Source organism: Cavia porcellus, unplaced genomic scaffold (genome assembly GCF_034190915.1).
Source record: "Cavia porcellus strain 051 isolate PalLab524CR breed Dunkin Hartley unplaced genomic scaffold, mCavPor4.1 scaffold_32, whole genome shotgun sequence".
NCBI lineage: Eukaryota > Metazoa > Chordata > Mammalia > Rodentia > Caviidae > Cavia > Cavia porcellus.
The window spans coordinates 29534405-29672199 of record NW_026947515.1 but is presented as its reverse complement, the minus strand read 5'-3'; the positions used below and the strand labels follow the sequence as shown (position 1 = coordinate 29672199).

Sequence of the window (137795 nt, the reverse complement as noted above, 5' to 3'; positions counted from 1 at the left end):
GTCCTTTTTCTCTCTGGCCTTGAGAATTCTTCAGCTCGACCTCCTGGCCCCAAGGCTCTCTCACTCCTTGCCCCACTATGGAACATTTTTATTTCCAGGCTCCAGTTTTTTATTTCCCAAGGTACTCAGCTGACTGTTAGAAGGTATCTTTTAAGGCTCATTTTTATTTTCTCAAATGAATGTGGTTTTATTTTTCTCGAGTATATATTCTTGTGCAATTGAGTGATACAGAAAATTATAAGAAAGCAAAAGCATCTGAGCATTGACCTTCCCAGATTCTTTTATTATGATGATTTTGTCTTTTTTTTCTTTTTATATTCTTTGTTTTCTCTTTTTTTTTTTTTTTTTGGTGCTGAGGACTGAATCTAGGATCTCAGGAATGCTAAACACACACTACCACTGAGCTACACCTCCAGTCCCCAGATTCTTTTTTATAATGACGAAAATTTTCTTTTCTCTCTGGAGATATTACTAGTGCTGTTTTCAAATATTCTGTGTGTTGTAAAAATTGTTACTCCCCCAACCCCAGTACTGGGGACTGAACCTAGGTTTTTCACACTGCACTACATCCCAAGCTTCTTTAAAAAAATTGTTTTTTAAAAAGTTTTGACACAGGCTAAGTCACTAAGTTGCTGAACTTTTAAAACTTTAAAATTTCCTCAGGGCTGGGGGTTTAGCTTAGTGGCGTAAGCACCTGCCTTGCAAGCAGGCAGTCGTGAGTTCGATCCCTGGTACTGATAAAAACGAAAAAGACCAAAAAAAAAAAAAAAAAAAAAAAAAAAAGTGTGGTCCTCAAAATGTATAATAGATATTGTGAAATAGGAAGAAAATCTTCAAATAGTAAGGGGAATTAGGGAGTAGTAGGGGAGAAGGAAGGAAGGGAAAAGAACAAAAACTTGAAAAGATAAAAATGGAAACAAAGCTTTTGTAAATAGGGAGGGGGAGAGGGGCTGGAGGAGAGTCAGGAAAAGGGGGAAATTCAAGATCTAGTGTATAGAGGTACAAATTCCTTATGATAACGTGATCACTATGTATACCAATAAAGTTAATTTTTTTTAAAGTGTGGTTCTCCTGCCTCAGCTTCCTAAGCAGTAGGGATTACATGTGTGGTCACTACGTCCAGCTCTGGCTTCTCCACGTCACACATATTTAGCAGCTTACTTACCGCTGGCCACTTGAGGCAGTGGGAGGGCTGTGGGTTGCTTCACACAGCCATGGGTCCCAGAGGCTCCTCCACCATTGCCAATGTGGCTTTTGTGGCTGACTGTCCCCACTCCAACCATGGGAAGAGGAACAACAGACAACTGTGTGAGCCTGAAATTGGTGCCCATCACTTCTGTCACATTCTGTTGGTGGCCACATCTACCATGAGGGGTCTGGAGAGACGATGCAGCCAGGTATCCTAGGAGATGAACAACTTCAGATGGCTAGCCAGGTGTCTGCCAGCTCGCCCGTCAAGTATCCAAGGGTGCCCTTGCTTCTTCCCACACACAGAAAAGGTCACCACAAAGAAGGCCACCTCAAGGGGAGGACCCTGTGGCATCCTGGCATGGCCAGCGGCCAGGAGCTACTCATGGGGTCCAGATGCAGTTTCACTGGTTGTACTGATCCCAATGACAGCCCAGGTCGCATTCAATGATCCGCTCTCTCCCCAGCAACCTGATCCTTAATCTGAGCTCTGCACAGAGCTAAGCCCTCTCATTTGACTGAGCTGCCTTTACGGCTGGCCTTGAAGCAATAAGTCTTCTCTCCTCCTGCTTGAGTATAAGCAGTGCCTCTTCCAACTGGTGAGCCTACCTTTCTGGCTGCTGTCTCTCCAGCAGGATGGGGCAGAGCTGCAATGGCAGCCAGCACACCCAGGTTCGTTCTCTTTCCTACCCCTTGCCCAGTTTCCGCAGGGCTCAGCCGATGCCACATGTTCTAGGGTCCCATCTCTCTAGCACCCTGTGCATTGACTTCAGTATTAATCTCGCATGCATCGTAGCTGTCACCATGATGCTGCATAAAGAACCAGCCCAGAGTGACTTAAAACAGCTATGAGGATTCTACCTGCACAGAAGTGAGTGCCTCCCAGCCAGCTGGGTCAAGCCAGCCTGGGTTCTGGATTGGTTCTGGACCTCCCACCTGCTCTCACTTCTTACTTCCTGGGACCAGTGGCCTTGCATCAGCATCTGATTCTGTTCTCCATTCTTCCAGGGGCCAGTTTTCCTGTGCTGGATCCTTGACATGCAGAAGGACAGTGCTGGCCTTGCCAGCACATTCCACACCTTTGACTACTTCACATCTGGAATCATCCCACTGACCAGACGTAAAGCCAAGGAGAGGGGAGTGCCGACCACACACCTGGAGGCCATTGCAAGGAGGAGGATGTAAAATTCGGGAACCAGGATGAAGTAATTAGCTTGAGATCAATTTAAGCTAAATTAACTATACCTTCAATGGTGCTGATATATACAGCCTGGCACAACAGTTCAAACAAAAGGGAACCATCTTTCTCTCCAAGAGGATGACCATGGTTTCACTTTGGCTTTGATTCCCTCAGCCACTCAGTGCCCAGGCAGATGGTTCCATTGTTCACTGCTGGTTTACTTTGGTTGTGAGCAGTCCGGCCCTCAAGCCCACAGATAGGAGACAGCTGCAGAGAGGGGACAGCTGCAGAGAGGGGAAAGCTAGGGAGCATTAAGGCCACTCATCTCAGCAGAATTGGCTGCATAGCTACACCCTTGAGGGAGCCAGGCCTGATGTATCAGCTCAGGTTGCGAAGTTCTATTGGCTCATAAGCAAGTGGTCAGTGGCCTTGAGACTGTATGGCAAGTCAAGGAGGTTGCTATGAGTATCAGTGTTGGGCTTGAGGACAGGGGATTCCCTCCTCTTTCTAGGTGCTACTTGCCAACAGGATGTCTTCTTTGTCCACTGTCCCCAGTTGAACACAACCAGGGAGGAGTGAACCCCCACACCCAATCGCCCTCTGGTATGGGTGACAGGAAGCCTCTGAGCATGGTGACCTCAAAGCCATTGTCCCTGCCAGTTCTAAAGCTGTGGTCTCCTCTCTCAAGCCTCTCTCCAGCCACTGTGATAGTCTGCCCCCTCTCCCCAGGCACCCTCTGGTTATAACAGGTTTTAACATTTTTCTATCATTTCCAGGGCCTGAGGGTGGAAGCAGAGACTGTTAGGAACTATCCAAACTGATATCTTGATTCAGTCCCTCTGAGGCCTCTAAACTGGTTCAAGTTTCAGGCCTTAAATGCTTAATCCCTGGGAGCTGCATCTTTGAGGCCATATTGATCCAGGTCTGTGAAACGCAGTGGTGACTGGATGAGGTCAGGTTGCTGGGAGCCCCTGCCTACTCTTCAGGCTACTGTTAAGTCTCTTGGGGAACAGCTGATCCTTGTGACCCTCAGAGCCTTAGAGGTCACTGTCCAGTGTCTTTGGCAACAAAGAACTGGATGGTGACTTTGGTGACAATGGGGCCACACACATGAAGAGTGAAAATGTTCAAGAAGCGTTCCTGGCAGATCTTGAGATGTTTGTGACCAGACTCTACTAGCACATGACACACTTTACCTTCACCAGGGTTTACTTCTCCTTTGGCCCCACAAACCAGATCCCACTGCAATGGGCTCATCCCAATCGCCAGGTCCAGCGGTTGCTGAGTCGACTGTCCTCTGTTTCTGTTTCTATTTTGGTTTATGATTTCATTTGGGGCCAAGGTTTGGGAACCAAGGAAAGTTTGAAAAACGCCCTCCCCAAGGCCTGGGACCACAGAAGCCCACAGGCTGTGGATTCTTTTTCTCTGAGATGCAGGAGACCAGAAATGATCGTAGTCCTCCTCTGGGCACAAGGCAGCCAGCCTGAGCAATCTTTTTGGGAGTGAAGAGGTCATCAGCCAGTCCTCTGGGGATTATCTCCAACCCCACCTCCACAGGAAGGCACTGGTGACACCCAGGCTTCAGCCCGCATAAAGGAGCTGTGAAGTGAGAGGCCCCGAGCAGGAGCAGCGTGCTGCGCAGCCTTGGCTGTCGACCCTTCCCAGTCTGCTCCCTGGACACTGGCTGTTTGTGAGAGGCCACTGTTCATCCTCCGTAAGCCTGGGACATTGGCCACCAATCCCACAGGCACTTCCCGGGTTACGAGGTCTAAACGACCCCGTTGCCTTCGAAGCGTAACATCGATTTATGGACATTCTATCCCACGCACTCTTTTCCACCGGGAGGCTGTGTCGCCTGCACTTCTCGTGTCCTTCTAGGGCGTGAAGGGTTGTTCTGCACCAAGTCCTCTGAGGTCTCGGGGCTGACTGTCTCCGAGTCGTCGTCCCCGCTTCCTGCAAGGTCCCTTCCCACATAACCCTGCTGGCTCTCTAGTACTATCCCGATAGAATAGAGGGCTCAGAAGAGCAGAACCCGGAAACAGCGGCCCTAACCCGTCGCGGCGATCTAGTCCCACAGCGGACGCCTGCGGAATACTTCTTGCAGCAAACACTTCCTCACAAGTCACGCCCTCGAGTGCGCCCATTGGTCAACTCATGTGCCGCCCGCGTCCCTAAGCGATCCTATTGGCTTTCTCTGGCGGCACAGACAAAAGGATCGGCGGCGGCCGGTGCTGATTGGGCGAAGCGCGGGGCACGGCTCTGGCCACCGCGCTGGATTGGGGGGGCTGCGGCGGGCGGAGGTGGGGCGGTGGGGGCGGGGCGCCCCGGAGGGCGGCGGCTGCGGGGCGTCAGGAGCCTGCTTGTCCCTCCACCCTGCACCCCTCCCGCCCCGGGGTTCCTGCCCGGACCGCGGCCGCCTCTTCTTCCCGAAGGCTCCGTGTCAGTCTCCGCGGCGGGCCCGCCAATCCGGGAACGCTGGAGTCCGGACGCAGAAGGCTGGGGCGAGCCTGCAGCTGGATCCGCAGGTCCGCACCCCATGCTCCGCTTCGGGGGCCGAAGTCCAGCCCGGACCCGCGGGGACCTTCTGCGCGGATCGCGGGCGGGAGGTGCGGCACCCGCCAAGGCAGGCCAGGTCTCCGGCTTCTTGCGCTTTCTGGAGAGTTGGCTCGGCGGGTGCGTCGCCGGGGAGGGAGGGACGGGCCGTGTGGCCACTAGCCGGGTAGGGAGTGGCTTCGAGGGGCCCCTCGCCAGCGGAAGGCCTGCGAGGCCGCCCTCGGAGCACCGCCAGGTACGTGCGTTTTCCTTGTTTCCCGCGCTACCCGAGCGCACTCTCGGGAGGGAACGAATAAACCCGGCTGGTGTGTAAGAGCTGTTCGCTGTAAACGTGTCTTTCTGTGGGGTGGACTCCCACCTGGTGTCCCTAGAGCTTTCACCGGGGCACCCCTCTACCCTCACGAGACCAGCAGGAACGGGGCCCCATGGAAATCTGCCTCCCTTTTCTCCCTGTGCTGTTTAATTTGCCAGCGAAACTGCGCCTAGCCTGGGCCTCTGCTGAGACAGCAGGCTTTGTTTCTGCAGTCGTCCCCACCCCTGCCCTTGGAAAACTCGGATTCTTTTCCGAGAAGGCAGGCTCCGTTTGGAAGGGAGGGTCGAAAGAAGCCGGCAACCTCGGCGGCTGTGGGCAAGCAGCTCCAGTTGCCCCGGCGTGACTCACTCCCGGCCCTAGGCACCCCGGGCTTGCAGCTAGGAGAGTCCTGTGGACTTTGGGGTCTTTTCCAATCGGAGAGGACGGTAGTCGGCCTGGAGCGGCCTCCTTCCCCTCCCCCATGCCCACTTCAAACAAAAGAAATCCTCAGAGAATCGTTTTGGAGGGTAAACTCTTCTGATCCTAGACCTTCAAGTCTCCCTGCCCCAGGTCTTAAAAATGACCCCCTCCCCAACAAAAGGAAGACTGAAGAGAAGTGGAAGGAAAGTGGCTTTTATTTTTAGAGTTCCTTTAAAAAGAGAACGTACTTTGTCTTCCCAAAGTTGAGACAGCTGAGCCAGGGCTCTCCTCACTTCTTACCTGGTTAATAGGATTTTAAGATGGAAGTTTGCTTGTGGAGGTTTCGTTGGAAGACTGTTTCAGAAGAGCAAAATGGTCCCAGCTGTGTGGGAATTTGGAAACTACCCTCCAGCAGGTCAGATGAAAACCCCTATGGAGTGAAATTTACTCCTGACCATTTTTGCGCAAGATTGAAAATTAAGTAATTTTGGGCTGATGTGTAGGGGGGAATAATTTTGTGGCCTTTTCCTCTCCCCCCAGTAAATGAGAACAAAAGGCCGAGGCGAAGAGTGCATGATAGGGTGAGAGTCGGGAGGCGAATGGGATGGAGCACGTTATAAAAATTCTTCGCCTTCCAGTCCCGGCCCAGGTCCACAGGAATATTTTCTGCAGTCTGGACTAGGAGGAAAGTGACACCCCGGCTCATCTCGAACGGTGGCTTCTGAGTTGGGGAGAAAAGGACCCAGGCCTGGAAAGGAACCTCTTGGGGCAAAGCGCGCAGCCCGTGTGACCACCTTCCTTCCGCGAACCAAAACCCCAGGCACCGTCTTCTCCGGGTCCCGCGTAGAGCGCGGGGCGCAGTCCCGCGTCCACCAAAGCCCTGCCCCTCATTTCTTCCAAAATAAAACAAGCCATAAGGCTCTCGACTACAGTGGAAAGGGCGCTGCAGATTTATGACCCCCCAAATTCCCCACACTCTAATTATCCCTGTTTTTATTTGACTTATGAGTACTAACCAATAAAATCATTTTTCATTTTGGATTACTTTTTCATCCAAAGCGAAAATCCAAATTTCGCTCCTCTTTTACTCTTTGGGGGTGGGGGAGGATACTTTTCTGAACCTGGAAAAAAGAAACTTGTCGGAGGCTGAGCCACCTATTCCCCCCTTCCCACAGCCTCCTTAATTTCAATTTGGGGTTAATTTTTTGTTTGTGCTCCCGCCGCCAGTGGGCATTTCCGGGGTCCTTCCTTGGATCCCTGCGGGGTGCGGTGCGGGCTGCTGCCACTCCGGGCCCCACCCGGGGGACGCAGCGCTCCCTCCTCCCTCCTCCAGGCCGGGCTGCAAAGCGGGGGTCCCCGGCAGCCCCAGACGATCTCTTTACGTGCATCGCCCACACTGGCCGCGGGCTTGGGGCACTGCGGGGTCCCCCAGAGGAGGGGGGAGTCCCTGGCCAACCCGCACAGCTGCCATGCGGTCCCATCCCCCTCTCTTTGTTCGCCTCTCCGGACACTGAGTCGGAAGTGGCAGGAAAAAAATAATTAGATGGAAATCAAAGATTAGACGGGGTGCGCTGGCGGCCTGAGCGAAGCTAGCCCGACACTCCGCCGGCGCCTCATAAATCTTTTTCGCAAGGCTGACAAAAGCCGCGTCCTCCGGTTCCCTGGGAATTTAGAAACTTATCGATCTCCTCGCCGTCGCCCCTAAACACCCCTCTTCGGGAGCTAGGGCGGAGGGTCTTCAGTGGCCCGACTTCTGGTAAGCTTGGAAAGGGCAATGAATATCCCCATCTAGTTTGTAAGACCAAATAAATATTGTCAAGGGCTGCGTCTTCCCCACGCCAAGCTGCCCGTGGAGAGTGTGTGAGGGGCGGGTAAACCCCTGGCGAGCGACTCCTTTGTCTGGCCTGGCCCTTTCGAAGCCATCTAAGCGCCCTCGGCCAGGGGTTGGGACACTCTGGCCGGAGTGGGCGCCCCATCCCTATCCTGCAGGTGTTCTTCAGGGCACACGTGCGGCCCACCCGGGACTTAATTCCAGATACCCCCGATGTGGAACTGAAAAGAAGCTGGGCTTGACGCGCTTAGATTTAAATTTTCTAAAGCGGGGGTAGGGGGATGGTATGTCTTTTTAAAATTATATCTCCTTGTTGTGGAGGATTTTCTGACCTTTCCTACTATTAAAAGAAATGTTGCCACGTTTAATTTTGTGGCCATGAGATACGGGGAGCCTGGCTCAACATTTTGAAGTAATTTGATAAGACTTCAAGTAGCAAATCCAAAAGGAAGGCTGGCGACCTAGGTATAGTTTCTTTATAACCTGAATTTACAATGAAAGCATTCTCCTTTATGGATATAATAGATTAGATTTCACAACTTAATTCTCCGCAATGGCTCCTTTTAAGGGAGCTCCGGCTGATTTTATTACGCCAAGCCAAATTGGATGTTTGTGGTCTTAACAAAAAGCGTTTGTGACATAAAATATATAATTTTTAAAGTAAAAAACCAATAGGTTCAACACCCCCCCCCCGCCATTCTTCCACTCCCCCAACTCTCCAATTTGGGATATACTGAGAATTAATGGCATTTGTTGATTGTGGCTGGACAGGGCTCGAGCTGGTGGGGACCTGAAGGCCTCAAGGGCCGTGAGCACACGGTACCACTCCCAGCCAAGGCTGGGCCTGCACCTCTGCATCATCCCATGCTGTGAAGTTCCTGGGACAGGCCCGGGAATCTCTGGGCACCGAGGGCCAGAAGCCTCTGCCCAGCCCGGGCTGCACCGTACGCAGGAGACCCATACTGCCAGAAGAGGAGTCTCTGGCGCTGCTTGCTATAAAACAACTCTGCTGGACATCAGGGGCCCCAGCACCCACTGTGTGAACACCCATCGCACCCGCACCCTCTCAAACTGGTGGTGAGAGTAAGCATCCCTGAGAGGGGCTTCCAAGACCCAAACACCCTGCCTCTGAACACCGGGCCTGACAAGGACAAGAGTCTGAGGCGCCCCACCATCACTTCTGATTAAAACTGGATCCAGTTCTCACACTCCACCCCGTTGTCGGGCGCTTTGCTGGAGACTGATTTAGCCCCCCAGGAGCTGAGGACAGTGGCAGCCTGCCAGCAGTCACTTGGGTTTCCAAAGCCCAGAGACCCCTGCCTATTAGGGAGAGTCTTCTGTCCCTCCACAGCTGCAGGGACATCCTGGACGTTCCTCGGCCCACACAGGCCTCGAACCTGCTAGTGGGCAGGACTGGTACGCGGGCTGCGGAGGCGCGCTTTAAATTAAATCTTAGCAGTGCCTGACCTTGTTTTTTCCTCGGGTGATAATGGCAACAGCTGTTTTTTTCTAGAATTCCTGCTGCTGGGGGAGGGGTGTTATTATTATTATTTTTGGTTGTCAGAGCCTCCTGGAAACATTCCCCGGCCTCAGAGAGTATAACAATAGCTCAGCGGGTTGGTGGAGGAAGCCCCCTCTCCAGCTCTCTCTGGGGACACATCTGCCCTCTGTTGGAGTGGGAGCCTCTTCCCCTGCTGTCGCCCAGCCCCCTCCTTGGCCTTCAGAACAAGGCCAGGCCTTGGGGTTCTGTGAGCCACTTCTGTCTATCACCCCCTGGCCACAGTCACTCCAGGGGAGAGGTTACAGCGCTCTGAACCATGAAGAAGATGAAGTTAATAGTGTCTGCCAGCGTGAGTGGGGGCTGTGCAGACACTGGCTATCCACGCCTGCTCCAGGTAACCACTAGCCAGGGCCCTCTTTTAAGCCAGTTTTCCTCAACTCTCTGTCCCAGAAGCCAGCTACCTCATATTGGGGAGAGGTGCCTCCTCTGCAGGAAGCCTGCCCCTGTTTGCTTTGGGGTCAGCACTGGCCCAGAGCAAGTTAAACATTAAGTGACCTGTACCCCTGGGGGAGGGGAAAGCCAGGCCACTGAGGTGTCTATTCAGTGTGTGTCCCTGCCTGGGACCCTGCCTGGGTGCCAGGCCACTGCTGGCCTTTGCACACAGCTCCCCAGTTCAAACCAGGTGGCTGTGCCCTGCCTCCACCTGGAGAGCTGGACAGTAAGTTCAAGAAGGGACAGTGACTTGCTCCCTTGTTTTCCACGGAAATTGCTACCCACAGACCTGACCCCAGCTTCTGGCTCCATGCACCCCAGGAGACTCCAGTGTGTTCATTGTGTAGGAACTGATCTGGCCCTCCTCACTGTTCCCCTAGTGGGACAGGGAGCCCAGAAAGGAGCCCACGCCCTAGAAGGCAGAAAGCCAGGCTGTCTAGCTGGTCTTGCTGCACGTGGCTGGGCTGGGATTAAATAGAGAACGTGTGTGTATGTGTGTGTGTGTATGTGCATGTGTGTGCATGCACGTGTGTGTGCATATGTGTTTGTGCCCAATCACGGAGGGGCTGCAGGGCCTCAGGCAGCCAAGTGTGGCCTGCATCTCCCAGTCCTCCCTGGTGGGTAGACCCTGCTTGGTTTCAGTCCCTTCCGGACCTTCCCTATTAAGAAAGGCTTCTTTGTGTCCAACTGGCCCAGGACCCCCTATTCATCAGTACCAGGGTGCACCTCCAGGCTGAAACTCTGTGGCCTGCCCCAAGGGGTCAGCAGGCTGGACCCTCTCCCAAGCCCCTCATCTTGCTCGAACCTTTATTTACACTAGGTTTGTAGATGTGACAGCCTTCATGGATGGTAGGAACTGAACTTTAGTCTCTGGGCAATTACAGCACAGGGACTATACTTCATTAATGGTTGTTACACAATAAAAAAAATGGCCCCTATTTACTTTTTAAAATGCAATTTGTTTTAATTTATGGTTCTAAGTGCTTATGCGGCTTGATGGGGATCATTAGGACATGGTTGGGTGGGGGTGGGGTACACAGAGAAGGGCATAACCCAGGAGGAAGTGGACAACAACCCTGGCCTGAGGCCACAGGAGGGGACTATTATGGGCTGCCTTTTAAAAGCGGAGAAAGGCCACTCAGTGGCCTTACCCTGTGTCTGGATGCCGCCAAGTAGGCCTGAGGAAGCATTCCTGAGCCTGACCTCCGGAACCGGCTGTCCAGAACTTTCCCTCAGGGACCTTGGGCACATTGGTTCCCCTTCCCCACCCTGTAGTCTGCTGGACAGGTCCCTTGGGTCTGGCCTTGGAGGAGGCAGCCCTTGTACCTGGCCTTGTGTCTGCCCTCTGTATGAATTAAATTCACAATTCTTCCAGCCTCTGGGGAGCCCAGTGTCCCTGTCACGGGCTCTCAGCTGCCAAGGAATGCCTTTCTGACCTCCTGCACCTGCCGTCTGCTTCCCTTGCGTCTCTGGCTTACACTTCCTGTTCTTGGGCTGCCTATGGACAGGGATGGGGGGGTCCCTTGGTGTGAGGAAGCATTGTACCTCTGTCCCCTCCCCAACTATGTCCACAGAAAACCTGATAGTGACAGTATTTGAACCCCAGCTACTGCTAAGTAGAAGCAGACTGGGGCTAGCAGGAGTCAGAGAGGCACAGAAGTGCCAGGGAGGGGAGCTCAGCACTGGAGCAAGGGCCTGGCTTTGCACAAAAGCCCAGTAGATGGGGGTGAGGGTGCTGCTCAGCAGGAGAATAGTGTGTGGCGTGCTCAAGGCCCTGGGTGCCATCCCTCCAAATGCAAAAACAAGAAGAGAAGAAAGCACGGAAAGGGCCTAGCTGCAGACTGCTGGATGTCACGTTGTGTAGACCATGAAACGTCTCAGACGTCTGCATCTGCCAGCCCTCTCGGTTCACACCCTGCAGTGCTACATGGTCTTCAGTCTCCAGGTGTAATGACACCAGAGCCGGGCTCCTGGCCCACACTGTCTCCCCATATCCCAGCCCCCAAAGGTTCACAACATTCCACAGAGCTCCACAGGACCCAGACTAAGGTGGCCTTGCCCCTCCTGCCCCTTGGCACCATAGGTGGACAGGGACAATCTCCTGGTTCCGCCTTGTGCCACCTCTGGCTAGTGGCTTTGGCCTGTCTGACTCGCCAGGCCCCTGAGGACAGATTCTCCACTTGCCCCCCTTCGCTGGGCCTTTGCCTCCCTTTCCCTTTTATTTTGGGAGCCCTCAGCCTGCTGGGTTAATTGGCAAACTTTCCCAGAAGTAAACTTGAGGGATGGAAATTAATAATTTTCCTGATGTCGCACTCATTGCTAATCAGGCCATTTGGGAGGGAGGAGGCCTGGGTGTACCAGAGAACCCCGGAAAAACCATTAATGAACAAAATCTTTCAGGGTGAGGGGTCTCCTGTGCAATTTAGCAGCTCTGCAACTCCACTGCTGTCTGAGGCCACATCAGGGTGGGGCTGCCTGGGCAGGATGGGAGCCATCTGTACCCTCAGTCAGGAACCAGTTCATCTCTGGGCCTGTGACCTGAGTACTCCCAGTCAGGCTCTATCGATGACCCAGGACAGCCCCTGACTAGTGCTCCAGACAGCTGGGCCTTAGAGAAGGAAGGAGCCTGAGAGGAAGCTCAGGAGGGTCACCGTGGGACCCAGGTTGGATCACGAATGCCTATCACCCTGGGGCCCTCCTTTTTAGAGACAAGAGGCCTCAATCCTCTTGCTAATCCTCCCAAACTTTGGCACAGTGTTGGAGACCTGGCCCCCAGGACTCCGTGTCCTGTTAGGAGGCATAGCCCCACATCCTCAGGACTCTGGGGCCATGGGCCTCTCAGCATAGCAAGCAGGAAGTGGGTGCAGGACAGAGCTCAGGCTGTCAGGACTGTGGTACGCTGGGGGTGACAGCTGGGTCCTGGACAGTCCCTTACCAGTCAGCTGCTTTGCCAGTTCCTGGCTGGTCCTTCAGAGCCTTTGGAATGGGTTGTTACGGGCCCTTGGGAAAAACCCAGATGCTCAGGCGCTTGTGACTTCCAAGGACCCTGGTGGTCCAGTGACTGCCCCGAAGAGCTGGACTGGTGATGCTGGCTGGTCGACTGTGATAACAAGGTGTCTTGGGGCTGTAACCCTTTAGGGGTCACACTGCCCATTTCAGTAGGGGCCCTCCCTGGAATTCCCTGGAGAGCAAAGCAAATCCTGAAGGGGACAGCTGTAGTAGGAGGGTAAGAGGACATCCTGCTTCTCCACAGCACACTCTACCCTGCAGCAGCTCCACACCTGTGAGGGGCCTTTGACTGAATGCCCTGGAGAGACTGCAACATGTGGGGGGCGGCCAAGCAAAGGCTGGGGGCTGGGGGATAAGAGCCCTCCATTTGGGGGCCACAAGTGAAGGCTACAGTTGGGCAGGGCCTTCTGGCCTGGCCAACTGGCCATGCCCTGTCCACTTTGAGCAGTGCCGAGCCTGTCCAGGGTCTAGTAGCTCATGTTGGTCCAGAGTGCCAGCTTTGTAGAGACTGGCAAGCCAGACAGCTTTTCCCTCAGCACAGGGACACAGATCAGGACAGAAGGGAAGGCTGGTACTGCCCAGCTCCTGTACTTTGTACACTTATCACAATAGTATCCTGGGGTCCCATGAGGATGGTTCCACTGAAATAACATTATGAATAGAAACATAGAAGCACAGAGAGGGTCCGTACTTTGCTAAGGTCACACAGCAGGATTTGAGCCAAGTGTGTCTACCTGAGAAGTGAACTCTTGTCCTGACACCATGAAGGCTCTGATTCTATCCAAAGGATCCTTTCTCCTGCCCAGGACAGTGCCTGGGGGCCAAGCAGTGGACCCAGCTTTCAAGGCAGGCAGGCTAGCAAGGCAGCTTCTGCACTTGATGGCCTCATTCCTCACTCCCAGCTCTGGGGCCTAGATTGGGCCGAGGGCAGCAGGGGCTCTGCTCTCACAGCACTGGGGCAAGTGTGTTCTGACCGCCCCCACCCTGCTTAGGAAGCTACAAGGTCCTGGTTAGAGCCACCAGGGACCTGCTTGTCCGACAGCTCCTTGCAGCATTAGCTCAGGACTGCAAGGATTTCCATCTACTCTCCTTTCACTAGCCTTGGCCCTGGACAGACAGATGCAGTCCCCTGGGCACCGCCCAGATGCCTTTCCCCATTCTGGCTTCGGAGAGTTTTGGAGGATGCCTCTGTGTACCAAGTGGCGTCTTTTTTTTTTTTTGTGTGTGTGTCTTTTTCGTTTTTATTGGTACTGGGGATTGAACTCACGACTGCCTGCTTGCAAGGCAGGCGCTTATGCCGCTGAGCTAAATCCCCAGCCCCTCCAAGTGGCATCTTGCAGGGATTGCCATCCATGCAGGCTCTCAGGCAGTGGGGATGTGGGGGTTGAACATGAAAGCTGAGGGGAGCAGCTGGCTACCTCAGGTGACACATGGGACTGGCTGTGGGAACTGTGCCCTTCCACCTCTCCAAGCCTGAGTTTCCCCAGGTGACTAGCAGGGTCACCTATGTGATGCTCTTGTCAGAGGTGTTTAACTGGGCTGGACCATAAAGCAGCAGGAGGCAGGGAGGGAGGCTATCAGCAGAGCCCAGCTCTGAACACTTAAGGCCTGGCCTTGCAGGCAGGAGGTCTTGGGTTCCTCACCAACACCTCAAACAGAAAGGAAAAAGGGGGAGGGGGTGTTGGGGGTAGGTTGCTCTATTGTGGTAGACAAATTAATCACAATGGGAAACCTTCCACAGAGTCCAGACCCAGGCCAGGAAGCCACAGCCCAGGCCAGGAAGCTACAGCCAGGCCTTTGTTCTTAGCTGTAAGGTGCTGGGCCAAAGTGGCATGAGATCTATGACTCTCAAAAGTTTCGGCAGTTTTAAATAGAAAGAGATAAAGCAAATGGGACAAAAATCTTTCTAAGAGTGGCTGGGTACAAATTCAATGCGTAAAAATGCATTTTGTTTGCACAGATGTATAAAAATATTCTTTGTGGGGCTGAGGATTTAGCTCAGCAGCATAAACACCTGCCTGGCAAGTGCAAGGTTCTGAATGAGATCCCTGGTACCACAAAAAAAAAAAAAAAAAAAAAAAATTCTTTGACTGCAAGTACCAGGAACGAACTCTAGCTAACTTAAGCCACCAGCAGGTATCTGGGGCTAGTGGGGAGAGGGCAGGAGTGGGCACCACTCTGTCTCCATGGTGGCACATACAAAACACACCCACTGCAGTGGAGCCCACAATGACCTCTCAGTTAGACATTCAAATGTCAAGAAAGGACCAGGCATGATGGCCCATACCTGTAATCCTAGCTCTATGAGAGGCCGAGGCAGGAGGATTGCAAATGCCAGCCCAGCCTGGGCAATTTAGCAAGATGCTATCTCAAAAATAAAAACAGTAAAAAGAGCTGGCTGGGATATAGTTCAGTGTGAAAGCCCTGGGTTCAATCCCCAGAATTGCCAGGGAAAAAAACGAGGGAAAATTCTAGTGGTCTTGCTTTTCTAGGGTTGTCACCCATGGAAGAGCCCCAAAAGTCCACCTACCATTGGAGTCCCAAGGTCCACATACCTTCTTTGTACACTGAACCACGGAATGTGTGGGCTTGTACAGTGTAGCTAGACTCACACGGGCTGGGTGGGGAGCTGTAGCTTAGCCATCCAGCACAGTGCAGTGTTGGCTGCTTCTCCTGATTACCTGGTGACTGGGTGCTGTGGCTTCCTGCTGGTGCTTGGCACCCAGCGCCTCAAGGATAGGCCCAGGAAAAGATCAAAATCACACACTCTTTCCACAGAATGTGTATCACCTTCATACCATCATAAAGTCAAAAATCATCAGGTGGAACTTTGACCAGATGTGGATGTCTGTGCTATTGTAGTTATTCTCATTTCATGGAAGAGGAAGTTGAGGCACCAGGAATTTAAATTGTGCCTAGGGCCACCCAGACTTGGTGTGGGACTGGTCCTGGTTCTGTAGCCCCTGGGGGGCTTTGGGTGCCTCCCCCCCCCCACCTCCTACTCTGGGTTCCCAGCACTCACCTGGGTGTGGGGACATTCCCAAGCATCAGAGCCTATGAGTTCTGCTGCCACCTGCATGCCACAGCACTCAGGACAGAGGTGCCCCTGGCTCACCCAGGGCTGCTCTGGACCCACAAGGGGCTGTGTACGTTGCTGATATCGCCGTGTGTTATTGGGTAACAAAACCCAAACCTCAGTCCAGGAGGACACAGGGTGGACATGGCTTGCTGGAAGCTGACAGCCCAGGACAGCAGAACTGGCCCCAGACTGATGGCTCCTCTAGAGCTGCGTGCAGTCTGCTCTCTGGCTTTCCCAGCTCTGGAGAGCAAGGGCAGCCACTGAGGACAAGTGTCCAGCTCCCAAGGAAGAGGGAGAGTCAGCTCTCTATGGAGTGTGTATGCATCATCACTCCAAGGGCTCCACATTTCAGAGCAGCAGTGGCATCCCCTTGGCTACCTCTACTCAGTATGGTCACCACTGCCAACTGTGGGCAAGCAGCTTCCTGCCCCTTACAACCCAAATAAGATGAAAAAGCCCCTCAAAGTCCCTGAGGGACTAAGGGGGCCCTGGAGGCCCCACTCACCACATATCTATCTTTTCCCTCTGATTTACTTTCTTTATTTTGTTTTTTGAGATGGTGTCAACTTAAGAAATGGTTAAGAAATGGTGGTCAACTTAATGCCAGCTAGGTTACATCAGCATGGCACTGAGTGAAGATGCTCTACCTGAGGACAGTTACCAGCATAAATAGGTGAAGGAGAAGGAGGGCGAGAAGGCACTGATGTGTTAATGCGTTGAGGTGTTGAGGCATTGTGGGTTCTCCTACATGTTGCTGTTTGAGCCCTTGGTTCTCTTGGAGAAGCTTTGGTCCTCACATCAAGCATTGCTTCTTGGCTCCAGAGGGGAAGACGTGTGCTGCTTGGTCTCCAAGGATGACTCTTCATCCTGGCTTCCTGGCATGTACATGACTGTGCTTGTCATCGGAGGAGCTCGGGGCCTCTGTGTCACTGAGGATGGCTGTGGTGCTTTTCAGGACAGCCCTGGTCTTTGTTGTGAGTGTGACTTCTTGGCTCCTGCGTAGAACCCTCATCCCACCAGCACAGCTCCTTCACCCCACTGGCATGAACTTTTTGGCTTCCACTGCTGATCTTTGGGCCTTCCAAACATGGATCCATAAAAGAGACTGGTGTGAGTCCTTGTGGGCTCTGGACCTCCAGTTGGACTCGTGGGAGGCATTATCATGAGCTCTAGGTCTTCATCTGGACTCATGTGGGACATTGCTGTGGGATTTAGGCCCTTGACTAAATATTCTATGTCTTTGGTGTTGCAGATAGATTCCTGCATTTTCTTGTGTTAACTCCTGGTGACCATTATAAAAATAATATTATAAACTCCATGTCCCGATTCTAATTGTTCTCTGTACAACCCCTATCTATCTACAACAGATGGTGTCACTGTGTAGTTCAGGCTGCCCTTGAACTTGTAGCAATCAGTCCTCCTGACTCAGCCTTCCAAGTGTTGAGCCTGAGTTGTTTTTCAGTGGGTAACAGATACCTCCACACCAGCAAAAAGACATGGGGCCTTGGGAGTTAGGACTAGGGGTCCATGTCCAGCTCCAAGTTGGTGATTTTGGTGCTCTCTGTGACCTAGCCTGGCAGCTCTGGGACCAGTGGCGTGAAAGCAGCTCAGTGAGTCACAGAGAAAGCAGATGAGGAGCACCCTGTGCCCCAGAGCTTCAGACTGAGGCTGCTCCAGGCCTGATTCAGCCCGTCAAGTCTGTCTGTGCCTGACCATCTAGTCTCTCCTTTTTCCTCTCCTCTCCTCAGTCCCTGCAGCACCACATAGCAGGCACCCCTTCCTTTGTGTGTCCACAGGCTGTAGCCGGCAGGCTCAGGACGAGGGCGCACGTTTCTCTGGAAGTGATGGCTGACCTGCAGGAACTGTCACAGGATGCTTGCTCTGAATTTGAGTTCTGGTCTCCCATGTGACGGAGCCTCTGCACGGGCATGCTGCGCCAGGAGGCGTGGAAGTGTCTGACTCCACTCCTTGAACTCTGGCTCTTGCCTCTTTGCCTTCAGGACTGACTGACCTCAGGAGTGGGGGCCTGGGCCCAAAGATGAAGGCTGTTGCTTTCAGTGCTGGACCCCAGAACCCCAGATGCTAGGTACCAACTGACCACCACCCATTCCCCTGGGGCTGCAGATGGTGCTGGAAGCTTCTGCCCTTGCTCTGCCAGACTCACCCAATGACCTTCTGCTGTCCCTGGGGGCCTGAAGGTGCTGAGGTCCCTGGGCAGATCTCCCTCACTGCCTCAGGGGCTAGCTCCACCCCTCCCAGGGGACCTTGGGTGACAGACAGGAAGGGACCCCCAGGAAGGAGGCCACCCTGCTCCAGACCTGTGATTGACCTGCTGCCCAGCCCTAGAACCTCTGCCTCTCTGCTTCAGGTAAGGGAGATGGGGGTTGGGGAGGTGACGCCCAGGGACTCAGGAACCAGTAAACACTTTTTGGGGGCTCACAAGCCATTAGAAGTGAGGAACTGAGACCCTGAGGGCTGGCACAGCCTGCCAAAGCCACACAGCTTAGAGGAAGCAGGAGTGGTGAGAATCTGCATGCAGAGCAAGTGGTGTGGGGTGCAGAACGTGAGATGTCCAGGCTGGCCCCAGGACAGCCCGGTTTCCTGGGTTCTGGGCCTGCGGAAATAGAACTGGTGCTTCAGAGCTGGGGCGTGACAAGCTGACCCAGGACATTCTGGCCAGAGGCCTGAATGGGTATGGGAGGGAACCACAGCCTAAACACACCTGGCCTGGCGCCTGGCCCTGGGGTGGGGTTTCCCATCTGGTCTTCTCAATTCCCCTCTGGGCCACGGGTGAAGGGCAGAGGGGCCCCAGCCAGCCTGGACTCACCCAGACTGCCTGACAAACAGGAAAGACCGGCAGCCAACTCACACCGGCAGAAGCATCCTCACTGGGCCTGGGCTGTTTGTCCAGTCCCAGTTGAGGTGGGGAGCCCCCAACCCCATCTGCCCTGCACCTTCTTCCTTCCTCAGGCAGGTAAGTGGGTGAGACAGGGAGGGAAGAGAGACCTTACACCCCAGTGTGCCCCAGCCTGCCACCCGCAGACCCCTGGACTGCTACCTGCTCCACTGTTTCCGCTAACTTCTTGGGCTTCTCTTTGCCTGATCTTGTCCGTAGTATTTTGTCTGTGAAGTCTTGAGGTGCCAGCTTTGTTTTTCCCTAATACACACGAGAATAAAGCAGGTGTGTTTTAAAGATTGCTGGGCCATTTGTGGTTCATGTCAGGTATGCCTGGCCTGGGGAAGGACAACCTTGCTTTGGAAACTGAAGAGCCTTCTGAGATAACCTGGGAAAGGGGTGTCACAAAGGGCACCCCCAGTCTGGCTTTGAATAACATCCAGAGACCCTTGTCCCATCTTCAATAGGCTTGGTCCCCTGAAGCAGGTTTTCCAGGCAACCTGAGATCCCACTGCCCTGGGGACAGTGCGTAGGGAAAGGAGATCGTGAAGGGGCTCCCTCTGGCCCCATGCTGCCCCACATCTCCTCTGGCATGGGCCTTTCATCTCCAATGCCTCCTCATGTCCAGTGCCTCTTTCAAGCGCAAGGCCAGGCAGTGCCAGGTGCCTGTGAGCCACCTCTCTCTGTACCTCAGTTTGCTCATCCGGGTTCCTTCCCACTGTAGAGCACCTGCCTGGTTCCCAGGAGTCCCCAGGTACCAGCTGGGACACCCACGGTGAGCTCCAAGCCAGGCATCCCGCCATGCCAGAGAAAACTCTACCTAGCTATCTGCCCTGTCCGACTGCAGGGCAGAGTCAGGCAGTCTCGGCAGACACCATATGGCTTGGAGGGGTGCAGGATGTCCTCTGCCCTCCCTTCTCTACCTCTGACACCTGTCTCTCCTGTAGCAGCTGTTTCCTTCTTTCCATGGGACTGTGAACTCCCCCATGCCCCAGTCTGGCCCTGTCCTGGGGACTCTGGGAGTTGTTTAGAGAGAGAATGGACTAGGGCAAAGTGCCAAGACTCACTAGAGCTAGGATCTGTACATCTGTAAAAGGAACAAGGTGGCCAGCCTGTGCCCATGTTCTCCCAGGTCCAGCAGTGGGCAGTGAGAACTAACAGTTACTGAGCAGTGGCTGCCTGCTAGTACTGGCCCTCTGGAGTGGAGGGTGCTGTCCTGGGTGAGGGCACTGAGGCACAGAGTGGTGGAGCCAGCTACTGAGCCCTTGCAGCTTGGGAGGGTGGAGCTGATGAAACTCAGTGGCATGCACTGGTAGCCTCTCAGAGCACTGCCCTGGCCAAGCCTCCGGAGTGCTCACACTCCACAGATTTTTTGGTCTGGGACCCCACGGCCTCCTGTCAAAGATTAAAATCTAGACCAGGCTGAGAGCATGACTCAGGATTAGAGGGCTTGTCTCATATGCATAAGTTTTTGGGTTCTATCACTAACCCCATATAAACGAATGAATGAATAAATAAATAAAAATAAAACCAATCTGAGTTGACAAAGGAAGGAAGGTTTTGTGGCTTCTTGAGAAAGTGAACACAGAATCCTCCTCTGACTCAGCAATCTGCTCCTGTGCATGCGCCCAGGAGGACTCAGCCCCGGCCCTCCGCCAGGGTTCACATGGTTTTATTCACGAAGCCAGGGAATGGAAGCAGCCCAGTTGCCCCTCATGGGATGAGCAGATTAGCAAATGTGTGTTTAGCAGGACATTCGGACGCAGGCCAACGAATGAGGAAAAGAAAGAAGCAAAAAGAAAAGCAAGCAGGCATAAATGCCGTCAGATTCCGCTGATGAGTATCTAAACAGGTACATTTACAGAGGTGGAAAACAGATTGATGCTTGCCAGGGACAGGCTGGGGAAAGGAGACATTGCTTAGTGGAGACAGATATTCTGTCTGGGATGATAAAGTCCCGGACTCGGATGGGTGACAGCTGTATAGCAGCGCCTCCAAACTGTACATTTGAAAATGGCTCAGATGGCAGGCTTTACGCTAACACATATTGTATCAAATACAAAAAGGGCTTTTGTTGTAAAGGAAAGGGATGTAATGAGGTCAGGGGCCCAAGCCATTTCCTTGACTCTCCCCCAAACCCTTAGGTCAGGTGATAAAAAGCCGTTCTGGCCACTTTGCTTCTCAGTCACCACGTGGCTGGGAAGAAGGTGAAACCAGTCCACAGAGTTCAGGGCATCTGTGCTTTCTCAGGAGGACTCCCTGTGTGGTGCAGGAATGACAGCCATGGCTGTAAGTTGTGGGGACCCTTCCACAGCTGGCCCACAATCTCCCCCTTATCCTGCTTCCAGGCAGCCTCTCCAGGTGGCCCTGGCTCCAGCATGGTGCTGGCCACGTGGCACACAGCATGGCCCAGGCTCGAGGCTTGTCCCCAGTATAGGGGCACTTCCCCAGAGCATGAACCTGCGTTAGCACCTCCTGCCACTGCCTGCTGTGTTGCACTGGTATCCCCAAACCTTTCCAGGCCATGGAATCTGCAGGCCCCCAAGACTTCGTGAGGAATAATTTTCTCCTCACACAGACCCCAGACACAGGCATGTGGCAGGCTCATGGCGGCCCTTGGAGACACGCTGTCCTCTCCACTTGGCATTTCATGCCTGCCTTTTCAGACACCCACCGTTGCTTTTCAGAGCTTCCTCGTTAGCTGAGTGAGGGGACATCCTACTCTCACTCGGTTTGCCAGCCACTCCAGTCCTGTTTATCAGAGGATTTGGTGGCCTGTCTTTCTTGCTCTGCTTGCAGTGGATAGGAAATCCCCAAAACCACTGTACTAGGAGGGGTGGTCAGGGTGGAGAGAGGGGACTGGGAACCTGATGGCCAGGCCATCACACTATGCTGTCTTTGGCAGACCAGGACTTACCCACAGCAGTCCCCTGCTCCCTGACTGACCTTCTCAGACATGGCTGGCTGCAACCTGAAGGGCTGCCCCGTCCCCCCAGCCCCACACCCCAATCTAGAGTGGGTCGGGAGTTGCAGAGAAAGAATAAACCCCTCTGTCCCCTTTGTCTCACCTGGACATGAAGCAGACCTTGGTGGCAGCTGTCTGGCTGTGGCCAGCCTGGGTGCCCCGTGTTGGTGTGCAGGGCCAACTGGCCCGGCCGGGTGTGGAACCGATTTATTCGGTAGCTTTGCCGCTGATTATTTGCAGGTGAGTGGATGGCACGTGGTTTGTGTTGTAACAATATTTTGGGACAATTAGATTGAAACCACATTGCTGGCGGCCGCGCTGGCGGCTGGCCCTGGGCTGCACTCTCTCCGCCCTCTGCACTGTTCCTGTGCTGGCTGTGCGGCCCCCGCCCTCCAGGCCAGGGGTGGGAGGAGGGTTAGCGCTCCTCCTGGTCTTGCACCCCTCCAGTGCCTTTCTGGCCTCTCAGTGACCTCAGCTCCAGTTGTTCCAGAAAACAGCTGCTGGGAGATTTCCCAGGACAGGTGGGGAGAGGAAGCCTGGGGGGCTTGAGGGAGTGGGCCTTTGTGGCTGGGTAAGTCACCCAACAGTGACAGTGACAGCATGTCTCAGCCTGTGCCTAACTCTGCCCTCAGCTTCCTTTGCCCCAGAGGACATCCCAGCCCCCTCCACTTCCTCCTCCAGGAAGGGGTCTGTTCCAGGCAACACTGGGGGCAGGCAGGCTGAGGCCTCTCCGGCCTGCTCTCCTATCCAGTCCCCAGAGATGGGGGAGCTCTCATTTCCAGCTGCCCCTACCCCCAGAGGTGCAGGGTGCAGGGTGCAGGGTGCAGGGTGCAGAGTCTGCCTGGGTTAGGAGGGTTATGAAGGAGCATGTGGGGAGTGGATGGTGGATGGTGGATGGTGGTGGGCGGTGGCAGTGGTGAGCACAGGTTAGAGTGGAACCCAGACCTATCCCAGGTGCTGGGAACCCCAACAGTGGAGTTTCAGATCCTGGCGGCCTGACACTCTATGTGCCCACTCTGAGACGATGGACCTATTTGGTGCCTGGGCAGGAGGCTATAAATGGGATAGCAGCAGGTGAGATGAGGTGAGAGAGATCACTGGCTGGAGGAGAGTGCCAACGGATATAGGGACTAGTGATGGGGGGGGGCATGGGCCAGAAAGTGGCACAGTAGGGTAGAGGATGGCCATGGGGATGGAGTGTGGCACCACTTTGGGGCAATGGGGGATTGGACCTTTCCCTTCCCTTCTAGAAGATGCTCAGGTCACCCTGCAGACAAACAGCTCTCACCCAGTGCATTCTGGGACAGGTCCTGACTGAACCTAAGGGAGGTCCTGACTCTCCTGGCTGCTGGAGACCCTCCCTGGAAGACCCCTCCCCTCCCTCCCTGGGCATCTTTGGGAGCCCTGGAGACCTGATAAGTGGAGGAGTCCCTCTCCAGCAAGAACCCAATGTCTCATTCTGGCCTTCCTTGTGGCCAACTTCCACCAGTCTCAGCTTCCTGAGTCCCTCAGGGCAATTTTGCAATGGATTTTCTGGCAGCTTTGCTCACCATCACGACCCAGCTCTATCTCCTTTCCTGCCCCCTGGGGTCCAGCTCCCTCTGCCCTGTTTTCTGCACTAGATGGAGCAGATCTTTGTGTACCAGAGACTCTGGCCAGATAGGAGAGGAAGAGACACAGGGCCAGGGGCTGAGAGCCCAGACATGGAGGGTGCAGGATTGGCAGCAGGATAGATGAGGAGCTATGGGTCCCAGCCACGGTGCACACAGGGCAAGTTGGGGTCTCTCCTTGTCTTTCCTCCTCCTTTGCTGACTTTATCGTAGGGACCCCATTTGGTCCATCCTTAGGGACCCACCTGCCTCCATCTCAAGGCCCTTCCTGCCTCCATCTTGGAGGAGGCACACCACCTCTCTGTTGGGTGTGTGGCTGGTGCCTGGCTCCATCCTGGACAGTTGGCCGGACTTCAGAGCACAAAGCTTGGGCTGTGGAGCTGCTCGGCTCTCATTGACAGGTGAGGCTGTCATGGTCTTTGTCCTGACCTTGGCTTGACCACGTCCCTCTCTGCTGCTGTTCTGGCCAAGGCAGAGCCTTAGAATCTGCCTGAGGTGCACCGCTCCCTTCCGGAAGGTGTAGTAGGAGGCTGGCAGCTGGTCCATTCCACATCTTCCCTGCCGAACCCTCTCACGGTCCAGGACACCAACATGAGCCTGACTTTGGTGCCCAGACCTGAACTGCTTCGATGCAGCTTCCTAGAGGGTTGGGGAGGGCTGTGTCTACCCTGCCCTGTGTCTCATCTGCCAGGGGCCCTTGCTGGGCACCAGCAACCTGGCATCCTAAAGCCCCTCTTGGGACACTGGAGATACTGGGGAGACACAGATACAGGCCTGTGAGCCCTGTCAGGGTCCCAGGAGCCAAAGGCCAGGCTTGGTGGTCTAGGGTGAGGGTAGGTTGGGCTGAGCTACTGTGGGCCTTGGGTTTGGGGCTGTGCCTCTGTCCCTTACAACCACCCACAGACTGAAGCCTTAGCAGGCACAAGGTGCTGTTTGTTAGGTGTCTTTCTGCCTGCCGAGGAGGTGTAGGCCAGGGGGTCAGGATGGCAGACCTTTAGGACCACCCATCCCCACTCTAGGCCACCCAGTGTTCTGGATGTAACTTGGTAAGGCACACTCAGACTCCTTGCTGAGACCAGGAAAAACACAGCCATGGGCCCCCTTCAGCAGGGTATCCAGGTGGCCCATGCACATGCATGACCTACCCTGGCAGGGTACCAACCCAGCAGAGGGTCCAGGCAAACCTCAAGGTGTGGAGCAAATATACATGGGTTCTCAGGGAGCACAGGCCAAGGAGTCCTGCAATCCTCCTGCCAGCCTCCAGCTCCAGCTGCTCAACTTGAGGCAGGTACCACTGGCCCCCAGCACACACACCCACCAGCCAGTCCACTGTCCATCTCACATGGCTGTGTGTTTGTTGCGCTATCCTCATTGTACCCCAAGGTAAACCTCCCCCCAAAACGTGAAACCCAGCTCAGCTGCAAGGGAGGCTCCTGGGAACTGGCCACCTGCCCACCCCAGGATCTAGACGGGCAGCCAGCTGGCTTGCTTGGGAGGGAGGCCCTCTTCCTACAACCTGTGGGCACAGCATACTACTTACTTACAAGCTATGGTCAGGCAGGGTGGAGCCCTACTGTACAGTGGGGAAACTGAGGCTGGGAGAGGCTAAAAGGCTCTCATGTCTACTGTAAAAGAGCTGAAGGCACAGAATTCCTCTGACCCAGTCACAATGCCTAGTGGCTCTTCTCACCAGCGCCTCTCCTGGTCAGTCTGTCAATCATAGTGCCTCTTCTCTTTGGGGCGGGCACATGGCCCAGGCTGACTAATCAGAGGAGTTTGTACTCTAATTATGTGGCTGGATCAGAGAGACTGGCTGAGCAGAGCCAATCACCTTTCCCAGCCAACTCAGGCGGAGAGCAGAGGGTACCCTGTGGGTGGGACTGGGGACTACAGGACAGGAAGGGGCCCAGAGGTCAGGCAGCAGGCATCCAAAGCCTACTGACCCCTTGTGCCCAAGTGCTGGCTTCCATTTCTGCATAAAGGGTTCTTGGATTTTGGGGACTGTGCCTTACAGAGGCCCCAGCATTGGTAAAGAAAAGACTGAGCCAGGCCATGGACATGGCCACAGCCCAGGTCTACCGCCCAGCCCCAGTTCTGAAAGCTGGCCTGGGAATCTGCCTGCTTCTGGGCTTTGGTGGTTCAAATGCTTGCTTCAGGTAGACCCACTGCAGGGCACAGAGGACTCCCAAAGCAGGTGCTGCCAGATGGAGCTGAGGCCTCCAGGTGTGTAGGACCCTGCCTGGAAAACGAAACCCAGAGTGGGCCAATCTGAAGGAAGTGAATACTTCTGAGGTTGCCCAGGCTGGCTGTCCTGGTGGGTGGGTCAGCCGCACTAATAGCGGGGTATGGGGCCATTGTGCGGTACCTGGCACTTGGCAGAGTGGAGTATGGACTCTCAACTACCTATGCCTCAGTTTTCCCATCTGTAAATAGGGCTAATACTGGCACCTTATTATGTAGCCTTAGACTGGTGCTGTGAGGGGCACTGAAAGCCCTCAGAACCTGTCCTGAGGTTTTGTACAGACCAGACTCAGATTTGAGCACTTGCTCCCACATGCATGGAGCTGTTTGACCAACAGATCTGCCAGGCTGAAGAGGAAAATGCCTGGCTCCCTTCTTTCAGTCTGACGCAGTGGTGGTGAACCTATGGCATGCGTGTCATTTGGTTTTTTTGTAAGACAAAAGATGTTAATGTAGGAGTTGTTTTTTCCTAAACTAAAACCTCAGTATTCACATTCAATTTCAGTGTTGGCGCTTTGCAATAAATAAGTGGGTTTGGGGTTGCAGTTTGGGCAGTCAGTCTAAAAGTTTCACCATCACGGGACCAAAGTCCTTAGGGTCCTCAGGCCTCATTTTTTTTGTTGTTGTTATTGTTTGTTTGTTTTGTTTCATTTTGTTTTTTGTACCAGAGAGCAAATTCATGATTTTGTGCGTCACAGGCAGGCACTGTGCCATTGAACTATATTCCTGGCCTCAAGGCCGCTTCTTTGATAGGAAGGTGACATTTAAATGCCCTTTCAAGGCCAGGGATTTAGCTCAGTGGCTCAAGCGCTGGCCTGGTAAGCATGAGGTTGTGAGTTCAATCCCTGGTACCTAAATAAATAAATAAATAAATATCCTTTCAAGCTGGACCTGGTGGCCTCTGCTTGTAATACCAGCACTCTGGGAGGCTGAGGCAGGACAATTTCAAGTTTGAGCCCAGCCTGGGCAATTTAGTGACGTAAAGAGATTCTGCTTCAAAATAAAAAATAAAAATGGGCTGAGGATGGTAGCTCAACATGATGCCCTGAGTTCAATTCATCTTAGTGACATAATGAAACCTGCTCTGAAAAAAGGAGAAAAGAGATGGGGATGTAGCTCGGTCTCAGGGCCAGAGGGGATGAACATTAGTAGCCTGGGGAGCTGGAGAGGGGCCAGGATAATACCGGGTGGCTGAGGCCCAAGGGTTGCCTTGCTCCTCACTGTCACCCACCTCACATGCCCTGTGGCCGCCTCCGTCAGCAGACCCTCCCACATCACTGAGTACCAAGCAGGCTCTGCTCCAGGACGCACTCCGCTGCAGGAGCTGTGGACAGTATGGTTGTTTGTGCAAAACCATAAAAATTGAGACATCAGGCAGTGGTGCAGGCCTGTGGTCCTGGCTTCCCAGTTACTCAGGCTGAGGCAGGAGGATGGCAAGTTTAGGATCCACCTGGGCAACTTAGTGAGGCCCTCTCTCAAAATTTAAAAAATAAAAGGGCTGTGGATGCAGCTCAGTGTGAAGGTCCTGAGTTCAGTCTTCAGTCACGAAAAAACCAAAAACAGAGCGTTGTGTATACACAGAGGCATTCTGGGGAGGGTCATAGGTGTGGGCTTCCAATGCAGGGCTCTAGGTATGAGAGATGAGTGCGGAATGACAGGGGACAGGAAGTGGAGATGGCACAAGAAGACAGGCATTGGGCCCTCCCAAAGGGGGCACCGGAGGAACAGTCCTGGGGGGCACTGGGGACGGACGGCCAGGGCCTTGGGAGACACTGGTGTCACTGCTCAGGTCTGAGCTGACTGCTCCAGGATGGTCACTTTGATGCCCTTTGGAAGCACTGGAAGCCTACAAACCCTGCCTTAGGGTCCAGGGAGACTAAGGCTGGGAGAGGGTGGTCCAGCTCTGTGCAGGCCTGCTGAGAGAGTCCAGGCCTAGAGACGGAGCAGCACTCCAGGGAGGCAGAGGCAGAGCTGCCTCTCGGGTTGAGGAGCCTGTCAGGAATGGTCTCCACAACCACTGAATGCTTCTCCTGTGCGGTGTCTCTGCAGCCTCAGGAGTGCAGAGGGGGAGGGACCCCAAGGCTGGGAGGCATTAACGGGGAGGGGGAGAAGGCCTGGACACAGTGAATGGAGTAGTTGGGGCCCTGCTAGAAAAGGACAAGTAGAGATGAGTCTTGCCTCTGAGCCAAGAGTCCAGGGCGGTGGGGCCCTACTGCTCCCCCTGACCACAGTCCTGGCTGTCTCAGAGGCTGGGGCATCCCACTGGCCCTTTCCATCACATTCATTTACCATCTGTTGGCCATAATTTAAGCCCAAGGTCACCGTGGCCACAAGGGATGTAGCTATGTGCCTGGAAAGAAAGTGGCAGACTTGGGGGTCCTGGTCCTCAGAGGAGCAGGCAGCTTGGCCCTCTGGTCAGGCAAGAGCTCACTCAGTCTCCCCACTTCCAGCTCCCCACTCTCTGGGGGCCTGGTCATCTGGCTTGGTTTCCATGCCTCTGAGGGACAAGCAGACAGAGCTGCTGCAAGAGGACCGACGCGCACATTGCTGGAGACTGCAGCCACTGCAGCATGGAGCCCTGGGGCGGCACTGGCCCCACTGGGACAGTGACTTCATGCATAGGCTTGCTGGGGAAGAGGGGGGCAGAGCCTGGTGTGACGCCATCCCTCCGGAGACTTGTTTATGTTTTCATTTCTCTCTCTTTTTTTTCTTTTTTTGGTTGTGGGAATTGACCTTGCACTTAGCAGATAAGCACTTGAGCCAGGAGCTAAATCCCCAGCCCCAATTTCTCTTATTTCTAATGAAAAAATAAAACATAATTTTGTAGTCAAAAAATAAGAGAATAATGGTAGCCATTACTTTGTGTATCATCCACAAATAAGTAACTCAAAGTTTGAGACATAACTCAAGAAGATTCTTATAAAAAAAGCAACAGATAGTAGCATAAAAATTTCTTTTCTTTTTCTTTTTTTTTTGTCTTTTTTCTTTTTATCGGTACCAGGGATCAAACTCACAACTGCCTGCTTGCAAGGCAGGTGCTTATGCCGCTGAGCTAAATCCCCAGCCCCCAAAATTTCTTTTCAATGAACTAAGATAAACTAATAGTATAAATAAAACAAGCATTTGTTGAAATATTTTTTTCCTTTGGTACTAGGGATTGAACTCATGACCTTGAGCCTGCCAGGCAGGCGCTTATGCTGCAGAGCTAAATCTCCGCCCAATTGTTGAAATGTTTTTAAAACAATAGAATTTGTAATTTGAGGAAGTATATGAATTTCTCTCTAGTTCCTATTTATCTCTCTTCTATTTTGTACTCTCTCTCTATTATATATAACATATATTATTATATGCAATATATTATAAATATTATTCTATATGTTATATAGAATATATGTTCTATATAAATAACATTATATATAATACGTTATAAATATTCTATATAATGTTATGTAGAATATAGGTTCTAGATAACATATTATTTATTATATTATACAATGTACATTATCATATAATATATGTCTCCTGACTGTTAAATTCTGAGTTCTGTTCTGGGAGAATGCTCATAAATTGGATTTTTTCAAAATCCAACAGTAAATCCTACACAGTACACCTGTGAAAGTTCACCACTTGTGTGTTTGTAAGTCAGGGACTTAATGTATATATATATATATATTTTTTTTTTTTCCCCCTCATCTAAGAGAAACCAGGCAATATTTGAGCTAGCGTGTCTGATTTATTTCACTTAACACTTACGTTCTCAAGTTATTCCCGTTTACCCACCCATTGGAAACTTCTAAAAATAAATAGGAGCTAAAACATCAGGGCCTGGGGACAAAAGGAAACTGTGATGAAACCTCCGTGTTAGTCACTTTTTTGATCACCAAGGCATAATACTTGATTCCTGCAACTTAAAGGAGAGAGGTTTACAGTCATGGCCAGTAACTCCAAGGCAGGACAGCCTGCCAGAGGGGCTTTTCGTCAAACTGCTCTTGTCATGGTGCCCAGGCAGCAAGAAAATTCCAAGGAGGAGCCGAGAAGGGTGACACAGCCTAACCTTCCTGGACACAGCCACGGTGACCACCTCTTCCAACCAGGTCCCATTCCTAAAAGCAACTCTGCTAGAATGCCCCCTAACCCAGTCACCTCCCAAACACAAGAGGCTTCGGGGGCCACTTTAAATCTAAGCCATAACAAATCTAAAACTAACAGAAAGGGAAAATTTATGCAGTGTTTGAAAATTCTGCATAATTAATACACCATGATCAACAAATGTCAAAAGATAACACATAGGCTAGGGTTGGTGGCATCCACCTGTAATCCTAGCACTGGGCAAACTGAGGCAAAAGGATCAAGAGTTCCAAACTATCCTGGGTTACATAGGGAGACCCTGTGTCAAAGACAAAACAACAACAAAACAAAGACAACACACTGAGCCAGGCACAGTGGTGCACACCTGTAATCCAAGCTACTCAGGTAGCTGAGCCAGGAAGAGTGAAAGTTCAAGCCCACCTTGGGCAATTTAGCGAGACCCTGTCTCAGAATAAAAAAGGGTTGAGGATGTAGCTCAGTGCAGAGAGCTTGAGTTAAAAAAAAATGTTTTTAAAGGCTGAGGGGCAGGTCAGTAGTAGAGTATTTGTCTAATATGTGCAAGACGCTATGTTCATTCTCTCTACCACATACTCACAAAAAGATGATGCTCTCTGATCAGGGAAATGCAAGTGAAATACCAATGCAAGGGCCAGGGATTTGGCTCAGCGGCACAAGCATCTACCTGACAAGTGCAAGGTCATGAGTTCCATCCCTGGTACTGAGGGCGGGAGCGGGGGAGATAGAGACAGAGACAGAGACAGAGACAGAGACAGAGAGAACATTACATAGCTTCCAGTGTGACTAGCATTAAAAGGCAGACACTGTCGGGTGCCAGGGAGGATATGTAGGAACCAGAATGCTCACATACTGCAGGTGGGAATGCAAAACAGTACAGCTGCTGCTTTGGCAATGTCAGAAAACATTAAATATATACCTCTGTGACCCAGCCGTTCCACTCCCAGGTGTTTATCCAGAAATGAATAAAAATATATATTGCCTAAAGCCTTACGCTCAAATGTTCCTGACAGCTTTGTGCATCAGTAGCCCTAAACTGGAAATGACTCAAATATCTAACTATAGGCAAATAGTACAAGAGTAGCCCATCTGGACCATGGAATGTGACTGTACCACGGAAGCTAGAGCATGGGGCACTGACAGGATCAGAGCCCAAGATTATGTGATCTCAAAGAAACCAGTGCTTTCTATTTCTATGAAGTTCTAGAAAAGGTAAAACTAACCTAAGTGCCAGAATGCAGATTCGTGGTTGCTTGGACTGAAACTGGGCCCTGAAGAACCTTTTGGGATGCTGGGGATGGAACCTGGGGGGCTTGCGCATACTAAGCGCGTGCCCTTTCATGAGCTGTCCCCAGCTCTGCTTTGTGCCTTAATTGTAGTGATCCCCAACTGTATTTGTCAAATTGTCACCCAAACACTTAAAATGGATATTCTTTCTTGACCTAGAGTATATCTCCATAAAGCTAATTAAAATAAAAAAAACCCAAGATTCTATTTGCCACCTATGGATGACAAAAAAATCAAAATGACTGACAATGCTTAGCTTTTCCAGCTAAGAAGTGAAGTAGACCCTCAACGTGGGCAGGAGGACTATGTGCATTGGCATACCACTGGGCAGTTTTGCAATGTCAATTAACATTTGCAATATGCATACCTTTTAATGTGGCAATTTGTCTTCTAGGGCTCGTATCCTCCAGACATACTTGTGATAAAGATAGAATCGTGCTTGCTGACCATGTGCAAGGTCCTGGATTCAATCCTCAGCAGCATGCATGTGTGCGCACATGTACAAAGATGTGAAGAGAGATGTCTTTTGTAGGATTATTTTGAAGGCTGAAAAATTATAAGCAATGCAAGTGTATATTGGGATGCTGGCTAAATGCACATGAGCTGTCAGCTTTCTGTTGCTGTGACAAAATAACTGAGACAATCATTTATAAGGAGGAACATTCTGTTCTGGCTCATGGCTTCAGAGATTTCAGTTCATGGGCATTTGGCTCTATTGCTTTGGGCCCATGGTGGACCAGTGCATCAGAGCAGAAGGTCATAGAGAAAGAAGGCTGTTCACTTCAGGGCCAAAGAGATAGGGAGGGGCCAGGGTCCCTATGTCCCCTTTGAGGCCCCCCAGAGGACCTATCTTTCTTCCATATCCCTGTCACTGAAGGCTTCATGCCCTCCCAGCAGAACCACAGACTGAGTGAGGATCAAGCCGTCAACCCACAAGCAATCACGAACACTCCTAGACCCAAACTATAGCACTCAACCGTTGTCCCAGCTTGCAGGGACAGGCCTGGGAAATCCCTCCCTTTCCCCAAGTTTGGACTGGTGTATTATTCCCAATACAACATGGTGCCAACGTGCCCTGGAATATTATGAAGTCAGGAAAGCTGAATCCATACATACCACTGTGGAGGACTTAATATCCTGGTGATATTAAATATAACTGAGCGCAACAAAGAGCCAGGACGCAAGGGGCAGGATTAGGTTTTTACAGGTCACCTGCGTAGTGCCCTCCTTCCTTTGCATAGAAAAATGCCTGGGAGGTGGAGCAAGGTGCCCTTCATGGCACTGCTTTTTGCTTTACATCCCATTGTGGTATTGGATTCATTTGCTTTCTGTGTGTATGGATTTTATAATTAAAAATATTTTCTAAAGGAAGCGTGACCTTGATCTGCAGTCAAAGTCAGGTGGGTGGGCCCTCTGAATTACAGCCTCACTAAGACAGCCTGGGGGCGGAGAGTCCAAGGCTGAAGAAGACTTGCAAGGGAGGAGATTGGGAGGGGAGGGCGGCCCAAGGTCAAGGTCTAGGAGACTGTGCTGCCAGGTGCAGGCAGGGGACTTCTGGCACCCTTCCCACCTCACTTTCTGCCCCAGGTGGACCCCGTCCAGGACCCACCTCCAGAGCCAGCCCCTTTTGCTGTAGCAGCCCCCTCTCAACCCAAACACCAGCAGCCTGGGATTGTTAAGCAAATTGACTGGAGGGGCCCTGAGCCTGGCTAATTCCAGCGTCTTAATGAGCGGGAAGATGAGGTTTTATTCATCACTGGGGCTTTAAAAATTGCAGTAAAGTGGCCCACTTTATAAAGAAAAAATCAATCGCAAAAAGAAAACAGGAGTATGTAAATGGACAGGGTGACAAAAAGCGGGCCAATTACCCCCAAAATGAGACACAGTTATGGCTCCATTAACTCAATTATATTTTCAAAAGGATTTCTTACGAGGCCCCCACCCCACCCCACCCGCACACATCTGTAATTTTTACATCAACTTCAAGCCATTAAGTTGCATTAAATTATTTTGTGGGAGAGAGAGAGGTGTGTTTGAGAAGAGCAGGCTCTAGGCCGCCTTGCCCAGCCCACGGGCCGCGCTCAGGTGTGGGCTGGCAGGGAGGCCCTTCGCAGAGTCCCGGGGCTGAGTCCTGAGAGTAGAATGGCTGCACTAAGTTGCTGTCTCCGGGTGCCCCCACATGGTCACAGCTGTATTGCTCAAGCCAATGGTGGTCCTGCAAACACCAGCACACCTGCAAACCCTTCACTGAGGTTTTATCCTTTGTCTCATTCGAATTAGAAAACCTCATTTTTTTGAGAAGTGGCAAAATAAACTTGCATTTTTAAAAAAGGCACCTGAAGGGGCTGGGGGTTTAGCTCAGCGGCGTAAGCGCCTGCCTTATAAGCAGGCAGTTGTGAGTTCGATCCCTGGTACGGATAAAAATGAAAAAGACCAAAAAAAAAAAAAAAAAAGGCACCTGAAGTAGAGATGAAAAGGGGGCACATTTCATGGCTGTTCTTCCTGCAGTCCCTCACAGGCCAAGGCCCCCCTGGAAACGGATGGTCTGGGTGACCGGGGTGTGATTGTTTGTCCAAGCACAAGTGCCCTCAGGCTTACTTGGCATGCCCTGTGAGCCCTGCAATCTCAGCCTCTGCTCGTGCCTGCTGACTGCATCTTACAATCTGCCTGGCCCTGCAGGTTGGTGGCTGAAACCTGCTTTTCCGTGTCAGCTGGCCCAGGGGAGCTGAGGCCTGCCCTACATAAGCAGTTTGCGCCTGGGCCACAGGGGAGCCAGTGCTTAATATGGAGTTCGGGGGTGGGGTGTGTGTGTGCTGGAACATAGTGGGAAGTCAGTAGAAGGGGGGCTGTCAGATGTCCAAGGCAGCGGTCTCAGTATCCTTAGCCAGAGAACGCAGAACCAGTCAGGGGTACACATACGGGTGACTGAAGATGTAGACCGGGCAGACAGATACGGCTTGGCAGTGACCCTGAGCACAAGCCAGGGTCCCTGAGGGCCAAGGCTGGTAGGTTTAAGGGTTAAACCATAAAACAGAGAACAGAAGTCTGTCTTCCTCTACTGATGGATCGCACTGAGGCATTAGGAGGACCTACCGAGGATAGGCTGAGAAGGGCTTATCTGGGTTGGGGTACAGCCTGAGCCTATGGAGTTGTCCCTCCTACTGGCCAGAGGCCATGGGAGAGCAGGAGTGAAGGGCAGGAAGAAGGATGCAAAGCAAAAAGGAGTCCCATTTGATCTGCACCTGCCCCTGACAATGACCCCAGGGGCTACTTGTAAGGGCTCTAGCTCTACATAACCTCATTGTCCCCCATAGCCTCACCTACACCCCAGCCTGAGAACACCCTTAGCCCCCAGCTTGAGAGCCTCAGGCAAAGGGCAAGGACAGACAGGGTGGATGGGAGGACCACATTCATGTGCGTGCGTGTGTATGTGTGTGTGTGTGTGTGTGTGTGTGTGTGTGTTCTGTGTGCATTCAGAGACAAAGATGTACAATTCCTCCTGCCCATCCACAGGGCCTAGAGAGCCCCCCCCCCAGATCCCAGTGATGTGCCCCTCAAGTGTGGCTGGTGGGACCTCTCTGAGGCCAGTGAGGCTGAGAGGGGTGGATTCCAGGTGGATGAGGAGGCTGAGACCAAAAATCCAGAGATCTCTGCCTGGGGGAGATGTGGGTGCTGGGGAAGATCTGCAAAGCCTGGACCCCCAGGTACATTACGGGCCTTGTATGGCAGCCTTGTCCTGCAGCCCCAGGAGCTTCCTCTGGGCTCCTAAGCCTGCCCCCAGGTCCCACAGTGCCCACAATCCAAGGGTCTGGGAGGCCCCCTCTGGGGAAGTTGAGGACCTCACCTCCCTAAGACGGAGTCCTTGCGTACCCTCATTCCTTTTAGGTGACTAGCTACCTATTTGCTGTCAGGCCGTGGGGCTGCCCTTGCCTTGCTGGGTACTGAGGCCATTGTTTGGAAGGGATGACAGGGAAGAGGAAGGGCTTGGAGAGATGGCTGTGTCCCCGTTAGGCATAGGCTCTTCCCCAGAGCAGCCAGGCCCAAGGAGATTATGGAGGCCTGGATGCATAGGATGGAGACAGTAATGCACTTGGGCTCTGAGAGAGCCTGGCACAGAGGCTTCAGGTCCTCATCCCCCACCCCCAAACTCTCTGGGTTTATGGGGTTTGGGAGAGAGGGCGGGAAGGAGCCCTGGCCCACTGCCTCCTGAGGGCTGGGAAGAACCTCTGTCCTCCTGCAGGCCTGGGGGAGCCTAGCCAAGGCCAAGTAATGCAGATCTTTATCTGAAGAGGTGGCCTTGATCTCTTGGGACCCATAAGCCTGGATCTGCTCAGCACAAAATTCCCAGCCTAGCCTATCAGCTCTGTCCAGCCTCCATGGCCCCTAGGTCAGCTCTGTTGCTCTTACCCCAAATCTCACCTCTCTGCACCCTCTTACCCATGTCACCTATACAACTGCTAACTGTCTCCCCATGGAGGCCTTGCTGGCTGCTTCCCCACGCTGGCCCTCCCTCCCTCCAGGCATGTGGTCTCCATGTGCTGCTGCTCTGGGCCACCAAGAGCTGCCTGGTGCCACATCCTTGCCCTTTCTTTGGCCCCCAAAACTTGGGCATCTTGCTGCTGAGTGATGAGGGCTTTGTACCTTTTCAGACTCGTCCCCACCAGGGTATCTTCTTGATCCCTGCCCCCCAGGGAGGCTGCAGGCTGCAGGGTCCAGGCCCTCTTTCTGCTTCTCTTGGCATTTCCCGCCATAGGTCAGCCTCCTGGCCCTTAGACAGGAAGCAGCAGCCACAGCCTTTTGACTGAGGGAAGCAGCTGGGTAGCCATAGTTGGGGCAGCACCAGGACCTCAGGAGTTTGTCAGGGACACAAGTGTGCTCTGTGGACAGCTCGCTGATGGCCCTGCTGGTGACCTCTGAAGCCCCACACCTGGATTCAGGCAGTCGCTATAACCACAGTGCCAAGAGGCTGGGCAGGCAGGACCTGAGCAGCGAGTAGGCAGAGATGAGGTCCCAGGCCTGCTTGGCTGCCTGGATCCTGGGGAATCAGTGGTCTCCCCTTTCACTGTCCTGAGAAGTGCCCTTTGCCTCATGTGGGCAGCCACAAGGGCCCCATCTGGGGTCTCAGGGCCCCCATTGCTAGGGGAGCTGTGGGCGGTATGTCACCTTGGAGGTGCAGCCGCTCAGAGGACTCTGTCCCTCCTTCTTCCAGTCCCCACAGGCCTGCTGGAGCACTCAGACCTCCTCAAGGTGAGGAGGGCGTCCTTGATGGCTCCAGCCGCCCACACGGCGGTCTGGGCGCCAAGGTCACTGCCAACCCGGTGCTACACAGGAAGAGGGCGGGTAGTGGGGAGGTTACGGTCTGGAGGGAGGAGGCCGGACTGAGGAGGGGAAATAAAAAGAGATTACATTTTTTAAAAGGTACTCTAGCTGTCTGCTGACTCTGTCCCTGGTCTCCATCCATTTTATGGCCTGCTGGACTCAGGCAGCTGGGCCCTGTCTGTCAGGGGTGTGTGGAGGGTTGGGGGCAAGCTGCCAGGCCCCCCAGGTGGCCTGGCCAATACATTTCCCCTGCCTGGATTCCCCTTGGGGTTGTGTGGACAGCGGGAGCCCAGCCTGGGCAAGACAGGGGCGCTCTGTGGAGGGGGGACCCTGAGGCTGTAGGGAAGGCTGCCCCCCGTGGGTAGCCACTACTGCTGCCCATCTATCCCTCTGACAGGTCAATTTTCTCCTGTGTTTTACAGGAGCTTTCAGGGCAGGAAATGTGATCGGGCGGCTGATTTATGTCCTCACCTGATCTTTGTTCACAAGCCTCGCTCTGGCCCCTCACAGTCCCTAAGGGATACCCGCCCTCTGGCTTCTTCCAGGGCCCATACTGACCGCTTGAGCCCAAGTTGGCCTCCGTGAGGTGGAGACATGGCAGCCACCGAGGGTGGCTTCACCACTGGTTTCCTGTGGATGGGCTGCTGCAGGGGCTGCTTGAGTTTCCTGGCTGTACCTGACTTCATCTCCCTGTCACTGGCAGGATGTGATGAAGACCCAGGGGTCTCAGGCCTGTGTCTCCTCAGTGTTGGAGGGGCAGCTGTGAGTGAGAACGGAACAACTTTGTTTCTTGAACCCAGAGGTCTTTCTATAGCCAAGTCCTCTTATCACAGCTGTGGGAAGGGCTGATAAGGAGACCTTTGTGTGCCCCTTTGCTGGAGAAGGGAGTGGCCAGGGGTCTGCAGTCCCCAGGCCATCTCTTGAAATAAGGGCAATCTGGTGGGCAATGAATGGATTCTAATCTTCTCTCTGAAGGGTACAGGGCATATTTGGAAAACATCTCAGGTTCCCACAGACCCTGGTGCTGGCCCTGGCCTCACAGACGCGATTCCGGGAGGCTGGTGTATGGGGTCCCCAGCAGCTCTATGAGGGCTTTTCAGTTACTTGAGCGCTAAAGGGGATCATACTATTGCACCAGACAGAAGAGATGCCATCCCCAGCCCCATCTCCCTACCGCCTGAGGACCCCAAAGAACCTACCTGTGTGCTTAGGGAACCAGGTTGCACCAATCCCTCAGTGCTTAGCTAGGCACAGGAATATATCCGAGCCCGGGGACAGTGGCTCCAAGAGGAATGTAAGTCTTGTCCCCCACTAGGGTCCCCTAAGACATAAGTGATGCAGGTGTGGGGGCCTTCATGGGGGTGCCTGATGAGAGACCCCAGTGTGGCCTCTGCTGCCCAGCAGGCAAGCCCAGGTAGCCAGGACACATTTGTGACCCAGACCTTGGCCAGCAGGCTCCCCACAGTTCTGGGTACGGGCTCCTAACCAAGTCACCAGATGACAGGGTGGTTGGAACGCTGGGCATAAGGCTGCTGAGCTGCGCGTTCCGCCAGGCTCTGACTGCCAGCAGACAGATGATGCTCCTCCCACTTCTCACCTCTGTAGAAGCTCCTGGGTCCTGAATGACACCTTTAACCACTTGCCTCAGCTCTGAGATCTCATCATCCTTCCAACCTCAGCCTTTCCCATAAAGACAGTAGGGCTGCTTTCTGTTGCCCAAAACTGACTGGAAACCTTTGCTTGATGTACAATCTAACAGAATGAAACTAACAGGATTAGGATTTGAGTCTCTATCTAGAAAGGACCTTAGTCCAAATCATAGACATCAACTCATCCACTTATTCTTCCATTGTCCATTGATTCACCTGTGCCTCCATCCACCCATCTACATGCACCCATCCCTCCGTCTATGCCCCATACACAGGCATGTTTACCCACCCATATGCCCACCTGTCTACCTACGCAGGCACCCATCAATCCGTCCACTACATATCCCCTCACAAATGCCCACCCTATTACCCACCTATTCAGGCCCTTATTTACCTACCCATCTATCATCCACTTACCCATCCACCCTACTATCCATTCATTCACCTGTTCACCCATCCACCCGTCTGTTTTATTTGCCTATTGGTCCATCTGCCTATTCATACCTCCATCCTACCTTCCATCATTCTACCCACCCAGATACCAGTTCATCCTTTATTCGGCCCCCTCCACTCCCAAGCTATCTGCCCGCCATCCATTCCCTCACCTACTCACCCACTCACCAGTCTGCCCATCCTTTATCCAATCTTCCTCATCCCATCGCCTACTCCTGTACCCAGCTGATTGTATTTACAAAGCACTGATGTTTTCCAGGTGTGGGATTACTCAGTGTGCTTCCTCACCTCCCGTTCGTCATCATCTGGTGAGGCAGACAGATGTCCTGTAGAAACACGGACTTGGAGACACACAGGCAGCGCTTATGGGGCTGGCCGAGGGAGGAAAGGGCCAGGGGGCTTTCAGGAGGAAAAAGCCTTAAACCTAAGTGTTGAGAGGGGTAAGGCTGAGGGGATCAGGGTTAGGGTTAGAGGGCAGGGAAGGATGGTTTCCTCCATGTGTGAAGACCAGAGAGCCAGAGAATGGATTGAGCACCCAGAACCTGGCTGGAGCTGAAAAACTGGGTAAAGGGCCTAGTAGCTTGTGCTTATGCCCAAGCTATGGGGCTTTGTAGGCAGAGAGGTGATTAGACTGGTGTTTGTTGGGGGCTGCGGCTACTGGTACCAGGGGCAGCAGGGGGCAAGAAGGGTGTGTGATAAAGGTGGGCAGGGCAAGCCAGCTGTGGCTGCACTGACTGTGGGAGCCCCAGCAGGTGCCTCTCTGTGTTCCCACTTGAGGCTCAGCTGTGCTCCCAAACCCTGACCCATATCTGACATTTTAGCCAAGGTCTTTGTCAAGAAACAGGGTTGGCTTCCTGGGTAGAGGCCTGTGCCATTGCACAGGAACTGGATTACAAGAGCCTTGGCTTAAGGCTATCCTGAGCGTCTTAATAACTTTGTCTCTGAGCTTGTATTGTGTGAGTGAGGTCCTGGACGCAAGCCCATGAGCAGCCCTGCTGCACCTCCCTCAAGGTCCTCACAGCTCGAGAGCACAGAATCTAGTGGATCCTCCAAGTAATGGTCAGATGAGTGTGTCACACAAAGAATGGGGCCCTAATAGGGGTCAGGGGCCACACTTCCTGCTAGAATCACCAATGGCCCTAGGGCAGGAAGCAGGCAGTGGTCTGCAGTCTGATTTTGTTACTTCCCTGTCTGATCCAGGATGACAAGGAGGGACAGAGCAGGACAGGGCAGCCCACAGCCCACAGCTGCCTTTCCTTCCCTTCTCTGCTTACAGGACATCAGAGGGGCAGCTCAGGGCAATGCAAGCTTGTGAAGAAGCACAAAGGAAATGGCAGGGAGCTGAGGGTGTCACTCAGTGCCTGTCACACTCAAGGCCCAAGGTTCTACTCTCAGCACTGTAAAAACAAACAGACAAACAAAAAAATAGGTGAGTTCCTTTTCTGTACTATTTTGGTGATAACAAAACACATATGCTTTATTTGTATTATGGGCTAGCATTGAACAACCCAAAGATGAACAGTAAAATGCATGCCGATCATTTAAATTTTTCTTTCATTTTCTTTTGTTTTTTGCAGTGTTGGGGATTGACCACTGATCAGCTCATTCTCCTGTTAGATGAGAAATTCAGGTGACCTACGTCTTGGCAAGGGGACATTTTAAGACCCACATTGGGGCTGGGCACCAGGCAGGGTTAGGGACATCCTCCCGAGGCTCTGTCCTTTCCCGGGAAGTGGGAGGGGATGGGAACTGGAATGCCTTGCCTCTTCAGGCCTCTACTGTTGCTGAGCAAAGGACCTTGTCTACGTGGGGCATGGGAAAGGAAGGAAATCCCTCCAGCACTAGAGCCGGGCTCAGGGGCTTGACATGGGGTAGGGCCGGCCCTGTGCACTTTGGAAGCCTCCACCTGCACAGCATGCAGGAAATAGCCCTCTTCCTCCTGGCAGCACCCCTCATCCCAGCCAGCAGTGTCCAGGGTGGGCAGGTCTAGTGGCTCTGAGTGGACAGCAGGCTGGAGCTTAGGCCAAGTCACTCCAGGCCGGCCTGGAGGACAGAGGCAGAAGCTGTCCACACTAGTGTCTGCAGCCTTTTGCCACAGCCTTGCTCTAGTCTCCAAGGCCTCAGCTGTTTCCACAACCCTGGGCTTTTGTTGGGGGTGGCAGATTCTATAGCATCTGGGGTCCCAGCCATGTGTCAGGGCACAAGGATCTCGTAGGGTGATACAGAGGGTGATACAGAGCCTGGCCCTGGGTGGTCCCTCCCTGCCTAGGCCCTGCCTCCAATAAGGCTGCTTCTCCTGGGCCCCCTGTCCTAGAGCCCCCCTGTGCTCCTGCCTCTATCACTTCTCAGCTGTCAGGGGCTCTAATTACCAGACTCCATCTGCCTGGGCTCTGCACAGCTGGGGAGGTGCTCCAGCCTTGCGCCTGGGCATGCTGCATTCCTGCCTGTCTCCCTGGGGCCGCTGTCCTGCCAGCTGCGGGTGGTGGAGAGATGGGAGCCCAGGGGGATGCAGCTGCCGGATGGGACCTGGAAGCAGCCCAACTGTGCCCCTGGGCTCCCAGCTGTGCCTCGCTGATCCTCATACCCCCCCTCTGTAGCCCTGTGCTCTGGCCTACGGGACGGAATTAACAGAGGGAAGACAGTGAGTGACTTCCAGCCGGCCTGTGCTCTTGGGGAGCTCTGGGGATTCTGAGAGCCAGAAGCTTCCACATGGGGAGCCAGGCTTCCCCATGTAAGGCAAGTCCTTCTTTCCTGGAGCCATGGGCTTTGGCAGGGGGTCTCTAGATGAGCCCCATTTGGGCTGCCTCTTCTGGGGGAGACAGATGATACCTCTGCTCCTTAGGCCGCTGCTGGCAGTAGTGGACCACTGAGAGACAGCTGCAGTCTGGTCAGCTCTGGATCCAGGAGTAGGAGCGGGGAGTAAGGCCAAGGTGCAGGATTGTTTTTCTCCTCCTTCTGGAGTGTAAACTGCAGTTCCCTGGGACCAGTGCATGTGGTGTCTGGCCTGGCTGGCTGTAGAGCACACACCTTGCCTGCTGCTAGGACCCATACTGTAGCCTAAGGAACAGGAAGTGTGAGCTCCAGGCCCTGGGAAGCTATGGGCCATGTACCCCACTTCCCAGGACAGAGGACCCTTGGGCAGAGAGCAGAGCAGGCTAAGTGTGTGCTGTGCTCCTGCATAGCTCTGCCCCAGATTTCTAGGCTGAGGCCGGGTGGCAGGTGCCCTGGGCTGCCAGGGTCTTGAAGCCCTGGCTTAGGGAGGACTGAGGCCATATGTGGGGGACTTGTGGTCAGGATCATGTCAGAGAGCTTTGGTGCCAACTCAGGACCTGCTGAGGGGATGGAGAGAAGGGCATGAGATGGAGGACATGCTCAGCAGTGGTTGCTATTGCTCTTGTGCCCAGTGGACCTGCCTACTGCCCAAACAAGAAGGATAGCCTGTGTGAATGTCCCAGGGGCCTGCCCTGGGAGACCTGACAAACCCTGTCCACAGGACCTTGCCCAGTAGTGTGTGTGCATCTCTCAGCCTGTGAAAGGGCCACTCTGCAGCTGTGAGTCCAGCCCTCCCATCTGGAATTTTGAGAAACGGAAGAGACAACAATAACAAAAAACAAACAAAACCTCGTAGATGAAAGGTTTTCCATCTTGTTGAATTGTTCACTGGCCCCACTACTTACAACCCAACAGTGAAGGTGTGGGGGACATTTCCTCCTGGTGGCCAAGATTACAATCTGCAGCCTTTGTCTCAGTCAGGACATCTGCAAAGGTCACATTGTCCATTCAGTCCCCAGTGCTGCTTTGGGGGAGGGTGCTGCTTCACTATCCCAGCTCTCAAGCCCCATGGGGACATAGCACCTCTGCAAGCCTCAGTCTCCCCATCCGTAAGAATGGAAAGGCTTGTGGTCACAGATCACCAGAGCTTCCTCTACCATGAACCCAAAGTAACAGTGTCACTGAGTCCCATCCAGGAAGGAGGGGCAGGATGGTGCTACTCATTTTTCTGTTACTGTGCGAACTTAAAACAGAGGACATTTAAGTTGAACAGAAACCATTTATTTATTTATTTAGCAGTCCTGGGACTAGAACCCAAGCAGCATCCCAAATCCTTTTTACTCTTTGAGAAAGGTTCTCACTAAATTGCTAAAATGTCTGGGCTGGGCTCCAGTTTGTGATCTTCTGCCTCAGCCTCCCAAACACTGTGGCTGCAGGTGTGTATCGCCATGCCCAGCCGAATGAGACAATTGAAGTGGAGGAAAGGTGCATAGTGGCGCACAGTTTTGGTCCATTGGCTCTGTTCCTTTGGCCCCTGGTGGTGCATCATGGGAAGGACCAGGTGACAGAGGAGGCTTGTTCACCTCAGGTCAACTGGGAAGTACAAGAAGGAGAGGGACAGGAGGGACATGGTCCCAACTGGCCAGGGTTCTAATATCCCTTTTGAGGGCCCATCCCCCATGGCCTAGCTTCCTCCTGCGAGGCTCTGCCTCCTGAAGGTCTCAGTGACCAAGAAGGTGGTAACCAAGAGCCTCACAATGAAGCCTTCAACATGCAGGTCCCTGCAGGACATTTAGGACCCAAACTATAGCCCAGATTGAGAAGAAGACAATGGTAAATGATGAGAGATGGCCAAAATTGTGGACCACTGAACGTGGGCTCACTGGGATTTACTGACAGGTTGGGTGAGGGGTAAGACTGACCCTGGCAAGGGCACACATCCTGAGGTGTATCCGGGACAGCCCCATAGAGGCTGTGGGAACTCCAGCAGGGGAAGGGAGGGAATGAGGAAGAGAAAAGCACTACTGGAAAGTCCACCCAATTCTTTTGTTTACCTGGTCAGGTCTTAATTATGTGACAATGCCTGTTCCTCTGCCTGGCTGCCCTTTCCCTCCTCCACTACTAAACACTGATGGATTCATGGGTTCCCTCTGCAGATATCTCCTCTGGTCTTCCTGGGAAGACCCCATCTTGAGATGCCCGGTACCTGTTTTCCAGTTTCTCAGGGACTCCAAGAACCACTAAACATGGTATTAATGTCCAGGATTTCTGGGGGTGCCTTAAACTCAACAACTCAGGGTGTCAGCAGGGGCACTCCCCAAAGTCTCTAGAGAAGCACCTCCTGCACCTCCCAGCTCCTACAGGCCCTGGTGTTTCTTGGTTTGGGTGTACCCTTCCAGCCTCTGGCCTTATCATCCCACAAGCCTCTCCTCTGTGCTGTCTGTGTTTGGATATCCCGGACAATCTCATCTGGAGAGCCTTACCATATCCTACCCACGAAGATGACGTCACATTCTGAAGTTCCAGTTGGACATATATTTTGGGGGTCACAATTTGACCCACTATAAATGGAGCACCAAATGCCTTTCCCTATCTAACCAGCCCCATCAGAGCATTCAGCTCCCTGGCAGATTGGGTTTGTTTGCTTTTCTTCCTGGTCTGAGGTGTGGGCTGCAGGGGAGGCCTGGTTTTGCTCTTAGTTCTTTCTGGCCTGATTCAGCTCCCTGAGCCCCTGGGAAACCTGCACCTTCCAAGCTCAGCCTGTGTCCTGGCAGAGAACAGGGAGTTCCAAGGCAACTCAGTTGGCCTCACGCAGCAGCCATGGAACCGAGGCCGGTCAGGAGGATCCTGGTGACATAGAAGTGTGTGGGAGTGACAGAGGATGCTCCTCACCTTTTCCTTCTGTGAAAGAACCCAATGGGGGTGTGCTGCAAGAGTGAGAGAGGGTGCACTGGCTGAGCAGCGGCACACTGTCAGAGCAGAGAGGCTGGGAGAGGTGAGGTGCCTGCCTGCAAGTCTCCCCAAGGGTGGCACCTAATCTAGAGCTGGCTCCTGAACCAGACTGGCAGCCAGTGGGGTGGACAGAAAGAGACCTTGACTGGAGCCCACAGGTGCAAGTGGCGGTCCGGCCACTTCTTCTCCTCCTCCATCTTGGCAGCAGCTGTGGGAATTAGGCTGTTTTTCCATGCACACAATTCACCCAACCCACTTCTGTGACTCTCTGGGTGAGGGTGGCAGGTTATGTGGGTGCTAGAAACTTGGCCCCGTGCAGGTGTGTGTTGGCTTAGGTTGGAGAGGCAGAGCTGGGGAGTGGGGTGCAAAGAGCCAAGACATGGGAAACAGCTGGAGAGACAAATGAGGGGCCAGATGGTGGCAGGGCAGACTGTGTCCTTGAGCAGGGGGTTGTGCCAGGTTTGTGGGGCTTCATGAGGCCCAGGTGCTTGTGCGGCAATGGGCGTGGCCTAGAAGCTGAGCTCAGGGTGTTTCCTGAGGCCAAGGAGCAGAGATCCACAGACTGGGCCCTAACACAGCACGCCTCCTGAGGCTGTGGGGAGACTGTTCAGGTGCTCCCTGCTCCAGGCAATCACTTGATCATTAGCATTCAATGACATGTAGAAGCCTAGTGGCTCTCTGACTTCTCCGGTGTTCACACGGCTGTGTACCTGTGCCAGGGTTCCTGTTTTCATAAAGACACCAGTCCCACTGGGCATAGGGGCTGCTCTTCCAGAATGACCTCCTTTTAACTGATTATACCTGTGAAGAATCTATTTCCAAAGAAGGCCACATTCTGCGGTACTGGGAGCTAGACCAAAACTGGGGGACACAACTGAACAGCTGCATGCAGGGAAAGGAGGTAAACTTGCTGGTTCCTCACGCAGCCAGCTCCTTGGCTGAGGAGTTGGGAGGCAGAAGGAGCTTTGGCTCGAAGGATAGCAGGCTTGGGAGGACCTGGGCTCTGCTAATGGACACAGGAGTCCCAGAGGAGAATAAATACATTTTGGTCTTTCCTTGCGGCCCACCGGAAGTCTTGTGTCTCCCCAGTATGATTCCTGGGGATGGTAGGAATGGGGTGAGGTGTGGGCCAGGCCCATAGCTGGAAGGAAGTACAAGTGTCCCTCTCAGGCATCCCCTTCTAGCTTCCTGTCTTCCAGCTGCCTTTGAATGCTAACGATCAAGTGACCTTCTGGAGCAGGGAGCACCTGGGACAGTCTTCCCGCAGCCTCAGGAGGGTGCTGTGTTAGGGACTAGTCTGTAGATTTCTGCTCTCCAGCCTTGGGACACACCCTGAGCTCAGCTTCCAGCTGGGACTGGGCAGGACCTCCTGGGGTCTCTCCTATCCCAGAGCCACCCAGAGAGAGAGGGGACCCTCATCTCCTTCCTTGGCTTCACTGGTCTCCCACAAGGCTGGAACAGGGCTGTCCTGAGTGGGGTGAGGTTAGCTAGTGAAAGTCAGGCTCCCAGATTCTGGCCTGCTCAGCCAAGCCTGGGTAGGGTGCCGGAGGAGTGGACAGTGGGCTGTGTAGAAGTAGTGCCATAGCCAGTGGTTTTCCAACTAAGGGGCTCGTGGTTGCCTAGCTCCAGTGAGAGACCTTCAAGAGGAAGGGCCATCCATGACCCTCCACCCCAGGCCCCTTTAGAGTGGCACTTGTGTACCCTCTTGTGTCCCCATGGCAGCTTCAGGCATCTGGCCTGTTCAGAACACGCTGGCAGGTAGTAGGGCAGCGTTCCCATTGTCCTCCAGCACCGGGGGGATGTACCTGAGTGCTGAGTCAAACCCTGGCTGGGCCCTGGGTCCCCAGCAGCCCCAGATCTGCCCCCACATCAGGCAGCTATCTAGGTTTGGGGGAGGTCCTGACAGAGGAGGAGGGGGACCAGCCCAGGCCTCCCCCCTCTACAAAAGGGCTGATCAAATGAACAGATCCAGGTGACTTGAAATCCCCAGGGCTAGTCAGAAGGAGCTGACTGAATCTCAGTTCTCACACCTTGTCCCAGGCTGCTGGAGAAGTCTGTTCTGGGTTCCCAAGCTGCCCTCGGATGTGGTCCTTGGCCACGGGCCTGGCTGGCCCCCAAGCTCTTTGTGTGGGAGGTCTGGGTGGATTCCACCATGGTATGTAGTATGTGGCTGCTGCCAGGCTCCTCTCCCAGCTGTGGCTTTAAGATGGGCTGTGGATGCTAAATTAGATCCATTCCTGCAGGCCAGACCTGTGCTCAGCTCTGTGGTTTTGGGGGTTTGTGGAAACAGGAAGGCAAGGTGGGTGGGGATGGAGGCCCCCAGACCTAGGCTCCCCTTCCCCTCGATGCCACCCTGGGTTGGGACACTTTAGGACTCTGCTGGGATGCAGAGGGCCGAGAATGGGTAGAAGCCCTAGAGAAGAGGTAGGGACTCAGTTTCTTCATTCAGTACTTGAAATGAGCGAACTTTTAACTTCTGCCTGCTGGGGACCGAAGCCCAGTCCCACAAGAAGCTCCACCACAAGCTATTGGCTTCCCTGTGTGCCCAGTTCAGGAGCCTGAGACAGATGGTGGAGCAGAGGATTGCCCAACAGAGAAGCAGGGCAGGGTGGGATCCTCACTGACCTCAAACTGTGGGGCTGGGGGCTAGGGATTTAGCTCAGTGGCATAAGCACCTGCCTGGCAAGCACGAGGTTGTGAGTTCAATTCCCTGTACCAATAACAAAAAAAAAATAAATAAATAAAAAAATAAAACAAAAAACCTGTGGGACTGAAGTAGTTCCCAGTTACCTAGGGAACATGGCCTGGTCCAGGTCCTATGCACCACCCAGCTCTGTCTGCTGCTGGCTGTCCTGGAGCCAAGGCCACCTGCTCTAAGTGTTTTTCCCCCCCAGCAGGTGCTGGCTCTGTTTTAATTAACTGCAAACTGGACCCCTGCATGTCTTTGGTGATTGGTTGAGCTGGAGAGTAAAGGAAGGGAAGGGGAGGTAGAGAAATCCTCTCTGCCCCAGAACCAGAAGGGAGCCAGCACACCCCTAAGGGAAGCAGGTGTGGCCTCCATGCACAGCATGGGAGAAGCAGAAGCTTCACCACAGATGTGCAGGTGGATCCAGGTTCCAGAGCCCGTGTTCTTCACAACCCACCACAACCTGTAGCCTTTGTGTCAGCTGGCTTGGAGGAAAGCTGCTGCTCTTAGAAGCCTTTCAGTTGTGAGTGCTGCCCATGGGCTCAGAGAGGTAGGGACTTAATGCGCCTAAGGTCACTCAGACTTGGTGCTGAGGAAACTTTAGACAGCTCTGTGAGCTGAGAATTGCACTGGAGGGGACCAAGGAGGCAGGATGATGGCCCCAGCGCTTCCCTTCCCTGCCCTTCTTACGCTTAGCCTAAAGCATTTAGGCAGGGCAGGGCTAGGGAGTTGACCAAATGAGAGGAGGGGTTCAGGTGTGCTTGTGGGTCTCTCTGAGTGGGAATAGCAGCTGAGGGAGGAGGAGTTGGAAAAACACCAGTGTTAGAGTCACAAACATGGGACAACAGGACACTAGGGGTGAGCCTGAGGCCTGGGCCTTGAGGTGCATGGAGGTGTTAATGAGAACTCTCATCTTTCAGTACAGGCAGTGAGACACAGGAAGAGATCCAGACAGGAGCATGTGGTGTTCAGTGGGATCCCAAAGGCTATGAGCACTCAGCACCTCACTGTGGCTTCTAATAGTGGTCTCCATGGAAAGGAATGGAGTCCGGGAGACAGGCAAAGCTCAAGATCAGCCAGGAACACTCTGTTGAGCCAGAAGGGCAAGCCGGGAGGTTGCGAGTGACATGCTGAGGGGCACAGGAGCTGGCTGAAGGGGCTCCAAGATCCAAAGCTGGGGTAACTCTCAAGCATTAAGATAGTGTTAGCTGGGGCTGGGGATTTAGCTCAGTGGCATAAGCGCCTGCCTTGCAAGCAGGCAGTCGTGAGTTCGATTCCCGGTACTGATAAAAAGGAAAAAGACCAAAAAAAAAAAAAAGATAGTGTTAGCTGCATGAGGCCCTGGATTTGATCCCCAGCACTGAAAAAAAATGTATCTGCAATGGATTGTACCCCAATGCATAAAATAGGAGCCAGGAGAAGTGTAAATAAATTAAATGTCGGTAATTAAATAGATAATTTAGGTAAATTAAATAATGGAAAGTTTGACAAGGATCAGGATATTTAGTTTCGAAGAGTCCCCTACAAACTGCTCACTAACTCCAGAGGAGAAAGGGAGGCGCAGAGAGAGTGCTCAAGCGACCAGAGCAAACCTCATCAGTGACAGGCACCGTGATGCCACACACCCGTGATGGGATTCAGTGAGACTCACTGCACTTCTATGACAAGGATACACAACCTGCATCTTATCAGGGGGTGAGCAGTGGAACCCTGGCCTCCAGAGCTCCTGAGGATGTGACCTTATGTGGCATAACAACTTTACCAGTATGATTAGGGTTACAGACCTTGAGATGTGGAGATTATCCTGGATTATCTCCGGGATGGTCCTAGTCTAATCACATGAATCTTTAGGGAAACTTTCTCTAGCTGGCTCAGAGATGTGACCCGAAAGAAACTTCACTGGCTTTGGAGACAGAAGGGGGTGACCAGCCTGGCAATGGCTTTTAGTTTACAACCAGGGGCTTGGGATTTAGCTCAGTGGTTTAAGCACCCGCCTGGCAAGAGTGAGGTTGTGAGTTCAATTCCCGGTACAAAAAAAAGAAAAAAAAATCTACAAAGTTGACAACCAGTGAGAAAATAGGGATCTTGCAACCCAAAGGAATGGAACTTTTTTTTTGTCTTTTTCCCTTTTATTGGTACCAGGGATCGAATTCACGACTGCCTGCTTGCAAGGCAGACGCTTATGCTGCTGCCCCAGCCCCAAGGAATGGAATTTTGCTAACAACCAATTGAGCAGGAAGTCAATTGCTCTGGAGTTTCCAGGAGAGAAGGTGGCTGCCACACCTTGATTTTAGTCCAGTGTGATCTGGAAGGGACTTGGAAACTGAGATAATAACTTTGTATTAAGGTGCTGAATTTGTGGTAATCTTGTTACAACAGCAATGAAATATAAATGCAAAGAGATGACAACTGACAGACATAAATTTAGTGCTTCAGGGTTAGTTCTCAAGGGAGACCTCAAGAAGCCAGGCACACTGAGTGGTGCTTACCTGTGATCCCAGCTACCAAGAAGGCAGAAGCAAGGGGATTGCAAGTTTAAAGCCATGCTGGCTACCTTTAGAGAGAAATCTGTCTCAAAAGCAGGTGTGAGGATGTATACTGGTGGTAGAAGGCTTGCCTAGCACGTATGAGGCTCTATGAGGCTCTGGGTTTTAATCCTCTCCCCCCTCTACCACCAAAACCCCAAACTCCTCAAAATAAGAACAAACATAAGTAGAAAGATGGGCAAAAAATGAACACATATTTCACAAAAGAGACATGAAGGAACAACAAAAATATGAATAAACAAGGTGTATGGCACATGTATGTAATCCTAGAACTTGGAAAGCTGAGGTAGAAGGATCACCATGAGGTAAACACCAGCCTGGGCCACACTGTAAATTCAAGGCTAGCCTGAACTACAGAGGGCGATTCTGTCTCAAAAAACAAACAAAAAAAGAAAAAGAAAAAAGAAAGAAAGAAAAAAGATGACTAAGGGAGAAGACAGGAATCCATTCTGGTCAGTACATTAGCTAAAATGGATGCTCTCAGACTGTTGGGGATGAGGGAAGACACACACAGCAGGGGTCCACAGTATGCAGCCTTCAGGGCTAACTGGGAGAGCTTCTGCTTTGTAAGCAGAAGTTTTACTGGAATGCTGGCATGCCCACTTGTGCAAGGCTGTCTCCACAATGGCAGGATGTGAGTAGTTATGACAGAGACTGTATGGCCTGACCATCCAAAAATATGTACCATCTAACCCTTAGAAAAAGCTTGCCAACCTGTGATGTAAGCCAGGGGAACTTTTATGGGCACTCTGAAAAACACTGACTAAAAAGTCACAGGGACACAAGCTCTTGAATCTACAATTCCACATCTCAGTAATCACACTAGAGAAACTCTAACATGCAGACATTAAGGAGACAAGTCTGGGGGGATTTAGCTCAGCGGCATAAGCACCTGCCTTGCAAGCAGGCAGTCATGAGTTCGATCCCCGGTACCGATACAAAGGAAAAAGACAAAAAAAAAAAAAAAGGAGACAAGTCCAGCAATGCTCACTGCATCGCTGTTTATGGCAAACAACTGGAACAATGCAGGTGCCCTTGGTAGGAGAATGGGCTACTTTAACAATGGGAATCCAGCCGGGGGCACAAGCGCCTGCCTAGCAAGTGAAGCTGAGTTCATCTCCAGTACCAAAACAATGGGATTCATTTGCAGTGAGAACAAGTGATTCACAGCACACATGTGAAATACACAAGTAGTAATCAATCTTATATTTTTGTTTTTGTACTGGGGATGAAACTCATGACCTGGAGTTTTTCAGGCAGGCGCTTATGCTAATGAGCTAAATCCCCAGCCCCTGGTGAATCTTGTAAATGACATTGGGTAAGAGAGTTGCAGAAGAATATCTGAAATATGATTTCTTTATAATAAAAAAGTGCAGAAATGCTCTATCCTAATAGGCTACTGAATCAGACCTTAGCAACTTCACCAAACAGAATCCACGATAACAGCAGCCTACCAGATGGTCTGTCTCTCTTCCATGGGGGAGTAGGGAGAAGGGAATCAGGGACCAGTGGAGTGGCTCTGCCCCATCTGATCTGGGCTCTCTCTGGCTTGTTGCTCCATCCCTGCCCTGGGCCTCAAGACTCAAGATGGCTTCGTACTACCATGTCTGTGCTCCAAACTCCACAATGAAAGAAGAGACAGATCATGCTTCTATGGATTGTTTTCTTTATTCTAGGCACTGACACGAGCGTGCCTATTAGGAGACGGACCACATGAATATTAAGAAACAAATAGTAGCAGTCTTTCTATAATTATTTAGGGCTATATTCGATGTCAAAGGAAAGTAATGACAGGATCTGGACAGAGATGATCCCAGGATGGCAGTGAAGAGGGCAGGAAGAAGGCAGAATCGGGAGGGAACATAAAGGGAGTACCCCAACTCTGCTAACATCATGTTTTCAAAGATGATGTTGGTTTCATAGGTATTTATTGTTATTCATTAAAATATATTTAAATTTCACATTCTATCTGGTGTGTGTGATAGTTCTTTAAAAATTACATAATCAAAAGGTTACAGATTGGGCTGTGGATTTAGCTCAGCGGCATAAGCACGTGCCTTGCAAGCAGGCGGTCGTGAGTTCGATCCCCAGTACCGATAAAAATGAAAAAGACAAAAAAAAAAAAAAAAAAAGGTTACATTCACATAAAAAATAAATGAACACAAACAGGCATTTATTATTTTGGCTTTGTATTCAATTATTCCCCCCATCCCACTCCAGTACTGAGGACTGAACTCAAGGGCACGCTGCCACTGAGCTACATCTCCAGTCCCATTTATTTTGAGACAGTCCAAGTTGGCCTTGAACTTCTGATCCTCCCGCCTCAGTCTCCCAAGTAGCTGTGATTACAAGTATGGGTCGTCATGCCCGGCCTCATGCTTGCCAGACAGGCGCTTATGCAGCTGAGCTAAACCCCTGGCCCCCTTATATCACTCTTTATGGGGTCATATTTTCTTCTTGCTCTTCATTTGAGGGCGGGTCAGTGTCTCACTAAGGGACTGCCTGGTGCCTGAAGAAGCACCCTCCTGAGACCTGAACAGCTGCTGTGCCAAACATGGCCTTGCTTTCCTGATGGCCCTTCCCACACACAGTTCCAGCCCACTTGGACTTCCTTGCTTCCTGCGGAGACCTCTCCCGACCCCTGCAAGCTTCTATGTATTCTTTTTTTTTTTTTTTTTTTTTTGAGATGGGGTCTCGCTATGCAGTTCAGGCTGGCCTTGAGCTCACTTTGTAGCCCAGGCTGGACTAGAACTCGTAATGATCCTCCCACCTCAGCCTCCCGAGTGCTGGGATTACAGGCATGAGCCACCATGCCCGGCGTCTATGCATTCATTTGTCCTTCAAACCTCAGCCTAGAAGCCACCCCTTCTTAAAGCCTTCCCAGAAGAGGCCACATGAGTCTCTCCCTCTTGCTCTCTCGCTTTTCCTTTGCTCCTTGAGGCGTTTAGACTCCTTTCCCTGCTCTGGAGGCAGTGTCTTGCCAGCACCGGCAGCGCGGCGAGCCCCACGCACTCTCTTACAAGCTGTGTGTCCTTAGCTGAGTCGCCAAAGCCCCTAGTGCCTCGCGTCTCCTCTGTAAAGCCGAGGTGTCAATTTCTCTGCACAGATTGTTTTTAGTCCAGAGCCAGCACCCAGCCTCCTGCGCCCCGGCCACCAGGAACACCAAAGAAACCGTTCTAGGGGCTACAGGTCGACCAGGAATTTCCCATATCCTCTCTGGAAGGCGCGCGGCATCCCGCTTTCTCCTCCGCCCTTTCGGATTGAAGTCTCACGTAGCTGGCCTTCCTCCTCCCGCGCCAAGGAACCCGGCTCCGCCTCCCCGCAGGTGCACCATCTAGCCCCGCCTCTCCCTGCTCCAGGCCCCGCCCAGAGCCCGACCGCGCCCCCGCCAGGCTCTAGCAGACCTCCTTCTCTTTAGCGCATGTTGCAATAAGCCCCGCCCACATCCCCCGTCCCGTCCTAGCCCCGGCCAACCAACGCCTTATGCTTTTGCCTCTCATTGGCTACTGTCCATCCGAGCCTCGCCCCAGCACGGCAGGCCCCTCCCTGTTGGCGCTTTCTAGCCGTTTCTCTTGGGCTAGCTTCCCGCCGCGCCCCGCCCCCGAGTTCGTCACTTCCGGATAGGGGAGCCCGCGGAAGGCGGAAGTGTGTGAGTCGGTAGTGGCGAAAAGCAGTTGAGGTGTCACTAGAGTCGCCTACGGCCCTTGCGGCTCTGGTTTCGGAAGTTCGGAGGCGGTCACCAGAACGAGCGAAGGAGAATGACTGTGAGGCGGCTGCGCGGCCCGGCGGGATCTGGAGGCTGACCTGCCCCGCCGCCTGCTCCTGGGCCCGCTGCCCGCGCCGGCCATCAGGATGACCGCGGCCGCTGCCTCCAACTGGGGGCTGGTCACGAACGTCGTGAACAGCATAGTGGGGGTCAGCGTGCTCACCATGCCCTTTTGCTTCAAACAGGTGCGTCCGGGCCGCCTCGCCGGGGTCCTGCGGTCTGGAGGCGGGACAGGTGACGTCCGCGCGCTTGGCGCTCGGGGGTCTGCGCTCTGGGGGGCCGCACACAAGACCGTACCGGAGGGCAGAGGGAGCACAAGAGGGTTCAGTGGGATTTATTTCATCCTGCCTTTTTAAAACTCAGCTAACTTCACGGAAGCAATGGGGCTTTGGTTACAAGGTGATTAAAAAATTCACCAGCTCGGTCACTTGAGAGCTGTTTTGTATAGACATATTGTACATATTTGGTCTGTACTGTACGAATTTCACGCCAAATGAAAAATTCTTACGTGCAAAAAGTTTGGTTTCGTCTCACCATTGAATGCCACGCAAAAGAAAACAGCTGTGTCTGTGACTTCTGTTTAACTAATTAACAGGTGAACAGACACTCGGAGGCTGATGGAAAGATCAAACTGGGTAACTTCTTCCCTTAAGACTTTTAACAAGTGAACAAGGGGCTCCCCCCTGAGGGGAATCATGTTGTCAAGTGTGTGCTGCTGTGGCTTGCTGCGTGGCAGGGAGGAGCTGCGCACTGGACAGATCCTGGCAGTTGGACGTCAGGGCAAAGACCTGCAAGTTATGTCTATTGACGTCAGAGGTAGAGAATGAAATAAGGTGGGCTTTATTTTCTTTTTGCAGTATTGGGGATTGAACCCAGGGGTTTTGGACTGTATCCCCAACCTTGCCCCTCTTCCCCTTATTTTGAGATGATCTTGCTCAGTTGCCCAGGCTGGCTGCAGAGTTTTAACTTTCCTTTCTGAGGCTCCCAGAGTGCAGGGGTTACAGGCATACAGTACTGTACCCTCTTAGATGGACATTTTGGAACTGAAAATGGTAGTATTAGTAGTTTAATGTTAGGTTAATGCTTTTATATTTTTCATATTTTGGATCTTTTGGATAAAAATGTGAAAGATTATTTTTGATGTGGGAGTTTTCAAATCTCACAGGGTCCTGCATCAGGCCTGGACATAAAAGCATAGATGATGATGGTATGGGCCCCATCTAACATGGTTATATTGTAGGTAGGAGGATGGAGCTACAGGTCACTGATGCCCCTGGGAAAATACCTGTTGTGAATCGCAGTGCAGTGCCACCTCTGGGTATCTCTGGAATGCCTGTGTGTCCTGGGGTCCACAGCAACTTTCCCAGTAGCAGAACTGTGTCCTGGGATGTGGAATGGTGACTGGTTCCTCATCTGCCATCTGATGCTGCCATCCTTGATACCAGCCTTCGAAGTGGTTGGAGCGCTAATTGTGACCCCTGTGTAGGGTCCAAGTGATCTAGCTGTCTTCATATTTGGAATACCTAGTGGCCATAGGCCCCTGCCAGAGTATGTACAGGTGAGGCAGGCAGAGACTCGCCCCAGAGGAGCTTGAAGCTGAGCAGGCAAGTATAAGAAGCAGTCACTCTGTGTCCTGAGGGCCTGCCAGCTGCTGCTGTCTCTGAACTCAGCATCTCCTGCAGGGGAGTCTTCTTGGGCCAGACCACAGTGTGAGGCCAGCAGTCCATTTGGGGATGTATGTGGATGTGTGTTTAGTGTTTGGCAGCCATGTCATTAAAATTTTTTGTTGGTTTAGTGTTGGGATCTTTTTGTTGTTTCAGTAATTCTGGCACTGTTGAAAATACTTGAATGTCTTAGTAAAGTTTAACGTATAGAAAACTGTACACACTTTAGGTGTACTTTTTTTGTTTGTTTTTGTTTTTGAGACAGGGTTTTTGCTATGTAGCCTAGGCTGGTCTTGTCCTGAACTCACCATGGAGCTCAGGCTGGCCTTGAACTCAAGGAAATTCCTTGCTTCAGCTCTCCTAAGTGCTGGGATTACAGGTGTGTGCAGAGTACACCTGGTGGGTGTACTCTTGTTGAATTTTCATAAAATGAACAAACAAATGTGACTCACTCCACATCAAAGAACTCCACAGTTCCAGCCCCTCTGCCAATCACTCCTGCTACCACTTTGGTACAAGACATTAATGTTGCATGTTTTCTTTTTTTTTTTTTTTTTTTTTCCTTTTCTCTCTTTTTAAAAATTTTTTGGAGACAAGGTCTCCCTTTGTTGTTCAAGCCTGGAACTCTTGGCAATCCTACCTTAGCTTCCTGAGTGCTGAGTTTACAGCATGTGGTACCATGCATGTATTGGCTTTTTTGTTTGTTTGTTTGTTTTGTTTGAAACAGGGACTTACTAGCTAGTCCAGGTTGGCCCTGGCTAGTGTCAAACTCACGGCAAGCCTCATGCCTCAGCATCCCAAAATGCTGGGATATAGGTGTGTGGCACCACGCCCAGCTAATGTTATCTGTTTTCAAATTGAGGTAGAATTATAGCGATTGTACATATCAGCATCAGGCCAGTACCCCACTGAATGGCTCTACCACGTATACTTTTTGTGAGACATCTAGTGTTTCCTGGTTGAAGCTCTTACTATGTGCAGAGAGCTGTTGTGTGTACGGTTGCCCAGGCTTTGGTGAATGTTGACTGTGTGTCTGTTAGGTAGAATGACAGAGGCCTGGGGTGTATGTGTGTTCAGTTCTATTATATGCTGCCCAGAGTTTCCGGCAAATGTACCGGTGTGTGCTCCTGCCAGTGAGTACTTCAGGGCCAAATTCTCCACATGTCATCAAGTCCTGCAGAGAAGTCAGAGTCATTGTGGTGCAATCTTGGTGAGTATGTGCATCCTCGTGGGTGTATTTGTGTGTGTGATACCAGGGATTGAACACTGGGTGCTCAATCGTTGAGCTATAGCCTCATCTCTTTTTACCATTTTATTTTGATTCAGAGTCTTGCTAAATTGCCTAGGCCGCTCTTAAACTTGCATTTTTCTTGACTCAGCCTCTGAAGTAGCTGGGATTACAGATACCACTACTTGAGGCTTGTTTGTATGGTTTTTTTTAATTGATAGAATTTATGTATGTATTTATTTATTAGCAGTTTCAGATTTATGATTAACAGGGTAGAAAGCCCAAGGAGTTTGGCTAGACCTCCTTCCATCCTTTTGGTCTCCCTTGTTAATATCTTGCACTAGTATAGTGGTGCTGAAGTTTTTAATGTCAAGATTTTTTTTTAAAGGAGTAAAACAGAACAGTAAAAGGAAATAGAACAAAACAGTGAAACAGTGATAGGATTGTAGGATATCCACAATCATTACTATATTTACATATTGTTACCCTCTAAATGTTGCTCAGACTAGCTGGCCCCAGGCTTGCAGAATCCATCAAACAACAGAAATGTCAGGTTGTTTCTCTATTTCAGTTATTATCATCATCTCAGCCTGTGTTGGGTCTGGTTGCTTACGGGTAGGGAGGAGGCGGGAGGCAGAGGCTTCTCCCCAGCTGGTAGGGTCTCTGTGGGTGCACAGTGGGTGGGCGCTGCATGGATTCTTTGCTGCTTCTCCCGGGCTGGTAGGACTTCCACCGGAGCGTGGGAGTGGGCGCTGCACTCAATGTCAAAGTTATTGGAAGATAGTTCACATACAGTGAGATTCCCTGGATTTTGATGTATGTGTACAGTCATGTGGCTGCCGTGGTCAAAAAAGTTACTCTGTCCATTTGTTGTCAACTGCCCTCCTACCATACTGTCTGCCTTTCTGGCTCATCCTGCAAATGGCATCACAGTTCACTGCCCTTGAGTTGGCTTCTTCCTCTTAGCATGGTGCATTTGAGAAGCATTCATATCCATGCGGAGCTGGTGGTTCCCTTCTTACTGCTGAGTGATACTCCTTTGCACAGAGGGGCCATGCTTTGTCCAGTTACCTGCTCAGGGCCGTTCTGGTGCTGTTCAGCTTTTGGATTATGGTTAAACCTGCTGTAAAGTATGGGTTTGTGCACGGCCATGTTTTGCCTCTCTGGGGGAATACGTAGGAGTCACCTGGTAAGTGTCTGTTTAGCCTAAAGAAAAGTACACATACCATTTCTAATCTCTTCCTTCCAGAAGGTATTTCCCACGTACAGGTGACCCAGATGGCTACAAGGTGGGGTACATGGGGTTTATGCAGAAGCAGGGGGCTAGCTTTGGCAGCACTCAGCTACCCAGCAAGACTTGAGAAAGAGGCTGGGATGTATTTGGGATCCACATGCAGGGTTCCTGCCACTGCTGCAGGGAAACAGCTCTCTCAGGGCTCAGAGGGGTTGCCCACAGGAATAGACATTAGTGGAGGGGGGACTCTGGTACATATGGAAGTGGACAGAGGATACTTGTGTGAGCCCCAGAGCTATTGATATGTGAGGTTAAGATGTGGGGACTGTCTGGTTTTGTGAACAGTGTTTCCTGTGTCCTCCCTGCAGTGTGGCATTGTCCTGGGTGCCCTGCTGTTGGTCTTCTGCTCCTGGATGACGCACCAGTCATGCATGTTCCTGGTAAAGTCTGCCAGCCTGAGCAAACGGAGAACCTACGCTGGCCTGGGTGAGAACATGTGGGTGCTTGGGTGCTAGTATCTATCTTCGCAAGCAAAGGGGTGCTCTAGTTCTCAGACCTTGGCCACTTAAGTCCTTTTGCCTATTTATTTATTTATTTATTTATTTTTTACTTTATTTTAATGAGGTTTTTGGACAGTAGTGTTTTTTCTTATTTTAAGATATAAGGCAATTTTTAAAAAAACTGCCTCATAATCGATAGAGAAGAGTATGAGGTGTCCCCCTACCTCTTGAGCAGGCACACACACATCTCCCCCTCTAGGTCTGCCGTAGAAGGTGCACTCATTGTGGCTTGTTGGCTGTGTAAGTCTCCAGGTACTGGGAAGCCTTCTTTGGAGCTGGCGAGGGGAATCCTGCTGAGTTCCCCACTTGCAGTTCCCAGGAGGAAATGTAGTCTGATCAGGCTGTGCTGGATTAAATAACCCATCTCCCTGAAGACCTTGGCTTCCTCCTGGGGTTGCTGGGTTGATGTTTGTTTCCATTAGTTTAGCCAGAGAGAGCTGGTCATAGCAGTTTGGAATCTTTTCTAGGTAGTTTGGTTCAAGGACACCATCCTTCACTTTCTTGTCTGCCACTCTCCAGCTGGTGTGTGAAGCCTAATTCTTCCTGCCTCGGCCTGGCTCTGAGCCTTCCAACTCTGCAGTTCATACTAGGAACATTTGGTGTGGGTGTTGAAATGCCACTTTCCTGTGCTCAGGGCTTGGTTTAGTGAACATTCCTGGCCTGCAGTGAAGCTCCTGATTGTCAGGCCAGTGTGTGACCAGGATGCTGGGCTCTGCATGCAGAGGGCTGACCTGGCTCTCTTATGGATGAGGGGAGGTGTGAGAGGAAATGGACCACAGAATTCTGGGGCCAAACAAAATAGACGTCTCTGGAGAGGCGTACAAGGGCTTTTGCAGCTCATCCTTTTGCCTCCTGCAGGTCTGCTGTGCACTGGCACCAGGGCATTGGTGCTCATTCCTGGCTTCAGAAGCAAGGAGTGCCTTCCTTTTCTTCTGCTCTGAGGGGAGTGGTGCTGTCAGTCTTACTATTGGCACTTGAGGAAGTGAGGTCTGCCAGTTAACTTGACCCAGATGAGGTGATCTAATTCTATTGGGGTTGAGGTAGGCCCACTGGAACCCATGATGAGGTGTTTAGGTGAGCCCCTCTCCTGGTTTCCAGATTGACTCTTTGCTGCTGAGGTCTCATCAGTTGTAGCAGAGGCTACAACTGAAGTATGCACTGTATCCTGAAAGAGGTTTTGGAACCTTCTGTTGGAGCAGCTGTGGTTTCTGATTCTGATAGTAGGCTGGCTGATTGTTCTTCGAAAGTCCTTGAGAAGTCAAACCGGTTTGGCTAGATGTGAAAAGACTGAAAGAAAGTTGCCCAATGAACACCCCTGTGCACTGGCTGCTGGGGCTGCAACTTTCACTGAATGGGGTAACTACTGGAAATAAAAGATTCCCGAATACCAGTGGTCTCAGGTTGTGCATTTGATCCCAAACAAGATGGCTCACATGTGCCAGCTCCCAGATGGAGCCTCTGGGCTACCATCTGCTTAGCACCAGATTCCCCTTGTCCCCAGAGGTGGGTAGACGCTCTGCATGGGCACCACACATGCCAGCAGTTAGAGAGAGGTAGAGGAGGATCTCCTGGTGCTGCTCCTGTGGAGGTGGCCCTTCAGGCAGTGTGGTCCTTCTGTGGCTTGATGCAGACGTCCTCTGGGAGAGCCTTTACCTCTTCCTCTGTCCTCCCCTGGGTGAAGATCTCACAGGCTTCTGTGGCAGGGCCTGGACAGAGATGTCCTTGATGTGCCCTGCTTGCATTTGCAGATATGGGGAACACCTTGTTGGCCAGGGCAGGGGTTTTGGGCAGCGTCTGGTGAGATGGGCAGATGGCCTTTATCTGGAACTGGAGACTAGAAGAAGGGGAAGGAAATCCAGATGCTGCAGATGTGTCTTCTAGTAGCCCACTCACTTGTGCATATTGCATGGGAGAGTTGATGCTGACCCCCCCGACACAGGTTTGCAGGTTTTCGTCCTGACGTTTGGCAGTGTGGCAGACTCAGGAATTGCCCAGATGTGGCCCATTGCTCCAGGCATTGGGGATGATTTTTGCTGGTGTGGAGAGGAATACAGGTTGGAGTTTTATTGAGATTGTGCATTTTTTTTTTTTTTTTAAATTGGTACCAGGGATCGAACTCACGACTGCCTGCTTAAAGGCAGATGCTTATGCCGCTGAGCTAAATCCCCAGCCCCTCACATGTTTCTTTTGTTTGCTTTTGCTCCCCTGGTTGTTCTGTGGTTTTTGCCTCCTCTTCCCTGTCCCACTCTGGGTGGCCCTCTCTATACTTTGTTCCACTTCAAAAGCTGGGCTGGAAACAGTAATCCCAGCTGCAGGAAGCATTTGGTACCAACATAGAGCATTGCCAGCATGTGTCACCTTGGTTTCACACAACCAGTCATTGTGTTGCTGGCTCTTCCTCTGCCTGGGCAGTGTCTGCATGGCCATAGTATGGAATGGATTTCCTCTCTGCTTGTCCTTGGGGGTGACCTGTGCATGTGCTATTGGCTTAGCACACAAGCTGGGTTTGTTACTGCCTTATTTGCAGCTGTTTATTATGCACCTGCAGTATACTGATGGGGCTATGCCCCCAGAGACCTCAGGGCCACACCTCCTCTGTCTGCAGGAGCAGCTTCTTTGGTCACTGGCTCCCCCTCCCTGCCTCTTAGGTGTCTTCCTATCTTGATCAGTACCCCTTCTCTGCCTTGTATGTGCCCTTAACTTGAGCAGCACCTCCCCTTCTTTTGCTGCAGCTGGGTGTTGCAGACAGGTGGAATGGGAATCGGCTTTCTTCTGGCTCTGGATGGAGAACGAGAAGGAATGTGGGCAAGGACATGTCTGTGTATCCTGAGGACACTACTTGAGGTGGGGGTGGCCCAGGGGAGGAGAAGGGGGACAGGGGGAGGCTGCAGTGACAGAGCCTGATCTTGGCGCAGCTGCCACTTAGAAGGTTCTGGGAACCTGAGGAGACAGCCACTTCCTACTTGATCTGACCTCCTGACAGCCTTCCACTTTCCTGTGCCTGGGTCACAGAGGGATCCCAGTACTTCCAGGCCCAGCACTCCAGGGTTTGGAGCATGCTGTAGGATGTTCCTTCCTTCCTTTTGGAGAGTAAAGGAATGGAAAGGGGTAGGCATTCAGGATCCACATGGGGATATTTTGTTGTGCCAGGTGTGCTGGTGTTTACATCTGAATGGCCTCTGTGGTGGCAATATGGTCTCTGGCTAGGCCCCCTGGAGTTCTTAGTTTTTAAAAATTCCAGTGTAGATCTTGATCCATACTCAGGATTTTGTGTAGGGACCCTGCTTGGGTTTCACTTTGTTAGATGCACTTTATGGATGCCAGGCTCCTTTACTGGTGACCCACGTCCAGGAAAGGCATTGTGACTCCTCCAGGCTGAATCTTTCACTGCTCCAAGGCCCTTGGGCCCTTGACAACTGTGCTTCCTCCTCAGTAAGCTGGAAGTAACAGGGAGTGTGTGTGATCGTTCATGCCCAGCTGGCTGTGTTTCCTGCTTACACCCGCTCGGAGGGCCTCTGGCCTTGTGCAGAAGGAGAAAACTAGGGCCAGGGAGCTCCCAGTGAGCCTGGAGCCACCCTGTCATGTGCTTCTGTTCAGAGACCAGAACTTTGTTTTGTCCTCATTGTACTAGACTAAGGAAATGCTGAGTGGGGGTTCGCTGCTAAGGTCCTGGGAGGGATTTTGGCAAGGCAGGAATTTCTCATCTACTGGAAATACTTCCTGTGTCCAGAAAGGGAAGGTAGAGGCTCCTTTTGTAGCACAATGCCCTGTGCTGTGGCGATACACACTGCTCGTCAGCAAAGCCTCTGGATATCCTCCCTGGGCACTGGTGAGCCCCAGAGCTCCTATCCCTTCCCTCCCCAACTGCCACACTTTACCAGGATTCTGTTTTCTTCTGTAAATCATACCCTGAGAGGGCCAGGGATGTAGCTCAGTAGTGCAACGCTTGCCTGGTAAGCGCAAGGACCTGAGTTCAATTCCTGGTATCAAAATAGAAAGAAAAAAAAAGAGACCCCCCACCCCCAGTCATGCCCAAAGGGTGAAATAAAAGCTCCTGCAGTGTCCCTGTGGTGCAGGCTGCAAAGATTGGGATCCCCACCCCCACCCCTCAGTGCTAGGGCCCTGGGTGGGACCGCTTTGCCTGCCTGGTACTGTTCTAGAAAGGTCTCATCGTGATCATCATGTGTGGGGAGCTGCCATTTTGCAAGGAACCCCCCTAAATATCAGATGAAAAGAACAATTTGCCTTGGATCTCCCTCGTTTTATCCTTATTGCAGTAGTTTGGATTGTGGAAGGTAAATCCAAAAATGCTCAAGGGGCAGAATCCCCGGGCCAGTGGATCTTCATCAAGTTTCCTTTTGCAGCTTTACTCAGTGCGTTTTTGCTGATGTGTCTCTCACATGGTAGGACTGAGTGCCTATTCTCTTTACCTTGCCCTAGCATTCCATGCCTATGGAAAAGCCGGGAAGATGCTGGTGGAGACCAGGTAAGGGCTGCAGCCTGCTTCTGTGTCCCCTGAGCTGCAGAGCTGAGAGCAGTTAGGACACATTGGGAAATGAGTAACAAATTTCACTTGTGGATTGGTTTGTAGACAGAGTATGTTTCTGAAGAGTTACCTACAAAATAGTTGAAAGTCCAGTTTTATGGTACCCTTCAAGTGATTGTTGTCAAAATTGAAAGCTTTATTTAAATATTACCAAGAAGTACTTAAAAATGGGCAACCCGGGGAACATAGCAAAATCGCTCTCCCTCTGTTGTAATTAATCTCTTAATGCTGTTCCTTAAATGGTACCCCCAATACTGCTGCCTACAATTGGTATTAAACTGAAAATGCTACATTTTTCTTCCTTTGGAATAAAATTTTATGAAATGAAAGATTGCTGGGAAATTATACTTTTAGGCTTCTAAATGAGCAAATCATAAACTTGAAAGAAAGCCTTTTTTGGAAGCAGTTGATTTTAACTTGTGTAATGGCATGGTGCATTTTTGTTAACCTAAAAGAACTTAGGGAATCTCCCATGGAGAAAAACTATAGTACCACACAGCAAAGAGCTTGGTGTTGTTCACTATTCACTCTAAGCCCAGTAGAGTTCATCGCAAAACGTGTCTGGGTCCGTGGCCCTGGGTGTCTTAGATTACAGCTCTCTTGCTGTGGGTAGGCTGTGGGCATTCATGCACAGTCCAGGGACTGGGCCTGGTCCTCAGTGTCCTTTGGGCCTGTAGATGCCTGGGCCCAGTTCTTTGCATGGGCCTAGGTTTGACTGTCACAGGGCTGCACACTCTTTGAAAAACACCATTTGAAACCTACAGTTTCCTTCTTTTACAGCATGATTGGGCTGATGCTGGGAACCTGCATTGCTTTCTATGTCGTGATTGGTGATCTGGGGTCCAACTTCTTTGCACGGCTCTTTGGGTTTCAGGTAAGGACTTCACAGTGAGAGTGGACCAGAATTTTTGGACCAGAATTTCAAGACTCCCATCCTTCTTGAAGCAGGGTCAGCTTTCATTCAGTAGAGAAGTACCTTGTGGTGGGTTCCTTTGAGTCCCCGCCTGTCCCTGTCCTGTCAGTGCTGAGTGTGCAGGGAAGGCCCAAGGCAACACAGCTCTCCACTGCTGCCCTCTCTCTCCCTGTATAAAGGGGGTACTGACTTTTTTCTCTGGCTGGCCTTACACTGGGGCTGGGCTGGACCCTGCAGAGTCAGAAGTGGTCAGAGGCCTCCAGACAGCTTCAGGAGCGCGTGTGTTCACCTCTACCCTTCTGCTCTTGATGCCATGGGGCTTGTGGTGCTCCTTGTCCAGCAGCCACACAGACAAACCCCGCTGGTGAGTGAAGTCAGCACTGCAGATCTCTGGGGACTCTTCCTTTGCAGGTGAGTGGCACCTTCCGCATGTTCCTGCTCTTTGGGGTGTCCCTGTGCATTGTGCTCCCGCTCAGTCTGCAGAGGAACATGATGGCCTCCATCCAGTCCTTCAGTGCCATGGCCCTCATCTTCTACACTGTCTTCATGTTTGTGGTGAGCCCCATGCATTCAGTGGGAGGGGGTCTTGCTTAGCCTCCGGCTGCCTTTAGGGAGTGACAGAGAAGCGGCTCTGAGCCTGGCAAGTGTTTGAATTAATGGAACGTGCTGTGAAGCCCGGTGCGTGTCCTGGCCAGTGAGCACTTAGGGACATGTGCAGTTAGACAGCAGAAGGTGCAAGGAGCTTGGGGTAGGAGGGGCTCTGGGAAATACAGATTTAGTGTCTGCATGTTTTGCAGAAAGACCTTCCTGGGGAGTTTGTGACCCAGAGCAGACACCAGTGTTTTGTTGCATGTGGCAAGTTGTTGTTTTTCTAAATGAGAGTTGGTAGTAAGATAAACTAGAAGATCAAGTACAGAGTTGACAGAGGACATGAGGGTCTCACAGAGATCAGGGCTCTGGCTGCCTTGTCAGTCCCCCTGCACCCACCCACCCAATATGAAGGCCAGAGACCACCCTTCTTGGGGGCATCTTTGCAAGAGACCTGCTGTGGAGTGGGCTGTGGGTTACCGGCATTTCTCTACTCTCTGCAAAGACCAGCCAGGTGACAGTTTCTTACTCTTGGATAGCTGTGTCTTCAGTAGGTTGAGCTCTTGAAAGACGTTTGTGGCACAGTCCAGGACCAGGAAAGGGCCAGCCCCGCTGGGCTGGGTCCAGGGAGTGAACTCTATGCTTCTGTCTGTGCTGAGTAGCCACGCACAGGGAGAGGGTGTGGTGCATGCAGGAAATCCTCTGCACCTGGGCATACCCCATGCCTATTGCATGGACTGGAATACTCTAGGTCTCCCGCAGGGAGCCCTTCAAGGTGGGTGTATCCCCTCACCCCTCTAGGCAGCCCAGGCTGTGTCTGCAGGGCTCAGTGGGCAGCACTGTGGGCTCAAGAACCAAGGGTCTCCCGACCTGTCCCCAGCATGGCGCCTGGCAGCAGAAGCACGGCTGCCTCCTGACCTGTGCTCTGCTCTCTCCTGGTGCAGATCGTGCTGTCCTCCCTCAAGCATGGCCTCTTCAGTGGGCAGTGGCTGCAGCGGGTCAGCTATGTGCGCTGGGAGGGTGTGTTCCGTTGCATCCCCATCTTCGGCATGTCCTTCGCCTGCCAGTCGTAAGTGCCGCTGCGCTGAGGTGGGCTGGAGGTTGGGGAGGGAATGTGGATCCTCTGTTTTTCTTCTCTGTGTCCCTTTAGTCACTCATTGCTGGCTGCTGAGGAGCAGTGTCACATTCCGGTGTGACCTGTACCCTCCGGGAGGGAGTTCTGTGTGAACTAGAGAGAAACTGCTGGGTTTGCTGGCAGAAGCACCTTGTTTGCCAGATCTGTGAGAAGAGAGTTGGCTGTGGGTGTGCGGAGTCCCAAGTGTTTTGCCAGAACTTAGCTGTTCTGTGAATATTTGAAAAGAAATTATACAAACATTGACTTCAGGCTACCGCCGGGACGTCTCCGAGATCCGTGTGCACATGGGTGGGCAGCAGACGAGCTCCCTGGTACTCAGGGCTCTGTGACTGCAGAGCCAGTTGTTGCTCCATGATCCGAGCAGCAGTACCTATTCCTCCAGGGTGGCAGGAGCTAGTGATTCGTGCCTGGACGCGAGCAGGAACCAGCTGAAAATTGAGGTATAAATCTGGCATGGACCAAAAAAGACCATCGGCATGGGGGAGGCTGGCAGAGTGGTCCCCCCATAGTGTTGGTGCACATGTATTGTGCCAATCGTAAACTAATGTGACAGATAAAATTTGCTCATACTGCTGTGTTTACACCCACATTCGAGATCCAAATCGTCATTTCCCACTTACCGTCTCTCTTGGCAGCTCTGTTTCTACCAGAACATGCTCCAGCCTTGCTGTTTAATGTCCCCATTATCATCAGTGACAGAAGTTACATTCTTGTGCTGTGTACCTAGTTACCAATTGCCCTTTCTGTCTGCATGTTTGCTTTTTAAAAAATAGCCTGTGATCGGCCTCCAGTGGTGGCCACGTAGCAGCCATCACGCATCTGTTGGGTTTCTCAGGGAAAATTGTAGGTTCCTGGAAGGCAGGAGCACACAGCTCGAGAAGGGTCACTTCATTCTCCCAGGAGAGCCTGGGGCTGCAGACTGGCCTACTTCACCATGACAGCTGCATGGGTGTCTGCTCTGTGCACAGCAGAGGGCTTGTCCTCCTGTGGCAGCCTGCATCAGATGGCCTGTCCCACTGGGGCCACAGCCAGACCCCTGCGTCGTGACTGGCGTGGTTGTTGCCATCACTGCCCCTCTGGTCATGCTTTCTAATAAGAGTCTGGGTTACAGGACTGTCACTTTGAGCCCAGGGAAGCAGTAGATAGCCACTGAGTGTGTCAGGTCCAGGCAGGGCAGGCTCCACCTAGAGACCTGGATCATGTTCAAGCAATGGGGGTCAGTGCATAGCGCCCTAAGAGCTGCATGCAGTCACACAGACTGCCCCGCAGCATGGGAGGTCTGGGGATGCCATTGGGTGTGGGCGGTGCTCATGGCTGTGGCACCCTCCCAAGTGGCATAGGGAGATCCTGCATGGGTATCCAGGAGGTCTTTGGGCTCTGCCTTCCTTCTTTCTGGGGTCCAATCCAGGGATCCCTGTGGCACACAGTCAGGATTGGAGGGGAGCCTGGCTTGACCTTTCCATCCTTCCTGTCCCCCTGTGCCCAGACTTGGCCTCCCCCACAGCCTCCACAGCTTCCCAGACAGTGACTGTCATAGGTCTGCGTTTCCTGGGGGCAGGCACATGTCATGGGACTCTGGTGTGGACTCTGCACGCTGGGCTTCCTGACACAAATGCAGCTGTGGCCAAGGCCTAGTCAGTACAGGAAAGTTGGTGCTGGGGCACAATCTTCTTTCAGGGTGCCAGGCTGGGGCTCAGGGTGACTCACAGTAACTTCCCTCTGGGTCCTCTGCTGTATCCCCGGGGCTGCCTGTTCCCTCCTAATCTGACTGCTGTGGTGACCCTTATGCTGGGAGTAGCCCGAGGGACAGTGTGCTATGATCCTGGAGTGAACAGGAATGATGCCTTTGCACAAGGGCGTGTCCACTTTTTGATCAAGTTGGAGCATTCTCTCTGTTTTACTTTTTCACTTCTTAAAGGCAGTTTTGGGATTTAGCTTTCCAGACCTTTGTGCCTGCCCATCTGTTGCCTGCTGATTGCCTGCATCCTGTCCCCTCCCCATTCCCTGCATTGGTCTCATCTCTGTGCCTCTGAACTCAGCCTGGAAGGCCACAGGCCCCAGGGACCACTGCAGAGCTGTCACCAGAATCCCTCCCTCTCTAGTTTCACTCTGCAACTGTTACTCTTGCCTGAACTGCAGAGCAGCTCCCCACTTACAATGTCCCCATCCCTCACAGGTACCCAGGTCCTGCTTCTTTCCTCAGCTGTCACCCTTGTCGTAAGACAAGCTCTCTGATCTGAGCCTCGTGGAGCTGTCATTTTCCTGTTCAGCTGGTGACTGGGGCCCCTCCCACCCACCCAGCAGCACCACTCTCCTGGCACTGGGCCTGGGACGGAAGCCAGTTCTCTCATCCCCAGGCGCAGGCGAGAGGGTGCGAGTTGGGAAACATGCCTGGCTCGCTCCTCATCTGTGCCCAACTCCACTTGCTCCTGTGCCGAGGTGTGGCTCTGGGTTGGGCCGTGGCTGGTCAGGGCTGTTTGTTTAACTTCTCCTTTGACTGCTAGGAGCGCAGCTGCTCCCATAACACGGCTGCAAGGTCAGTGCTTCCTGCAGTGGTCATGCAGTTCCTGTCGGTTGGCCTCTGGCTCTAGCATTTGGGAGATGTCTTTGTAGGTGTGTTTTGGGGCCACAGTGGGACCCTCACAGCACTGCCAGCTGTAGTGTCATGAAACCTGTCAGTGTTGGCACTGTGAGTTGTGATGTGCGGTGGATGTCACCTGAAGGAAGAGTGCGGGCTTGGCTGGGTGGCAGGAGAGGTCTCAGGAGCTGCCGTGCAGTCAGCTGGTGAAGCTCCCTGGAGTTTGCTTTGTGAATTGCTTGTCTTTCCACAGCCAGGTCCTGCCTACCTACGACAGCCTGGACGAGCCGTCTGTGAAGACCATGAGTTCCATATTCGCCTCCTCCCTCAATGTGGTTACTACCTTCTACGTCACGGTAGGAGCCCTTTCATGCCCTGTCTTCTCCCAGGTTCTGTCTGCACAGGTGCCACCTCCTTCTCCCTTGCCATCTCAGTGTCTGGGGCTCACTGCATGAACAGTGACCGTGCAGCCCCACTCCTCAGCCCCAGTCACCCAGGGCCTGACGCTGTGAGCCTCCTTCCCCGGCTTGTGTAGGAGCTCAGGGAGTTGTTGGGATTTTGGTAGATATTTTTCCTTCTAGTCTTTTTTCTGCTCCTATTTGTTGTATTTAAGTAAAACTGAAAATGCTGAAGTCACAGCTTGTTTTCTTACTTTTGTGCCTCAGCACTCCTGTAGGTTATTGTGAATGGCTCCTGAGAGTGTTGTCCACATCTGTCTTCTTCCACCAGGACCATGCCTTACTTGATGGCTCCTCGGTTGAGTTTTGAAGCCAGGCTAAGAGTATCCCTCTGAAGGTTGGGCAGGTGTCACCCTGGCACCTTCCTTTCTTCATAGACAGCTCTGGTTCTTTTGAAAAGTTGTATTGGGCCCCTCCCTTATTTGTAGCCTTTTCCCTCTGGTTATCAAGAGAGAGGGCTATGTGAATGTTCAGTTGAATGATGTTTTCGGCCTCCAAGACTCTCTTGCTCCCCCGACCGCCTCAAAGGTGCCATGCTTACCATGTTGCTCTTTTTCTCCTGCAGGTGGGGTTTTGTGGTTACGTCAGTTTCACAGAGGCCACGGCAGGCAATGTATTGATGCATTTCCCCTCCAACCTGGTGACAGAGATGATCCGCGTGGGCTTCATGATGTCAGTGGCCGTGGGCTTCCCAATGATGATCCTGCCCTGCAGGCAGGCTTTGAACACGCTGCTTTTCGAGCAGCAGGTATGGTTCTTGAGGTGTCCTGGGGTGGGGGCGAGGGAGTTCTCGGTTTTTTTCTGGGCAGCAGTAACAGGAGCTTTTCCTAATTGAAGATAAACAAAATTCAAACGAAGTACAGTCTCTTCATAGAGATTTTTTTTTAGAGTTTTCTGCCTGGGATGGAACCCAGGTCTCAGTACATGCCAAGCACAGATCTGTCACTGAACTACATCCCTAGACCCCAGCTGGAAAACTTTAAACTGGCCGTAGGAAAAGAGCACCGGAGACAGCCGGTTCGTTAGTGTGCGCACAGCTCAGGCTGTCTCTGTGCCTCCTGGCGTTGATGCCGTCACTCCCTCGCTCAGAAGCAGGAAACAGGTCTGTCTCAAGAGCAGTCCTGCGCACCTTGGTGGCGAGGTGGGGCACATGGGCACTGGGCTGCGTGGCCAGTGCTGGCAGGAGTTGTGAGGTGGCCTTGCTGAACTGGTTTTTTTTTAAACTTTGATTTAACTTAAAAATCTAAATAATTTAACCAAAGGATTTTGAGCCATAACTGTTTGGCCAGAAATTTTTTGATACAAGGGTTGAAACCAAAAGGCTGCCTGTGTTCCCTGCCTCTTACTGAGTTAATCACCAAAGATGCACTTGTGTCCAAGTCATGGAGCCCGAGCCCTCAGTGGGACATCATGGGAACCCTGTCTGCTCTTCAGGGTGCAACCACTCTGAGCCAAGCAAGGTGGTCTGTGCCAGCTCATGGCTTTTCTCTTTGGTGGCTTCTTCTGCTCAATGCCCAAAGTCTTTCAGCCCAGTCTTTCTCTTCAGCAGGGACTTCTGGTAGCCAGGGACATGAGGTCATTTCAACTGTTTGTGGCATGGGAGATTTAGTGGTCTTGCAGAGTCCAACAGTAGATTCTGGTCTGCTTCCACTAGCGTTCAGGTGGCTGGGTGCCAAAGGAAGCAAGTCTTAGGTCTCTGTCCCTGGAGAAAGGCAAGGCCAGCTCGCCTGGCTGTGGGTCGTCCCAGTCTTGCCTTGCTCCAGTTTGACTCGTGGTTGCTGGGGTCTGTCTCTCATTGGAGCAGATGTATACTTTGTATTGGACCAGCACTGGTTCTGTTGCATATGATATATTTTTGTAAAGTTAAAAAACCAAAAATGGCATGAGAGGATGTATGAAGTCAGAACATTTGGCTGCACCCTACCCTGCCCCTTGACCTGGCGTGTTACAGAGACACTGTGGCACCATGTCATTCTGGCTTCCAGTCTTCAGTGGCTATGCCTCTGGGTATCTGTGGCAACCCTGTATGGCACCTCTAATTGCTGCTGGTTCCCTTCGGGAGTGGGCGCTACTTTCTGGCTCTGTCTGTGACTTCTCTGGAGAGCTGCCTCAGGATTGTCTCCATGCCCACGGTTCCCCTGCTTCCCTTTCTAAACTGTCATTCAGAGTTGATAGAAATTCCGGTTCCAGCTTCCTTGGTCCATCTGGTGTAAGAGTTTATTCTAAAAATTGGGGACTTCAGACTTCTGGGTTGGAAGATTCTGTGGTTTTTCCTAAGCAAGGGATGATGGTCATGGTCATCCTGCCTGTGTGTTAGCTTCTGTTGTCCTCATCATGACAAGGAGCTGCTTCTGTTAGTAGAGGGGAAACTAAGGCACTGAGCCAGTGAATGGAGGGGCACGGTCTATCTGGCCGACCAGGGCTCCGGGGCAGGTGGAGTCTCAGGGTAAGTGCCTCTGCGCATGCCCTTCCACCGGCATAAGCCCTCCTGCGTCCCTCTGGGGAATGTGAGCAGGGGTGTGTGGCTGTGCTGCCTTGCACCCTGCTTCCCTTTCCTTCTTCCTGGACTTAGAAGCTGTTAATTGCTTGTCATGTGCTGAGTCCATGCAGCCAAGTGGGCATGCACATTGGCTTCTCCCCAGGTCTGAAACCCATGAGCTAAGAGAAGCCAAGTCATTTGGCAGGGCCCCTGTGGGGTCCCACTTCATGTCTCTTTGTAGGAATCTCTTGTGTGGGTTTGCTCTGAAAGTGCAAAGGAAGATGGAAGGACAGCACCCTTCCATTGCAGAGCAAAATTGTGAGCTCTGCGCTTGGTACCTGGCGTGAGATACACTCGCGCCTTCCTGGCATTGAATAGGTTCCCATTAGAGTTGCTCAGCCAAACCTCACAGTGCAGGTGACGCCTGCACTTCTGCCAGGGCAGTGCTCCAAGCCCTCACAGAAACTGCTGTGCCTGGCGTCGCCCCACAGGAGTGGCAGAGGAAATCGGTCATTTCAAAACTTCTGTGTTTTCTTTCATGTAGCAAAAAGATGGAACCTTTGCTGCTGGAGGCTACATGCCCCCACTCCGGTTTAAAGCGCTGACCCTCTCGGTTGTGTTTGGAACCATGGTTGGTGGCATCATAATCCCCAATGGTAAGGTGGGCAGCTGTTCTGGCAACTGGCTCTGCTGCTTTTCTCTCTCACTTTGTCATTCTTGCTATTACATTTGGGCCCCAGGATATCCCTCTTCTGTGTCCCAGGGTCTTATGCTGTCCTCTCTAGTGTCCTAAGAAAAGTTTAGAAGCACCCAGGTCATATTTTTCTTTGGCTCATGGAGAAAGACTGGGGACAGCATTGGCAACCTGGTGAGACAACAGGCATGCTTTGAAACCCAAGGGCTTCGCACCTGGGCAGAGACCCTGGGCTGGGACGCAGGCCTGGTTTGTCTGCCTGCAGAGCTCCTCATTCTTTGCTCACACTCTCCTGGCTCCTAATGTTGTCCACATGATACCCAGTGGAACACTGAAGCATTTATGTTGTCTGGATACACCGATTCCCAGCTGGCGAGTGTGAGTGTTTTGTAACAGACAAGGGAACTTGCAGGTTCTACCCCGAAGCCTCTGGTCCAATTTCCTGACAGTGGCTATATTCACCAGTACACCGGGCTTTCAGGTGGGCCCTGGGTACCCTGCCAAGTACCCGTCAGTGAGACCCAAGCCATGCAGAGCCAGCATCTGATTTTGGTGGGAAATCCCCAGAATCTGGCCCTTTAAAAAGCAGCAGTCAGCAGCCACCCTCCTCCAGGAGCATCAGTCTGATAGATCTGGTGCCTCTGTTCCTGGCTGGTGCCTCCATAAAGCACTTCCTCTGCATGCAAGGTGAAAGCGAGGCCACCCTTGCAGAGGCTTCTCCTGCTCACCGCCTTGGTGTCCTCTCTGTTCCTAGTGGAAACCATCCTGGGCCTCACAGGGGCGACTATGGGGAGCCTCATCTGTTTCATCTGCCCAGCTCTAATCTACAAGAAGGCCCAAAAGAATGCCCTCTCTGCCCAGGTGAGTGCCCGGAGACCTGCAGCTGATGGGCTGGGCTAGGTTGCAGAGGACTGTCGTAGAGTAGTGTCCCACCCAAGGTGCTCACATCGGTTCTGCCAGCTCACTTGCAGTCTGCTGGCTCAGAGGAAGCTTGGTCACCAAAGCATGGGAAACAGTGGGTCTGAGCTGTGAGCTGTACGTATCGGGAGGTTCCTGAGAGAATGCTGCCTTTGTGGCTCCTCTTCTGGGGGAGATGCTGTAATAGCTGTACCCTCCCCCAGGGTCCACTGTGTCCTGAGACCACCATCACTGGCACTTTTGGTGTGTCCACAGAGACACTGCATGTATAAGCATGCATGTGTTCATACTTGGGCTGTTTTTGTTATTTTTTAATAGTGATCCAGTTTCCTGCTGCTTTTGCTTAAAATCCTGCACAAGTTGCTCCTCAGCAAGTGTGTGTGTGTGTGTGTGTGTATCCAGCTGCTTTGCTGTTTTTAACTGCTTCCTGGTGTGCATGGTAGGAAATTTCCATAATTCCAGTCTCTGGTGGAGCCCATCCCCAGCCTTGCACTGTTACAGATAGCATTCTGATGTCCCGTAACGGTCAGGCACAAGATCCCTAGGCCACAGGCATAGCCAACCCCCCCCCCCCCTCCGTCTTTATCTTTCCGGGTTTGGGAGCCACTTCCGTTTCTTTTCTTGTGAACTGTTTTTTTTTTTTTTTTTTGTCTTTTTCGTTTTTATCGGTACCAGGGATCGAACTCACGACTGCCTGCTTGCAAGACAGGCGCTTATGCTGCTGAGCTAAATCCCCAGCCCCTCTTGTGAACTGTTACTGCTGTTGCTCACTTATTACAGGGTTGTTGCACTTCTGTTACTGATGTGTATGGGTGGGTGTTTAAAAGTAGAATACGTGTGCAGGAAAGCATGTAGACTGTGTATACAGCTTGAAACAGTTGTACAAAAGATGGATGATGACATCTAGCACCTGAGGCTTCCTTTGGACACCTTGGTCACCCTCTGCATGCCCCAAAGGTTACTGCTGGCCATCTGCTGACACTTTGGGGTGATGTCGTCTGTCTTGTACTTGACATAAGCTGAGTCTGTGTCCTTGGTGTTGACCTTTTACTCGGCCTCCTGCCAGCAATCACTCACATGACTGTGTGGGAGGAGCACATGATGCAGTTTGCTTTCTTAGTACTTGGCAGGACAGGTGGCTTCTGGTCCAGCACTGCAGCCCCAGTGCTGCTTCCAGTGCCGGTGGTGAGTGGTGGTCCTCACTTGAGAGACTGTCGGGTCTGTGTCCTGGTGCTCAGTTCTGTGGCTCCTGCCAGGTGGGGTTTGGGTTCCCCTGGGGCCTCCACTGCACGGAGAGTCCACTGCAATTCCCATCTGCGATCCCTTTTAATTTTTTAAAGTACTGTGGACCGAGTCCAGGGCATTTGGACTGAGCTGCACCTCAAGTCCTTGATTGTTTTTCTGTTTTGAGACAGGCTCTTGCTGAGTTTCCCTTTGCTGGATTCAAACTTGCCATCTTCCTGCCTTGGCCTCCAGCAGGGCTAGGGTTACAGATGAGCTCCACTGCACTTGCCTTTACTGTGCCTTCTGAAGGGTGTGTCTGGCGTGGCACGTCTCACTGGCTTCCAGTCTGCAGCCCCCCAATGACTGATGACACCGTGGGCCTTTTGTGGGCTCACTAGCCATGTGGCTGTTGTATTTGTGAATACCTCTGTTTCTTAGGTTTTTTTTTTTCCTTTTCCTGTTGGCTTATCTGTCTTTTTCTTACTGACTTATAAAAGTTTTTAATAGATTCTAGACGTCTTTTTCAGAAATACATATTGCAAATGTTTTACTCTTGGCTGCCTTTTGCTTTATTAGGTCATCTGTTGATGAATAGGAGCTCCAGGCTTAGTGTGGTCCAGTTCATCGATCTTTTTGTTTTCCTTGGTGCTTTCTATATCCTATTTGAGTTTTTGCCTGCTCCAAGTTTCCAAAGACAATTATACATTCTGGAGGCTTTTAATTTCATCTTTAACATTTCGATCTGCATTTCATCCAGAATAGGTTGGTGTACAATGGGTTGTATGGGTCTCTGGTGGATCCACACCATCCTTTCCCACGCACATCCCTCTCAGTCGCCTGGGTACGCGTGAGGCTGTTGGGGACCCCTCTATTCATGGGAGCACTGTTGTCTGTTGTACCACTACTGCCGGTTTGAGGGGTTGTTACTTCGTAATATGTTGTGATTGCCAATGATAGAAGTCCTTCCACTGTATTTCTCTTTACAATGTTCTTTCCCGGGCTGGGGATTTAGCTCAGCAGCACAGTGCCTGCTTGGCAAGAACAAGGTCATGAGTTTGATTCTTGGTACCAAAAAAAAAAAAAGAAGAAGCTCTTTCCTAGAATGACCTTCTACCAAATAAACTTTCATTGAAGTTGCATCAGACAGTAGTTTGAAGCAATGTACCATGATGGTACACATCAATAATCCCAGCACTTTGGGAGGCTGAGGCAAAAAGATCTCAAGTTCAAGTCCAACCTGAACAACTTAGTGATTTAGTAAGTACTGCAAAATTAAAAGTAAGGAAAGGGATAGGTTTGTAGCTGGTGCAAAAGCCCTGGGTTCAACCCCCAGTACTACTACAAAACAAAACAAAACAGTAGATTGAAGAATTGATGTTATCCTTTAATTGACCATATTTTCTGATTTCTGTTGTGATTTCTTTTACCAATAGCTTCTTTTTTTTGTACTGGGGATCAAAACTCATGAGCTTGTGCTTGCCAGACAGGCACTTATGCTGTTGAGCTAAATCCCCAGAGCTTCTTTAGATGACCAAACATTTGGAAGTCCTAGTAATCCTCTCCAGCCTTCAGTGCAATTGTTCTTAAGTATTTTTGTTTTATATACATTTAAAGCCCCACCCAAAAATGGGCATCTGAAATGAATGGATACTTCTTAGATAAGAAGTAGAAACAACAGATAAATATATGAAAAATGTTCAGCATCACCATTTGAGAGATACAAATTAAAACAACTCTGAGATCTCATCTCACTCCAGAGAAAAAGGCTATCATCTAGAAGTCAACGAGTAGCAGGTGCCAGCGGGGCTGGGGAAAGAGGAGCCCTTCTCCACTGGTGGCGAGAGTGTAGGCTGGTAAACCACTGTGGAAGTCAGTGTGGAGATTTCTCAGAAAACTAAAGCTAGAGGTTTCATCTGACACAGGTATTCCCCTTCTTGGTATCTTCCCCAAAGGACTAAAGACATCATACAACAGCAATATACAATAGCCATGTGTGTAGAGACACAGTTGGTAATATTTGAGTCTTGGAAACAACCCAAATGCCCATCAGTTGATGAATGGAGAAAAATGTGGTGTTTTCATATTCGGCCTTAAAGAAAGGAATACTTGAGACATTTCTAGGTCAACGAATATACCTTGAGTCCATACTCAGGAATGGAATACAGTATCAAGCACATGTGTAAATATTGCCTTGCTTCTCTGGTATGAGAAACTGAAAGTGCAAATAAGGACCAGAGTGTATAATAGGTATTGTAAAATAGGAAGAAAACGTTCAAATGGGGAAGGGAACTAGGAAAGGGTAAGGGGGAAAGAAAGAGAAAAGAAACAAAAAGTGAAAAGAAGAAAAAATGGAAACAAAGCTTTTGTAAATATGGAGGAGAAGAGGGGATGAAGGGAGGGTAGGGGAAGTGGAAAAAAAATCAAGACATATCATGAACAGGTACAAGTTTTCTATGATGAATGTGATCATTATGTATGTCTAAAATGTACCAATCAATTATATTAATTTTAAAAAAGAAAAGAGGGCTGGGGATATAGCTCAGCAGACAAGCACCTGCCTGGCAAGTGCAAGGTCCTGAGTTCAATTCCCAGTACCAGAAAAGAAAAATGAAAAGAAAAGATTAAAAAAAAAGCTGCACACAACAATCTTATCATTGTGTCAAATACACATGATTCCAGACTTAGTGATAGGTCAGCTTAGCAGCCATTGACCTTGTGATATATATTATGAAAGCAATATGCATTCAATAGAAACTATATCTTTTTTGGTACTGTGGTTCAAACTCAGGACCTCACTCTTTTTTTTTTTTTTTTTTGTCTTTTTCATTTTTATCGGTACCAAGGATCGAACTCACGACCGCCTGCTTGCAAGGCAGGTGCTTATGCCGCTGAGCTAAATCCCCAGCCCCCCAGGACCTCACTCTTGCCAGGCAGGCACTGTGCCCTGAGCTAAATCCCTGGCCCAGAAGCTGTACTTTGAGCTTTGAATTTTGATCTTTTCTTAAGCTGGCCGTGTGTGGTGTGATATTCTTGTGATACTGAGCAGTGGCAGCAAGCTGTAGCTCACTGTCAGCCTGTAGCCAAGTGAGGGTAGCAGCCGAGCCCATCCGTGCTGGGTTTCTCAGCTAGGGTATTCGTAGGGTAGGTTGGTTTAGTGCACTTTCAACTTAGTTTTAATATATGTTGGGTTTGTTGAAATGGAGCCCCATTGTAAGTCAAGGAACATCCGTAATCCTTCGTGATCTTTCTTCTTTGGTTTCTTGGTTTTCTGTCTTGGTCTTGTCTTCTGGCCTGCTTGGTATTTGCAGTCACTGTGTTTGAGAAGTAGCAGAGGTTCTGGGTGATGTCACTTTCTGGCCATCAGACGGGATAAGCAAAAGGCTGAGTCTAGCTCAGGCAAACCTGTGTCCACTGGCCATGGCTGCTAGGAAGCCTGGCTGCTAAGTTGTCTGCTTCAGCTCGTGTTCTTGGCAGCTGCTCTTGTGAGTCCTTGCTCAACCTGCACAGCTGGAAACAGGTGTGGGCCTCAGGAGAATGGTGCACAGGATTGTGCCATTGGCTTCTCTGGGATCCCTTTTGTCCCTGGGACTGTGACTGCCAGAGCCCCTGCTGCTCCTCCCTGGTACCCAGCCCCAACTCTGCCTGGCATCTAGAATACCATCCAGCGTCACCCATGGTGCTAGCCCTGTGATGGGGAGCGCCCGGCAGCAAGCCTCACCCTCTGAGCATGCTGCCCTGGGTCATGGCCCCTCCGGTCTGAGCTACCATGCTTGTTCCCCACTGTCTTCAGTCAGGTAACCTGAGGGCATTGCTCCAGCTTCTACTGTTGTGCAGAGAGCAGCATGGCACCTGCTGTTCCAGCACAGTCTGAGGCAGAAGTTTGTAGTGAGTTAGAGGAAATTAGTTTATTGCCTGTCACAAATGTTTTTCTCCGTCTGTAAAGTCTCAAGCCCTTTATTTCTTCATAAGGAAAAAATCACTTAGACATTCCCCACTCGAGTATTATTTTTTAAAAATTTTTCCACCAAAAAAATATTTTTCTCCATCACTTTGTCCAGTGCTTTTTTTCTTCAAAGTTTTGATCCCTCTGTTCTATTTTGGTATGAGAATCAAGTAGGTGTCCTGTCTTTTTCGAGGCACTCCCTGGTTGGGAACATTGTTTATTGACTAGATCCGACACTGATATGAATCTTTCGAATGTTCCTCACGCAGGCTTTGACAGTGGCCTTGGCTGGACTTTCGCTTTAGTTTGTGGGTCTGTTTTTTGCTCCAAACTGTTTTAATTCTTCTCGTGGCCTGGCGACCACTCTTGCCGCCCTCTGACCTGCCGCTCACTGAGGCTTTTTAATTCTGATCCTTCCTCTTTGCGCTTACTGGTATATTTAAGACATTCATTTGCATCCCTACTTTTTGCTCTTATATTTTTGAATGTTCTTATTTGGTTTATTTTCCTTATGAATGTTTGAATCAGGTGACAGAACTCTAAGAAAAACATGTTCTGCTTTTTGTTTTAGTTGAAGTTCATGGAAGCTGTAGGTAAATTTAGGAAAACACTCTGTCTTTGGACCCTGACTAACGTACAGTGTACATTTGCGAGCTTCCCACTTGTCCAGCTGGGCATGGCCTTCCTCGCGCTCTCCTAGGCCTCCTGCTTCCCTGCCCTGCTGCGTGTCTCCTGAAGCTGGTGGGCTGGGACCTCCTCTGTTGGCTTTTCTAAGCAGTTGTGTGTAGGGAAGCTGTGGATTTTTATACTTTAATTTTTTACCTGTTAACCTTACCGAACTCTCCCTTACTGAACCTCTTGGTTCTTCACCTGCGACAAATAATAAATTCAGTTACTCTTTCCCATCAGAATAGCACTTCTTTTCCAGGTGACTTTGTGTGTCTGCTGCCCAGGGTCAAGGTGTGAGAGAGGAGCTCAGGGTCTCCCTGACCCAACTGGAATGATGTTAGCTTTAGCTTTTGCTCTTAAGCCTGAGGCTGGCTCTTGGCTTGATGTGTAGGAACAAGTGTGCAAAGTCACAGCTTTGTGTGCACTTGGCTGTGAGCATATGCTGCATCATGTCAAAGACCTACCCAGGCCTGTTTCACTATGTTTCTTTTTCTTTCTTTTTTCTTTTTTTTTTTTTTTTTTTTTTTTTTTTTTTTTTTTTTTTTTTTTTTTTTTGATACAGGGTCTCACTCTGTCATTCAGGCTGGTCTTAAACTCACTCGGTAGCCCAGCTGACCTCGAACTCATGGCAATGCTCTTGCCTCAGCCTCCTGAGTACAGAGATTATAGGTTTGTGCCACAGCGCCTAGCTTTTCACGATTTCTTAAAGCCTAGAGCATGTGTTATATTGTCTGAGTTACTTTTTTGTTGTTGTTTTGTTTCTTTTTTGAGACAGGGTCTTGTTATATATTCCAGGCTGACCTCTAACTCATGGAGGTCCTCTTGTCTCAGTCGCTTGAGTGTTGGGGTTGTACTCATGCACCCTCATGCTGGCTTGAACTATTCTTTGACCATGCTGGGGAGATGTTGCAGTTCTCCCTCTGGATTAGTACACCCTAATCTGGGACGGCTTTCAGAGCCGCTGACCTGGGTGTGCTCCAGCTTACGAGTTAGGAGGGATGCACTCCTGAAGAGAGGCTGGGGCTGGGACCCAGTGGCCAGGCCCTGTCCTATGAACTCTGCTGCTTCCATAGATGGGACAGGTCCAGAGTCAGTGCTTGTTCTCAGCTTGTTCCCTAGTTGGGGACCCCATGAAGAGCCATGTGTTGGCAGGGCTTGTGTGTGGCACTGACTGGTGGGCGTTCGAAGGAGGGTGCCTGAGGCTGTCCCAGAAGGTAATTAATGAAGATGGTCCCACTGAAGCAACAGAAGCCCTGTCTCAGTTTTGGTCCCTCTCTAATCCTGAGTGAGGCTGGTCTGGATCTGCCATGTGGAGTTGGTGATGTCCGAAAGCCAGCAGGGGACACTGGAGCCTGACCAGGATATGCTTTTAGAAGAAAGAGACTCCAGGGGCAAGGAAGGCCAGCCTGGGGGAGTGGAGGGGCACTGCTGGGGGTGGGGGCGGGAAGTGCCTGCTCTTGGAAAGATGTGGGTGATCACCACCATCTTAATGTAGAGGGCATCGGGCCTCCACACGCAGCCAAAGTGAGGCTGGCTGGGTGTGGCTGTGGGACCTGTCTGAGGCACAGGCTGCAGGGTGGCTAGAACCAGTCCCTAGGTATTCGTTGGTCCCTGGAAGCACAGCATGTGGGCTCGTGTGCAAGCGAGCATTTTCTTTTTAAGCCGAGGTTTGTCTCTGTTCTGAGTCCCCAGTGGTCTGAGGGGAGGGTTGCCCAGCAGCCTCGAGGACTGTGGCTCCCAGTCAAGGCCTAGATTTGCCGAGCCTGAAAATTTAAGTTTGAGCCATGCAGGACAGATTTGTGCGTATTCCCTGTTGGCCTGTGGCCAGGGACCTCTGAGGTAGATGTCTGACATATGCAGGATCTCACCTGTTGACCCGGTACCCAGTTTCAGAAGCAGTTCTTCCACCACCAGGAAACCACCCGGTGGTGGCGCTAGTGAGCTGGCTGGGGCTTGCCCTTGGCCTGAGGCTGTGCTCTGGCCAGCGCCCCTCCCAGGCTCCCCAGCTGCAAGGGATTTGTCCACCCTGGCTGACTGGTTCTGGAGCACAGAGCTGGGCTCCTATCCTTATGGAGGCCTCAAGGGAACTGGGATTGCTTCTTCGTACACAGTTGGCAACGGTACCCTCATACACCAGTGCACAGGAGAATCTGCCACCCTGAAGACTGCATCGTAAGGCGGAGTATACAGCCGGAGGGTCAGGACCTTGGAAACAGCAGGCCCAGTGGCAGTCTCAATTTAGGGCAGGCATGAGGGCAGAGTAGGGGTTCCAGTGACCTTCAAGACCCTCCCAGGCCTGCATCCTTTGCCAGTTTCTGTGCCGCCTGGGCCTGGGTCAGCCCCTGATAGCTGTTGATTACGCTGGCCTCTCTGCAAGGCGCTGATGGCCTCAGAACACTGGAATTTCCTCCTTGATTGTTCTAAGAATACCCTGCCCCCCATCAGACACTGTCATTGCTCAAGTTAAGAAGAATGTAATATGCTGATCTTCAGCCGCACAGCTGAGGCTGGGTCCTGAGAATGTTTAAAAGAATAATTTAGGGCAGAGAAGAGACCAGGAGCTCCTGACCTGAGCACTGAGTTTCACAGTGCATATAGGTTCTGGCCTGTAGGGATTTGATCATATTTACCTTTCGGAGCCCCACTGTCTCCTGATATGCAGGCCAGCCATGTCTACTGCCAGAGGGGTCTGTGGTCTCCCAAGAGCCCTGTAGATCTCTCAGGCAACCTGGAATGTTTGTGGGTGCTGGAGCCAGCTCAGGATGTGTGGTGGCAGGATGCAGATGAACTTTTCCTTGTGGTAGTTTTGCTCCAAGTGGCCACTGTCCACTTCAGAGACCATAGGTGTCTCTGTCCTGTGGAAATCATTTTGTGTAATTGCATTGGGCCTGGGAAGTCTCACCAGTTCTTCTAAGCTGATTTGTTTAAAGAGTCAACATACCTTTCTGAAAAGAACTAGGAATTCTGGCTCTGAGACCTCTGGGCAGTGGGCCAGTGAGAGTCTCCCAGGCTGGGCAGGAATACCACCCTCCAGGCCTCGTCACAAAACTGGAACACAGAGGTAGCAGCCCTGGGCTGAGACACAGAGCTCGTGGGCGAGGCTTGGCCCAGCAGGTGCATGCCTTAAAGTAGCCCAGGCTGCAGCAGGACACTTACACAGTGAGGTATCTGTGAAACTGCAGGCTTTGATCCTTCCAAAGGCAGGAGAGGCCCCTCAGAAGTCGGTAGAGCCTCAAGTACAGCTTGTGGGAACACTGACAGGCACCCCACCACAGCGGAGAGGCACCAGGCCTGTCTGTCCTCAGTGATTCAGCACAGCCTTCCCTCACCATCTCTGAATGTGCCCAGCTTTTGCTGGGCGCTGGGTGTGGCTGAGGTTTGGGGAAGGAACATCCTGTGTCCTCTGTACAGGGCCTACTCTGGGGATCAGGGCACACACAGCTTGATATGTACCGTGGGCACCCCCAAGTTGGATGGTTGCACTGGGATCCTTATTCCTCTTGCTATGTAGTCCAGAGACCTGGCCCTTTTTCGGGAAGCTGGGTCAGGGATTGGGTCTCTGTAGCCTTCATACATGCAGTACCTATGTTCTCCCTAGCTCCTCTTCACCTGCAGCTTCCCAGAGACACAGCCCTTCTGCCTCTACTCTGTCCCCACGCCCTACCCTGACCCTGCCATCTCTGCTGATTTGGCTCCAGCAGGCTTGACTGAGGTTCTGGCTGAGGGAGGGAAAGACACAGGCATGCATAGCACTCTGATGGGCCAGGGGACAGTGACAGTCTGGGCTTCAGTACAGCTCCTCAGTGCCATCAGCAGGCGCGCTGTCAGGCGCACTGTCTGCGGCATGCCACCCCCCTCAGGCCAGCTGGACGCCTGCCTGTGCTTCCTGCCATTGCCCTGCTCCAGCTCCACTCCCCTCGCTGTACGCTCAGATCCATGCAGGGAAAGTTCTCGCTGCTGTGACTGCACCTTCTGGGTCTCTGTCTGGTCCAGGTGGTGCTCTGGGTTGGCCTGGGCGTGCTGGTGGTCAGTACACTCACCACCCTATCTGCGAGTGAAGAGGCTCCCGTGGACTTGGCAAAGGAGGCTCCCAGTGGTCGCCGAGGGGAGGCTGAGGGCATGGCAAAAGCGGAGGTGGCCCGGCTCTCAGGTAGGCACGTGGCCCCAGATCCATCCCTGAGCAAGTGTCCACATGTCCCCTAGGGCCATGGGTTGTAGGTGATGTTTTCTGGGTTGCCTGTTGGCTCTGCACCAAGCCTGGCATTCCTCTGCCCATAGCCTCCCTCCGTTGGGTGATGGAGCTGGGGGTGGGCTGAGCCCTACTGCCCCGCCCATTAAAGCACACATCCCATGGTGACTAGCTAGTGGCATCCACCTGTGGGCAGGGGACAGTGTCACACTGGCTGTGTGCAGACATGTATGTAAGTTGTTGCTCATGTTTGTTTTTTGTTCTGAGGATATAAATTTCTTGCTAGTTTTCTCCTTGACAGAGTCAACCATGAGCTTCCTGTTTCGTGTTACTTATTGTGTGCCAGTCCCATTGAGAGAAGCACAGCTCACACTCCCTCATGCAGAAAGCATCCTGGTGCTTGGTCCACACATCCAGACCTGTCCCTTCCTGGTGGCTCTGAGTGGCAGCAGTGTGGTTGCCAGTGGTGGATGATAGTTTCTGTGACTCACAGAGGTACAGCCGCATGTGGCTGGGTCCCTGGTACAGCGAGGCTTTGAATTCAAATCCACCAGGTGCCCATCTGGCCTGTGACTCTGGGTGGGCCTTTCGGGGAGCAGTGCCATCCTTGCTGGCAATTTTCAGGTTGCCATGGAGCTGTTGGCTCTGACACCTGCTCAAGAGAAACCTCCTGGGGTGGACAGAAATAGCAGTCTCTTGAAGGGAGCCCCAGTGAGCACCCTTGCTGGCCGTGCCTGACCTCTTGCGGGCTCTGCCCCAGCACAGGGACCGTAAGCTTCTGGCTGGCTGTGACCAGAGTTTGACAAGCCTCACCAGCATTGTTCTGCATGCAGACTGCTCTGGGTGGTTCTCCCAGGGCCTTTCCCTCTGGATGGCGCTTGGATTGGCTGCCGATGTTTCCTGTGCTGCCCTGGGTTGATGAAGAAAGTCCTCCTGTCCTGGTTCCTTGTGGTCACCAGACTAAGAAGCAGGCTGGGCTTTCAGGGCAGGCCCTGAGGCAACTCAGGTCCCTGGAGAAACAAAGCTGAGGTCACTTGTGCTGTCCTGCAGCAGATCCAGCCTGATGGAGTGGGGGCATTGGGTGCTGCTGCCCTTTCCACCTGGTGGCCTGGCTCAGTCCTGGGGAGGACCAGTCTGGTGCTGCTTCTGGGCCACCTGGCAGAGCAGGTGTGGATGCTGGGCTGCTGCAGAAGGAAGAGAGGACTCAGGGTGGGGAGGGGGTGGCATCCTGGGAGCCAGGAGCTAAATCCTAGGGCCATAGGGCCCCACCTGGAGCACTTTGGGACCACCTGCACAGCAGCAGGTGCCACCTGGTTCTCATCTCTGCAGGCTGCAGGCAGGCCTGGCAGTGAGTTTCTTGGTCGTTCAGCACTATGGTCCTAGCTGTGGCAGCAGCTGCATCCTGTCACCATGGCTTGCGCAGGCTGCCTGCTCACCTGGTGCTCTCAAGGCCACATCTGGTTTCCATTTCTTTGGTGAGGCTGTAACAGCATGCACCCCCCTCAGAACCACACGCCGGCAAGGCTCGCTGCTTCCAGCCGCTGCCTCTTAGGTGAAAGCTGAGGACTGCATGCTGTGCCGACTTGGGAGTGCCTTTCCTGGCTGTTTGATGTTGTGCAGACCACAGACAGAACCTGCCTGCGTGGCCATCACGGAGTCCTGTTGTCCTGTTTTGCATGATTGGCAAGTGCCACTAGGCCCCATGCATGGGCTTGTGGGCCTGTGGCAAGCATGGCCAAGTCCCTGGGAAAGCTCACGAAGACAGCTGCCCATTTAAAAAGACTAATTAGGTCATTCATCTCCACACCTGATAGCACCCCAGGGGTCTCTGGATGGATTTGGATTTTGTGGTATTCCAGCTTTTGCTGCATTCCTTGTCTTCCCCCACTCCAACACTGAGGCAGTGCAGCCTGACCCCACTCTGGCCCCCTGCAGCCCATCCCAGCTGTGCTGGACAGTGGACCAGGACATCAGCAATAGGATAGAGGTTGGACCTACTGAGCAAGCAGTGTGGCTGCATGCGTGAGCACTGGTGCAGAGGTGAAGCGGGCCCTCGTGGCTCAACAAGACCGTGTCTCAAAATAAAAAATAAAAAAGGGCTGGAGATGTAGCTCAGTAGAGAAGTTCCTAGAACTGCCAAAAAAAGAACAAGCAAGCAAAAGCAACCTGCTCAGCGGGGCTCAAGGGATCAGGCTGCCCCATGGGTGGGGAGAGCAGTGTGTGGCGTGGCCCTGGGACCAAGAGCTGTGAGCCCTTGCTGCCATAAGACAGAGGACGTTGTGGGCAGCAGTGGAGGCCAAGGCAGGTAGCAGGAGGGGGCAGAGATGGAAAAGCAGAGGTAGCCAGCAGCTGGAGGCACAGGGCACTGGGGCACAGCATGTGTCACTGATGCCCTCCCATTGCAAAAGATGAGGCCTGGCAGCTGAGTGCAGAAGACCAAGTTTTTGAAGCAAGCACTTACTAACCCTTTTCCTCATGGCAGAAACCAGATACATGTGAAAGGCACCTAACATCAGGGATGGTTTCTAGAAAAACCATCAAAGTAGTTTCTCCTGCTTCCTGGGCAGTGAGCTCTGGGGCTCCAAGCCCCTGAATCTGGCGCTCTCCTCACTGCTGGTAGGAGCTTGTCCGTGAGATGCAGGGATCATGTTCCAACGTCACTGCTGTTGGGGCTGGTGGAGGAAGGTGACCCTTCCCATCTTTACTGATCATAAGAAACGGTGGTAGCAGGTGGTACCAGTGACCTGCGAGCTGTCCTGGAGTTGGGGCCCACCTGCCCCCCAGCCTTCCTGCCTGTCCTTGAGAGGAGAGGCTGGCTCCAGCATAGCGGTCATGGCCACAGTGAATGTTGCTCCTTTCCCTTGAGGAATAGATATGCTACCCCAAAAGTGTCTGACTCCAGACCTCCACAACCTATGGGATTCTGCCCCTGCCGGTCCCGGGAGATGAGGGCAGGCATGGTACCAGGTCAGCATTCCTGCATGTGGAGAGAGCTGCGAACCTGTGCGGTCACTCCAGCAGCGAGGAGAATGTGAAAATAAATGTGAGATTTTCCCGGTTCTGCTGGCAGGCCATGGTTTCCAGTGACCAGAGGTGACAGTTTCGAGGCTGCACGAGAGACCAGGGTAGCAGGGATGCTCTCCATCCCCTTGAGCAGAGTCCTTCAGTAGAGGAACGGTGGGCTCTCATAGCTGGGCACCTGCCCTGTCTCTCATTCCTCAAGTCCTGTCTGCACTCTCTGAGGAGCTCTTGGCTGTGACCTTGTGGGTTGGTGCACTCTGGTGGCCTTAGGATGAAAGCAGTCAGAGCACAGGGGTCTTCTTAGCCACTGATTTTGAAGTTTTATGTTAATTTTCTGCAGCCAGGAGGCCCTGCCAGCCAGCAGTCCCTGGCTGATTCCGTGAAAGGCTGGTTCCGTTCTGGAAAAGGCCACGTCTGCTGCCCGCCAGTAGCCGCAAGGTGCTAGGCCGAGGCGGCTGCTGGAAGGTGTGAGCCAAGAGGCCTTTGCAGCCTTTCAGGCCATGCCTGGGAGTCCAGCAGCCCTCCTTGGAGGACTTCCAAGGAGGGACTTCACCCCCTGTATCTGTCCTGTGCAGGAAGTGGGCTGAGTCCTAACAACCAGGGAACGGCAGGCACTCCCTGCCCAGTACATGATGGGTTTGTTTCCTGCTGAGGCCACTGCCAGAGGCAGCTCTGTCCTGGGGGGGGGGGGTTCACCTCTCCGCTCTGCGGGGGCTGGAAGACCCTCTGGATTGATGGCCACTTTTTACTTACACACAGTACTATCTGTCAGAAATGTAACTGAGTGATGGACACTTGTGCAGCGACACCAGTGAGTTGGCCACACTGTGGAGCCCAAGCTGCCCTCTGTGGCCCTCTTGTCTCCCAGTGAGGAGGCGCTGTCCTCCAGTTTGCCTCAGAGTCTTGGCTCCCCAAAAACAAAGCATAGCCTCATCCACACATGGTTCTGCCTCCCTAGACTAGGATGCCAGATCAGGTGCCCGAGGCTGGCATCAGGCCCGTCTTTGGTCCCCAGCAGGGCTATGTGTGACTCCTCTCCACCTGGCTTCCCCAGTGGTTGGCCACAGTGACCTCTTTAAGCTCCCCCATATTTCTTCTCCCCTTCCAGGATGACTTGAGTTCAGGGAGGGGATCCAAAGCTGGCTTTTGGCCTCTGGGATGAAATGAGTTGTTTTTCTCCCCGGTTAGTTCTTTAGGTTCTGTTCAGTTTGCCCGGCATACAGGAAGCGCTGTCCTTAAATGGAGAACCAGTGCTGCACGGCTCCCACGGCCCGCAGGGCTTTCCTTCTGTTCTGGTCCTTTTTGTGTGAATTCCCCCATCAGCAGTAAGAAGCTGCCAGTGTGCAAATGCACACTGTTAACGTTATTTCCCTTACAGCCACTCTCATCCACAGCCTTTCCAGGAGGAAAGTTCAGGCTGGGGGCCCTTGCAAAGAAGCCTATTGGGAGATGCAAGTCTGCAGTGGGCTTGTGCTGCCCCCTGGTGGCCACAGCTGAGTATTACATTCTGTGACCTGTGCCTAGTTAAATATAAACTGCATTTTGACATTTTTGTTATGACTACACATGAAATATGACAGTCTTCTGTTTAGCTGCTAATAACTGAGCAGGACTGGTGAGGCTGTTCCATTTGGAGAAATATGACCACAACCCAGGGGAACGCTAGTCCCTGCTGTTACTGATGGGGAGGCTGTGGGGAAGGGTGGGCAGCTGGTGTGCCTTGCTTCCAGCCCAGGACCCTGTTGTGGATGTGGCAGAGGATGGCCGGGAGAAGCCAAAGCTGCTGGAGGAGAAGGAGGAGCTGGAGCCGGCCCAGATTAAGGGCCCTGTGGATGTGCCTGGTGCGGAAGAGGCCGCGGAGAAGCAGGAGGCCGCGCAGCTCGATCGCCCTGCCCAAGGTGGGTGGCGCTGGGGGCTGAAGGGCAGAGAGAAGATTTCAGAGCCTGCAGAGACGCTCAGGGCTGCATGCCTTCCATCTTCCCATCTCCCGTGGCCAAAGCCACTGAGCACTGTGCCTCTTGTGACTCCAGACATAGCGCGCCCACCCTCAGGCAGGTGAACTTGGACTCCGTGGACAGTGGTGCTTGCTGGCCCATGTCACGGTGTCGGGGACCAGAATGCAGGTTTCCTAGGAAGGGAAAGTGGGGATCCTCCTCCTCAGCCTGACCCCACAACTGTCCTCATCCCCTTCCAGGTGTCGCTGTCCTTCTGGGCGAGGCCCACCGCCACGAGCCTCCTGTTCCTCATGACAGGGTGGTGGTGGATGAGGGTCAAGACCGAGAAGGACCAGAAGAGAACAAGCTGCCTTCCAGACACATGGATGGCGGGGCTCCTGGGGGCAAGGGACAGATGGCGCCACCTCCACCCAAGTTGGAGAGAGAGAAGGGACCTGAGAGGGGAGAGGCTGGAAAGAGCCCTGAACAGGCCCAGTCCCTAGGGGATGTGGGGGTTCTTCCTAAAGACCACCAGCAGGTCCCTGAGGCAAATGGTCAGCCTGCTGTCCTGGCCAGGAAGGAGGACCCTGGACCAGGTCTTGATCCAGGGCCCAGGGTAGCCCTTTCTGCAGAGGAGAAGGCCAGGGCAGCAGGGGAAGGGGAGGAGGCCGCGCATCGAGCTGCAGGGGACGCCAGGAACGTTGTCGTCGAGAGCAACCCTGGTGGGTGTCAGCCTGGGGCTCCCCGCGGGAGACCCCTCTACCTGCAGAGTGTTGGGCTGGGCGGGTGGGGGGTAGTTGGTTCTTCTCCCGCCCCATCCCTTTCCCACCCAGGAGGTCAGCATGTGCATATAGCAGCCTCCTCTGCAGCTGGTAGGGAAGCTGAGTCTGGTGGCCTGACAGCTACTCTAATATCCGTCATGCAGTGTTTGCCAGACCACTAAGTGTCAGGTGCCACACTGTGCTCGTGTGTCTGGGCGCACACGGGATGGCGCGGGAGCGCTTGACAGGTAACACATTGTTAAGTGCCATCTAAGAGCTGGGTAGGACAGGACTTGCATTTTAATTGGCGAAGGTAGTTAACATTGGCTCACTACCACAGCCTATGAGATTGTTAAATATTTTTTTATTACTTCCTTGGTAATCGTCAGGTTGAATACAAACTACTGTGGGGGAAGGGTGGCAACAGTCATTTTAGGAAACAGCTGCTGCCTCCCTTGCCCCGCCCCCTCCTGTCGTTTTGCGAAGCCTGAGTCCCGCTCACTGCCCGTGTGCAGGTGGGAAGGTGCCCCTTCCGGCGCAGAGGCTGCCTCCCGGGGCTGCGCTGCCACGGGAGCAACGGGATGCAGAGCAGGCAGCGGAGCAGCCAGGAGGAGACCAGATGGGCAGCAAGCTGGAGGGTGAGGCCTGGCCCCTGGGCAGGGCGGGGCGGGGCGGGCCAGCTCCCAGCTTCTGCTCCTCTCAGCTTCTGTCCTCGGGAGAGCATCTTCAGGGACTCCCCTCTGCTGCCGCCAGCAGCTTTCTCCCTGGTATTCCCTTAGGAACTTTTTTTTATCTCCCTTCTCAAACTCTTAAAAAGAAATGTGTTCTTTGTCATATGGCTTTTAATTAGAATTTTTATTTCATTTTAAAACCGGTATGTTAGTATTTCCAATACTGGGGGTGTTTAAAGCCAGCCAGGTGTGGGCATTAGTGCACCCAGATGTGAAGACTTTTCAGGCTGGGGCCTTGCCTTGCCTGGGGCACATCGAGGTGCTTTGACTGGAGTGGTTTTGGCTGGAGCCCCAGCCAGGGAGTCCTGCTGGGCACCTCTGCATCCAGCTCGGACCCTGTCCACAGAGGTTCATGATCTGCCACTTGTCCTGAATCTGCTGCACCTCTGTGCCCATTTGGCTTTTTGTGCGCTCTCCTTTCTTGTACTGCCCCGTCTTCCCAGGGACGTGGTAGTGGCTGTCCTGATGCCTTCTTGGTGGCCCCTCATTTTATTTTCTTTGCTGACCCCACAGGCTTGGCTGGGCCTCATCCCCATGTGTCACCATTCCCTCAGGATACAGCCACCACACTTGGGTGCTGGGGGGCCTGACCCTGCCCTGGGGTGTGGGGTGTGGGCTGCTCAGTTTCCTGGGCCACACCAGGTGTTGGTTTGGCTGCCTCCGGACCAGCCCTGCCTCGTGGTTTAGGGCTTGCCACTGTCTTAAGATGCCTGGCTTTACTCCTCTGAGTCTGCCACCAGTGGGGGCAGTGGCCTCAGGACTGCTGTCCCAGGTGTGGTGCCCAGCAGGCAGGTATGAGCAGCTGCTCCAGCTCGAAGTCCAGCCCCGAAGTCCTAGAAGGTAGATGCTAAAGGGACACGTTAGGTTTCTGGCGTTCACAAGATACCCGGAGAACTTTCCCACTCTTAGTGTTTTTGCCTCTGGTTTTGGTCTGACTATATTAATTGGTTCTAATGTCTATACTGTTACCTAAACCTGTTTGATTCTTTGATGTTTTTCTTTTGGAAAGACAGACTTTTCACAGTTTCCTATTCTGCCTTTCTTCCATATGCCTCTCTACGGGATGAACAGCTGAAATTAAAAAGATAGTAGCAGGTATGACTCCCAAGGGCTGTGTGAAGATGACACGTGCGCTTGCGGAGGTCTGCAGGTGCCAGCCAGTGCCTGGCCCGTGCCCCACCCCGGAGGCCCTGGCATCCAGCTCCTGTGCCCTCCCCCACACATGCCTCAGTTCTTCTCAGCCCTCTGTGCTTTACTGTCCTCAGAAGGCAGCTGAAGGGGTCTGCCATTAGGGAGTCAGCGATAGGGTGGGCCTGCATGTCCCTGCTGCCGTGCGCATGGCTGTGCTTGTACATCCCACACGCACCTCAGCATCCCGTCTGTGTACCTGCCACTGGGTCTAAGGACTCTGGCCCGGGCAGACTGCAACCTCCATACTGTTTCACATCTGTCCTGCGCGGCTCCCAGCTGGCCACAGCGCCTTTCATCCCCGCCCCAGATCTAGTCCTCGGAGAGGAGCAGGTGATGTAGGGGCCTCCCCTTCCGGTCCTCACACAGCGGGTTCAAGGAGGCCAGCGGCATGTGGGTGCTCTGTGCGTACTAGGTGATTACCACTCTCAGACTGCAAGGTGAGATGGCCCATGCTGAAGTGGCCAGGCCTGAGCCTGTGGGCTCAGCACCCCGAGCTCCTTGTTTGCAGGGGTGTCTGTGGGAGCACGTTTTGGCGAAGCAGCCTTTCCCATGCAGGGCTTTGGATGACCTTGGCCATCAGCAGGGAGCAGGCTGCCCTTCTTCTATACGGTCAGCTACAGCGTCCTCTCTGCTGGCCCCTCAGGGTCTGGACAGGGCCTGGGGGTGTGCGGGGGGGGGAATGCTGACCTGACCTGCTCTGGCCACCCTCAGTCTGTGCAGGGCACATGGGGCCTTCACGGTGACCTTCACCCTGACTGCCTGCCAAGCGTTCTTCTTCCAATTCGAACTCACACACCTGGCAACCCTAACCATCCCCTTCAAAGACTCTTGGCTTTATGAGAGTTGTAAAAATTGCATATGCTCTGGAAGCTTGTGACACACAAATGCTGGTGCTGGAAGACTGTGGAAAAAGCCAGCTCCCTCCACAGCTGGGCAGTCCAAGCGCTGTGTCCTCAGGGAGACACAGCTGGCATGAACCGTAGCCCTTCTCCAAACTGGTCTCCAGCTCTTTCCTCCCCTCTGGTGCCGGTGTGTGCCTCCTTTTCCAGCAGGACTTGCTGGGCTCTGGTGGGCAGTCAGGAGCCACATGTCAGCAGCTATGTGCTGGCTGCTGGCCAAGACCTTGTGCATGTCCTGGCCTTTGTGCTCTACTGAAGAGGAAGGTCAGTTTGCTAGCACATGCAAGGCCCTGCGACAACCCCCAGTACTGCAAGGAAAAAAAGAGAAAAGGTGTTTAAATTCTCATCTTGGAGGAAGTTTCCTCTTTCCCCTTCCCTTGCTTGTTTCTTTTCTTTCTTCCTTTGTCTTCTTCCTTGTTGCCCAGCTGGCAATGAACCATCTTCCTGCCTCAGCCTCCTGAGTAAATTGGGATTATAGGTACTCACTCCAGCACCCAGCTTGGGAAAAAACCTCCTTCAAGCATGAATATTCGTTTCCCAAATAGTAGCTTTATTTTCTTAATGCTTGTTTTAGAATAACTAAACTTGTGAGATGGGGGTGATCATCCAGCCCAGACAACCCTACTGGGTGTGTCAGCACATTCCCTCAAGGGGCCCTCTGGACACACGCTCTTGGCAAGTGCTGGGCAGTGTTTGAGGCTGCCAGGCCACCTGCCTGTTGGATCTACAGCAGCAAAGCAGGCAGGGCAGCCTCCGGGAGAGGTGTGGGCTGAGGCCAGACCCAGCTGTGCCCGCCCAGCAGGCTGCTTGGGCTGCCCAGGCTCTGGGGACTGGGCTGAACACTTCCCTGTGTGCTTGCACGAGCAGGCTACTGAGACAGCACTGCCAGTGTGGGAGGTCACAGGTAGGCTCCTTGCATGTGACTGGATCACATTATGCTGCCACATGGGCAGTCATGCATCCTGGCTCTGTGTGTCCCTAGCAGAAGCTGGCAGGGCAGAGATGCTGGACCACGCCGTCCTGCTGCAGGTGATCAAAGAGCAGCAGGTGCAGCAGAAGCGCCTGCTGGACCAGCAGGAGAAGCTGCTGGCTGTGATTGAGGAGCAGCACAAGGAGATCCACCAGCAGCGGCAGGAGGACGAGGAGGACAAGGCCCGGCAGGGTAGGTGGGGCTGTGGACAGAGCAGGGCAGAGCTGGTAGTAGGCCCTGGCCTAGTGAGGTGACAGGAACTAGGCCTGGTGAAGGTATCTCCAGGTGTCCCTGCAGGGTGGCTCTGAGCCTTGTGGCCTTAAGTCCTACAGTGTGAATTGAGGTTTGGATTCTTGATTCTTTTTTTTTTTTTTTTTTGGATTCTTGATTCTTAACTGCTTGCAAGTTTGTTCCATTCAGTTCCTGCCTTCACAGCTTATGTTCATTTCTGTAGCTAAACTGTGCCAACTTTGTTTGCAGGGGACATGCAGCAAGAGCCTGGGGTGGCTGTCCCCAGAGATCAGGAGGAGGCTCGAGATGCTGGGGAGGTGGTGGAGAAACCCCCTCCACAGCCCGTGGAACCCGTGTTCAGAGACCCGGGGAACCGGCCTGCTCTACCCCAAGAGCTTGGCCAGCATGCTCCAGAGGAGCCCAGGCTGCTTGTGGGAAGAGACCCAGCTGGACATCCTGACATGGAGCCCCAGGCAGCCCAGGCCAAGCTGAACAAAAACCAGAAGGGTGCTGTGCCTGAGGCAGCCAGGGCTGGGAAGCTGCTGGCCCAGGACCCGCAGCCAGTGCCCAAGCTGGACCCCACGGAGACACCTGAGAATGCAGAGAAAGGCCTTGCTGAGGGAGTCCCCAGGGAGAACCAGGATGTGTTTGGCAGAAGTTCCCAGGAAAGGAAGCAAACTGGAAAGAAAGCAGTAGCCCCTAGAGCCAGTGCTCAGAAAGAGGCTGGCAAGGCTGAGGCCGGGGCAGGCGCAGAGGCTGGGGACACCGTCATGAAATCCAGGCAGTCAGACCTAGGACCTGCTGTGGGCCCATCCGGCAGGCCGGCAGGCATGGCCCCTCAGCCCCAGGATGGACCCGGTCAGCAGGAGCCCAGGGCCAACTCCGATGGAGGCCAGGGTAGTCCCCTAGAAGCAAACCAGGAGTCCTTTAGAGGAGACCACGCACCCACTCCTCGCACACAGCCTAGAGCTGGGGAGGAGGCTGCCATCCAGGAGCCCAGGCAGAGGTCAGACCCTGAGCCAGGGCCCAGACTCACAGTCCCTGAGGCTCAGAAGCCAGACAATGCCAAGGCCAGCCGAGACCTGAAACTGCAAGCAGGCTCTGACCTTCGGAGGAGGCGGCGGGATCTTGCCCCTCACCCAGAGGGTGAGCCGGCCCCAAAGGATGGGGTCATCATTAGCTTTAACCCCCTCCCAGACATCCAAGTCAATGACCTCCGCAGTGCCCTGGACACCCAGCTACACCAGGCCCCCGGAAACGTGCTGCAGGTCATCCATAGCCGGCAGATCAAGCAGCTGCCTGGGGCTCCTGAGGAGGCCTGAGCACTCGCACAGTGCTAGCCCGGTGAGGGCCACTGTCCCATGAGCAGCCAGCCTACCTGCTCACACTCGCCAGTCCCCAGGAAGTGTATCCGAGACCCTTGAAAGTGCTATGGCATCTAGCGACCTCCCCATTGGCATTGTGTGCTGCTGTGCTGTCACTGCCCATTTTGAGGGACACTTCATCTCTGTACCCGCCGGGCCCACACAACCCCAGCAGCTCTCAGTGGAATGGCACGAGGCCCCTGCTTGTGTCCAGGAAAGCTGGGTCACTGCCTGCTGTGACCCATGTGACCTTCGACACCACCTGGACTGGGCTGCCTCAGGGCTCTAAGAACCGCTATGCCCCAGAACAGTCCTGATGCTGCCGGGCTCCCAGAAGCACAAGAAAGCCCTGTGGGCACCGTGCCTTCCCCAGGCCTTGGCGTTGGAGAGGTGCAGAAAGGGAGTTCTCGGCTTGCAGGCTTCCGTCACCTGCACGCACTCTGGCGTCTGCTCTTTGAAAAATAAAAGAAAAACTTAATGTGTGGTGAGTCGAGTTGGTGATGAGTTCATTCCAGGAGGAAAACATTTGGGATTCTGGATGGTAGCAGTGAGAGACACAGGGCAGGGCCCCACCCAGACTTCATGGGATTTGTGAACCAGGCGATCTTGGCACCAGGAGGACCCACCAGGAAGCCTGGTGCTTGGGCGTGGCCCGCCCTGCCCTGTGATGAACAGGCCTCACACATCTTGCCAGCTGTGAAGTTGCAGCAACTTTTTTTAAAAATTTTTTTGAGGCAGGGCCTCATTGTGTAGTCCAGGCTGGCTTTGAACTCTCGGTGCTCCTCCTGCCTCAGCCTCCCAGGTGCTGCGATTATAGGTGGCACCACACACCTGCTGTAGCAGTGACTCCGACTCAGGCACTGTTTCTGCCCTGCGTGGGCTCGAGGCCAGAGCCAGGGCCACCCTCAGGCCAGCGTCCCTTTTCCATGCTGGTCAGCACAGCCTGGGCCTCGCTTTAGAAGAGCATAGAGATGCTGTCTCCTCACAGCTAGGGAGGGCTCAAGAAGGCAAGGGCGCAAGAGCTTGGCTTGTGCCTCATCCTGCCACCAGGGCCGTGGGAGGACCATGTTTGTGAATGCTTCCGGGAGCCCTGGCCCATACCGGCACGTTCTCCCTGGAGCTGACAGAACCATTTCTTGAGTTTCCTCATAATTTCCTCAAACACGTTACTTGGTACCCTGCAGGCTGGACAGTGCCTGGAAGGAGTGGGGACACTCATCGGCCGAGTTGTTCCTGTTGGGCCGCAGGGCCTAGGCAGGGGCCAGGCCTCTGCTCACAGGAGGGGTTACCCGGCAGCGGGGACTGGGTTCCAGGTCTTTTTTTTTTTTTAATACTGGGGATTGAACCAAGGGCCTTTGTATTAAGCTATGAAACTGCAATTTTAAAAAAATTTAGGGGCTGGGGATATAGCTGTGGCATAAGCACCTACCTTGCAAGCAGGCGGTCATGAGTTCAATCCTCTGTATTGATTTAAAAAAAAATAGAGACTCTCACCAAAGTTGCCCAGGCTGGGCTCAAACTTGTGATTCTCGTGCCTCTGCTTCCAGACTGCTGGGATTATAGGCCTGTGCTGCCATGCCTTGCCGCGTTCTTTGCATTGACTGAAGGTGCGTCCACCAGAGGGACTGTGCCCCGTGTGGGGTCTTGCTCTGGTTGATGCTGCTGAATCCAGATCCAGGTTCAGTTTCCTCTCGGACATCCTCCTACCTGCTTCCTGTTCTCCAGGTATCCTGTGACTGGAGCAGGCAGCGGGCAGAGACACAAGTGGCCCTGCCTGTGCCCTGCCCTGGCCACCCCTCAGCACTCCTCTCCTTCCCCTGCCAGCCTCTCTGCCCCTTGCAGCAGCAGACCTGTGGGGAGGAAGGACATCTCCCCAAAAATCTGAGGTGTCTGGGCAGGGAGCCCCTTCTGTGCAGCAGCTGTTGCTGCTGTCACAGACACAGGGCCAGGTGTACCCTACTACAGCACCCCCCTCCCCAGGGCGACTGCCTCCAAGCTGCTACTGCAGCAGCACGGGCTCCACGGGGCTTTGCATGGCTCGGCTCGAGGGACCATGAGGGGTCAGGGGCAGTGCCTCCAGGAACTTGAGGTCTTATCCAGGAGCCAACATTACAGCAGCTGTGGTCAAATGTGGTCGATCTGAGCGTCCGGCCATGGGCCTTTGAGGGGTGCATAGCCTTGCCCTGTGAGGCCCATAGTGCTGTGGTGTTAATAGTCTGTGCCTGGATCCCCAATCCCCCAAACAGATGCATGGCGACGGCCCAAAGAAATCTTTAGGGCTGCAGGAGGAAATCCTCTGCTGAGCTCGTAACTCTGCTAGCCACAGGTCGACTGACCCTAGCAGCCCGTATTTAATTAGAAGCAAGGAGCTGAGTGGACAATGGAGGAAACCTGAGCAGAATCTTGGGTGGGGGTTTAAGGTCCCCTCAGAGCAACAGATGATGCTAATAAGGAAAATTATCCAGAAAGTCTCCAGGGGCCTCAGCTGTGGCCTATCTTGCCCCCTGAGGCGTCTCCTCATTTTCAGTTCAGCCATTTCCCAGGCCACACCACAGCCCTACACATGTACTCAGCTTCAGACTGCTCCAGCACTGGGGGTGAGTCAGAGTACACTCTTGCTTTCTGCCAGATTAGCAGGCGTCCCGGGCCTGCGGACATGATGCGGGCTGCCTGCGCTGTGCTCCATCACACACTTCCAGCTTCCAGACCACAGAAGCAGCTGGACTGCAGCCGAGCCCTGCGCGCATACACGCACACGCACATGTGGCAGTGTGGCCATGGAAGAGCAGAAGAGCAGAAACTCTCCATTGCACGGTGACAGCCCATCCTCATTAGAGCCATGGCTGGGACTGGGGCCCAGGTGTGTGCTGAAGGTCAAAGGAGCTTAGGGAGGAAATCTAGGGTAACAGCCAACCAGAGGGGTCCAGGAAGCCAGAGAGCTAAGTTTGGAGCCCAGGCCATGTGGGCTGTGAGAAGGGGAGGCCCCGCCTGGCACCACAGGAGGCAGCACGTGCCCAGTTTGGAAGGCATCCCGAGGGACCACACCTGTGATCCCAGCACTCAGGAGGCTGAGGCAGGAGGACTGATCACCAGGAATCTGAGGCTAGCCTGGGCTCCAGTGAGACCCTGTCTCAAAACAAAAAAATAAAGTCTTTGGGAAGACACTCCAGCCAGCAACGTGGCAGGGGTTGTAGAGGGGCTCCTGCGTGTCAGGAGTGGGTACCTGTCCAGTGAGGCCTGGACCTGGGTCGCATACCAGGCCATAAGTGCTTCTGAGATGCATGGGTGGCCACTTATACCATGTGTCATACTGCTGTGGTGGCTCCAGGATGAATGGGCTCCACCCAAGGCCAGGTGAGCACATGCTGGTCTGGTATGACTATGCTCTGCCTGGCTGGTGGCCCACAACATAGCTGGTCCTGGGCCTGTGCACAAAGGCAACCCATGCCACCCTGGAGGCCACATGTGTGACAAGCTCATGGTTTGTATGAGACATGGCTCCGCTCTGGGGAAGTCAGGCCAGTCTTGGGTTTGCATTTTGATGACATGGAAGCACAGATTGCAGCCCAAAGCTGCAATGCCTGAGGCCCTGGCCCTGCTCTGGCCCTGTGGATCTGAGCAGGTGCAGGCTGCAGCTTCCACAGCCCAGAGGGAGGGCCTCAGTCATTCCGGCAGCACCCAGCAGGTGGTGCTCAGGTCTGTGGAATCCCTGCTGCCCCCCCTGGGCTGTACTGCACTGACTGTGGTACTATTGGGTTTAGCCTAAATTCTGAGGGTGGGGAGGGCCAGGACCTGTCCATCATGTACCGCAGCTCAAGGGTGGGCTTCAGGGAGGTGGCTGTCCCTGCATGGAGGGGCTGAGCATACCTCTTCACAGCTCAGGCTCGAGGCTGCAATAGTCAGAAAAGCCCTCTGAAGAGCTCTCAGTCCCTCAGGGTACAGCAGGGCTTTCACTTCTGCTATGTCCTAGACATGGACATGGTTTCACAAGATTCAGATGACATAGTTCACGGTTTGGTCTCATGGTTTCACAAGACGTAGATGATATATTTTTTAGTGAAAACGTCTTTAGATGGGGATGCTGTGGCAGAGTTCACAGCCCAGACCTGCCAGCTTTTTCAAAGCAGGGGTCCTAGGGCCCACTGTCCCTAGGTGAGGCTAGACTCCCAGGATACAGTGAACACAAAGCTGTGTGAGGTTCAATAGTCTTTACTGGAGTTTGGTTACATCTTAATCTAACTCAGATCATCCTGCACACAGTGCCAGAAAACAAATGCCTATCCTGCCCAAGGTCCATGCTGATGAGGAAAACACACAGGGACACTGCAAACTTGGCCGCTCCTACTTGTTCAGCCTGGAGCTTAGGGTCCTTCCTAAGAGCCTCCCTTCAGGCTCTTCTTGGCCTGAAAAAGAAAGCATTTTGTCTGAACTGCTTATTTCTAAGGTATTACTCAAAAATAAGAAAGCTACCACATTAAATGCCACATTCAACCAAAAACCTCACACACAACTTGGGGGCTGGTGCGTGATGGGGGACCAGGCTGGCCAGAGCTCAGGAGGTTGGGTGTCACTGCTGCACCAGACCCCATGCAGGCCCCCACATACTGCACTGGGTTGCGTGCTGTTGCCAAGCTGTTCCCAAAGCTTAAGAGATACCCATGTGGTCTGCCCAGCACACGATGCTCCCGGGCTGAAGTTGGAGTCTGAGCACAAAGCCTGTACACTCCTCAGGCAGCACTCCATGGGGAGCAGAGGCTCGTCACTGAGAGGGACTTTGGAGGGTCCCAGCTGAGCTCAGTCTGTCTAACAATGGCTACTGGCTCTCGTGACAGGAAGGTTCCACCATGTGCTGGGCAGGGGCTCCTGAGGGTCTTTATTTGATCCAGATGAGGGCATATCAGAGAGGTAGGGGTCACAGATGGCCAGATACCTGATCAGTAACTCATGCCTGGCCACAGATCAGGTGGTAAGGAGAAATCGGTGTGTATCCTCTGATCGTTCCCTGAGACATGAGGGAGCTGCTAGCCCGGAGTGAAGGCCTGTCTGTCTTTCCCCTCAGAGGGCTCAAAAGTTGGAAACCTCCTGAAAGTCAGGAAGCCAGTCAAAAGGACAAAAAGTGCTACTTCTAATGAAGAACCCTCCTCTGGGTCGCAGGTTGGGCCCACAACAACCACAAGGAAGGGATGAGTTTTCCCAGCATTCCAGAAAATGTGCGCAAAACGGAAAGAAATGTAGGAATCATGTGTTCTGCCAGTCTGCTGAGGGTAGTCCTGGGGCACCAAGAGGCTGCTTCACTTACAGACTGAAACTACCCTTCCCCAGTCCAGTTTTCGTGAGGTTCTCCCTGGAAACAGGCGGTCCACTGAATCGGGCTGCTGGAGTGGGGCCCAGTGATGCTGTAACTGAGAATCAGGCTCAGAATGACAGCCTCAAATCCTGTGGCTAAGGCTCCATCGGCAGGTGGCGCCCCCGTCCTGGGCCATCTGCTGTCCACACCCGTAATCTGCGGTGCGGCTTCGATGAGAACCTGCCATTTCTTTGTAGAGTCTCGGTACAATCTATGAACTCCCTTTCTCCTCTATGAAAGGCTGTGCCTGGCAGGTCAGGGGCCACCCGCAGGCGCCGAAGGGACCCAGCAGGGTAGAAACGAGAGGTGCCGGGGGCTCGCTCAGGGTCCAGGTCGGAGTCCTGCCCGTGGCAGCAGCGCTTGCCGCTACATCCCACCTGAGCTTCCCGGGGTTAGCGGGCTGCTCGGGCTACAGACGCTGCCCGCTGGGCCGGGGTAGGCCTTCCGCTCGGGGCCAGCGGGAAAGTAAGGCAGGCCGGGACGGCCCGCGGGAAGGGCAGGGAAGGGGCAGCGCCCACCTACCGCAGTGACAAAGCAACTCCGCAGGGCCGCGAACTCCCGTGCACAGAGGTCCTTGCTCAGGCGGCCGCCCGGGGCGGTGGAGGCCTGCACGCACTTGCCGTACGCCACGGCCTGCGAAGGGACGAGCGCGGTAACAGGAGCCTGAGGGAGCCACCGCCTCCCCCCCACCCCCGGCCACATCAGGTCTGACCGGCCCTTCCTAGCCAGCAGGCACGGCCCAGCTCTCAGGTTCTTACCTCGGCCTCGCAGGCTGCCAGATGCTCCGGGAAAGCGCGGAAACGGCTCCGCACGCGTCGCCACACCGCTCCGTTCCCTGACATGAGAGGTTCTTCCAGATACGCATGGAGGCCGCCATCTTAGGCCCATCCTCTTCCGGCGTCCCTTGCTTGACCATCCTACGCTTCCGCCCATAATCCTGCCTACTCTTTAGGATTGGCCAACATGTCCTGTTTCTAGTGCTACAATTGGTTTTTAGCCTGGTCTGTCTCTACTTCCGGACTTTGGATTGGTTCAGGCTCAAATTGTTCAGGAAGCCCCCCCCCCCGAAGGCCCGCCTCCCGTGATTGGCTGTTGGAGTCAGAGCCGCGCAGAGATTGGAGAGTCTCGGCCTGGAGGAAGCGGGTCAGGCCAGGCGGTCCCCTGGACCATGGCTGCCCCGCCGCCGCTGCGGGATCGTCTGAGCTTCCTGCACTGGGTGAGTGAGGGCACCTTGGCTCGCTCACATCCGGGCTCCAGGCACCTCACTGGAGTGGCGGGGACAGTTTAGCAGCGTGAGAGAAAGCGAGCTCGTTCCGACCGCGGGAGAACGAGAGACGGCAAGTTGCGGGGAGGTCTTGGGACCGGCGACACCGTGTGGGAGTCGAAGCCACTTCTGACTGAGGCAGTGGCAGGCCGGTTGTAGATCTCCAAGAGAAGGGCCGGGGCGTGTTGCCAGCTGCTCGTCAAAACAAAACGTAAAGTCCACTGACAGCTCTCAACCTTTTCAAGCTGAAGTCTCAGAGCTTTTACAATGCCAATAAGCTGCTACAGCAGGTCTGAACTCCTAGGCAGAGCTCGGGCGGAGTCCTTACGCCCTCCCTCCAGGCTCCCTTCGTGGTGTGGTGTGTCTGAGTGGTGTGTGCCCACAGCCTCGGAATACCCACGCGGGTTACGTTTTACTTGTATTCGTGACTGTAGGTGCTTGGCATTCACACTGTGTTCTCTGCTCACTATCTGACAGGGTCCCTGTACTTGTCGTTTTAAATGTCTTTGATCCCCCTCCATTGTCTAGACATTGAAAAATAGGAGAACAGGCATTTCCAGTTTTTAGTCCCATAAATGGCATCTTTTCCTGACAAGCAGGTAACATAAGCAAACAGTCTGGACTGATGTGTGAACATAAACCCACAGCTTAATTGTTCCTATGAAGCTGTGGAGTTAATTGAGCTGAGTTCTGATTCTGCCTGCCTATCAGTGTTCAGGAGAGATAGTGTCACAGCTTTGAACGTTTTGCTTCTTCTAGTCCATAAATAGGTGTATTAAAGGTACCTTCAAATCGCTTTACCGAAAACTGCAGGAATCTGGGGCTGACTCTCATCTTGTGTAGGTAGAGAACCATCACTGATTTTCCTCTCCCCTGAAGCTATGTATCAGTGACTATTCAGAGGAGACAGTTGTGCAGGCCCTCTGTGGTGGGTAGGATGATTCTGGCCCCTTTCAGGTCCTGCCCCAGGCCCGCATGTCAACAGTGAGAGCACTTCCCGTTTCTATAGCCTTTGGTGGCTGCAGTCTCACCCTCTGTAAGAAGGTGATTTGTTGTGGCTCTTACTCCCTTGCAGCTCCCAGTTCTCCTGAAGGGAACCTCAGACAATGATGTCCCATGTCCAGGGTACCTGTTTGAAGAGATTGCTAGTATCCTTCCTTGACATCTTTAGTGTGGGCAGAGGGATGGTAAGGGCCCTGAAGCAGCACCTGTGATTATAAGCAGCCACGACTCCTTCATCATAGTAATGTGGTATGGTTGGGGTCTGGAAGCCGAGACAACAAGGATTAGGCCCCTGCGATGCAGCCCAGCTGCCCCTGTGTGTGGCCTGTGGGGGCAGTGGGCAAATTGAAACTTTGAACTCAAAGACTCGGGGTCAGGGGGACCTTAGAAACTCCAGTGCTTCTGAAACCAGGCTTGTGTAGGTATCTGCAGGGAATGTGACCTAAAGAAGGTGGATAACACAGGAGGGCAGGTTCCCTGCTCAGCCAGCACGGTCTGGTGCGGCCTGTATCAGCTTGTTCCTTTCCTAACCCGAGTGCATCCCAGAAATCTCCCATGAGTCAGTGGGTAGCAGTCAGTGCCTGCTGGAATATCTCTTAAACCGCCTGGACAGCAGCTCTGGCCATGTGAAACTCAAGGTGAGTCCTGGCTGCTGGCCAGGCCCCAGCTCCTGCCTGTAGATGTCAAGGGTAGAGGGAGGGGTAAATAGTCTGGGTGGTGGGTGGCTGGGCCTGGCCCTGAGCATCCTGTATAGGGTCTCACCAGCCCCACATACCTGCTGACTCCCCAGGTGCTGAAGATTTTGCTCTACCTGTGCAGCCATGGCTCCTCGTCCTTCCTCCTCATCCTCAGACGCAATTGTACTCTCATCCAGGAAGCCACAGGTATGAGCAGCTGGCACAGGGAGAGCCAAGCACCTTGGATGGTAGGGAGGAGGATGCTTATTGGTCTGGACCTGCAAACAAGGGTAAAGAGAAATCTATCTGTGCTGGAAGCCCCCACCGAGGGATTCCTTGGGAAGGCACTCTCAGCTCTGAAAGGGTGAGGTGGAGTAGGCATGCATAGGGTGCTGTGGTGCCCTCCTGCACATGCAGAGGCCCTGAGGCAGAGAAAGGGGTGGTTTGATGTGACATAGGAATACCCAGTTTTCTAGGAGTGAAGCCTTTATCCCAGGCCAAGGCTGGGATAAGCAGGCTGGACCAAGTAGGACCTTTCAGGCCATGATAGAGACCCTGTCAACCCTGGTCAGTTCACACTGCATCTGGAAAGATAGATCTGGGTCAGTGGGAGCAGTTAGCTGGACAGCGCCCTAACTGAGGCAGGATGTGGGGTGGGTAAGGAGGATGCCCAGGGTCTGTCCCAGTGTGGTTTGTGCAGAGCCCCACGGAAGGGGACCCCAGCTGACTGTGGAGGAGAGGGGAGGGGTGGCTGATGTCTGAGAGGAATGGACCTTAGGAGCTCCCTCAGGGTGGTCAGCCCAGCCTGCTCCTTTCTGCCTTCTCTGCCCTCAGTTTTTTCGGGACCCCCAGATCCTCTGCACGGGAACAGTTTGTACCAGAAGGTGCGAGCGGCTGCCCAGGTGAGCCCAGCCCTAGTCACTGCTGGGGTCCACAGACATGCTGAGGTGTCCACAACATTTGCTGTTTTTCCACTGCTGCTGGCCTGCGGCTCCTAGACTGGTTAGGAAGCTCCAGGGAACGTTTGGGATGGAGCCAGGTGACAGGGCAGGAGTCAGAAAGCAGCCAGGGGCTCACTGAGCCCCACCTCCTCCCTCAGGACCTAGGCAGTACTTTGTTCTCTGATGTTTCGCCGCTGCCTCCCTCTCAGCCTGCCAGGACCCTGCCCCCCGCAGGTAGGAAGCCCTGGCACTGCCCAGCAGGCCTCTCCTTGCTCCCTGCCCTCCGGTCCTGAGCTCGGCACACCTATGGGCGGGTCTGTGTGGGCAGGGCCAGATGTCTGGAGAGGAGGGCCAGGGCGGTGGCCCCTGCTGAAGTCCAGATCCTCCTAGGCATGGGCTCCCAGACCAGGCCTCGAAGTGGTCTCCAGGGTTTCGGTTACAGCAAGGAGCAGGGTCGTGCAGGTAAGGGGCCACCTGTGTACCCAGCAAGCGGGGAGGGGAGGTGACCAAGGCAGTCAGCAGGCCTCGCCACCCATACTGCTGTTCTCTCCACAGCCACCTCCTCTCCCTTCCAAGAGGAGAGCAACATGGGCATGGCAGCATCAGGGTTAGCTGGCAGTGGGGGTTCACTCCTACCTTGAGGAGCCAAAGAGAGGGACCCTAACTATGGCACAGGAACTGAGTGGTCCCATGTGTGAGCTATAATAACGGGGGGGGGGTATGTTTGTGCATCCATGTCCTTAGGACAGATGGAGCCTTCTAGACGGAGGTACACAAAGTGGCAGAGGCACTTTAGCTGTCCCGTGAGCAGGCCATGGCCAGCTGTGCACTGTTTGACTGTTACAGATTATCCTGCTCATGGCCTTGCGGTTCTGGCTCACACTTTAAGCTGGAGGGTACCTTCTGAGGGAGCTCACACTGGCAAGGGCAGCCCCCTCCTAGTACCCCTTAACCGAAGGACAGCCCCTGGGGATACTCCCTGCCAGAGGCCTCCCCTTTGTATGTGCAGTACATGTCCCTGCCCCACCATCCCTGAGCAGGGAGCAGCCCTGGCACTGCCATCCGGGGAATCTGGGGCAGGTGGGCACAGTTCTGGAGCATTGGCACCTTGACCCCTCTGGGCGCAGGCTCTGCAGGTGAAGCCTTCCTCTCCACCATCCAGAGGGCCGCAGAGGTAGTAGTTAACGCCGTACATCCCAGGCCTGAGAACTCCCACACCCAGAGGTCTCTGCCACAGGGTGACACCTACCAGCCTGCCGTGACACCTTCAGGCAGCCACAGCCACCCCACTTCTGGGAACCTGTTCCCTGGGGTCATCCCAGGTGCTCGAGGTATTGAAAGGAGGGCTCTGGGTCACCCCTTGTTATTTGCTGGAACCCTGGGCTTTCAGGATTTGTAGGCAAATGACCACAGGACAGTAGACATAGCCCTAGCCCACTCAGGTGTGGGTGAGAGAGGAGCAGGGAGTGGGGTGCCTGTCGGCCAGGGTCCACCTGCCTGGAGTTTTCTGGAGCTGCTACCCAGGCAGCTGCCCCATCCTTAGTTTTCATCACAGAGGGCTTGGGGGCGGGGGTGTGTGAGGATGACCGGAAGTCCCTGAGGGTCTCAGCTGCTATCCTTGTCTCTTCCAGCTGTGAGACACCAGCCAGGGCAGGTCGGGGGAGGCTGGGATGAGTTGGATAGCAGCCCCAGCTCCCAGAGCTCCTCCCGGAACAGTGACCAGAGCCGGGCCTCCGATGCGGGTAGTCGGTCAGGCAGTGATAGCCACTCAGGTGCCAACCGAGAGCCAGGTGACCTGGCAGAAAGGTGAGTGGAGCAACTTGTAACCTGCCCTTGAGTGGGACCTTCCAGCTGGGCTTCCTCCAGGCTCACCTCAGTGCAGGGAGGGAGGAGGCTGGCCCCAGCCCTCCACCAAGGATGGAGCTTTCCTGACCTGGCCATGCCCTTGCCAGGGCTGAAGCCATGGCCCTGAGTGACTGCCAGCAGGAGCTGAGCCTGGTGAGGACTGTGACACAGGGACCCCATGCCTTCCTGAGCCGTGAGGAGGTCCAGCACTTCCTAAAAGAGTGAGTGACCCCCACAGTGCTGCCCACTCTGGGGCGAGGGGACACACAGCATCCCACCTGCATGTCCTTTTCTTTGGCAGGTGCGGCCTGCTCAATTGTGAGGCAGTGCTGGAGCTGCTCCTGTTCCAGCTGGGCACAGCTAATGAGCTCGAGCAGATGGTGAGGGCAGGGGCCATGGGGTGCACCACAGGCATTGTGAGGCTGGGTGTGGGCGTGGGGGAGCCAGTCAGGCACCTCTCATACTAGGCCTGGAGGAGTGGAGGAACAGGGGTTGGAGAGGGGCTCCCGCAGGTGCAGAGTGGTGCCCAGGGCTGACTCCTGTCCCTGCTGCACCCACAGAGGGCCCTGAGCGCCATCGCCTCCCTTGGTTCCGCTGACCTCCTTCCCCAGGAGCACATTCTCCTCCTCTCCCAGCCACGGCTAGAGGAGCTCAGCACGAGTAGCCCCGGGCCTGTGACCAGCAAGGCCACCAAGGTGGGCAGCAATTGGAGCCACAAGTACACTGGCCCTGAGGAGCCATGGGGTTGCCTTAGCAGTAGTCATCTCTGTGTTCAGCTGGACTCCCCAGCCCTGCCCAGCAGGCGATGCCAGCAGAGAAAGAGTCCAGGGTCGGGGCCCACCTGCTCCCTGACCAGTGGCTCCCTGGCTCTTGCCCGGGCTCATGGCCTCCACCGGGAAGCCCAAGGCTGGTCTCTTTCATGGGTCCCAGCTCTGTCTGAGCAGAAATATCTCCTTTTGCCTGTTTCCGGTTCCTCAGGCGCTCAGTGCCTGGGGGCCTCTCCATCTGCCTGGTAGTGTCCCCAGCTTCTTTATTCCTGTTTTCCTTGCGGCTGCTGAAAACTAGCTCCCTTGCTTTGCATGATGTCTACCCCCCACCCTTCCCTCAGCCCCAGCCCGGGGAGCCTCATGGGTGCACTGGCTCCCTCCACTCCGCTGGCAGGCCCAGAAGCTGACAGGATGGGGGATGTGCTTCTGCACAGAAGCAGCATGGCCCCTGCATCCTGCTTTTTGACATTACAAGGCCAGCAGCAGGTGACCAGGCCTCCCCAGGCTGGCCCTGCCCCTGGACAGTGGACTGAGGAGGGACCTGGAGAAGCTCAGGTCTCAGACCATGACCCCCAGGAGCTGTACCCAAGCTCTCACCACCTCCGCTTTTCCAGATCCTGAGACACTTTGAAGCCTCTTGTAGACAGCGACCCCTAACCCCAAGGCCCTGTGCTGAGTCCAGCGCTGCAGTCACCCTGGAGGGCCCGTCTGACCTGCTGACCTGCCCTGTGCCTCCCTCCAAGACCCAAGTCTTCCTCCAGCCCCTGAGCTCCACCCCTGTCTTGCCGAGCAGCCCTGCACCCACCCTGGCTCCAGATACCAGCCCCATCCCAGCCCCTGGACGTGCCAGCAAGCCTGAGACCCCACCAGCAGCTTCCAGAGAACAGGAGGCACAGCCCAGGCAGGGTCTGGGGGACATGGACGCCACACAGGGTGGCCCTAGCCACTCTCCATGCAGCCGAGACTCCTTGTTTGCTGGCATGGAGCTGGTAGCCTGCCCCCGCCTGGTGGGGGTTCAGGCTACAGCAGAGGAGCCCAACCCGGCCCCCCACGGCCTTCAAACATGGGCCCAAAGGGCAGCAGTCACAGAGCCTCCAGGCCCAGAGTTGTCAGCCTTTGCCTTCTTAAACAAGTGACCATGGGGGACCCAAGGGCTGGCTGTATAAGGGGGTCTCCTTGTTTCTGCTGGTGGCTCGCAGGACCCCATGGCCTCCTGCTGGCAGCCCTACTTTGTCCCCTCCATTTACCCTTCAGCCACTGAGGCCTGGGTATAGAATCAACTGAGCTAGGCAGTGCCAAGCAGGACTCCCAGCAGTCAGCGCGGTCACTGGTGGGCCCGAGCAACCCTCGGTGCTGGAGCCCAGCCAGGACAGAACACAGTTGTGAGGAAGGGGCTAATTTATGTCCTCAAAGTCTTCTCAAGAGATGGCTCCCTGTCCATCAAGCATGATGAGGCTTCCTCTTTGTGCAAGGGATAGGACCCACACAGGCTGCTCTCGGGGGATTCCCTGTGGCTGGGGCCAGCCTGCCCACTGCAGAGGTTCCCAGCTTTCACTAGCACATCTGCAGGGCCAGCTTTCCTGAGGGCCTGGTCCTCAGCTCCCTCACTGCAGAGCCCCCTGGTCCCTGTCCAGCAACCCTGCCCCCTATCTGCTTTGCCATCGGCTGACTGTGAGGACTTGAGTTCTGACAGGCAGGTGGCAGGGCTCACAAGTGCTGCCTGGGGACCCAGGGCAGCTCTCACCTATCCTGGCCTTAGGCACAGGCTGCTGGTATGGGTTTGGATCTCAGCCCCTTCTTTCCCCAGCAAGCTGCAGCATCTGGAGCTGCCCCCTGTGGGGTAGGTGGTGGAAGTGTTTTGGTGCCTAGGGCTGGGACTGGTGCTTGGCTGCCTGGGGTTCTGTGGCCTTCTTGAGCTCAGTCCCTGCAGCATCTGGCAGTATACCTGTGGGGCTGGAGTGTGAAACACTGGCCCTCAGAAGACCCTGCAGGAGCTCGGGATGAACACTCTGAATAAACACTACTGTTTACATGAAGCTGGACACAGCTTGTCTTTTCTCCTTTTGTACAGGTGTGTTTTAATGAAAATACCATTATGGGGGGGACACTTAAAGAACGTCTTAAAAGTAGTGACAGTTGTTATTCCTCAGATGTTTGGTAGAGCTTCCCATTCTGTCTTCACCATTAACCTCCAGGGCAGAAAACACCTCAGACCCTGGTGGTGGTGGCTACTCAGCTGGTGACCTGGGTGTGACAGCAGAGTGCCCCATGTGGTGAATGACAGCTGGACTGTGTGTGTGTGTGTGTGTGTGTGTGTGTGTGTGTGTGTGTGTGTTTCATGGCGAGCTAAGCTAGGTTGCTAGGCAAGTATTGCAGCCCCTCAGCAGAATCTTTTTCTTTTTTTTGAGACAGGATTTTGCTATGTAGCCCAGGATGGCCTTGAACTCACAGTGATCCTCCTGCCTCAACCTCTTGAGTGCAGGAATTACAGGTGTACAACCGTGTCCTGCTGGATTTTTTATATAGTGAGGAGCTAATACTAAAAGTTTTAAGAAAAGGGAGTCAAGAATAGATAGATAATTTTGAAAAAGAATGAATACTAGATGTCAAGGTTTCTTGCACTTGTCAAGGCTGTGGAGGTGGTGCAAGTTAAGACTCATACTATAGGGCTGGGGATGTAGCTCAGTGGCACAGCACCTGTCTGACAAGCACAAGGCCCTGAGTCTGATTCCCAGTATCAAAAGAAAAAAGATTCATACTATACATCAACTGAGCAGCAGACAATTGAGAAAGACCACATAAATATGGTGAACTGATTTTCTACAAAGATGCAAAGGTAACTCAGTAAAGAAGGGTAACCTTTTACGACCAAGGACTGAAATGGGAAAAAATCTTGGCTCATACTTCATACCTTCCACAAGACAAAGTGAGCCAGGGCCCAAAGCTATCAAATTTCCAGAAGAAAACAAGGAAGAAAAGTTTCTGTTGTTGGGTTAGGCAACGGCTTTACACATTAGATTTTAGCACAAACCAATGAGGCTTGGCGGTGCATACCTAAATCCTAACACTCTAGGAGGCTGAGGCAGGGGGATCACAAGCTCGAGCCCAGTCTGGGCAGTTTAGTGACTTCACAAGAACTTGTCTGCAGAAGTAAGCAGGCATGGCGGCACATGCCTGACACCTCAGGATGTGGGAGGCTGAGGCAGAGGAAGATCATACTGAGCTCAAGGGGAGCCTGAGCTACACAGTAAGACCTTGCCTCAAAAACAAAACAAAACACTGAAAAGAGCTGGTGGTTTCACTCAGTTTAAAGGCCCTGGCTTTGGTCTCCAGTGTCTCCGAGGTGCGGAAGCCTTGAGGATACCAAGAAGTGACTGCGGGTAGGGAGCGACTAGAACTCAATCCTGATGAGAGTGTAACATACAAGTTTGGAAGAACATTTTGGCAATTTCTTACGAAGTTCAGTAAATATCATAGGAGCCAGCAACCCCGCTTGCAAGTGTTTATCCAGAGAAATGTCCCGCACTCACACAGGGCCCCTGAGAGGATGTCTAAGGCTCGAGCTGTCATTGCCGGTCCCTTGGTAGGCGAAGGCGAGTGAGGCAACGAATGTGCCGCACTTGTAGCTTGTAATACTTCTCTGGGTCGTGCAGATGAATTTTAGGATACCTGCAGGAAAAGCCAGGCCAAAGCCACGCGGTGGACAGTGTGATGCTGTGGACAGGTTAGCGAGCCTGGCGACCGCGAGGCCACTCAGCGGGTCTGGTAGAGGTGGCAGTGTCCTCCATCAGGATTGTGGCGTGGTTTTATACAACTGTACACCCCAAAGTGTGCACTTCACTGTATCTAAATCAAACTTTTTCATTTACAAAATTAATAAAATAAGAAGAGGTCAGCACTGTTACTTTAACGTAACTTTTGACGGAAGACCATCTTAGCTCAGGAAGGGCTCTCTAGGCAGCGGGAAAACGGTCCACAGCGCGTTGGGGACGTCTACACCCAGGATGAGAGTGAGACACAGCCTCCGGCCCGCCCACGACCGGAGTCCCCGCCCACAAGCGGAGGCCTCCGCCCCACGCCGCCGGTCCCGGCCCACGCGTCGTGCCCACCCCCTTCCAGCCGCGTCCAATCGGCAGCCAGCGGCGCTCGCGGCTCTCAGCGCTCCGCCGCTCCTCCTCCGCGGGAACTTCCCGAAGGACAGCCCAGATACCCAATGATCTCGCGAGGCGGCCAGAGCGGGCGGACACAGGGCCAATCAGAAAGTGTCGCGCTCAGGAAAGGCGGGCCGATGTGACGGACAAGGAGGAGGTGCCAGGCTGGTTGCTAGCGGCCAGTGCTCGACCCGCGGCATCACGCTTCATTGTCACGGTTCTCGTAGGCATCACCGAAGGCCTTGGGCACAAGTCGCACACCCGGCCGAGTCTCCCGGCCCAGTTCTCTGAGCCCTGCCCTCACAGGTGAGGGGGAGTCCACGCAGTTCTGGGTGCTCCGCGCGTTGACGGGCTCCGCGCGGGAGAGAAGGGGTGGTCCGCGCAGGTGAGCCGGGCAGGCCTGCAGGAAGGAGGGGTTTGTGTCCTAGAAGGGCGCGGATGGGGACGGAGGAGGTGCGAGCGGCCACTAGGGAAGCAAGAACACCCCGCCGCCGCCAGCCCTGCCTCTGGCATCCGTGGGTCAGCTTAGCCCTGCAGGGCCAGACAAGGCACTTAGCCCTTGTCCCTCCAAGTCCTTCAGGAGACTCCACCTCATCTAGGGGCCTCAGTCTTGCGGCTTAGAGGTTTCTATGGAGAGGCTGTTTACCACCTCGGAGGCTCCTCCTGCACGCGTGATGGGGAAGCCACGCGTCCCCAAGCTCCACGACCAGCCTGATCTGGGTGTCAGATTTCACTCGAATAACCGGAAATGTAGCAGGGGACACCGGCCGGGCTGCTGGCCGTGCAGCCTCTAGGGAATAGGTTCTACCCTCCCAGGCCTGCGGGCTGCTGCGAGTTGGCTGAGCAGGGCAGCACTGATGATAACTGTGTGCCGTTGGTCTGCCCAGTCTCCGTGTGGCAGGGAGACTGTGGTCGCTTTGGGCTTGTCTTGTGTCCCCACTCACTCAGTACTCGCCACCCGAGTGCCTGCCACCTCGGGAGGGGTTCCGCATTCAGTGTCTCTTATGTCCCAATGTGGAGGCCCGTAAAGCCAGATAAGGGAAGAAAGAGTGCTGAGAGGGGTTAGGAGGAAATTGTGAGGGGGAGCATCCTGAGGCTGAGCTGCCAGCAGAGGTGCCCTGGGACAAGCTGGCCAAGTGGGACCGCAGTAGAGCCAGGGAGTCAGACAGCAGGCTCCGGTCTGTGGGTGATGGATGTTTCATTGCCTGAGCCTGGGGCCTGACCAGAGCTGAGAACAGAGTTTCCTTGTCCAAGGTGAATTGGTGGCTGGACCAGAGTTGTGGTGTGGAGGAAGCCTGGAGGCAGAGGTGGTCCCCTGGTGAGAGGGTGGATAAAGAGAGAGTTAGGGACTGAGCCCTGGAAGCCTCCACCTCTCTGGAAAGAGGAAGAGGAGTGGCCTGCAGGAGAAAGGGGACAGAGTCAGAGGAAGGTTGCCTCAACCTGGGCGCTCATGGAAGTTCTGGGGGTTCTAAGGCAAAGCAGGGGTGGAACTGGGGTTCCTATTGCCAGGTAAGCCTGGGAACTGGGGTGTCTTTACTGTGGAATATCTGAGCCCAAATCATGCTGAACAACTCACTATTTTGAGCACTTACCGGGTGCCAGCCTCCTGGTTATGTCCAAAGCTCATGACAACCCCTGTGAAGAGGCGTTGTTTATTTATTCTGCAGTACTCAGAATTGAACCCAGGGACTTTGCAATGAGCTACATTCCCTGTCTCTTTTTTTTTTTCTTTTCTTTTTTACATTTTTAATCTAATTTATTTGAAATGCTCCCAGAAAAGTTTAAGGCCATTATAAAAAAGCATTCATTCCATCAAAAACATTCATTGACTTCCTTCCTAAAGGCCAACACTTGGCAAACTTCTTTTCTCAGTGCCTTGGCCCAAGTGGCCCGCGGTTCTTCAGAGTGATTCCTTTGTTTCCCATCACTGAGGAACCTTTCTGAGTTTTTCCCTGCTTCTGTCTGTAGCAGGTTCATTCACTCGCTAACTTATAACAACTTGAGAAACAAAATATTTTACATAAACTTGTAATAGTAATTACTATAAAGTTTAAAATCTATAAATGTCTTATAGGGTAAAATTGACCGTAATATTTTTTACTTTTGAAAAATGATAATGTACTATATCTTGTTTTTACATCATTAATTTCTGTTCCAGCTTCTTTGAATGCACATGATCTGTTACACAGTAAAATGCCAGCATTGTAGTTGCGGCTTTCTTTTCTGTAAACCTGAAAAACACAGAAGATTTAAAACTTTTTTGGCAATAATTTAGCATCATTCTGCTAGTGCTAGTGTGGGTATAATTTTGCACATTCTAAATATTTACAATCACAGGGAGCTTTTCTGTGTGTTTTGTCCCAGCCTCTTTTTAAATAATTTTCTTAGTTATTATTGAAGTCCCTGACTTACATTTGCAAGCTTGTAAGTTGAGTTGCAGTATTTCACAGTGTGCTATGTAAGACTCTTGTCAATTTACAGATGAATACAGCTTGTGGGTAATTCCCCTGTAACGGAACTTGTTTGTCACTTGGAGCATATATATTTCTTTTTTGGGGGGGTTGTTGAGAGAGGGTCTTGCTATGTAGTCCAGGCTGACCTTGAACTCACTATGTAGCCCAGACTAGCCTCGAACTCACAGCCATCCTCCTGCCTCTGCATCCCGGATGCTGGGATTACAGGCAGCCGTAGAGGTACACCACCACACCTGGCTCGTATGTATAAGATTTTTTTTTTTAATTTTTTTTGTCTTTTTCCTATTTATCGGTACCAGGAATCGAACTCACGACTGCCTGCTTGCAAAGCAGGCGTTTATGCCGCTGAGCTAAATCCCCAGCCCCTGTATAAAATTTTTGAGACAGGGTCTCATTAAGTTACTCAGGCTGGGCTTGAGCTTTGTATCTTCCAGCTTCAGCCTCCCAGAGCGCTGGGATTTCAGACCTGCACCACCATTTCCTGGCCCAGGGTGTCCTTTTGAGCTCCCTGTTTTATAGGAGAAGCTGTCTAGACAGGTGGAGCTCCTGACACAGGCTCATGGAGTGGGGTGAGGGGCAGAGCCTGCTCATACCCACAACTGCCTGCTGGCCTGTGCCTGTGACAGCAGCCTCCACGGCCCTCTGCCCAGCCCCATATCCACATGGCATTTGGAAGGCCCCTGGGTAGGGGCCCACCCCCAGGAGGTGAGCATGTGGGCGGTGGCAGGTGCCCCTGTCCAGGCCTGTGTCTAAGGCTCTGCCAGGTGTGGTGGGTGCAGGGGCCTTGGTTCCTCCAGGGATTCCACTTCATCTCTCACTTCCTTTCAGGGCCCACTGTCCACCATGAAAAGCTCCAGGGCTATCAGAAGTGCCCCTGAAGGCAGCCCCGAATGCGCAGACTTGAGTCTGACCGGCCTCCCTCCACCGTTGTCCCGGCGTCCCAGCAGCGCTTCAGCCACTAAGCCCTTTGTGCGCTCTGTCTCTGTGGCCGCAGGTAGTGAGCCGAGGAGGAAGGCGCTGGTGAGTGCCAAAGCCAGGGTGGATGGGTTCTGGGCCCTCTGGCTCTGGGGACAGTTACACTGACTGTCAAAGAAGTCTAGGCAGAGCGCATCCCCACCCAGCACTGGCCTGTGCTCCTGCTCTGTGGCCCTCTAGCTTTGCCTAGAGTCTTAAGAATTGGGGTTGACCTGCAGGGATGGGGGTGATGCGCTCCTATGGCCTTGGGCAACAGCAAGGTTCAGGTGGCTGAGGTGAGAACCATCTTTCTTCTTCCTGTCCATCTGCAGAGCAGGGGAAAGCGCTGCCACCAATGGGTGGAAGTGGCTTTGAGAGGCCAAGGAGGCCCATTGTGCTGCTTGAGCCGCTGTCCACCCAGGGATGGGGAGGAGCAAGAGCTCTGCAGAGGCCCTGTGCTCCCAGGCTGGCCTCAGCTTCTGGAATGACAGGGGCCTGGAGACTTAGCTCCAGTGCTCGAGCTTGCAAGGGCTGAGGTCTGTGTGGAGGTCACAGGTGAGGAACAGGCAGCCAGGTACAAGGGGCATCAAGGCTCGCCTGATGGGTGTAGGCTGAGGTTCTGCTGCAGGAACCCAGTCCTGTGTCAGGCAGCCTAGGGCCTCCTGCGGTCAATCTGAGTGCTAGGTAAGGACGGCTAACAAGTTCCTAAACCCTGTGACCTGTAGAGCAACGGCCTAAGATGTCCTGTCAGGTCACTTAGGACAGACATGTTGTCAGGTATACTCTTTCTCAGCTGGGGGATGACCAATTCAAGCTAGCAGGGGCCCAGCCTTGGCCCTGGGTCACTGGACTACTTTCGAAGCACAAGGAAGGGCCTAGGGCTAAGAGGATGTAGGGGAGGCACAGATCTGCTCCCACGGGGACAGGGTTGGAGAGCTGTGGGGCCCACTCGAGCTCAGTGAAGGCTGCCACTCAGCTGTGTGCCCAGGCTGCATCTGTGGCTACCCGGGCACCTGACCATGTCTCCTGCAATTTCCCTTGCTGAGCACTCACTCAAAGCCAGAGTGAGCATTAACCCTTCCTCTGCCTGGCACCTTGCACACCCTTGGTGTTGAGTAGGGAAGTGAACAAGTTCCATCCTTGAAGAAATGCTTGCAAAAAGCTGGGCTTGGTGGCTCACGCCTGTAATCCCAGCACTCGGAAGGCTGAGGCAAGAGGATTGTGGCCAGTTTGAGGCCAGCCTGAACTACATAGTGAGACCCTGTCTCAAAAAAACCAAAAAAGAAAAGAAAAGAAATGCTTGCACCATTCATTTCTGTAAGGAGCTCCCTCCCTGTGAGGCCGCCCCACCTTGGCCTTCCTGGTAGGCTCTGAGCATTGTTCCCGGCAACCCTTGTCCTCCTGGTCATGCGGCCTCACTGTCATTTGGTGTCCTTGAGGTTTGTGGGCAGCATTTGATTTGGCCAGGCCACAGTATCACCTCTGACCCAGGCATGAGGACACTTTTCCTGGTTTTTGTGGGACTATGGGGGGTACTGACCCCTGGGTGGTGATGCCCGATACTTCTACTCTGCATTGGGCTGTGTGTCACTCCAGTCCCCTTATGCCTCAAGAGTCAGAGCTTGTTGGTAGGCAGGTGTCAGTCCCCAGGCAGCATCCAGTGCTCTGGGGCTGTCGATGTCCCACCCTGTGTACAGATGGAGTTTAGTTTGGGTTCTGTTTTTTAGCACATTTGCAGTGTGTAGTGATTACATTCATTGTGGGGAGCTAAGTACTTGGGGTGTCACACATCTTTCTACTTCTCTGTCCTGTCCCTTCCACCTTCCTCCATTTCTTGGTCCCCTGCCCGTGAGCTTGGGGGTCTGTAACCCATGACTTTATTTACCTTTTGAGAGCTTACATTCCACTTTGGTGCTCTTGACTGAGCTCAAGATGTCCCTCCCCGACATCTGTTGTTCTCAGCAGGGAAGTGGTAGAACTGTTCCAGGAAGATAGAGAAAAGGTGATGGTCCCCACAGCCCCTCCCTTGACACAGTGGCCAATACTGTTTTTTTTCAAAAAATTCTACAAATGCTATTTTTAAGTGGGTCACATATACCCCCTCCCCCGTTTAAATGCAGAGGTTGTGGGAAGGGTGCATGTCTGTGGGCCATCGTTTTTTTTTTTTTTTTGTTTTTTTTTTTTTTTGGAGTAATACTTTACTTTCTGGGCCTACAGGCTACTTAGCCTTACCTGTGTGTTTTCCACTCCGGCCCAGAATCAGACCATTTCTCCAGGCATCTCTGGTCCCTGCCACTGGAGGGTGGTGTTAAACTGAGGTCCAGGAGCTGGGCCCTCTGCTGTGTGTGTGCAAATTACTGTTTCTCTGTGTCTCCATCTATACCTGTTTTAAGCAACCTCCTGCTGAGGTCTGCAGCTATCCTGCACCGCCTTGGCAAGTGTCACCTCTTCCCTTGCTCATCTGTGGTGCCCTGAGTTGAGGACCCAGCCCCTCAGATCCTGGTTCATTTCCAGTGGATGAGTAAAGTTGGGGCTGGTGGCCTGGCCTGCAGGAACAGCCAGCACCTTATCAGTGCCCCACTTAGGCTGTTGTCACCTGGCCCACGCCATTGTCACTTGGGCCTACCTGGTGCCCTCTGCCCCTGCAGTGCTCTGCCTGCATTCCCCTGGGAGTGAGCTGGATAGCTTTGCATATGTTTAAGAACCATTAATCTTCCCTTCTCTAGGGACTGCCCTTATCTTTTGCTGACTTTTGTATTTTTTTCCTATGGTTCATGGTTTGTATCACAAATGAAGCTGAGTACCCAAGTGTCTCTTGTGGTGTTGTTCTGTCCTTTGTTTCCGTCTCCTTGCAGCCCTGTGGAAGTGTTCCCTCCCTCTGCACAGTGACACTGTTCAGCTGTGCTCAGTAGTGGCCACCTGCGCTGCTTCTCTGTGGTCACCAGGCACCGGCCTGCAGGCTGCACCAGCTGCTCCCCAGCAGAGCGCATCCTCAGAGGGGTCACCTGAGTCAGAGGGCACACAGTCCCTGCAGCCACTCTCATGTGTGTGTCTAGCAGCCTGTCTGGAGGTCTGCAAGACCACCCTTCCATTCAGTAATTTCCTAGGAGGACCCCTAGGCTGATGAGAGCTGACATAGGGACAGTTCATTACAGGAAAAGATTGCGGATTAATGTCCAGAGGAGGAGAGTCCAGGGGTCAGACTCCATGGTCCTTTCCCATTGTGGGGGGACAGACATGCTTTCCTGGTGCCGCTGGTGGCAACACACACAGAGCATTACCAGCCCAGGGCACACCCCAGTCCTCCCTCAAAGAGTCCTCAGGTCTCCACTGCAGAGATCCTGTGGCACCCGTGTGGCTGGCCCATCTCCAGCCCCTGCACAGGTCAAGCCCCTTCCCACATCACCTTCCTGCTGTGGCTCTCTCTTCACATAGTAAGTCACACTGTTAGACCGAGAGAGAAGTCTCAGGGAACCAGGGCATCTCAGGGAACCAGGGCACTTTAATTAGGTGGGCTACTCTGGGAGCTTAGTAGTCACCTCCCAGAAACTCAGGGCAAGGGACTGTCCCTCACCACACATGCCATCCTCTCTGGTCCTTTCAGTGACTGGCCTGGGATCCCTTAGTGGTCTACCCGGAACATTCACAAATGGCAACTGAGCCTTGGCATCCCCTGCCAGGGACCAGGCCACCTGCCTATGGTGTGGACCAATCCATAGTTATTAGCAGTCTGCTGTTTGCAGCCCGGTCAGGAAGCATGGGTCCTCCCAGTGGGCATCTCAACCTGTGTCACTTCAGTACCCTGCTCCATGGTGGCCTCTCCCAACCTGCCATTTCCCTTAAGAAAACAATGTCATGGCAGGCGTGGTGGTGCTCACCTGTAATCCCAGCACTCAGAAGGCTGAGCAAGAGGATTGCTGTGAGGAGTTCGAGGCCAGGCTGGAATACATAGCAAGACCCTCTCAAAAAAATCAAAACTAAAGAAAACAGTCTCATGATGTGGGGAAAAGCCCATGGCAAATTGTGTGATTTCATGTTTCCTTGTTTTCTTATTTTGTCTGGGCTAGGGTTAGGGTTAGTTTTTGTTTAAGGATTCAAGTCTTAAGATACCTGAAGAATGTTAAGTCTGTAGGTTTGTTTTCTAGGTCTCAAGGCCTCTTTTTTGGGGCGAGCACTGGCTGTATCACATCTCATTGTGGAAGCTGCTGTCCAGCATAGGGAATCCCCATTCCTAGGGTGTCCCACTGATTTTGAATCCTTTTTCCCCAAAATATTTCCTCTGGAAGGTTTTTTTGAAGCCTACAGAAAAGCTGGAAGCGTAGTATAACATGTGCCTGTGAACCACTGGCCAGTTCCTCCACCCAGCAGAGCAAGCTGCTGGTGGCGTGGGCTGCCTCCTAGGGCCGCCATCCCTCTCCTCTAGGGAGTGGGCCTTCCCCAGGAGCACCTCATGACTCCATAGTGGCCTCTGATAAATGCTCATCTCTTTCTCCACCTGGGGTCCCAGAGGGCTCCCACATTGATCAGCACATTTGTTATTTCCAAGACACTAACTGTGAGGACACAGGCTGCTGGGGTCTGGGATGAGGGCGGTACCTTCCTCCATCCCCATGGTCCATGCAGGTGGCTGTGTCTGCCCCTTGCCCACGGTACCCTTGTCTCCACATTCACCCTCACAGTGACCCCAGGGTACCCTGGGGTGCACTCCCCACTGACAGGAAGGCTGAGGCCTGGAGGGGCCGAGTGTTTTCTTGCCATTCCCCAAGCTCACTGTGGTGGCAGTGAGGAGCCATCCCTGGCCAACCACGTGACCTCCCTCTCTGCTGGCGAGTATGGCTCTGCCTTGGCAGGAAATTGAGGTGTCAGTGCCAGGGCTCTCTCCTACCCATGCCCAGGTCCCACACTGGGCCCTGGTCCTGCATCCCTACTTACCTGGCACTCCTCTATGCTTACCCATTTTTCGAGGGCCCAGCCTGGTTGGGGTCTGAGACCTTTGCCCCTGAATGGGCTGCCTTCTCCTGTTCTGCAGGAGGCCACAGGGCCTGGGAACTCCAGGGCCATCAACAATCTTCGAAGATCTAACAGTGCTACGCAGGTCAACCAGCCTTGGACCGGCTCCCCCAGGTAATCTTTGTTTCCCTCAGTCAGCTTTGGGCTTGTGGAAGCCCCACCTGGCAGGTAGCTGTGCCCCTGGGGCAGCACTGCCCCTTAACTCTCCTTGCTTCTCCAGCTTCTCCCTGGGCCCTTTCAGTGCAGTCAGTGGCGGCCCTTGCAGGGCATTGGGCTTGGGGTAACCTTTCTGTAGCCCAGCTGCTGGGTCCTACTCCCTCCTCTTGAGCCAGGAAGGCCAAGGAAGCCATGTGCAGCCAGCCCATCCTCTCACATCTGCAAGACACTGGAGCCAGGCCCTGAGACAGATTTTAGGCCCTCAGATGCCCAGACCTGTCCCTGCAGGAAATGGGGCATCGAGTCAGTTCTGAACCCTCCATTCCCCGTCCCTGCCCTTGACAGTCAGACAGCCACCCTCCCCTGCAGGCTCCAAGCTGGTAGGGGAGCAGGAGCTGGTTTGGGGTCCCTGTGCCATTGTGAGGGTTGGGGCAGACACCCTTGGGCTGATAGTCACTCACTGTCACAGGCCATATCCTTCAGCTGGCAAGTGCTTCTTGGGCTGCAGATCTGTTGGGAGCCGCAGCCCCGAGCCCGGTCGCCTCACTTGGCGGACGTGAGGCCTGTAGTAAAGAGTGAGGCCTGAGGTAGATTACCCCTCCCATCGAATATGTTAGTTTCCTGCTTACCGCGTAAACAACCCGCTCAACAATATAGTCTGCCTGGCAACTGATGATGTTAGCCAATCAGCTTGCCTTGCTTACTTTAACATGATTGGACACTGTACCCGTATATATACTGGTGCCACCCCTGGGAGGAAGTAGAAGCCAGGTAGAAGCCCGGAAGTAGAAGCCCAGAAGGAGCTGCGGAGAGCGGACCGATAGAGGCTTCGGGGCAGACTGAAGCACAAGAGGAGCCGCGGAGAGCGGACCAAAGGAGGCTTCAGCTGGGAGAACCCAGGGCAGGCTGTACGGAGAAAGGAAAATAAAAAGAAAAGGTTGTCCACTACCAGACTATGTCGTGTGTCCTTCCTGCCGGCCGGGAGCGGACATCGACATTTGGAGGCCCGCCCGGGGACTGATCACCCCCGCGACGTGGAAGTGGACAACGCTCCAGTACAGAGCTGCGAGACAGGTGAGTTGGGGATAAGCCTGGGCTCTGGGTGGCGCGCACCTACAGGGCTTTTAGACTCCCCTCAGGCTCACGCGTAAGTGGCGGATTCCTTGGGCCTCACGCGGTGAGTAACATATTAAAAAATGGGAAACATGCTAGGTAGCGGCACTAAGAGCGAGGGTGGTTGTGGAGAAAGCTCTCAAGAGCTTACAAAAGTATGCAGGGTATCTGAGCAGGCCCAGTCAGGGAGCTCCCGAGAGGGGTCTGTCAAGGGGAACAAGGATGCTAAGGAGGAGGACGGGGCTCTAGCCTCGGAGTCGTCTGACTCCGAGGACGAGGGAAAGTTGAATGGCAAGGAGGCCAAAGAGACCAGCTGTCAGGAGCCTAAATCGCTCAATAAGGAGTCGCAGGGTTCTTTTCCAGCGTTGCCCCGCGAATTGCGCTCTGCTCAACCTGGTCTGCGGAGGAGTAGAGAGCTCCTGAGCGCTCCCCGGCGCGAGAGGGAGGCGAAGCCTTCCGCCCCACCTTGGGGGCCGTTTCCGGAGGCGATCCCTCGCCGCGGGGCGGCCGCCCGGGAGCTCCCTTCCTCTTCGCCAGAACAGGAAGTGATGCACGGGCCCCCATTTTCCGCCCAATCACGGCCGCTGTCTTATGCTCCGCCGCCGGCAGGTCGGTATTTTTACAGGCGGCTTTGGCAGGGGGGACGCTTGTCTCATGAGGTACATCCACCTGGGATAGATAGTGGCCCCTACGAGATATTTCCTGTACAAGTAGCTATGGGCCAGGGACGCAATGTATGGGAGCCTTTTGAGATAAAGCAGATTAGAGAACTTAAAAATGCAGTTACAACCTTTGGGCCGACTGCGCCTTACACCATTGCCATGCTGGAGAATCTGTCTTCTGGGCCCCTCACCCCCGCGGACTGGATTCAGCTGGCAAAGGCCTGTCTGCCCTCGGGCAGTTACCTGGATTGGCGAGCCTGGTATGCAGAGTTCTCTGCCGAGCAGGCTGAGAAAAACGCCAATCGGGGAGACCGGGGGTGGAACAAGAGAATGCTTGTGGGAGAGGGTCGGCGCGCTGATGGTCAGACTCGGTTCCCCGGCGCTCTCTGGCGGGGAGGAGATAGAGAGCCATCCGCTCCGCCCTGGAGCTCTTTTCTAAAAGCGGCTCCCCGCCGAGAGGCCGCCACAGGAAACCCTCCCTTCCCTCAGCCGGCACAGGAAGTGACGCCCCGTTTCACTCTGTCGCGACCGCAGTCTTATGACGTCGCGCCGCTGGGCAGACGGTATTTTCATGGGCGGCTACTCTGCCGAGCAGGCTGAGAAAAACGCCGGTCGAGGAAAAAGGGGCTGGGGATTTAGCTCAGCGGCTTAAGCGCCTGCCTTGCAAGTGTGCAGTTGTTAGTTCGATCCCTGGTACCAATAAAAAAAAAAAAAAAAAAAAAAAAAAAAAAAAAAAAAACGAAAAAGATAAAAATAAAAAATAAAAAATAAAAAACAAAAAGGGGGAGTAAACCCTCGAGGTTTGATCCCTGGTGATGTTTGGCAGATGGACATCACACATATACAGGAGTTTGGGACTCTTAAATATGTTCATGTTTCCACAGACACCTGTTCTCGCGTCATATTTGCAACAGCAGAAACAGGTGAAAAAGTGTCTAATGTGATCAATCATTGCCTGGCGGCTTGGGCCGCATGGGGCAAACCAAAAATATTAAAAACTGATAATGGACCAGCCTATATAGGCAAAGCCTTCAATGAGTTCTGCAAAATGATGGAGGTTCAATTAAAACATGGTATCCCATACAATCCCCAAGGTCAAGGAATCATTGAGAGGGCTCATAGAAGCCTCAAAGAAATTTTACAAAAACAAAAAGGGGGAGTAGGCCAAGGCCTGGCCCCAAAGGCACGATTATCCATGGCACTATTCACACACAATTTTTTAAATTTAAATAATGATAATCGCTCCCCAGCTGTGGAGCACTGCAACCCTTCCCCCAACCATAAAGGGTGGGTGAAGTGGAAAGATGTCCTGACAGGACAATGGATGGGCCCGGATCCAGTGGTCAGCTGGAACCGAGGCGCGGTTTGTGTTTTCCCACAGGAACCGGGACGAGAACCACTGTGGATACCGGAGAGACTGACACGGACAACAAAGCCCTCGACTAAAGATCAGACCTGCCCTACTGGAGATCCATCACAGACCAACCAACAAGATGAATAGAAATAGCGGTAGCCCGAAATGGACAAAAAGATCCTCAGGCATATGCATGGCTTGCTCGATTGGCCTACGACCGAGTCTAGGGACGGTGAGCTTCCCACACTCCTCCTCTAAAAAATTATGATATAGCAGGGTAGATGAGTCAATGACGGGTAAGAGCGTGCCTCCCCAGCACGACTCGACCTAAGCCAGGCCCTACCCCATCCTGCACGTAAGCCGCTGGACTGTTAGATGCTGCCCAGGTCTAAATTTCTCTCCGAGGGGATTTCTTTACGGAGAGGAAATGAGTGCAAGCTTGTGTGCATCCAGGTTCCGTCCAGTTTGTGCCTGGCCCTAGAAAAAGGACGAGGGCCTCAGGGCCTTGGCAGACCATGGGACGGCCGACCAGGGTCTAAGCCAAGGACCTACGGTGGGCCTACGCATAGGGCATAAGCCTCTGCACCCAGTCCAGGAAGGGCTACGATGCGCACATTCATAAAAAATAAAAAAGGGGGAGATGTTGGGAGCCGCAGCCCCGAGCCCGGTCGCCTCACTTGGCGGACGTGAGGCCTGTAGTAAAGAGTGAGGCCTGAGGTAGATTACCCCTCCCATCGAATATGTTAGTTTCCTGCTTACCGCGTAAACAACCCGCTCAACAATATAGTCTGCCTGGCAACTGATGATGTTAGCCAATCAGCTTGCCTTGCTTACTTTAACATGATTGGACACTGTACCCGTATATATACTGGTGCCACCCCTGGGAGGAAGTAGAAGCCAGGTAGAAGCCCGGAAGTAGAAGCCCAGAAGGAGCTGCGGAGAGCGGACCGATAGAGGCTTCGGGGCAGACTGAAGCACAAGAGGAGCCGCGGAGAGCGGACCAAAGGAGGCTTCAGCTGGGAGAACCCAGGGCAGGCTGTACGGAGAAAGAAGAATAAAAAGAAAAGGTTGTCCACTACCAGACTATGTCGTGTGTCCTTCCTGCCGGCCGGGAGCGGACATCGACACAGATCTGTGGATGATTTTAAGTTCTGGCCAGTCAAGGAGCAGACCTTCCTCAGAGGAGGAGGATCAGTGTTGTCTGCCCAGTAGCAGGACTGCTCTCAAGCCTTTGGGGCCCAGGGCAGTGCAGGGCATGACCTGGGACCTTGCTGAGATAATGCCTGTCCCCCCAGGACGTCCACTGTGGCCTGTGGCAGGGGCTGAAGGTGCAGGACTTGCTAGGTGTGTGGCAGCACCTGTACAGTGTTGATGCTGGGGGTGATATGACACAGGGTGTGTACGTGTGGTGTGTATGTGGTGTGAGTCCATGGATTGCGTATGTGTACACAGTGTGTGGCATGCTTGTGTGTATGGTGTATATATGAGTAGTATGCATGGTGTGTATTTGGATTGCATGTGTATGTGCGCATATGCACACTGTCTGTTGTGTGTAGGTGATAGCATGTGTGGTGTATGTGGTGTGTCCATGATATATGTTGTGTGCATGGTTGTGCAGGGTGGCTGCACTGTTGAAAGGATATCTGGGGAGCTCTTTCCTGGCTCTAGGCTGGAAGGGGTCTTGGCCGTGTTAGCAGTTAAGGTCTCAGTATTTTTAACTACTTGATCCATCTTTCCTCTGGGCCCTGGTCACCTCCACCTTTGTATAATACCAAGACTGTGTGTGGTGCTCCTGGCTCCTGTTCCCTGCCCTGTGTGCATCCCCCATACGGCTTGCTGTTGAAGCTGGTGGCTCTGAGGGAAAGTGCCGTGGCAGGTTTTCATGATCCTGGGCTCTTGCTCCTTGAGATGTGATGTAAGCTCCGACCATCTGTAATTTCTCCAAAGCTAACCTTGTGGGGTTTCCATCAGGGGTGCCAGTGACTTTGGAGTCTGGTTGCCCTTCTGGCTCTGCCCTACCCTGGACCTCGCTGTGGGGTTCGGGTGGCCTCTCGTAGGTCCCAGCTGTTCCCATGATGCAGAGTCTTGCAGGTTTTAGCTGGATCAGCCCCGGAACCCTGCAAATCCTCTGCTATTGCTACCTGAGTCTGCTCCCCTGACCTGTAGTCTGTGGGGTCCCTCCTGGTGGGCAGGAGCTCTCCTGATTGGCCCTTGTTTGTTTGAGTCTCTCACACTTTCCACGTGAAAGATCACACAGTCCACAAACAAAGAGGCTCCTGTTCCCTTTAACCCTTTCTGCATTGCATCCCATCCCCCTGGCAGGAGTGGAGTGGGTTTGTTGGGGGTGAAACCCACCCCTCAGCACCTCCTTGGGGGATCCATTTTGTCTGTAGGTGTTCTGGGGGCCTTTCTGCATGACTGTCCCTGCCAAAGCTAGGGAGTGTGCAGTGCTGTCTGGGGCTGGGTTGGCTCCTCAGGGCAGCACTGTGCACTGGCCAGCAAGGCAGCCTTATGGACAGTGTGCCTGGGCCAGGGAAAGGCACCTAAGGCAGCTGAGGACTGGGTCGGAGTTGGGAGCCTCTCCAGGAGTTTGGGGCTGCTGCCCACCAGCACAGCCCTAGTGAGAGCTGCTAGGCCAGCTGGTTGCCACCATCTCTGCCTTCCAGCCCCACAGGGCACAGCAGTGACATGCTTCAGGGCTGAGGTGTCTTTGTGGCATTCTTTTTAAAAAATTGGTACTGGGGCTTGAATCCGGAGTGCTGAGCTACACCCCAGACCTTTTACAAGATATTTATTTATTCGTTGCAGTGCTAGGGACTAAACTTGGGTGCTCTACCACTGGGCTACGTCTACCACTCTGTCTATAATTTATTTTATTTTATTTGGTGTATTCACAGGGTTGTATGACTATCACAATCAAGTTTAGAGTGTTTTCATCACCCCAAGAGTATCTGGGGCTGGGGATTTAGCTCAGCGGCATAAGCGCCTGCCTTGCAAGCAGGCAGTCGTGAGTTCGATAACCAGTACCGATAAAAATGAAAAAGACAGAACCCCTAGTTGTGGGTTCTGCCCCTAGGGACTTTCCTGCTCTGGACAGTTCGCATTGCTGGGACATACGGTGTGAGGCCAAGGGCTAGGTTTCTTCTTCCTTCCTTCTCCTCATGGCACTGGGGATTGAGCCCAGGGCCTTCTCACTGAACTGCATTCCCAGCCCTTTTTATTTTTGAGACGAGGTCCCATCATCACTAAGTTGCCCAGGTTGGGCTCAAACTCGGAGTTCTCCTGCCCCAACCTCCCGAGGGCCACAGTTACAGGTGTGCACCATCTTGGGTGGCTCCGGTCTGGTTCTTTCACTGAGCATCACATCTTCATGGTGCAGTTGTGCTATGGCCTGTGTTGGTGCCTCATTCCTGTTGACGGCTTACTAACGTGCCAAGATGTGGATGGACAGTACCTGGCATCACAGCTGTGCTCTGCTGCAGTCGTGGCTTTCTTCAGAGCAGCGGCAGAGCTCTGACTTCCATTCAGCTCAGCAGTTGGGGCAGGAAGTGTCCTGGGTCTCCTGGGTGGTTCCTCGTCCCCTCTGAGCTGCAGGCCTGAGTAGCTCTGGGTCCGCAGGGAGGAGAGTGTCAGCAGCTGGTGGCCAGCTGTTGCAGGGCCGTGGTCCCCAGACATCTAGGTACCATATGGCGAAATGAGACCTAGCCTTTGCCAGGGCTGGATGGGAACTCCCAGTCCCACCAAAGCACCTTTGCTGGGCACAGTGGCATCAAGGCTGACTGTCTTAAGCTGTAGCCTTGGGAGCAGAATCCCTTGCGTCCTGGGCCTTCTCCTCTCATCAGCTGTGGTCCTGTCTTCCTTGCTGGAGTTGGTGTCACTGCTGGTTGACTTTGTCCTTGTGTGTTCTCCCCCCTGGGACACAGGCCAGTGGAGTCCCCCGACTTCCTGACACTGTTCGAGAGCATCCCTAGTGGGAGAAGGAGGCTGGTGGGGCTGAGCAAGGCATCCGGTGAAAAGGCAGCCACTTGGAATGTTCTGGTGAGGCTGGGCGCGAGGTGGCCATGCGTCCTACCTAGGATTGCTGCCTTTACACGAGGGGGCAGTGACTGTGAGAGGGGGCATCGCAGGCCCCTGGGGTCACCTTGTCTGCTGTTTGCATGGGGATTGTGGATTCCTGTGATTGTGGGTGTAGCAGTGTCAGGTAGGCAGGGGCTGGTGCTGGGGTATACTGAGGGCTATCCCTGTGACCCACAGGACGAGCAGCCCAGGGGCTGTGGCTTGCCAGCCAACACCCAGAACCCCAGTGCCCCCAATGCCCCAGGAGGTCCACGGAGGAAGGAGTGTACCCTGGCACCTTGCTTCACCGCTAACAACAGGTGGGACTCCTGCAGGTAACGGGACAGCCCCTGGCTGGTGGCCCTGGGGCAGGGACTCTGTGTTTTTGTTCGAGACTGGATCAGATTGTTTCGGAATGAACGAGTGGAGAAAGGAAGCAGTGGCGATTTTGTATGTGGTACTGGAATTCAGGGTCTTCACACTGAACTACATCCTCAGCTCTTTATTATTATTATTTTAAATTTTGAAACAGAGTCTTCCTAAGTCACTAAGTTGCTCAGGCTGGGCTTGAATTTATGATCTCCTGCCTCAGCCTCCCAGAGTGCTGGGATTACAGGTGTGTGCCACCTAGCATGCGTGGCCTTCTTTACCAGTAGTGAAGGGAGAGGCTACAAGGTGGCAGGTGGTGTCTGTCCACTTAAGGACAAGGCTTGCTGTGGCCCAGCAGGCCTGTCAGGGCCACACCTCTGCCCAGCAGCTCCTCACGAGACAGCCTTTCCCTCCAGAGGCCAAGATGCACTGGGCGGCTTGAGTGACGCTGATGCGTGTCTTCTGAAGGCTGGTCCTAGGTTAAGTTTCAAGGCTGTGTGTATTCTAGGGGAAGGGAGATCATATCAGGGCTGCATCAGTCACTCTTGTGGTCAGGCCCACCAAACACTCAGCCAGAGCATGTGGGAGAAGTCTTGGCCACTGGACCTAAAGGAAGACCCCTCTGGGTCCCCTCCAAGTCTGCAAGGCAGATGTGGCTCTACTTTGTCTTGGTGGGGCTGGGGACAGTTGCTGCCCCCTTGGAGCACAAGAGGGCTCCCAATTCCAACAATGGCTTCTTCTTTAGGCACAGGCCTTAGGGCCCCAAGGGACCCTCAGGCGATGCCATGGGAGATGCAGACAGCTCCTCTGGGCCGGAGCCTGTGCCTCAGACACGATCTTGGCCATCTGCCTCCTATGCTGACAGCTTCCTGTCTCTCTGGCAGGAGCAACAAGGGAGCTGTGGGCAACTGTGTCACCTCCATGGTGCACAACCGCTACACCCCCTCAGAGAAGGTGCACCCCCTCAAGAGCTCCAACCAGACCACCCCTTCCCTCAAGTAAGCCAGCACCCACTGGGAGGCACAGGCCCTGGGTTGGGCTTCGGAAGGCTGTAAGGTGTGTGGCACTCGGGCTCTGTGTGGGATGCCATGCTCTGTGCTGTCACCTGAGCTATGAGGTCCAGGGCCACTTCCCAGGGACAGAAAAGACAGACCAGACATGGCCAAGCCCAGGGCTCACAGCTGGTGCCCCCCCCCCCCTTAAGGAAGCCGCTCTCATGTTCAGAGCCCTGGGGCATTGCAGTACAGGTGGCCACGCAGAGCAGAAGGCCCTCCCTGTACTCCTTCCATGGCTTTGCTTGGTCAGTGGCCTTTGCGATTTCTTGACTCCGTCTAGCTCTGGGCTCCTGCGGCTTTTGAGAACTTCTTATTCTTTAAATATAAAGAATGTTTGCCTGGGTGCCCATGGATCTCACCCACACTCCACCACAGGACAGCTCGGGGTGCTCTCTGGTGCTAGGGCAGAGTTGTTTCCCTAGGCAGCGGGCAGGGCTCCTCTTCTTCCTGCCAGCAACATCATCAAGGCAGCCACCAGTGAGGGCAGCGAGGGCAGCAGCTTTGGGAAGAACCTCGCCAGCAGCAGCCACACAGCCCCAAGTGGAGCTGCAGGGAGCAGCACCCCTCTCAGGCGGAAGGAAGTGACTGAAGAGGAGGCTGAGAGGTGAGCATGTCCAGGAGCTGGGGCCTGTGTTGTCTCCAATGACACCAGTGCCACTTAAGGGTGATTTCAAAACACTGAGACTGACAGCACCCCCCCCCCCCACACACACACACAGACACACACACCAAAGAAAGGCAGCTCTCTAGAGGGAGGAAGCAGGGGCGATGGCTGTCTGGGGCGGTGGAGCCTGGAGAGCAGGAGAGCTCTGCAGGGTGATGGGATGACCTGGGAGTGGATTGCACGGCTCTGTGCATTTCTAAAAAGCGTGGAATTATATGCTAAAAGTGGATGGGTTTTATAGTATATAAACTATACCTCAGTATTAATTATAAAATGTTTAGGGGAAAGAAAATATAAAACTGAGAAGAACAAAAACACCTAAAGGACTGTGTCCTGGATGTACGCCCTTGGGTGCGGATGGGGCAGAGCAGTGCACTTGGCAACAGGGCCGTGGCCACTGCAAGCCCCTCCTACCCTGGCTCCTAGGAGCCTCTGCTGCCTGGGCTCACCCGCCTTGCTGCCCAGGACTCAAGGGGTCCCAGGCACCAGCCCTATAAACAGGCAAGAAGGACGAAGGGTGCTGGGAGCTGGCTGCTCCTAAAGAACTCCTTGTGGTGCCCTCCATGAACGGTCTCTTAAGGTGGACTGGTGTCACTGTCCAGACCAGGGCCTTCACGACAGGTGGCCATCTATGTACTGGGCTTTCGGTGCCTTTGCCAAATGGATCCGTGCTTGGTCCTTCGAACCAAGAGTGAAGTTGGTGTTCAGTCAGATTTGAGTATTATAATATAGGAAAGTGTGTATGGTGAGAGCTGCATATATGCCGTACAGCGTCCAAACTGGTCCAGCAACCCCAAGATGCCCTTCAGCTCCTTTTACCTGTCTCCCACCCCAACCCCAGCTTCACCAGCCCATATGCCTGTAACCTAGCCTTTTCCAGGGTGCCAGGAAATACACCATGGTACCTGAACCATGTGCCCAGTACAGGTTGTTGGTGGTGGTTTTTTGGTCTTGGGTGGCATCCCATCCCCCGGGTGTACCTGTATTTACTCTGAGCTAGCTGGTGGGTTATTTCTAGTTTCTAGCAATTACACACACAGCTATCCAAGCCTATATCAATAGATGCTTGCTTTTCCTGGGTAGCTTCTCCAGGTGGTAGATTTTGGGTTTTAATAGAGTGAGCCCAGAAGCACTGGCCCTGTCTGGTTCTGGCTGGTTGGAAAAGGACTGCACACAGCCACCAGCTTCACTCTGCCTACCTGGACCTTTGAGGTTCCTGCAGGAATGGTGGCCATGGGCCCCTCTTAATCCTGCGCCTTTCTCTCTGGGCAGGTTTATTTGCCAGGTAAACCAGGCTGCTGTCACCATCCAGCGCTGGTACCGCCGCCAGATGCAGCAGCGCCATGCAGGAGCCAGAAGCCTGAAACACTTGCTGGCATCCAAGCGGGAGGTCTGTGAGCTCCTGAGCTGCTCCAGGACCTCAGAGTGGGCCCAGAAACCCTGGGATCTTAAACTATATAGAATGAGACCTGGCATCTCCCATAGCTGCACACCCATCTGTGGGCCCACTTGGTCCTCCAGTGAGTGTCACCAGGGGCTGGTGTTGGGATGTGCCTACAGATCTGGAAGGATGCTCCACACAGGCTTCTGCCCCCGAGGTGTGGAGCTGTCTCCCTGCTGAGCCACGGGTGCCCAGGGTGGGGACTTGCTTTCTGCTGAGTGGAGGTGGCACGTTTGGGGTCTCATTTGCCCATCCCCATGAACCCTACAGTCTCCCAGGGATGGAAGAAGTCAAGTAGAAAACTCCCAGTTGGGTCCAGGGTCTCCATCCGTCTGCTCATCTGCAAACCACATGGCTTTGGCTTCCCTGGCAGGAGCAGCAGCAGCGACTAGGCAATGGGAACCTCCTGGAGTTGCACCGGCAGAAGGAAGCGGCAAGGAAAAAGGCCCGGGAGGAGAAAGCGCACCAGGCCAGGCAGGCGGCCATTCAGGTGCAGGGGCCCTGCAGACCCCCAGACCCCAAGCTGACTGTGGCACTCACTGGTCCTGGGAGCAGCCACCTGCAGGAGGATGAGGGGCCATCCTTGCCCAGGGGCTGCTCAGAGACCTCCCCATGCCCTGTAGGAACTTCGGGAAAAGCGAGCCCAGAAGTCAGGGAAAGCTGAGCTGCCCAAGAAAAGCCCAGAGACCAGACTGCCAGGGAGGCCTCTGCCCACCCAGGAGCCTGTCCCAATGCCAGGCAGCCCTGCTTGCCAGGACCTCAAGACCAGCAACACAGGTGAGTGCTGTGGCTCAGCCTCAGGAGGCTTGTGATGGGGAAGGGGTGTGGCCTCTGCCAGGGGGTCTCTCCACTCCCACGCTGCAGCTGATTGGTGGCTTCCACATGCCCAGCTGGGACTTTGGCCCTCACTGGCCCTGGCCCTTTCCCTCCATTCCTGCCCTACTCACCCATAGGGCTGGACTTAAGGTGCCCCAGCCTTGACAGACAGCCCTGGACAAGGGACCCTGCAGGGAGAGACCCCGGCCTTGGGGTTGCTTGGCTCTTCCAAGCCACACCTTGAAGGCTGAGGCTCCCCAGTTCCTCTGTTCTGTGGAATCATAACTGCTTCCCGCACCCGGCACTCCACGGGGCTCCTTAGGGTTAGGGTTCTGGGTGGGATGGTGCTGTATTCTGTCGTGCAGGTGCCAGCATCCACCCTGCAAGCCCCAGGGACCCCTGCCTGCCCGACTCCAAGTCATCCCCAGAGCCCCAGCAGCCTCCAGAAGACAAGCGGCAGGTCTGCACACAGTCGTGCTTCCTGATGTCAGCTTCACAGGGCGAGTTGTGGCAGGGGTGGCTGAGTTCACCTCCACCACGGGATCCTTGTGCCCTGAAAGGCTGCCCAGAAGGCTCCTGCTGAGGGATGAGCCAGTGACCTCGGGAGTCCTCACTGGGGCGTGGTCTCATGGAACTGCTCTGAAATTTGGTCAGGTTTTCCCATTTGCTCTGGGTCGGACCCTGTGTCCTCATGCCCAGAAGAGGAGCCGAAATATCAGAGGCTAGGGGATAGCAAGGCCACCAGGCTGCCCTGTGAGGCCTGGTAGCTGAGCCTGTCCATTTTCCCAGAAAAGGGACCTTGAGACACATTTCCAGGTGGGAAGATGCTGTCACCCCACAGGGCAGGAGCAGGCTGCAGAGGCCGGAATGCCATGCCGCTGGGTCAGGCTGGTATGTGACATCTTGGCTAAATTCTTACTCTCTGCCTGCCTGCTGCAGGACACCCACTCCCAGGACCTGGTTAGCCAAGACCTAGAGACAGTGGCCTCTGTCAGGAACAAGGCCAAGTCCAGAGCGACCCTAGATCAGCTTCTAGACTCGCTACGGCTGCTAGAGGAGGAGCCGGAGCCACTGCCCTGCCCCAGGACCTATCAAAAGGACAAATATGCCTGGATCGACGAGGTAACTAGGCCACACACCTGCTGTCACCCCAGCCCAGGCTCTGGCACCATCCAGGCGGGTCCTGAGGTCATTACAGGGTCAGTTGTCACCTAATGAAGGACAGAGAAGTCCCGGTTGACCCTTATTCTCCCCTCCAATCTGTCGCCTCCCCGCAGTCAGGACACTGTAACCCACAGGCTGGGTGCCTGCCTGTGCCAGCAGTGTGCCCCAAGGCTCTGGGGTAACTGGAGAGACCCTTCCTCCCAGACGCAGGCCCCGCTGCCTCTCTACTCCCAGCCACCTGCCCTTGGCAAAATGCTGTAGCTGCCGGGCATTCGCCAGTGCTGAATTCCCCACCCCGCAGGAGGATGATACCAGTTCCTTGACAGCTGACAACCTGGAGAAATTTGGGAAACTCATTACACCCCCTGGACCGCCTGAGGAGGGGACACTTCTCTCAGAGGCCAAGCTGAAGAGCATCATGAGCTTCCTGGATGAGATGGAGAAATCGGAGCAGAGCCGGCTGGCCCCGCAGCAGGAGGTGGGCGCTCACCAGCTTCCTGCTTGTCCCCCAACAGGAGACAGTTACTTGGCAGGGCGCCCCAATCCTCAATGGGAGCTGGTCATTCACCAGGGCCCCACATAGCAGCCCCAGCCCCATGCCTGGCCTCCAAGGAGTAGAGGCTGGCAGGGCAGATTCCTCTTTGGATGGGTCCCCTCTGGCACCTCTGGGCCCTGATGTCCCTTGAGCTGTGTCAGTCCTGGATGACAACCAGTGACCAGCAGAGTGGAGCAGTAGTGGATTTTACTGTTCACAGGCAGGGAAGTCAGAAGGAGTTATGACCTTTTTAGTAGTCGGTTTGGTAACTAACTAACTAAGAGGGAGGGCTGTGGCCCTCCCTCTCCCGGATGATAAAAACAGCCTCTGTGCTGTGGTGCTGTCACCCTCTGTCCAGATGCCCTGCAAGAGTTCTCCACAAAGGACGGGACAGGCGGGGTGTCACACCACGTCCCTGGCCACCCTCGCCATCTAGCAGGTGGGCAGTAGGTATGAGCTGCCCGCCTGATGCTCGGCCATCCACAGAGGCTGGTGCCCGAGGTGGGGTGGGGCCATCCAGAGCTGGCCACCAGGGGAAATGCGTCCGTGATGCGGCTGAAGCTGGAGGTGGAGGAGAAGAAGCAAGCCATGGTGCTGCTGCAGAGGGCACTGGTAAGGCCACCGCTGTACCGTCCAGGGGGTCAGTGGGGCAACCCCCTGCCAGCCCCTTACCCACAAGCCAGGGCTGCTACATTTTTCCTGGAGGCGCTATCTCGCCATCTCCCCAGCATGACTGCCAGGACAGGGGCTGGCCCCAGCACCCCCTCCTGTCTGTGCCCCCTCAGGCACAGCAGCGTGACCTCACTGTCAGGCGGGTCAAGGAAACGGAGAAGGAGCTGAGCCGGCAGCTGCGGCAGCAGAGGGAACACTACGAGGCCACCATCCAGCGTCACCTGACCTTCATCGACCAGGTGGTGCTGCCCCCGGGCTGAGCCCCAGACGGGGCCTCTCACACTTGTCACTGTCCCTCTGTCCAACACAGAAGGACATGGGCTACCCCTCACAGCCTGCCACCTTTCCAGCTGGGCACAGTGGGCCACAGGGACATCAGGCAGGGGATAGGGTTCCTCAGAGGCACTAGGCAGCTCTGCAGCTGCTGCCAGTGGGAGGCATCCTGCACACACATTCTACCCTTCCCAGTGCTGCCCCTGGGCCGTCTGCCCCTGGGGAGGCCTCTGCTGGTCTGGAGGAAGGTGCTTTACCTGGTGACTGCTGCTTGGTGGTCACCACAGCCATCCAAACCTGGGGCCTGGTGGGAGCTTCACGAGGCACTTGCTCGTGGGCAAGGAGCAGTGATGGGGATGTCACAGTGCTCCCCATCCTGAGAAGATCCTGGTGTGGTCATGGCAGGGCCTAGCCTACTGACCCAATGGGGCATCCCTGGTATGTGCTGTGTTCTCTGGGTTGAGCCTGGGCAGCATTGGAGCCCCGTGGCACACGCACATGTCCTTCTGCTGACTCCAAGGTCCAGTCATAGGAGGATGGGGATTGCCTGAGAGGGAATGCCAGGGGGGCCTAGACACAATGGTTCCTCCTGTCACAGCTGATTGAAGACAAGAAGGTCCTGAGTGAGAAATGTGAAGCAGTGGTGGCCCAGCTGAAGCAGGGGGACCAGCGGTGTCGGGAGCACCTGGCCCAGATGCAGGAGCAGCATGAGCTGGTAAGAGCCCGTCCCTCTGAGAGCCAGGCTGCTGTTGCTAACCTTGTGCCTCATGTTCACTCCCACAACCACCTCTGGGGGTTGTAAATAGATTCTGGTGACACAACCACAGCACAGCCTAGGAATGTGGGTCTAGGAGGCCAGACGGAGAGGATCTCCCCCGCCCCCTTCTGTCCTTCTTGAGCTGTTTCCTGTGTCCAGTAGGGCCAGCCCTGAGGAGGAGCCCCATGTGAAGACACGTGCCTGCCTGGCCCTTTCCACAGGGCAATGGGCTGTAAACCCAGGAGCCCAGGTCTGCTCCACCCAGCATGGGCCCCCAGGCAGTGGGACCTGCTTATCTTGCCTGCTGTACTCTTGGCTCCCTCCTACTTGGACAGCAGGATGTGCTTAGAAGAGTGATACAGGCTGGCTGACCCTGTTCCCTTAGCCCCAGCCTGGACCTGTGCCAGGACTCTGAGTAGGGGTGACAGTGGCATTCTGAAAGGTTCTGGTATCCATAACTGGCACCCAAAGTTGAGGACCCCCAGCTACACAGCAGGGCCCTGGCTATGAACCATCCCTGGGGAGTCCGAGGGGGCCCTCTGCAGGCTGCTGGCGGTCCCTCTTGCCTCTCAGGCAGATGGCTGTGGAGAGGCCTGCAGCCCAGCTTAGCACCCTGGGAGGACAGAAGGCACTGTCTGGAGTGCAAACCCAGGACAGGACAGAGGGACGGGGGTGCTGTTAGCATCTGTTCTTTTCAGTTTCCTGTGTTCCCACTCCTAGGAGATTAAGAAACTCAAAGAACTTATGAGTGCTACTGAGAAAGTCCGCCGGGAAAAGTGGATCAATGAGAAGACCAAAAAGATCAAGGAGATCACCGTCAGAGGTGGGGTCCCTGCGAGACTGTAGAGGTCACTGTCAGAGACTGGTCTGACTGGGGGAGGGGATCCAGGAGGTCATTGTCAGAGGTGGGGCCGCCATCGGAGGTGGACACTGTTGGGGCACACTTCTGAGAGCAGACAATAGCTTCCGTCACGTGCATAGTACATGCTTAGCACAAGACCTTCCTTGGGGAGGCATCAGCATTAGAGATGGGAGCTCTCCTGGGGCAGGAGGTGGCAGGGCCCACCCCAGCCTCGGCCAGCCTTGCTTGGCCAGAGAGGCCTGAACTGGGAGCAGCATCTCCCCCCAGGGGCTGAGCTTGGAGAAATCAGGGTTAGCAGACAGCTGGCATGCAGGTCACACTGTGAGGGCAGAGATGAGGTGGTTGAGGAAATCTGGGCCCTTGAGATTGGTGTGTAAAGGAGCTGTGGACCCTTCAGGAGTGTGTGCAGGGCTCCCCTGGCCTGGCCTCTTGTCCCAGGGTCCTGGATATCCCCGCTGGGCTGCCCAGTGGTTAGAGCACAGGGTTTGGGTGGGGTGCTTTTACCAAAAGTATGTGGTGGCCTCCAAGTAGCCCTGCCCTTTCCCCACCTGGGCACTTGCACCTCGGCTGTGCTTCTGCAGGAGCCCCAGAGTGGGCTGTGGTAGGTGGGGTCCTCTCAGTGGGTGGGCCCCCCAGTTTTCCTTGTTCCAGTGATGGGGCCCCCTTGCTCCTCTGCAGCTGGTTGTGCTTCTCAGGTCTGGAGCCCGAGATCCAGAAGCTCATTGCCAAGCACAAGCAGGAGGTCAGGAGGCTCAGGGACCTGCATGAAGCCGAGCTGCTGCAGCGTGAGGAGCAGGCTGCACAGCGCTACCTGCGCCAGGCCGAGGAGCTGCGGGAGAACGCGGAGCGGGAGAAGGAGGCACTGGGCCAGCAGGAGCGCGAGCGTGCCCGACAGCGGTGGGTGGCTCTGTGTGGGGACCTCAGCCTGAGGCTCAGGCCGACTGCCTTGCTGAACCACGTGGGCTCCAGAAATGGTGCAGGAGCTGTGGTCCAGAGCAGCGGCCCTGCCTCGCTCAGCAAGTCTGTGGGCTCGATGGGGCTGTGTGCAAATCACCCTCCACCGACTGGGGTGGTCAGAGATTCCTCCGAGAGGCAGATTGGGTTTGTAGCTCTATCAGATGTCCTGACCTTCACAGGGGCCCCAAAGCCTCCGACCCTTGGGCAGGTGGCATTGTAGCTGCTCTGGTGCGGAGCATGGCCTCTTTGCTCTGTCTCTCTGCCCCAGGATGGGGAGTCAATCCAATGTCTATGTGAGGTGTGACCTGTTGCACCCTCACCCCAAGACCTGCGGCCAGGGCCACACCTGTGTCTGGGCAGCAGTGTCCTGGGGCTCCTGGCCCTGCCCATGTGAACCAGGCCCCACCATCCTGCAGGTTTGAGCAGCACCTGGAGCAGGAGCAGCGAGCCCTGGAGCAGCAGCGACGGCGGCTGTACAGCGAGGTGGCCGAGGAAAGGGAGCGGCTGGGCCAGCAGGCAGCCAGGTGCATGGGGGCACTGACTCCTCACACGGGGCCCCTTGCTTGGCCTCTTCCAGTTTCTCCTCACCCACCCAACCCTCTTCCATTAACTGCTTAGCTGGCCCACCAGCCCCTTCTGCCTCTGACCCTTCACATGGCCTACAGGCAGCGCGCAGAGCTGGAGGAGCTGAGGCAGCAGCTGGAGGAGAGCAGCGCAGCGCTGACCCGAGCTCTGAGGGCCGAGTTTGAAAAGGGCAGGGAGGAACAGGAGCAGCGGCACCAGGTCCTCTCTCTCTGCTCCCTTGGAGCACTGTGCCCAGCCCGGGGTCCAGCAGGGCAGCCCTCTGCTGCCTGACCCTGCAGGCTGCTGTCCCTAGGGGGTACCCAGGGGGTGGTCAGGGCCCTGGACAGGGTGGGTGGGGCAGGGGACACAGCAGTGGGCTAATTAGGCCACGGGATGGCTGCCGAACCTTGTCCCTGTCCTTGTCCAGATGGAGCTGAAGGCCCTGAAGGACCAGCTAGAGGTGGAGCATCAAACCTGGGCTGCCTGCTGTGCCAAGAAGGAGGTGGGCCTGGGCAGGCTGGGCAGAGGGCTGCTCCCCTGGTCACATAGGGCTGCTTTGGGGCTGAGGCTTGTCCTGAGCTTGTATGCTTCTCTCTCAGTTCTTCCGTGTCTCTGGGAAAGAGAGAGGAAGCGCCTGGATGGGGCGGGCTGCTTGAGCTGGAACAGCGGCTGGCTTCCCCAGGCATTGCCCCACCTGTGCTTCTGAGCCAGCTGCCCCAGCCTTCGAGGGGCTGTGCCTCCATCTGTTTCCTTGGGGAATTTCCGGTTGCTCCCGTGCACTGGCCCCATCCTTAACATCGAGGAGCCACTCCCAGTTTGTACCTCTTGCCCAGCTCCCTGTTCATGCTGCTTGCCCTCACCAGGTGCTAGTAACAGGACATGGCCCTCCTCAGAGGGAGGGCAAGGTCCCTTGGTTCCCATGAATCTGTGTCCCCTGTGGTTCGTTAGATGTCCCGATTTTCAAGCAGGGGAGCTTGTGTAGTTGCCTCTGCCTTCCCTCATCTTCTGTCCTCCTGATGGCAGCTCCCGAACCAGCCATGTGTCCCTGCAGGAAGCGTGGCTCCTGAACCGGGAGCGCGAGCTGAAGGAGGAAATCCGGAAAGGCCGGGACCAGGAGATAGAGCTGGTGATCCACCGGCTGGAAGCTGACATGACACTGGCCAAGGAGGAGACGGAGAGGGCAGCCGAGAGCCGGTGAGCCAGGGCTGCCTTAGGGTGGCCAAGACCCAGGGAGGGCCAGGAGCTGCGATGCTGTGAGCAGTGGCTTATCTGGGTCCCCTGCCACCCTGCTCCTCTCCCTCCTTGCCAGCGTCAAACGCGTGCGCGACAAGTATGAGACAGAGCTTTTGGAGCTGGAGCAGTCGGAGCGGAAGCTTCAGGAGCGGTGCACGGAGCTGAAGGGGCGTCTGGGGGAGGTGGAGGGGGAGAAAGAGCGTCTGCAAGCCCTGGTGCGGCAGAAGGAGAAGGAGCTGGAGGACATGCGGGCAGTGAGTGTCCCCAGCTCTTTCCTGTTACACAGCCTCCTGGCCTTACTGCCAGCTTGCCCACTGCCTCTGTTGTTCCTCAGGAGAACGCACAGCTGTCTGGTGAGCGCAGCAGTGTGACCCAGGTGGTCCGCCAAGAGTTTGCTGACCGACTAGCTGCCTCTGAGGAGGAGAATCGGCAGGTCAAGGCTGAACTGGCTGAGTTGCAGGCCCGCCAGCAGCTAGAGCTGGACGAGGTGCATCGCAGGTGGGCATCTGGGGACGGCAGGAGCTGGATGTCAGGTCATACAGGCAGGCAAGCAGGCAGGGCCCCCACAGTGCCAAAGCAGAGGGTATCACGGTCATAGAGGGCAATCAGGTCAGATGCCCTCTCTCCTTGTGTGGGATGCAGAGAGAGTCCCTGGGCAGGGCTTCCATTCCACATTTGTGGCTAGGAGGCTGGGCTAGTCCCTTGGTGGTACCTAGTTCCAGGGTGCTGGGAATCCCATGCGGTGTCTTCTGTTTTTGCTCCAGCAGTGCTGAGGGCCTCAGCCCATTGCTCCCCAGGGAGCAGCCCTGGACCCCTCAGGGGTGGAGGCATGGGAGGAGCAGACCTTGTATGGGAAGGGGCAAGCACAGGGAGGGTAGAGAGTGCCCCCAGGGACCCCGCAGCCCTCCTGTGTCTGCTACAGCCTGCCACTGGCCTGGAAGGTGAGCTTGGGGACTTCCTGCCCATCATAGCAGAGGCCCCACCCCAAGCCACTCCAGGACCCTACTTTGGGTTCTGATTCCCATGGAGGCCTCATTTTTGGGCAGTGAACCAGGGGCAGCTTTGGTGGCCAGGGCCGTCAGGGACCATGGCAGGAGGCTAACGTGCGGCTGAGGGTGAGTGCCGCAGGGATGCTCACCGTGCTGTGCCACAGGGTGAAGATGGCCCTGGCCAAGAAGGAGGAAGCTGTGAGCAGCCTCCGGAGGCGACATGAGGTGGGTCCCCGAGGGGCCCCCTTGTCACTCCACATCCCACCTGTGGTGGGGCCCACGCCTGACCCTGTCGTGTTTTCAGGCCGCAGTAAGGCGGGCTGACCACCTGGAGGAGCTACTGGAGCAGCACAAGCAGTCGCCTCTGAGTGGCAAGTGACGCAGGAGAACAGGCCCGCGCGGGCGCTGGGCCCTGAGGCTGGTGCCCAGGGGCTGCGCAGGGGTCGAGTGCTGGGTGAGCGCCTGTGCCCACCCGCTCAGGAGGCCTGTGGTCAGGGGACCTGCAGCTGTGTTTTATAGTAAAGAGCTGTGGTTTTTAGTGTTCTGTACAGCCTGCCTCTCTCTTATGAGCTGGGATGGGAGTGCAGCCAGGCATCGGTCTCCGTAGTCCCCGAACTGGTGTTCACAACTCCCTCCCTTCCCCATTCTCCCACAGCTCTCTGTCCAGGGTCTGCCTTACCCTATGGCCTGAAGCCTCTGGTCCTGTCTGAGCACAGAGGACCCTTTATTCCCAGCCTGGCTGGGCGGGAGCACTCAGA

The 137795-nt window shown here is 53.8% G+C and overlaps 4 protein-coding genes across 29 annotated transcripts; 3 read left to right on the top strand and 1 right to left on the bottom strand.

The window, feature by feature from the left end:
* The first annotated feature begins 52632 nt into the window (after positions 1–52632).
* Slc38a10 (solute carrier family 38 member 10) lies at positions 52633–93391 on the top strand. 13 transcript variants are annotated; one of them, XM_005001438.3, is made up of 17 exons: positions 52637–52976; positions 57286–57403; positions 61918–61963; positions 62804–62897; positions 63348–63491; positions 64469–64593; positions 67491–67593; positions 68261–68443; positions 70719–70830; positions 71623–71729; positions 81616–81772; positions 86563–86730; positions 87027–87488; positions 88043–88165; positions 89330–89353; positions 91334–91510; positions 91799–93391. In XM_005001438.3, exons 1-17 carry the CDS (start codon positions 52878–52880, stop codon positions 92869–92871), a joined length of 3315 nt encoding a protein of 1104 aa, XP_005001495.1. In that variant the 5' UTR covers positions 52637–52877; the 3' UTR covers positions 92872–93391. The 13 variants fall into 13 exon arrangements, 11 of the variants coding, with proteins under 11 accessions (XP_063098367.1, XP_063098369.1, XP_063098370.1 ...); XM_013147159.3 differs by having other exon boundaries at positions 91331–91510; XM_013147160.2 differs by lacking the exon at positions 87027–87488 and having other exon boundaries at positions 91331–91510.
* A 3715-nt stretch (positions 93392–97106) lies between these two features.
* Positions 97107–99189, bottom strand: Ndufaf8 (NADH:ubiquinone oxidoreductase complex assembly factor 8). The gene is made up of 3 exons (XM_003464799.5): positions 99019–99189; positions 98783–98893; positions 97107–97316 (listed from the first exon to the last, which is right to left on the bottom strand). Exons 1-3 carry the CDS (start codon positions 99100–99102, stop codon positions 97287–97289), a joined length of 225 nt encoding a protein of 74 aa, XP_003464847.1. The 5' UTR covers positions 99103–99189; the 3' UTR covers positions 97107–97286.
* Positions 99190–99332: 143 nt separating this feature from the next.
* Tepsin (TEPSIN adaptor related protein complex 4 accessory protein) lies at positions 99333–106798 on the top strand. Of its 5 annotated transcripts, XM_063242310.1 has the most exons (13): positions 99333–99476; positions 100600–100672; positions 101073–101164; positions 101317–101410; positions 102038–102105; positions 102303–102378; positions 102535–102606; positions 103272–103475; positions 103776–103950; positions 104097–104210; positions 104291–104369; positions 104550–104684; positions 105371–106798. In XM_063242310.1, the coding sequence occupies exons 1-13, from the start codon at positions 99429–99431 to the stop codon at positions 105890–105892; spliced, it is 1752 nt and encodes a 583-aa protein (XP_063098380.1). In that variant the 5' UTR covers positions 99333–99428; the 3' UTR covers positions 105893–106798. The 5 variants fall into 5 exon arrangements, with proteins under 5 accessions (XP_063098380.1, XP_063098382.1, XP_063098381.1 ...); XM_063242312.1 differs by lacking the exon at positions 102303–102378 and having other exon boundaries at positions 103307–103475; XM_063242311.1 differs by lacking the exon at positions 102535–102606.
* Positions 106799–109040: 2242 nt separating this feature from the next.
* On the top strand, positions 109041–137585 carry Cep131 (centrosomal protein 131). Of its 10 annotated transcripts, none has more exons than XM_003464893.5 (26): positions 109044–109213; positions 112210–112401; positions 117365–117459; positions 124554–124668; positions 124885–125006; positions 125940–126053; positions 126565–126714; positions 128047–128164; positions 128589–128705; positions 128839–128992; positions 129397–129491; positions 129971–130153; positions 130497–130673; positions 131217–131342; positions 131516–131641; positions 132274–132390; positions 133153–133255; positions 133990–134191; positions 134668–134775; positions 134917–135034; positions 135243–135317; positions 135867–136009; positions 136125–136302; positions 136383–136546; positions 137202–137262; positions 137342–137585. In XM_003464893.5, the coding sequence occupies exons 2-26, from the start codon at positions 112225–112227 to the stop codon at positions 137414–137416; spliced, it is 3213 nt and encodes a 1070-aa protein (XP_003464941.2). In that variant the 5' UTR covers positions 109044–109213; positions 112210–112224; the 3' UTR covers positions 137417–137585. The 10 variants fall into 10 exon arrangements, with proteins under 10 accessions (XP_063098379.1, XP_063098374.1, XP_003464941.2 ...); XM_063242303.1 differs by having other exon boundaries at positions 126544–126714; XM_063242302.1 differs by lacking the exon at positions 124554–124668 and having other exon boundaries at positions 125801–126053.
* The last annotated feature ends 210 nt before the right edge of the window (positions 137586–137795 follow it).

Excerpts from the sequence above, each read along its gene's own strand:
- Cep131 (XM_063242301.1), top strand. The coding sequence starts at position 112,225 with ATGAAAAGCTCCAGGGCTATCAGAAGTGCCCCTGAAGGCAGCCCCGAA. Across the intron at positions 117,460-124,884 it reads CCTTGGACCGGCTCCCCCAG|GACGAGCAGCCCAGGGGCTG; the intron begins GTAATCTTTGTT and ends TGTGACCCACAG. Across the intron at positions 137,263-137,341 it reads GCCTCCGGAGGCGACATGAG|GCCGCAGTAAGGCGGGCTGA; the intron begins GTGGGTCCCCGA and ends TCGTGTTTTCAG.
- Slc38a10 (XM_013147159.3), top strand. The coding sequence starts at position 52,878 with ATGACCGCGGCCGCTGCCTCCAACTGGGGGCTGGTCACGAACGTCGTG. Across the intron at positions 81,773-86,562 it reads GGAGGTGGCCCGGCTCTCAG|CCCAGGACCCTGTTGTGGAT; the intron begins GTAGGCACGTGG and ends CCTTGCTTCCAG. Across the intron at positions 86,731-87,026 it reads GCTCGATCGCCCTGCCCAAG|GTGTCGCTGTCCTTCTGGGC; the intron begins GTGGGTGGCGCT and ends ATCCCCTTCCAG.
- Ndufaf8 (XM_003464799.5), bottom strand. The coding sequence starts at position 99,102 with ATGTCAGGGAACGGAGCGGTGTGGCGACGCGTGCGGAGCCGTTTCCGC. Across the intron at positions 98,894-99,018 it reads TGGCAGCCTGCGAGGCCGAG|GCCGTGGCGTACGGCAAGTG; the intron begins GTAAGAACCTGA and ends GTCCCTTCGCAG. Across the intron at positions 97,317-98,782 it reads GGAGTTGCTTTGTCACTGCG|GCCAAGAAGAGCCTGAAGGG; the intron begins GTAGGTGGGCGC and ends TTTCTTTTTCAG.
- Tepsin (XM_063242310.1), top strand. The coding sequence starts at position 99,429 with ATGGCTGCCCCGCCGCCGCTGCGGGATCGTCTGAGCTTCCTGCACTGG. Across the intron at positions 101,165-101,316 it reads CTGGCCATGTGAAACTCAAG|GTGCTGAAGATTTTGCTCTA; the intron begins GTGAGTCCTGGC and ends CTGACTCCCCAG. Across the intron at positions 103,476-103,775 it reads GGTCATCCCAGGTGCTCGAG|CTGTGAGACACCAGCCAGGG; the intron begins GTATTGAAAGGA and ends TGTCTCTTCCAG.